Source organism: Melanotaenia boesemani, chromosome 12, assembly GCF_017639745.1.
Source record: "Melanotaenia boesemani isolate fMelBoe1 chromosome 12, fMelBoe1.pri, whole genome shotgun sequence".
Taxonomy (NCBI): domain Eukaryota; kingdom Metazoa; phylum Chordata; class Actinopteri; order Atheriniformes; family Melanotaeniidae; genus Melanotaenia; species Melanotaenia boesemani.
The window spans coordinates 2,974,532-3,096,427 of NC_055693.1; the positions used below are offsets into that span (position 1 = coordinate 2,974,532).

The following is a 121,896-nucleotide window of genomic DNA, read 5'->3' on the forward strand; positions in this document are numbered from 1 at the left end:
ACAGAGCCATGAGTTAGCACAGTCACATGTGTACGGAAGCCCATTTCTATCAACATTAACTAAATAAGGACAAAACTAAAGTCTTTGAAAATGCCCTGTTAAAATGTTATTTTTCTAATGTTAATTTTCTAAACATGCATTTATGGAAATATGTAAACAATCTATGTAAAACCCCAGTTCCAAAAAAGTTGGACGCTGTGTAAAATTAAACAGAATTCTATATCTCATCATCCATCTTTTATTCCCAGTAGAAGATAAAAACATGTCAGATGATGAAACTGAGACATTTCACCATGTGGTGGAACATATGAGCTGATGGTGAATCTGATGCAGCAACATGTCTGGAAAAAGTAGTTCCAGGGTGATGTTCAGCACGGTGTAAAAAGTAGTTCCAGGGTGATGTTCAGCACGGTGTAAAAAGTAGTTCCAGGGTGATGTTCAGCACGGTGTAAAAAGTAGTTCCAGGGTGATGTTCAGCACGGTGTAAAAAGTAGTTCCAGGGTGGTGTTCAGCACGGTGTAAAAAGTAGTTCCAGGGTGATGTTCAGCACGGTGTAAAAAGTAGTTCCAGGGTGATGTTCAGCATGGTGTAAAAAGTAGTTCCAGGGTCGTGTTCAGCATGGTGTAAAAAGTAGTTCCAGGGTGATGTTCAGCACGGTGTAAAAAGTAGTTCCAGGGTGGTGTTCAGCACGGTGTAAAAAGTAGTTCCAGGGTGGTGTTCAGCATGGTGTAAAAAGTAGTTCCAGGGTGATGTTCAGCACGGTGTAAAAAGTAGTTCCAGGGTGGTGTTCAGCATGGTGTAGCATCTCTTCTTCTAACATGTCTGGAAACGTCTGGGAAGTGAGGAGACCAGTTGCTGGAGTTTTAGGAGAGGAATGTTGTCCCATTCTGGTCTGATGCAGGATTCTAGCTGCTCTACAGTCCTGGACCTTGGTTGCTGGATTCCTGCTTCCATGATGCTCCAGATGTTGTGTATTGGTGAAAGGTCTGGACTGCAGGCAGGCCAGTTCAGCAGCCGGACTCTTCTCCTGTGAAGCCATGCTGCTGTGATGGATGCAGGATGTGGTTCAGCATCGTCTTGCTGAAACCTGCAAGGTCTTCCCTGAAAGAGACGTTGTCTGGATGGGAGCAGATGTTGCTCTAAAACCTCCATGTACTTTTCAGCATTGATGGAGCTTCACAGATGTGGAAGCTGCCCACGCCATAGGCACTAATGCAGCCCCATCCCATCAGAGATGCAGCTTTTCACCTGTCCACTGATAACAAGCTGGATGCTCCCTCTCCTCTTTAGTCTGCAGGACACGCCGTCCACGCTTTCCACAAACTAGTTCACATCTTCATCCAGGTTTCCACTTTGCCTCAGAACATTTTAAATGACCTTTGGTCCAGAGAAGACGCAAGAAGCCTCTTCTGGATCTTGTTCACCTCTGGCTTTCTTCTCTGCATGATGGAGCTTTAACCTGCATTTGTGGGTTTCAGGGTGAACTGTGTTCACAGACAGTGGTTTCTGGAAGTCTTCCTGAGTCCATGCAGTGGTTTCCAGTAGAGAATCATGTCTACTTTTAATGCAGAAGATCACCAGTATCCAGCCTTGTCCCATGCACACAGAGATTCCTCCTGAATCTTTTGATATTCTACACTGTAGATGGTGGATCTTCAGAGTCTGAGGAACATTTTTCTGAAATTGTTCCTCAGTTTTAGATCCAGTTTGTCTCAGATTGGTGAAGCTCTGTCCATCTTTCCATGTGAGAGACTCTACCTCTCTAAAATGCTCCTTTTATATCCAGTCATGTTACTGACCTGCTGCCATTTAACCTGGTTAGTTGTCAAATGCTCCTCCAGGTGTTTCTGGTTTGTACCAGGTACTTTTCCAGCCTTTTGTTGCTCCTGTTCCAGCTTTTTCCAGACGTCACTATCAGCTCATATTTTCATCACATGGTGAAACGTCTCAGTTTCATCCTCTGACATGTTTATATCTTCTACTGGGAATAAAATATGACTTGATGAGGTTCATAAATCATTGCTTTCTGTTTTTTTTTTTTTTTAATTTTAAATAGAAACCCGCCGTTTAAGAATTGGGGTTGTACCAAGATTTACATCCTACTTAATAATTTAAGTATCTATATTTCTGTAATTAAAAATAAGGATTCATCCGCCTCTTAATTTAAATATCAGACAGGAACTCACCTGTACTGATGATGTCATCTGGTAAATAATCACCGCAGAACCTGGAGACAGATAAAAAATAAAACCAGGTGAAACCAACATGTACAACTCCAGCAGCAGTGTTACATGAGGATGTTTGCTTGTTTCTTTTAGAAAAATGACAGATGGATTTAGTCCCATCTGCAAATAACAGCTCTGCACTCATCCAAGGAATTCCAGCTAGCTACACAAGAAGTCAAATAAAATCTAACTTTTCTACATCTCTGATAGACAGGACTCCATCTTGGTTAAAAATATTTCTTTTAGCAGCTGAGCCGATTTATTTCTCAAATTTAAACAAGACCTGTTGTGTTTTATGACACATCAAAGAGCCAATAAAAGACCCTCCCATTAGCAGCTACTGATCTGACCGATGATAAAACGGCACCACTACCTGAGTGACAAATGAAAAGCTCATTGGGTAATTATTTATTCGTCTAATGCAGCTACTCATTAGTTTCTATTGTCTGGGTTTGCAATCAAGTTCTGGTTTACAGTCAGTGGCTGCAGTAACAACCATGTCAACAGCAGGGGGCAGCAGCATACTGCAGGATCTGGCACGAAACAGTAAAGAAGACAAGGAAAATCCTTTGACACCTTTTGATACACGTTTGCATCAAACCACCTCCGTTCTTTATTTTTATTTACTTTATTTTTGTTTCATAGATTTGTTTAGACTTTATTTTCCCTAAAGGGATTGTTTTTCACAGTCTATTCTATTCTGTTCTACAGTCATTTAGCAGACGCTTTTATCCAAAGCGACTTACATTTGAGAGCAAGAACAACACAAGCATGAATTCAAACAAGATGGGACGTCATAATTAAGTGTCAGACAACTTTTGAGTCCAGTTGGACCCAGGTGCTGTCATGTAGTGCTAGTGCAGTGAATTAATTTTTTTTTTTTTTTTTTTTGTAGTCATTTTAAGTAAATACAGGATCACGATTCATTCATCAAACAATATCAACATGGTCATAAGTGCATGATTTCATCACACAATATCATCTTGGGCATAAGTGCACACAGCTTCTTCAGTGCTTGGTTGAGCCAAAAAGCTGGACAAATCTTTCTAGCTTATTTAGTTAAGCTAAATGTGGAAATGCTCCTTAAACAACTGAGTCTTTAGCTTAGTCTTAAAAGTGGATAAGGACTCTGCAGCTCGGACGGAGTTTGGTAGATGGTTCCACCACCGGGGAACAACAGAGGAGAAGAGTCTAGCTACTGATTTTGCTCCACGTTGTGGTGGGAGCACTAGGCGTCTTTCACTGGTAGAGCAGTCTGAGTCCATGGACTCCATGTCACCAAGTAGCAAATATTCAATACTGCACAGAACACACACACAAACACACAACACACAAACACCTGCCACACAAACACACAACACACAAACACACACACAAACACACAAACAAACAAACATGACAGGACTAGTCGAAGATAACGTTGAGCCCCAGGCGAAGCTCAATTGTAGCTCACCAAAAACCAAATATGTAAAAAACGCAGACTTTGTCTTTACATGAAGTTCCAGCAGCAGCACTGAGGAGTGTTTGGTGCTTCAGGATTTGGCATTGAACTGATGTATTTTACAAGTGCATTTGAAATATTTCACAAACTATCTATAAATATTCTCACAGTTCCATTTTATTATATGAACTAATTATTTAAAGTAAAACATGATATTTTACTGGATTACAATGCTACTGACATCAGCACACACAACAAATTAATTAAATCTTTGTATGATGTTAAATTATGTTAGCTAACACTCCGTACAGACCTCTCTGCTCTGCTTTGTTACCTCCATTTACAAAAATTAAACCGTGGAGTTGCCATCACTTTTGTTGTTGTTTTTTGGTTTTAAATGCTATTATATATATAGATATATATATATCTATATATATATGTATATAATATTTTTCACTACAGACTAGCGACTAGCTGAGACTCCTTCTAGTTATTGGGGTTTGTTGAACAAATAACTGACCAAGACATTACCGCCACCAAGTGGTGGGAAGCTGCATTGTAAGTGAGCTTCTAATGATAATGGTAAAATATTTCTTGTGTTTATAAGACAGTTACTACATGTAACTACGACAGTTTATGCCTCTTCATTTTAAGCCTATTAACTGCATCAGTTGGGGGAAGCATGAATGTAGCCTGCAGTGTAAATGCAGCCTTGTGGGCGGCTGTAGCAGGAGGAAGTCTTCTAACCAGAAGGTCGGTGGATTGATTTCAGGCTTTCACAGACTACATGTCGAAGTGTCCTTGGACAAGATACTAAACCCCAGCTTGCCCCTCTGATGTGCCAACAGGGTATGAGTGTGTGTGTGAATGGGTGGATGTAATATGTAGGGCTGCAACTAATGACTTTTCTGATGGTCGATTAGTCTCCAACTATTAAAACAACTAGTCGACCAATCGGATTATGTATCTCATGATTATTAAATGGCTCTTATTTCACTTTCAGCTTTTAAATCTTGCATGAGGTTGTTATGTAAATTCAACGTGCCTTGTCTTTAAATGTTCGAGCATTGCAGACGTACTTCCGAGGTACGCAAGGTCCACTTTACAAACCTCACATGTATTTAATTTATTTTGTAAGTTTAACATGAAGTTATTTCAGACATTTGACATGTTTGGTATCTATGGTTGGCCACCATATTTTTCCACCTGGCAGACTTTAATGCACATGTGCAACTCTCAGCAGAGATAAGAAGACGGCTGTGTCCGAATGTCCACCTTACTCCCTAACCCCTCGTTCACTACATAGGGCTCAACTATATATCACACTACATAGTGACTGATTCTCTTGGCGATTCGGACATGAAGCTACCTATTTTACCTTCGCCTAAGACCATGTGACTAATAGGCCATCACCACGGCGACCACAAAGCGCATCAAGATGTCATTCCAAATCCAATTCAAAGTTGTGTGTAAATAATTTTATTTTTATTCATTATGTTGTATTTTATTCTTTGTGGCATATCTATTCAATAAAGTATGTTTTTTCGCCTCCTTGCGCCATGTTGAGCTTCTGCCTGCAATGCATTGTGGTCTGTATTGACCCCTCTAGTGACCATCGATGCTCACTACTTTTCAAGATGCATTGTGGGTAATTTTGAGTGCCCTACTTTTTTCTCTCTGGACTGTCCGACACTCTGACAAAATGGCGTGACCCCTATATAGAGCACTATGTAGGGAGTAGGGTGCACATTCGGACACAGCCAATGTCTCACTATATAAATATATTTTTTCTTTCTTTGCCCATGTGCATTGAGCAACTCTAAGCAGCGATAGGGAAGAAGACGATGCTGGTAAACTTGGCTTGCAACTGCTCCCTTACCCACATCGCCTTTAGCACAGACCGGTGTTACACCAAAATCTGTGACCCATCAGAGTCTGTGATCACAGGAGGCGAAAGTGTAATTTTTCTGCATGTATGTCTTTGAAGACAAGCCAAGTCTAGAAAACACTTGTATTTAAGTTCATTACCTCTGTGATCCTGGCTATGTGAGGGTCACATACTATGTTAAAAACCATTTCTGCCATCAACAGTCAAAACCAACACCACACACACACACACACACACACACACACACACACACATACATATATATATATATATATATATATATATATATATATATATATATATATATATATATATATATATATATATATATATATATATATATATATATACATATAAAGTTATTACAGTGTATACATTACACAGTGGTAAACGTTGAACTTTTTAACCATGTAACTCTGGAGTCTGATGTCCCAAAGCAAACACACATTGACATACTGCTGTCAGAGGGCGGAGCTTACTCACTAATTGATGTCAGAACACCAATAATGTGTCTGTTGTTCTGGTTAATTTACAAGGTTAAAGACTGCATTTGCAGTCTGTATTTCTTTGGGTTCATTATAAATAATAATGTACACTATCGCCCCCTCTGTGGACACAGATTCTGATGGGTCAGAGATTTTGGTGTAACACCAGCACTGGTCCATGGCATCTTCAGTGGGGCCTGTTGTTTACGGCAGCTATGACTGCAGGCATCAAGCTTTTCCTGCAGCAGAATGTCCTACATGTACACACAAGGGGATGAGGTATTCATGTAGTGGATGTGTAGAGTCCTGTACTATTGAGATCATAATGCATGTGGTGGAACATTCATCTTTTTTCTAAACTGCTTACGCAAATGCAAGGTTGTGGGGAAGCTGGAGCCTATCCCAGGAATTAGCAGGTGAGAGGCAGGATACAGGCATTGGTACTCGGATCCTGTGGGACCCCAATAAAAATCTTGTGAGTGTGGGCAGTTTTAAGGTTGTATGGGGTGGGAGTGGGTGGCTATGAATAAACAGCACGTCCTGAGTTTGCTAGTTGATGGTTGGTAACAAAATTAATGCCAGAAAATCTAAAACTAAGGAAAAGAAAGGAAAATCAGATATTTTCTTTCTCAATATTGTTCAGATTTACTGTGATATTGGCACATTTGCTTAACAAATTTGTTATTTTTTGTTATTACAGCATATATTTAGACATCTGACAGGTTTTGGCCTCAGTTTACATGAACATTGTGATTCAAAACAGAGATTTTTGTTGAATATATTTTTTATTTATTCTTCTGTTATATGTAGGCCAGAGAATAAAATGGTTCTAATAAAAGCGAGGCAGCGGTAGTGGGCGGTAGTGGTCAGAATCTAGGTGGGAGTGGATGGGAGCAGGCAATTTGTTTGACCTCAAACGAAGGCTGCTGGTGATGCATTCTTCGCGGCCTCTTTTCTCCCAGAATTCATTGCACACAAGACGGTGGCGAATGGGCAACAAAGCTCCGAAGAGTACTTTTTACTTTAGTATAAACGTGACAAAACCAAGTACATTAAAAACATGTTTGTTAAACGGTAGTATTAAAACTCTGCAATATTTGATATTCGTGGATTTTCTTAAGGGGTTAACAAAGTGTGTACCAGCTGGAAAACAACAGAACGTCAGAGTTTTTTTTTAAACATTATTACTCGGTCGGTGTTAACGTCTCCTGTAAAATGCAAACTTTAAGGTTCAAGTGATTCAACGTCCTACGTTGTTGATATGGGAAATTGTCGTTAACTAGGTAGGCAGTCCCATTTCACGAACGTTAAGTGGACTTTGAAGTGTGCAGACTACATAGGACACTCCACAGCCTACGTAGTCTGCACACTCTGAAGGGTGCAGACCCTGTATTCTGACACACCTATTGGCCCATGCAGGGCTCTAACAGGGTTCACCTGGACAGGTCGCCAGTCCATCGCCGGGCCAACACCTAGAGACAAACAACCACTCACACTCACTCCTAGGGTGAGTTCACAGTGACCAGTTGACCTAACATGCATGTCTTAGGATGGTGGAGGGAAGCCGGAGTACCTGGAGAGACCATGGAAACTCCACACAGAAAGATTTCAGCTCATCCATCTTTGAAAACTACTACAGCTGTAGTTTCACACAGCAGTCTCCAATCACAGCCGAGCTCGTGTTCTTTATGCAGCTAAATTTAAACATTTAAACCCATGCATCTGGAACTGAAAAATACTATATTTCACATTATGATCAAGTTATTTTAAATGTACACACGTGTACATTTTCACATGTGAGTAGTAATCCTGACCACCTGAACTAACTCTCCTCATCGTACAAAGTAAAGTCACATCTATTTAGTCAAAAAGATAGAAATAGTTCTTTCTTTTTTCATGTACCTCTGGAGGGTCCTCAAATAACTGGAATAAGGAAATAACAGAATAAATTGCCCTAATGTTTCAAACTGGGACTTAAAGTAAAAAATAGAGCTAAAAAGGACTCAAATATAGATAATGATTGATGTGAAAACTTCACAAACCTTTGAATTTTTAAATTTTATGCTCTAGATAAAAAACAACCACAGTATTTGGTGTCTGGGGTGCGGATTGATGCGTGAAACCCCAAGCGAGCTGTAATGATCCTCACCTCCCAGCGAAGCCTGAGACGTCGTCGTAGCTGTCATACACCTCCAGATAATCTGCGAGACATGACATATCGTCCTCGACGTCAAACTCTAGGAAGTGGAGGTGGATCTTCTGACCCAGACGTGCCCGGATGTGCCAGTAGCAGATCTCGTCATCCTGATACTCGTCGGGGAACCCAGGAGACTGAATGATCTTCTGCTGGTCGGTCAGAACTCCTCCACACTTCTTAGCTGTCAGACAAATCACACACATGATAAAGCTTCTTGATTTCACCGATTTTTTGTTATTGTTTAAAGCCTGGTACCAGAGGTCCTCTGGTACCAGGCTTTTAGTTGTTTCTAAAGTCAAACCAAAACCTTTGGTGAGGCCTCGTTCCATCATAAAGGCCCTCATCTGTGTAAGAGCCTGCCAGGTCTGCAGAGACTGTTCATGTTTTTACAAAGAGGCTCTAGACCTGCATCTTTTAGCTTTTAATTGAACAATTTTATTTTGTTTAGTCTATTTTATTATTATTTTATTTTAATTACTTATTTTACTTGATTATTTAATTATGTAATTTATTTTAAAATTGTAGCTTTTCTATTCAGTTTTTATGGTTTTGTTTTACCAAAGTACATCGCTTTTATGAACTCCTTATCTATACTTTCAAACTTGTTGCTCTTCTTTGTTCTTATTGTTTTTCCAGTGTTTTCCTCATGGGGATCCTCAGTACCGGGATCTTTGGTGCTCGGTCTGCAGGGTTGTTGCCATAGGGATTGCCCTTTATTTGAGGGGTCCTGCACTGCAGCCCTATGGTTGCGGTGCAGACCTCGGCCTGCCCGGATCCGGGCCATTCTTGTGGTGGTGGCCTGTGTTCGTGGTGGCTCCTAGTGTGGACGGATGTCCAAGATATCGCTTCCTCACTGCAGCCTCAAGCCAGATTATATTTTATATTTATATTCAGTTAAGAGACATTGTTTTTATCGTGTAAAACACTTTATGAAACTTTTAACACGATTACAATAGAATGCAAGACATGTAGCAAGAACTGTGTTCAGATGTTCCAGACAGCTAAAAGTCATGCCCGTCATCCTCTTTACATCTGCGTATATTTCTGCTGAATAAGTTAGATGAATCAGGCAGATGTGCAAATCTTTCAGATGTGGTAGCTCTAAAACACTTAGCCTGTGTCTCAGTTATCTCTTACTCATTCACTCCATCTTATCCTCACTGGCACTTTTTCACTTCCTGCTGGTTTATTTTTGGTCTGGCTACGATAACTCACAGGGTGGGCCTGAGATTGCAGCTTTGAGTCAAGACAGATTAAGGACCTCTCCTCCACTGACACTGATTAGGTTCTCTTTGTCATCCCTCATGACTGACTCGAGACTGAAGGGACGACAACTTCCTGAGTGGATCCGTGGCGCCTCAGACTCTATGATGGTTTCTAACCTGTGGGCTCGGGTCTCCCCCGCTGGGACTCTGACTCTTTTTTAAGCTGTTAAAGTATCGATAACACCAACATCATTAAAATTCCTCCATTACAGCTTCAGTTAAATAAGCGTTGAAATGTGCTTGATAGTTTTTATTTTAATGAACTGAAGGGAAGAGGTGTGACAGAAGAAAGGTTCTCAGTTCTTTGGTGCCAAACATTTACACTCTGAACAAGCACTCATTAGGCAGAATCTGCTTCCAGAGTTGTAAACATTGATGCATGTTTGAGTTTATTACATATTGAGCTCATTAAGACTTAACTCCCTCCATCCTGGAAGTTCCTGAACTAGAACAAGACAGTAACTTTTATAAAATCAACCTGTAACAGTGAAGAGATCATCTGATTTATTGATACTGTGATTAAAAAAGGAGACAGAGTTTATTTGGTGTTAGTTAACTATTTAACTAGAGGTGTCCATCATCAACATCGGCCAATGGCTTCCTAAGATATTTATCTGCATGACACCTCTATTAAAACACCTGGAAAACTGCTCTGGTTCACTTTTTATTTTCTACTGTAGCACAGTCCTCATCAGATATTAATTTAACAATTCCTAGGATTTCTATACTCATTCCTAGATGAACTGGGCTGCCATCCTCTGGTTTTATACTGATAGAAATGTGTTTTTCTTTTAGTAAGAAATAACCATTTTCATCACAGTAATACAGAATTTAATCCTGACACTTCTCTAATAATCTCAGCTTTTTGTTGAGAAGTTGTGAATTTATTTCAGACAAGAAGCAGAAGAATAGCCCTCATAACGAAGAGGTTAAACAAAGATTTGCACTTTTCAATTCAAATATTGGCTGTTTTTCCATCCTCACTATGGCGGAATGATGCAGACAAACACTGATCCACAACCAAAATGAACTGGACAAATGTTTCCATATTGTATATTGCAGGCAATTTTTGCTTACTGTTGCTCCTTTTAATGAAAAAAGAAAAACCCCAAAAACTTCAACTTTTCAGGGTTTCAGACAAAAACGCTGAATCCACCACAGTCCAGTTCTGCTTTGCTGTTTTTCTAGGTTTTTCTTGAGACTCACCACATTGCCTAAGCCCCATGTAATTCAAGCAGAAACATCCACCACAGAAACCATCACAATGAGTATAAACGTGGTTATTTTGTCCTGTTAATCAAATCGTGAAACGATTTCAAACACCTCTCTCGACTGGATAGAAAATTATTTCCAAACTTCCAATCATGGTCAAATGTATAAGCTGATTTGATCGGATTAAAGGTGCTCTGTGTAAACGTGCCTAATGTCCACAGAAATGTTAACACAGCATCAGTTATTTGGAGATAGTGTGGTTATGGCCAAAGGGACGTGGGACAAATTGAGCAGGACACTATAGTCTACTAGGTGGAAGTTTTGCACCTCTAAACTGGTTTGAAAACAATATATAAAAAAGAAAAATTTAATGAAAATTTTTTTTCATTTTTTCGGTGGGGCGTGGTGCAAACTCACTCTTTGGTTCTGTTTCCTTTTATACATAGATGTCATTGGGCGCATTCACACTGGGGCAGTTTGGTCCACTTTAAACAAACACTGGTCCGCTTCCAGGAATAGTCCGGTCCTTTTGGAGCAGTGTGAATGCTCATTCAAACTTTGGTCCACTTGAAAACCAGGGGTCTTGGTTCACTTACAAGTGAATCCTGGTTCACTTACAGTATGAAAGCAAACAGACGTTCCAGTGAACTAAAGGGAGGAAATGATGTCGGATGTATGGTAACGCAGCATATCAGGTATCTGGCTGCCTCTCCTGCTCCTCAGACTGGATAGATTCTGGTGAAAACTAGATTAGGTTTGAACGGCAGCATAAAAACAGAAACCAGACTGTAAAAAATCATTGTTGCTACATTATTTTTTTGAGATTTAAGAGCCATTTTTGGTCCTGGCCAATCAATGAGCTGGATTTTCTCCTTCTTTCTTGATGGTCTTTTTGGGCAATATCAACCTTAGCAAGAAGATGTTGTAGCTGCGTGACATTATCCAGGTGGTTTAGTACGCTTGGGTAAAGCACAGTGTGAAAGAAAACCAAGTCAAATGACGGTGTGAAATTTTTTAGAATTTCCAACCTCATCAAACGTAATTCCCTGAACTATCCTGGTGTGAATGCTCCCTCAGAGCTTTCTTTGCACTGTAACCCCACCTGAAACCCTTGGCAAGTGGTTCATATGTGAACATAGACCAGCAAAGTAGTCTCTTCCAGTCTGCAACTGGTTTTCTATGGCTGCTCAAACACAAACAGGTTTGAGATCAAAAACTGGAACTCAATCTAAAAAGAAGGCAAAACAGGACTCAAATTCTACTTAAAATGGGAAATCAGAATTTAAACCAGAACACCTCACAAAATTGGATCTCGATTTATTTGAACGTGAAAGTTGGAATTTCACAGTTCTTCATAGAAAGGTTGGGCTGAAACGCCAATTGGAGGAACCTCACCAGCACTGGCCTCAAAATCCAATATGGCCACCATGAACATTAAAAGTGATGATAACTGCAGAAATAAACATTATTTTATTTTATTTATTTATGACATATTTATGACCCAAAAAAGGTTAGTAATGAACATGCTGCTATACTGTTTGTTTGTGTAAAATAATAGTAAAGTAATAGTGCCAATACCAGCCTGTCTGGTCAACAAGTCCATGTAAGTCCTACTGGTTATCTTAACCCGTAGCCACATATTCTTATGTTGTCAACCACAAAGTTGGACAAAGATATATTTTACATAAACACTCATTCAACCTCATCTGGTCCTCACAGTTGTTTGTACTAGTTCAAATGACATGAAGCAGGATCGGCTCAATATTAGTCTCAAACTAAAATCCTGCATTATGTTCAGTTACTTTCTAAGTTTGTTGTGTGGAGTCAATAAAAAACAAAGCATGAAAATATGAATTAGTACTGCTTTGGTTACATTAGTAAGCTAAAAGATTTACTCACAGTTTGGGTTGTAGCAGTAAACATCCCATTTTTCGCTCTTGTTCAGTCTGTATCCGTAGTTGATGATGCCAACTTTCCCAAACCCGCAGTTGGCCCCAGCCTTGACGATGGGGTAACCAACGCGTCCTTTGTCAAACCATCCCGCAGCACACACATGGAAACCTGAAATAGAGATGACAAATAAACTGTTGTAGACTCCCTTTCACTGCCTCCAGCAGACCAGCCTCTGTGGACGAAAGCCTGCTGGCAACCACTTTGTAGAGATGTGAGGAGTTTAGATCAGAATAAACTGTGCCGATGGATAAAAACAGGACCTCCCAGATTGTCTGTTGTGGGTAAACTCAGTTGCAACCACAGAAATTCAGGCAACCAGAGCTAGATTTGATCTGTGAGATGAGAACAGTGATATGATCTATCCAAGAAGGTGTTTGCAGCTCTTGTGGGACCATTTAAAATTTCCCACAGTCATGCAACAACAAAAGACTTGTGGAAAGATGAGTTTGATTCACTGCTTCCTATTAACCTTTACCCCTCCCTGCATGTTAAAAGCATTCCAGCATGTTAAAGATGTGTTACATCACAGTCCCATCCAGAAACCTGATGTTTTATGTGTTTTATGGGAAAGCGACAAGATAAAACACAACCCATTCTGTTTGCATCTAAAGGACTGGGTTGATAATGCACACTGTTTAGTAATGAGAGTAACAGATCAAACAACACTTCATAGCTCAATGAAAACCGTGCTCATAGCAGAAAGACACATGCTTTAATGGAAGTGTAATGATGTGTGTTTGAAAGTAAACGGCTGCGGACCTATTTGACGTGCTGCCTCCAGCTGTTCGTAAGTGGCCAGCTTCCCTCCCTCGTATTTGCAGACAGCCTTGGCCTCTTTATACGTCAGCTGGTATCTTCCTTTGCGAGACTCCCGGTGGTAAACGCCAGCTGCTTGTTCTGCCAGAGGGAAAAAGAAAAGAACAACTGCAGTCAGTCGTTTGTATCCCAGCTACCTGACACACACTTAAAAGAATGATCCCATAAGGTCCAAAACTAAACTCAGAAAGACTGATTTAGATTTTTAATTTAATTGGTCACTTGCTCTCTGGCCCTCTTAAAGCTGCTGATCCTGATTTGGCTGAACATATGCATGACTGCAAACTTGGCAGGACGCACCTCAGATTATCCACCACTTGATATTTTGATCTTTTCAACCTGTTTGATCAATGTTTTTACACTAATTAAACCTCATGCTCACTGCCTTTTTAACTCTGTCAGCTCTGAATGCCTCAAAAACCTCCTCATGAAAGACAAGGACCAAAGAACCTTTAGTTAAACAATGTGAGGAATTAAGTTTTAAACCTTGTTAACATGTCCATAAGATGATTTCTATGTTTTTCAAGGGATATCTTGAGTAAAATAAACACTATCAAAAAGCTTTTCTGCTTTGAATCTGCAGAACACCATCTAAAGCCTCAGAAAGACGGCCCATACCATATGGTCCACGTTTAAGAATTAAGGAAGCGACTACTTGTGAGGTGGGAATGTAAATATATTTTGCATGTGTGGTGATAAACCAACGAAATTACAGCACAATATACAGGGAGAAGTTAGCCAGGGGCTAGCAGACATTAGTGGTCACTCAGCCTGCCTAAGAGAGTAGGAGTTAGCTGCTATAGCGACTCAGCGCTTACAAGACTAAGGGCAAGGCCTGATTCAGCGTGTGGGCACCTGCCACTATCAGCTGAGACTTGGGCTAACATACCAAGCAGGCGGTAGGTGCTAGCTGTTAGTAACCAAGACTCAACCTAGCTGATCCAGTTGTTGTTAGCAAACAGCCTCAGCTAATGTTAGCTATCATTAGCTGTTAGCATTTGGGACTTGGCAAAGTTGTGTGAGTGGGCTCTGGCCACTAGCAGCTGGACTTTGGCCTAATGTAGCAAACGGGCGCTAGCTGTAAGTAAATAAGACACAAGTGTAAGCAAACACATATACCTTGCTTTGCAAGCTAGCTGCTTTGCATTTGGGATATGGCTAAGAGCAGGCACTCGCTGCTGTTGGTGGGATGCCAAGTTAGCATATTCATAGATCCCCATTAGTGACAGGAAAAATATAGTTATACCTAAACCACGTGAGTTTTTTGTTTGTTTGTTTGTTGGTTTGTTTTTTAAATATTTGTTATGAAAAACAAATAAGTGGTCCGTTACCATGCAGGTTAAGACTGAGCTAAATTAAATTTCAGTCTGTCATAAACATTTATTGAACATACATTCACTTTTTCACCAGGACTGACAGAACAAATAAAAATACATAAATAATACACATAGAAACCCCAATCTGAGTAAACATGTCACAGATTTAAGTCACTGGTAAAGTCATTTTAAGACCACGAGGAGTTGGAATCAGTAAATTCTGCCAGAGGGACAAAGAGTGGAGATTTATATAAAAATGTTTATTCAACCAAGCCAAACTGATAAACTAGTAAAAAAAAAAAACTCAAGCGTTCAAAGTAAAAAGGTTGGCATTAAGTTAGAGTTAAAGATGTCTGACCAGGAAGGTCAGCATTGTTTAAACCATATTTTAACAAAAAAAGAGGCATGTATTCCCACAATGATAAAGTCATTTACCAATGCATGGTCATTCCAGGGGATTTGGAGATTCTGAAAAGTCCTGAGATTAAGTCATTTCCACTTGTATGAGAGTCTCACGCAGCACAGCCAGGTCATAAACATGCTGTTTGGCACAAGCTGCTGGATTTCAGTACAGTCTATTAATCCCTGTTACTCCTCACTCTGCCTTTAACCGAGTAAACCTAATTTTAAATGAATGAGAATAATAGAAGGAAAAATAATGCAGAATAACACAATGAGGCTCATAAGACATACAATTTCCAGCATGAAAATGAAATATTTATATTTACCCAGCCATATTGAATTATGAAATATTCCATTTTTGAAGCCCCATGCCTGCGTCTCGTTCAGCAGGAAGCTGAGCAACCAGAAGAGAGCCAACACATGCATCCTGCAGTCGTCAGTGAGCAGCTGCTTTCTGCAGATGTTTCCAGCAGCTCTGTCCTCTGGCGCTCGGCTGCTGCTGCTTTATATGCCTCCCCAGGGAGGTGGGAAGTGTCCAGTACTGCGAGATAATTAACCACAGCAAGTCTGGCTGCACTATTTAGTTTTACAAGATGTCTTTCCCCCCTTTTTTTCTCCCACACTATATCATTATAATATCATTCCATCATTTAAAAATTTACAAGTATTTTTTTCTGTTTTGAAAAAGAAATTCTGACACAACAACAGTATAAAATAATTCCCATGCCAAGTTGTGATATTTAAATCTGGAATTTTCTTACATATTGTGGTTGTAAAATATTAAACAGTAGTTTAACATAAAATATAAACTTTTTATTTACCAAGTGGACACATTTCTACTAATAATAAAAACAAATAGTTTTTGAAGATTTGGTTGACTAGTCACAGATATAACCTTTAACTGAGCAGTTTTTCTTCACCTCGTTGGAAAACACATTGGGATTATATGAAATTAAAGAGAGATGGTAGGAGAAATTTATGTTGCTCCAAACTAAGAATCCCACCAAACGGAACTCTGATGAAGCTGCTCAAAAAGATATTCCACAAAGAAACTCACCATATGTTGCCTAATAGGTTCTTATTATGATCTTTATTTGGAGTCTGTGTCATTTACACTCAGCCTCAGCTTTATTAGTTATTCCTGTTCAGCTTCCGGTTTGCAGCATATAGTCATGTAGACATGATGAAGACAACTTGCTGAAGTTCAACCTGAGCATCAGGATGAGGAAGAAAGGGGATTTAAGTGATTTTGAACCTGGCATTGTTGTTGGTCTTAGTATTTACTGGGATTTTCACCCACAACCATCTCTAGGGTTTCCAGAGAATGGTCTGAAGAAGAGAAAACATCCAGCGAGCAGCAGTTGTCTGGACCAGAATTAACCAAAAGAATGGAAAAACGTTGCTGGTCTGATGAGTTCAGAATTTGGTGGAAATCTAGGGTCCAACTCGATACTACCAAGGTGTTCCTGATGAAGTAGACATGTTTCTCTGTAGGGGGTCACAACTGTAAGCTATCTTTCAGGTCTTTGTTCACATAATAATATGAATTAATGAAATAAGCTGAGTTCTGTGTCAGCAGAGGAGGAGCTGCTCCACTCCCCTGCAGAGTCTGTTACTCAACAACTCATGACTTCAATGTATGACGTCTCCTACATCTTCAGAGATGGGGTTTCTCATTCTGAGGTTCCCCTAGATGACCAAAGAATTCATCACTTTGGCTTTAAAGTTCATCAGATGAATGATGAAATCAAAGAGCAGCAGAGTGACTGTGGGGCCATGTTGGTGTCAAATACAAACAACATGATATCTCTGTATCATATATAAGAACATACACACACACACACACACACACACACACACACACACACACACACACACACACACACACACACACACACACACACACACACACACAGGCACATGCATACACACATACCAATGGCTGTCTGGAAAATTGTCCTGAATTGGTTCCAGATCTGGGAGGAAATGGTGTGCGCCGTCTTAATTCTCAGAGCACCTCGCCTAGTCAAACCCACACATGGAAACTCCGTCTCAGACTTTCTAATTGTGACAACCTGAATAGTACAACTGCTTTTTAACACAGGATTCATCATCATTTCCATTTGTTTGCCAAGTAAAGGAGGGCAAACTGGCCACTCTGGTTGGAGTGAGGAGTCTGTATCATGATTACACAACAATAAAAGTCAGTAAATCTTTGAAACAGCTGACATCATGTCTGTCCTGAGGTTAATAAATGTAAACACATGTTAAATATGCTCAGAAATAGAGGCAAGAAAATACTGACAGACTTCATATAATAATACTAGAACACAAGATGCATTATGTTTAAATAAACCTGCCAAACGTAATTATTTAAATCTGTCAGTTGCAAAAAAAGCTATTTTTTCTTTACTTTGGAAGTCTCCCGCTTATTTCACTTTACAGCCATTAAGTGATTAATAGTGAGGTTCAGTTTGAGACACACTGAGACCAAAGGTTGTGGAACAATTTCAGAAAAATGTTCCTCAGACTTTGAAGATTCAACCGTCTTCCACCAAGATTCCACCAACCAGATGTGAACAGGATTCGGAGGCAAAGTGGAAACTGTTCTGTGGTCAGTGGATGAAGATGTGAACTAGTTTGTGGAAAGCATGGACGGCGTGTCCTGCAGACTAAAGAGGAGAGGGAGCATCCAGCTTATTATCAGTGGACAGGTGAAAAGCTGCATCTCTGATGGGATGGGGCTGCATTAGTGTCTATGGCGTGGGCAGCTTCCACATCTGTGAAGCTCCATCAATGCTGAAAAGTACATGGAGGTTTTAGAGCAACATCTGCTCCCATCCAGACAACGTCTCTTTCAGGGAAGGCCTTGCAGATTTCAGCAAGACGATGCTGAACCACATCCTGCATCCATCACAGCAGCATGGCTTCACAGGAGAAGAGTCCGGCTGCTGAACTGGCCTGCCTGCAGTCCAGACCTTTCACCAGTACACAACATCTGGAGCATCATGGAAGCAGAAATCCAGCAACCAAGGTCCACCAGGCTGTCATCTGAATAAAAAAGTCTTGCATATGCATAACCAAGACCAACAGGTGGTGTAGATTACAGAAAGAATGGGCTCCAACATGGAACCTTGGGGAACCGCTGTGGAAAGGTGATGGGATACTTACAATTTTCCTTCAGGACATATTTAAAGAAGAGGTAGGACTCTGTACATCTCAGAGAGTGGAGACCTGAACCGCATCCACCACATGCACCAAGTGTGAGAGGGGCACAAAATATTAAGAAAATAATCATTAATACAATCACGACATATTTAAAGCTAAACATATTTTAGCATTGTTAGTGGTAAAGCAGGATCCAGTGTTGTTTAATTCTTTAACAGGAAGACCACACCCTTACAGAACAATCAGCACATGTGAAGCACATGTGAAGTGAGGTCTTGGGACATTTTCATGTGGATCACGTGATCACAGCCTTAACCTGGCAGACCCTCTGTGCACTTTCGGGAACCCCTTGGGGGAGTTGAAAACTGCTGATTTAGAAAATGAAACCTTAACATCACGAAAATGGATCATTATATTTATTAATAACCATTTGATAAAAAAAAATCTGCTTTTAATGTGAATTAATGGGATATAAAAAAATTTGCTCCTCCCTGAGCCACCACCTTATCGTGGTGGAGGAGTTTGCGTGTCCTGATGATCCTAGTGGCTCTGTTGTTGGGGGCTTTATGCCCCTGGTAGGGTCAACCATGGACCCAGGTTTCTCTTGCCCAGACGTGGGTGATCGGGGCCCCCCTCTGGAGCCAGGCGTAGAGGTGGGGCACAACGGCTGGGCCTTTGCCCATGGGGCTCGGTTGGGCTCAGCCTGAAAGGGTGACATGGGCCCCCCCCCCCCTCCCATGGGCTCATCACCTGCAGGAGGGGCCATAGGGGTCGGTTGCAGTGTGAACTGGGCGACTGCCAGAGGCGGGGACCCTGGTGGTCTGATTCTTGGCTGCAGAAGCTAGCTCTAGGGACATGGAATGTCACCTCTCTGACGGGGAAGGAGTCTGGACTGGTGCGCGAAGTTGAGCGGTTCAGGCTAGATATAATTGGATTTACACGGCTTGGGCTCTGGAACCACTATCCTTGAGAGGGGCTGGACCCTCTTTCATTGTGGAGTTGCTCCTGGTGAGAGGTGCTAAGCAGGTGTGGGCATGCTCATTGCCCCCTGACTTGGCGCCTGTGCATTGGGGTTTACCCTGGTGGATGAAAGGGTAGCCTCCCTCCGCCTTCATGTGGTGGGATGGGTCCTGAGTGTTGTTTGTGTTTATGCACCAAACGGCAGTTCAGAGTACCCTCCCTTTTTGGAGTACTTGGAGGGGGTGTTGAATAGCATTCCTTCCACGGTCTTCCTCATTCTGCTGGGGGACTTCAATGCCCACGTGGGCAATGACAGCGAGACCTGGAGGGGCTTGATTGGGAGAAATGACCCCCTGATCTGAATCCGAGTGATGTGTTTTTTTTTTCTTGGACTTCTGTGCTCGTCATAACGAACACCTTGTTCAGGCATAAGAGTGTCCACATGTGCACTTGGCACCAGGACACTCTAGACCGCAGTTCGATGATCGACTTTGTAGTTATATCGTTTGACTTGCGGCTGCATGTCCTAGACACTCGGGTGAAGAGAAGGGCGGAGCTGTCAACTGATTACCACCTGGTGGTGAGTTGGCTCAGATGGTGGGGGAGGATGTCGGTCAGGCCTGGCAGACGTGTTTTGAGGGTCTGTTGGGAACATCTAGCAGAGTCCCCTGTCCGAAATAGTTTCAACTCCCACCTCTGGCACAGCTTCAACCATGTCCTGGGTGAGGTGGGGGAAATTGAGTCCGAGTGGGCTGTGTTCCGTGCCTCTATTGTTGAGGCAGCCAGCCGCAGCTGTGGCCGCATGGTCATTGGTGCCTGTCGTGGCGGTAACCCCCGAACTTGTTGGTGGACACCAGGAATAAGGGATGCCGTCAAGCTGAAGAAGGAGTTCTATGGGGCTTTTTTGGCCTGTGGGACTCCAGAGGCAGCTGATGGGTATCGGCAGGCTAAGCGGAGCGCAGCTTCGGTGGTCACTTCGGCAAAAACTTGTGCATGGAAGGAGTTTGGAGAGGCCATGGAGATTGACTTCCGGACGGCTTCGAGGAGATTCTGGTCCACCATCCGGCGGCTCAGGAGGGGAAAGCAGTGCTCCATCAACACTGTGTACAATGGGGATGGGGAGGCTGCTGCCCTTGACTCAGGACGTTGTGAGGCGGTGGGGGGAATACTTCAAAGACCTTCTCAATCCCACCAACATGTCTTCCGACGAGGAAGCAAAGTCTGGGGACCCTGGTGTTGGCTCTCCCATTTCTGGGGCTGAGGTTGCTGAGGTAGTTAAAAAGCTCCTTAGTGGCAGGGCCCCGGGGGTGGATGAGGTCCGCCCAGAGTTCCTTAAGGCTCTGGATGCTGCTGTCTTGGCTGACACGCCTCTGCAGCATTGCATGGACATCGGGGACAGTTCCCCTGGACTGGCAGACTGGGGTGGTGGTCCCCCTCTTCAAAAAGGGGGACCGGAGGGTGTGCTCCAACTACAGGGGGATCACACTCCTCAGCCTCCCTGGTAAGGTCTCTTCAGGGGTGCTGGAGAGGAGGGTCCATCGGATAGTCGAACCTCGGATTGAGGGGGAACAGTGTGATTTTCGTCCCGGTCGTGGAACAGTGGACCAGCTCTACACTCTATTCAGGGTCTTGGAGGGGGCATGGGAGTTCGTTGAACCAGTCTACATGTGGACTTGGAGAAGGTGTTCAACTGTGTCCCTCGGGGACTCCTGTGGGGGGTACTCTGGGAGTATGGAGTGCCGGACCCCCTTATACGAGCTCTCCGGTCCCTGTACGACTGGTGTCAGAGCTTAGTCCACATTGCCGGCAGTAAATCAGTCGTTTCCGCTGAGGGTTAAGACTCCGCCAAGGCTGCCCTTTGTCAACAATTCTGTTCACAACTTCTATGGAGAGAATTTCTAGGCGCAGCCGAGGTGTTGAGGTGATCCAGTTTGGTGGCCTCAGGATTGAGTCTCTGCTCTTTGTAGATGATGTGGTTCTGTTGGCTTCACTGGGCCATGATCTTAGGCTCTCATTAAAGCGATTTGCAGCCAAGTGTGAAGCGGCTGGGATGAGAATCAGCACCTCGAAGTCTGAGATTATGGTCCTCAGCCGGAAAAGGGTGAAGTGCTCTCTCCGTGTTGGCAATGAGATCCTGCCCCAAGTGGAGGAGTTCACGTATCTTGGGGTCTTGTTCATGAGTGAGGGAAGGATGGAGCGGGAGATCGACAGGTGGATCGGTGTGGCATCTGCAGTGATGTGGACTCTGCATCAGTCTGTCGTGGTGAAGAAAGAGCTGAGCCAAAAGGTAAAGCTCTCGATTTACCGGTCGATCTACGTTCCTACCCACACCTATGGTCACGAGCTGTTGGTAGTGACCGAAAGAACAAGATCGCGAATACAAGCAGCCGAAGTGAGTTTTCTCCACAGGGTCGCCAGGCTGTCCCTTAGAGATAGGATGAGAAGCTCGGTGATCCGGGAGGGGCTCAGAGTAGAGCCACTGCTCCTCCACATCGAGAAGAGCCAGATGAGGTGGCTCAGGCATCTGGTTAGGATGCCTCCTGGATGCCTCCCTGGTGAGGTCTTCTGGGCATGTCCCACCGGAAGGTGGCCCCCGAGAAGACCCAGGACACACTGGACGGACTACATCTCGCGGCTGGCCTGGGAACGCCCAGGGATCCCCCCGGATGAGCTGGTGAATGTGGCTGGGGAGAGGGACGTCTGGGTTTCCCTGCTTAGGCAGCTGCCCCCGCGACCTGACTCTGGATAAGCGGCAGAAGATGGATGGATGGATGGATGGATGGATGGATGGATGGATGGATGGATGGATAAAAAATGAGGACATCAGTGACAAGTAATGAGACTGCCATTTAAAGAATTAAATCCTTAAAATTATTTGAATGTTTGGTAGTTTTGACCCTCAAAGCTATTGAGTTTAAGGCCCCTAAATGGCTAGAAGCCGCCCTGGTACAGACAGCTTATTGTGTACAGAAGTTTAAGAAGATATACCCTGAGCTTTGGCTGTGTCTAAAGGCATCTGGTGTTCCCCAATTCCTAATTCTAAAAAGAAACAATTAAACAGGCAACTTTTGGGGTAAAAACTGAAATGGAGAATAAGATGCTTTTAAATTGTTTTGCACAACCTCATAAATAAACTATAGAGTAAATTTCCTCCATATTAAAATGCTCATGAGTAGCAGGAAATCTTGGAGAAAGTCTCTGAACATGTGGAGAGTACCTCCTTCCCTGAAATGATGTGACAGTTTCCAGACAAGTCCAGCAGATTTCTGGAGCAGTGTTTGTTTTATGGCTCAGATTTTCACAGGGGATGACTGTAAACATGAACTACCTCCACATACACAGAAACCAGAGACCCACACAGAGCAAGGCTGGGTGGATGGAGGGAAGGGAGCAGAAGCAGAATAATACCATCTTTGTTTCTGAGCTCATGCTTCCCTTTTTTCCTTTAATTTTTACAGGCTGTTCTCCCTGACATGAACTGAATCTGCTGGGGGTGCTGGGAGGATGTTCCTCGCTGTAGTGGTCTATGACACATCCACATGTAATCACACTCATACGAAAACTGTGTAGTTAAAGGAAAATCTTTGATTTCTCAACTAAAACAGAGTTCCCAAACCGAACCAGATGAATGCTACTGGTGATTTCAACTTCTTGTTGCTCAACAGTTTCACTGGGTTTTTATTTCCTTTGAATATGTTGACTCTACAGCCAGAGTTCATGTAACGGGGTGTCAGTTGAGGACTTAGATGGTTTCCATCCAGTGATTATTTGAACTATTTTATCCTAAATTATAAATACCAGCCGGACAGAAAAGTTCAGTTGGTATTTATAATTTAAGGTAAAATTTAACCATTAAACAGATGGTGCTGTGAACTGTTTAACCACAGGTTTCTTTGCAGGGCGGCTGGACTCTCCCTTAAAGAGAAAGTGAGAAGCTCGGTAGAGTAGAGTTGCTGCTCATGATTAGGTAAGGAAAATTTTTATTTAGATTAGACCATTAATTGAATTCATTTTCTGTAACGCTGAGTCCAATCAGGGTCGCGGGGTGAGAGGCAGGTTCACCTGGACAGGTCGCCAGTCCATGGCAGTGCCAACACAGTCCCCAGTCCCTTGGAGAATTCAGAGTGGCAAATTAACCTAGTATGCATGTCTTTAGGCGATGGGAGGAAGCTGGATTACCCAGAGAGAACACAGCATACACGGGGAGAACATGCAAACTCCACACATAAAAAAGCCACTCTTTGAACCGCCCGCCAGCCAAGGCTCGAACCTGCCTGCGATCTTCTTGCTGTCAGGCTGTAGTGCTAACCACCACATCACTGTGCAGTCCAGATTACACCTTCCAAGATAAAAATCACAAAGTTCTTCACAAAGAGATACAAGAAAATATAAAACCTAACACATGGAGAGGAACCAGATGAGGTGGCTCGAGCATCTGGTTAGGAGGACGCCTCCTGGAGAGGTTTTCTGGGCACGTCTCGCTAGCGATGGAAAGTGGTAACAGGTTTTAGCTCTCTATCTGGAGACATGGCCTGATGCTTGTCACCAGGGGTGTTGCTAGGCACAAAGCTCTACCGGGGCACAGGCCCCCTACTACATATACCCCTTCTCCCACAGACACAGACACACACACACACACACACACACACACACACACACACACACACACACACACACACACACACACACACACAGCCACTTGCCACTGCCACATTCCTACTAAAAATACTAATTGAGATATTAATGAGCATAAAAATATATTTATTTTAAGAAACATAAACACTTTCAACATGGCAGCAAAAGCATAAATGCCATAACAAACGAAGAACTCTTCATACACATTCCACAGTAATGGTTACTACCTGGTTTCAGGGTGATAGTTCAACTCATTCTGAACAGAGTTTCATTTTGAGCATTAAAGCATTCTGCTTATTTTTCAATTCCACAAACTGGTCGATCACTTGACTGTGACTCAGCTTTAAGAAAATCAGGAAGAGTTGTGTCTTGTTTGGATGATCATCTGCTTCAATTCAGCTTTGGTTTGAAGTGACTGGGACACTTAGTTTAGAAGCTACAGAATCTTTTTCTTAAAAAATGATTAAAATCTCACATGTGCACATTCTGGCAGCCGGGTCTGTCAGAATATGCACCCCCTTCTAGATCTGACTCCAAATCACTTGCAGCCCCCAAATTTACAACAGTTATTGATGATCATGGTCTGAGCGTACTCTGAAAAGTTCAAAGTGCTGGAACCAACAGGGACTTTACTGGGGGGGGGGGCACTGGGGGGGTGCAGACTGCTTTGCCAGAAAATGCCCCCCCCCCAGTATAGCTGTCCCTGTTGGTCTTATTATTTCTGTGTGACCATATACAGACCATTTAAACATCAGTGTTTGGCTTTTTTCTCTGTGTAATATATATATATATATATATATATATATATATATTTCTTTTTATCAGCAGGTTAGTTCAGGCTTCTTGTGAGGCGAGATGCTGTTACTGCGCTCTGAGAGGGGATACTTTTTACGGCAGGGGTGCTTTTCTCGGCAGGACACCAGAGCCGATACGACTTTTCTAACAAGGAGTCTAGACCTTAAAGTTGTAGAACTCTGTTTAGTCAGTAGGCTAATGTTTCCCATGCTGTGCACTAAAATGTGCAGTTCTTTACTGGCCGGGTGGAAATGCTAGAGGCTACAAACTTTCTCTTCTTGTAAAATGTCACATAACAGAACCAGTACAACATTAATCATGGGCACACATATATTTTTCATACCTCAGCCAGAGTCGGATCAAAAACGGCGACGCTATTAACGGCCTCCGTGATCCTCCTCCATGAAGCGTGTTTGTTCATGCCTTTGTCTCCGGTTTTTAGGCTGCCAAACGGCTCCTCTTTATTCTGTTCCACCTCACAAGAGGATTTCCATCTCAACTTCTGAAAAGCTTCTTTTTTGGCAGAACGTCTCCTCTCCATGGTTTGACCTCACTGAGCGTGGCCTCTGGACCACGAATAATTAAAGGCGTAAAACGTAAACAAGGATGGATTTCAGCCACCATGTTTATCAAGGCCCTATCATTCCTGGGATCATTCCTGGGATCATTCCTGGGATCATTCCTGGGACGCTGCGATCGGTCTGATACGAACGTTTCATGAATCACACGTGGATCCAATCCTAAGATCATTCCTGCAATCAGATCATTTCCATGTTTGTTTGATGAATTTGGCCCATGTGTGGACATAATCAAACCGGCTCTGAATGTTCAAAGCATCAGCGACCCCTGTGCTCTCTGTGGGTCCCAGACCACAGGTTGAGAACCCGTGTGGTAACACATATGAGAATCCACACAGATGAGAAGCCTCGTTCATGTAGAATATGAGAAAAAAAAGTCATGTATTATTCACATGAAAATACACAGGCATGAAGTCTGTTATCCAGCTCAGTCAGGGGGAACCTCGTATCTTGGGAAACATTTGTAAAGTTTTTACTTTAATTGAAATTTTTGTAAAAATATATTAAAAGTTGTTCTCCAGCCTTCAGTTAGGAACATTTTTCCTTTTAATGCTGCGTACGTGTGTTTCTCATGGCTTTCCCTCATATTCTGCTGTTGTTTGAACATCATTTGTGCACGTTGTCAGAAGTTAATGCAAATGTGAGCATATGTGAAGTTTCCTTGATTTACTGGCCTTATAAAAGCAGCTTTCCTTTTCAGCCATAATCTGAACATAAAGCAAACACAAACCTCCTTCATTGTCCCCATGTTCACTGTTCAACTTCCTGCAAACCCGGAAACTGAGCCCTGAGTCCCACGGTGCGCCCCCAGTGGAACGATTATCATAAAACCTTAGTTGAAATGCAGATTAAATGAGTTGCAGAAAGAAAGTAAATAAATAAATAAAGTAAAGACATGTTTAGTTAGTCAAATTTATACGGACTTATTTAATTGTATTGAACATTTGACTAATCAGATATTCTACATTGGGGGTTTTAACCATTTCTTGTCCTGAGGTTTTGCCCAGTTAGGATGAGCCTGTTGGTCCTGAGACTTCTTCATGCTGTAAAATGTGGAGGCACTAATGTTTTAGTGAAATGAGAGGTGAGACATTTGCCACACAGCGTCGTACAGGATGTCGGCTGATGGGGGTTTAACACCACTCAGACACAGATCAACAATTTACTATTGAATGTGAACATCTATCTGTTACGGAAGCGTGGAGCTGTCACCCAAATAAAAAAAAATCGGACCTTATCACGTAATAACGTGATAAGTTTATTATAAGAACATAGCCTGTGTACTGTATGCAGATGTTGTTACGACAAAATACATTTTATGGAAAATATACTCGTCAAGCAGAAACATTTCAGTTTTTTTGGACAATGATTAATTGTTCTACTCTGGTTTATTGTTGTACAGAAATGTGGGACAGTTATGAGAAACACGTAGGTCACCTGCCTGCGCACAGTGAGACGGTGTGTGCGTGTGTGTGTGTGTGTCTGAATTGCCACAGAGCAGGCATCCCCAACCTGGGACCTCTTGAGCCAGTGTCCTGCAGGTTTTCAGTATGTCCATACTGCAGCACACCTGACTCAAATAATGGGTCGTTAAGAGGCTGGTGCAGACCTGGTTTATTCTTTCCAGAGAAATTCCTTATTTACTACACGGGATTAAGTTTTACTTCATTGGAGAGATTTGATGAAGCTTGGAGGACACTTGTTGACGTTGCACCCTTTAAGTAGACAGGACCACGTCTTTGTGTCGGCAACTTATTTCTCCCAGTCCCAGCCGTGCATTTAGCCTTTATAATTTTCATTTTTATTGTCAGGAGACAACATATTATTAACTGAAAGCAGCACACACACTCTGTTGCCACTCAGACACATGCACGCACCGTCTCACTGTGTGCAGGCAGGTGACGCACCGTGTTGCTTAGAACGGTCTTGTGTACAATAATAAACCAGGTCTGCACCAGCCTCTTAACGAACCATTATTTCAGCCATGTGTGCTGCAGTATGGACATACTGAAAACCTGCAGGACACTAGTTCAAGAGGTCCCAGGTTGGGGATGCCTGCTCTGTGGCAATTCAGACACACACACACACACCCTCTCACTGTGCTCAGGCAGGTGACCTACGTGTTTCTCATAACTGTCCCACATTTCTGTACAACAATAAACCAGAGTAGAACAATTAATCATTGTCCAAAAGAACTGAAATGTTTCTGCTTGATGAGTATATTTTCCATAAAATGTATGTTGCTCCAATATAGGTCGTAACAACATCTGCATACAGTACAGGCTATGTTCTTATAATAAACTTATCACGTTATTACGTGATAAGGTCCGATTTTTTTATTTGGGTGACAGCTCCACGCTTCCGTAATCTGTGGATGGTCTATGTAAAAAAAAATTAAACATGTGGTATCAGTTCTCTGTAGAATGCATGCGAGAGGAGCCCAGTGCATCATGGGACGTCCCCCAGCAGCCTCGGCCAATAGCAGCGGGACTAGAGGATGGATCAGGGTCACCAAGCCAGACCTGCTGTAAGATTTATCAGGAAGGAAAGTTTGAAGATGATCTGAAGGTAGAGAGGGTCTGACACCTGGAGGTTAAAATTCTCGCTGCTCTCTGGGTTTTATTGGATGCATAAGCCCTAAAATAACCACAGGATTGTTGGTCCGGTCTCAAATATCAGCTTGTAAAATTGTATCTTCCTCATTTCTGTCTTAATAACCAGATGCTGAACATATCTGGCCCCGACATGAACACTGAACAAGTTTCAAAGATTAAGTGTCTATATTTAATTTTTCCCCACCAGATTTAACAGGTTCTATAAAAAAGTGTTGTATTTTGTGGGATCATATTTTTGGAAAACATCGGCTTACATTTCTCCTGTTTGCAGACTGAACCCGGACTAATCCTGCAGCCTTGTGGGTAAAACGTGCTGTTTTATGGTTTACTGAGCAGATTTCTGCGTGCTTTGATTGTTGGTTGAACACTGGGTGAAAGTTTGAATAACTTTGACTTTAAATAATCTCTTTTATTAATATTTGCAGCATTATTATGTTTTCTATTTCTATGTGTTTTAATGCAAAGCAAGCTGAGCTGAATGCATGTAAATAAATATTAGCAGAGCCACCAGGAGGCAGCAGACGCCAGGAAACGGCCGGCTGTGGCGGCATGAGGACAGCACTCTCTCTGGTCTGATTTCATCTCAGTCTGCATTATTCATGCATCTGCTTTTGTAGTGTTGACAGATTCATTTAAACTGGAAATGTCTATGTTAGTTCAGAAGAACCGACGGACTGTGCCAGAACCACAAAAACAGATGCAAAAAAAGTAAAATTCATATATTTATCCTCATAATTCAACAAGAGGTGAAGCAGCAGTCTAAAGGGAGATGCAGCGTTTAGGGTGATTTCTATGTCTGCAGCTGATGATGCTGCTTCCAGACTTTAGATAAAGTGTTTTGGTGGCTAAAACAAAGTGTAAGATGCAGCTGTGTAGCAGCAGTGCTCAGATCAAGAGGACCATCGGCTGCAGGAGCTCCAAGGTGGAAGCTCAGAGATCCACTCGGTTCACTGAGCTTTGGGCTGCATGTGGTCTGAATGTGTGAGGTCAGAACACATCAGTGTCATGTTCATGGAAGCATGCACTCAGAAAAATGTGTGGGTGGGAACTAAAACATTTACATCACGCTGCAGAGAAGCTGCTGCTTCTGAGGAGTTAACTAGCCAGAGTAATGATTAACACCCTGTTAGTGTCACAAAGCGTCCTGATGAGCTCTGACTGAAGCATTCATCAGCTTCCAGAAGGAGGCTCCTTTCATCATCAGGGATTTGGGAACTTTTTTGCCACATGGGGGCACAGAAACAAGCGGTGCAAAAATGGGGGCTATTCTAATTTTATCGAGTTGTTCATATGACCTGTCCAGGTGTACCCGCCTCTCACCTGCTAAACGCTGGGTTAGACTCCAGCTTCAGTACGAAGCGTTTTTTTGTTTGGAAATTAGATTTAATCTTTTGAATTCCAACTTCCCTTCAGTGTTCACACAGATATATATTTTTTTACAGACCTTCCCCACAAAGTAATTTTTAAAAACTTCTGCAATTACTTGGATTTGATGGCACACGACAGCTGAAAAGGACTTTCCTGCAACCTGCAGCGAAGCATCAGAGCTCAGATAGTGATAGTGTTCAGCATCATTACTGCTTTTTGCTGGATGCTTTGTGATGTGGTTGTAAATTAGACCTAATTAAAGATTGACTGTCATACTGCTAAGCAGTGCATATTGTTAGCCTCATAGCACAATTGCCTGAGTCGTATGTTGGCCGGGGATTTAGCTCAGTGGTAGAGCGCATGCTTTGCAAGTGTGTGCATCTGCAGCCCCAAGGGAAGACACGAGCCAGTGCTTTCTGAGGGCCGGTCCCAAGCCCAGATAAATGCAGAAGCATTGTGTCAGCAAGGGCATCCGGTTTAAAACATGTGCCAAATGTACATGCAAATACATCCTGCAACTTCCGTAACGGCTCAGATAGAAGTGGATAGTTTCGCTGTGGCGACCCCTAAGGGCAAAAAGCCGAAAGGAAAGAAGAAGTTTTAGTTTTACTGCAGGATTTTATGATAATGAACATTAGGCCTGATATTCAGGGAAGACATTTAAAGGGCCAGTGTGTAAGAATTACTGACATCTTGTGGTGAAGAATAGAAACACCTCCAGTTACCAAGCACAGTGAATGTATGGTGGCCGTCAGTGGCCAAAAGTCTTTCATACATAAACGTGTTTTCATCTGTGAGTGGATCCAGGAATAATTCAACACTGTGTGTACTGTCTTCTTCTGTGGAGCTTTTAAGGCGTTACTGATCCCAAACGGAGCTCTAGCTCCCATCAAACAAAGCTGCTACTGCAGTTTTAAAGCTTCAGTTATTTGTCCATTCACAGACACCGTAGTAAAAACGGTGGCAGCTGCATGTATGTGGACCCACAGTGAGTAGTTATAAGTTCTAAGAATAAAAACATGATTAGATACCAATAGAAACACAGCTTTAAATGACAGATTCTATTTTTCTGTCGTTGTTCTTTGATGCGGTTGCACACTGCACCTTTAAGCGACGTTCACTCTGCAGGCAAATCTGACTTTTATGTGATATGTGATTTATTTTATTACATTCTGAACAGCACAAATCAGATTTAGTCCAATCAGACCCGGTCCGCCTAAATAAGCCGTACCAAATCACATCCATGATGTTTTTCAGTGACCTCGGTCTGCGTGATCATGTCACATTTCATCCCACTTTTATGTCACTGAAGTGAGACCAACGTCATCATCTGCACCAGAAGATGCAGGACGTGGTCAGACTGAATGAACAATGGACAATATGATATATCATAATTCTATTGGCCCTGATTCCAATAAAGCTTCAGAATGAATACAGAAATGATGGCGTGTAGCCACCATATTTACTTCTGTAAGTACAGGATGCTGAGTGAGACATCACGTCTTCTTCAGGGTCGTAAACCGTCCATGATGGAGGTCACATTTACATCATAATGTGAACAACCATGCAACAAAAACCAGATGTCAGCAAAAATAGAATAATTTGTTAAGACCTGTACTGTGAACATAAGCTTAGCCTACATTTAATGGTGGGGTCCTGGGTAACATACAGGGGGGCACTGGCTCAGAAAAGGTTGAGAATCACTGATCTACAGTTTATACCAGCATCTGCACAGTTCCTACGCCTGCTTCTCTAAGTCTTCTCCGGTCAGCAGACCTGTAACAAACAAGTTTACCATTAAACTGATGCTTGCCAGTTCCCACCGCATCACACCGAGTCTCACCGCATCACACCGAGTCCCACCGCATCACACCGAGTCTCACCGAATCACACCGAGTCTCACCGCATCACACCGAGTCCCACCGCATCACACCGAGTCCCACCGCATCACACCGAGTCCCACCGCATCACACCGAGTCTCACCGAATCACACCGAGTCCCACCGCATCACACCGAGTCCCACCGCATCACACCGAGTCCCACCGCGTCCCACCGCATCACACCGAGTCTCACCGACTCACACCGAGTCCCACCGCATCACACCGAGTCCCACTGCATCACACCGACTCACACCGAGTCCCACTGAATCACACCGAGCCCCACCACGTCCCACCTCATTGTCAAGGAGTGGAATCATCAGCTGTGCAGATGCAGGGTGAGTGGACAGATGAAGTGATCAGGAAGCTTTTCAGCCAAGAAAAGGCTAAAATATTAAAGAATGAGAGAGCTTTTATCAGAGAGCTGGAAGTGCTGCATCAACAAGAAGATGCTTTCCACCATCTCTAACCATTCCGATGGGGAAACCAATCTAAAATCTTCCAACAGATTTTTTTATCACAAGATGAACTAAACATGTTTCTTTTTTAACTGTCCCAGTCATAGTTGTTTTTCATTTGTCTTAATTGCTCCATTTTTATTGTATTTTTAATGTGATAAAGTTTGTGAAGCCCTTGGGGCAGCATGACTTGTTGGAAATGAGTTACATAAATAAACCTGACCTGAGAGATCTGCCCATGAAGAGAACTCTTTCCACTGGTAGATACTCTCCAAGAGGAGAGAAAACATCAGGACATCTGCAGTGGAAAAAAAGAAAAGCAGAAAGTGACAACAGAGGGATGAGGAGATGCATCATGGGAAGTCCGTCAGCAACAAACCTGATGGTTAGGAGTCACCTCCAGCAGTCAGATGATGGGGATATTTAGCACGTGTAGAACCCTGCTGGACCTTTTAACTCTGGTACGAATGCATCTACAATATTTACAAACTGCTCAACAAGGCTTTATTTTAATGACAGGAAACCACAACAAGCCGTAACTAGTGAATGCTCCTCTACGCCGAGCTGCATGTCTGGTAGATCATTGAACATGGATTCTGTTAATGAGGTCAGGATGTTCTACAGTAGTTAGCCTCGACCATTAACCTCCAACTGCTTCCCTCTGCTGACTCCTTCAACTGGCCAGTTTGACCCAGTCCTGGTGAAGACCTACTGAAACCTACACAGTCCTGAATGAATGAATGAATGAAACTTTATTGTCATTGCAACAGGTGCAACAAAAAGTTTTTTTCCAGTACAAACCTGTCCAAACAGGATCAGGGAGACTGAGGCAGCAGCCGTCGTGCACTGTGCCATTGTTGTCGTGGAGACCTGCAAAAGACCCAGAACCCGAACCTCAACGGGTCTGATGGAGGGATGGATCCTCCCCAAATGTGGACAGTGTGGGATCATCTGGACCGAGAACAGAACAGAAGGCAGAAACATCCAAAGAGTTTTGGAAAATCCTTCAAGAATCCTGGAGAACCTGATGATTTTCTTTTTCAAATCTTTTTATCTTTAGTAAAATGTTTGAACCCTTTAAATTCCAATTTAGTTATGTAATTTCACTTTTCTCATAAAAAAGTAAGAACACAAAACATAAAATAAGTTATTTTCTATAACATTCATGCTTGGGAGATGTGGGATTTCATTTCTTTTATTCTTGAATTTGTAGACAAATTTGTAAAAACACTGATTTTAATTAATCTTTGAATAAAAGCCCTGCATGTATTACATGGAAAATAAATATTTTTTTCTTAAAATCTGCGACATCATGTCGTCAAATTGGAATTTAACAGGTTAAAATTATTTTTAGTTATTTTTGATTAGGAATGAAGTTGAGTGATTCGAGGCCAGAAAAATCAGTAATGTTTAAATAGCAGCTGTTGGGAAAGACTTTTTTTCTTCTCATCACACGAAAGGATCTTAAATTTGTTCCTGGTGTCCTGCTGACCTTTAAGAAAAATTCAAATAAAACACACACACAAAAAATCATCCCATTTGGGAACAACCAACCAAAATATTGGTTAAAAACGGAAGAAAAATGACTTTACAGGACCAAAAGTCCCTAATGACCCATCAGGATTGAATAAATGACAGAAAGCTTCTCTGAGAGGGTTCAGACTGGAATAAAGTGTAAAGCTGCTCAGACCGGATAGTTTGACTACTTCCTGTTTCAGGTCCGGACGTTTTCATGTTCCGACCTTCGGCTGCAGATACGCTTCATGTTTATGAGGCAAACACATGAAGACAGACAAGCTTTGACTGAAGCAGGTTTATTGTTTGTGCCATTACATCGATAACTAAAAGTTTCTGTTGGAGCTGGAAAACAAGCAGGTCGGTGAGATGAGAACATTTCATTTAGCACTTTATATACACACTATGTCTTATGTACACATCCACCCACTTCCACTGAGACCATGCAGGCCTCAGAGTACCGGGTTCCCACAATGACCCTCAGAGTCTGGCTGTGATGCGAAGCTCAGGCTCCACCTCGTCCTGCAGGAGCAGTGATGGAGGATTTATCGCCCTGGTTACTCCCACGGACGTGTGAGTTAAATGAACCGTCGTCCAACACCCGAAGTCGTCTCCGACTGAAGTGCTGATGATTCGTGTCATGAAATCTAGTTTAATAATCAGAAGTCGTGGCGTGATGATGCTGGACGGTTACAGACCGACCAGGGTTTTAACTCTGAGCCTGAACGGAGTCAAAGAGCAGAAAAAGCTGCAGGATCAGGAGAACCAGGGTCCATCAGGAGGACATTCAGTAGAAGACCAGCTTCTCTGATGCAGCTTTAACATGTGCAGCTCATTTTACACATGAGGGTTAAATACCTGGAGACTTCCTGGAGTTTCAGATGTTTGATCTGTGAAGCTGCTTCTGCTCTTGGTCTACATCAGCATCAGGTTGCTAGGATACCGGTGCACACAGTGAAATGCTGCCATTTTTGCCCCACTCCTTTCTCCTCAAACCAAACAAATTCCCTCTGCCAAATATTTTGTCCTTTCCTGGACATTTTTAGGCTGTTTTTGGACAATCCAAGAATCAAAGTTCATTTTAATCCACATTTTTATTGTAGACTTGCCAACATCTGCCCCATGCTAACTAACTCGCACCACCAAATGTTACTTTAAGCCCAGAACTGATTAATTACTTCAACAACTTGCATGTTTCTACACTTAAATCAGTGCAGCTGATAACCTGCAAGTTGCACTGGACATTTTGCTGTTTTATGAACCATTTATTAAATTAAATTTCATATTTGGGACCTTCTACGTTAAAAAAACAGGGTTGAGCGCCAGGCAGGGTGAAGAAATCAGCAACATCGTCTTCATCGTCCGAGGCTCAGGTGCTGCCGCTTGGATAAAGAAAAGGGAGTGCAACTGGAGCATTTAACACACAAACACATTCAAACGTAACGTCAAAGAAATCTAATCTTTACAGAATATGACTCTTAATATTCTCTGTGCAAAATGAAAATAGGAAATCTATTGCTTAGTAAATATTAGTACCAAATCGTCCCTATAGCCTCTCTCAAAAATATCAGCTTTTAATGATGTGAATGATCTGCTGCAGCTCAGAGTCCTGCTGGGTGAAGACTTCGTACTACAGACGCAGCTTTAGTGTTTATAAAAACATACAAATATGAGCCTGCTGAACAGGCGAGGAGGTTCGGCTGCTCCCATCTCCTCTGAAACCACAGAGAGGCCGTAGATCCTCCTCTGGACTCCTCAGTTCTCCGTCAGAAGGCGTGGACGTGCAGAGAGCAGAGACTGGGAGGGGGGTGTTCGGGCCGCCGTCGCCTTCCTTCGGGGATCTGGTTGTGGGACCGGTCCTGCCGCGCCCTGTGCCCAGGGATCAGTGGAACCCGCCGTTGTAGGACTTCCCGAACATGTTGAAGTCCGTTTCTACAAAGTGTGTGGAGACGGGCTGCTTGTACAGAGGGTTGGAGGCCTGAGGAGGTCAGACAACAGCAGACGTTACAAACTGGTGAGGTGTGGTCAGGAGAGAAGGAAGATGGCAGAAAACTCTGCTTCATATCTACTAACCGCACAATTAATGGTCACAACCTGATTTAACCTCATTAAAACTTTAGCTGGAATCCTGAGAGCTTTAAATAAGGAAACAAGACTTCTTTCTCTTGTTTCTTCAGCTGAAATAAAGAAGTGAAGAAGAGTTAAAACTTCTACAACAGGAGGTCCTGCAGGGGCCCTTTTTATTGACAACACTGAAGTTGTGTAATACTGCAGCTGGCCACTAGTCTGGTCTCATTAACTAAACATTAACTGGGTAGAAACATGTGAGGGTTAATAGGTTAACCAGTAACCAGCCGAATGGGACTCAGGTCTTCCTTACCATTTCGTATCGGGCGCGTGAACGTGCGCTCTGGAAGCGAGCGAACTCTCGGCGGTCGTGGATGGTGATGACCAGCTTCCAGACGGCGAGCAGAACCAGTCCCACCAGCAGGATGCTGCCAACCACCGCGAGCAGCACCATGAGGGCGTCCGGACCTTCGCCACACTCTGAGGCAGGAGGAGGACATGAAGGCCGCTAGTTAAAGCTAACCGGGTGAAACCAGAGAGGCTCTCACGGTTTTAATCTACGACGCTTTCCAGACTAACAACACCTGAATCTTCGTGCTGGAGCAAAAATTCTGGATGTTTAGTTAAATGTTAAATCAACACCACAAAACGGTTAAATAATTGATTTTAATTTTGGTAAATTATACGGTTGATTCAGTTTTCCTGCTGTATGTTCCAGGGAGGTGTTATATAAGCATCGGCTTCAGCCTACAACTGTTTGGTTTATCATGTTCATCATGTTTTGAACTTCTTGCCTCCACAGTCAGATAAACCAGTAAAACAATCTTGATTTAATCCGAGCCTGTTCGGTCTGCAGGCTTGGGTCCTACAGATGGGAAATACTGACCGGGCTCCTTCAGAGCTGTGAGGATGGACTGTCCGCTGGCGTGCTCCGAGTACGTGAACTTCATCACGCAGTCGTTGTCCGTCTTGTAAAGACAAAGAACGGCGCCGGGTTCGTCCGTTTCTGGGAGGAAAAGTAAGAAAAACACTTTCAGGACAGACGGCTGAATTATGAGACAAAACCTCCAAATCAGATGTTTGACTTCACTGAAATTCACTTTAAAAGTCCTGAATTTCAGCACCGGGCAGCTTTGCCTCTTTTCTGTTGTTTTTAAAGATGGAGGAAGAGGAAAACAAACTTGTGAACATTTGTCACATAACTTGAATTTCTCAGCAGTGAAATCACAGCTAAACATTCCCTGATTGAGTCGCTGGTGTTCTGGGTTTTCTTGTTTTCAGTCAATCTTCATCCAAGCCTCATGAGGGAGGGAGAGGGCAGAGCGCCGGCCACCCCTCCCTCCTCTATTTCATGCACAAAGTATCTGGAATGTACATGTGGACGGCATTAAGGCCGGTCAGACGCTGAGCGAGCGAGGAATGCTGTGAAACAGTCAGATCTGGGCCGATGTGGGATGTTTATGAATAGTTTCTGCAGCTAAACGTGGAGCCAATAAACAGCCGTGAGATTATTAAGACATTCCTAAAAGATCCAAACGACGGTTCGGTCAGAGCCGGAGTTCTAACATCAGTCAGGAGAGTTTGCAGCAGGTACGTGGGTGGACATGGAGGGGGTGGGATGCTGGGGGGGTGGACTCTTTGAAGCAAATGAAGGTGGTGAAGGTGTCGGTAGAGCTGAGCGAAGCCCACACTGACACCTGCCTCATAATAACATGGCTGACCAGCACACAGCAGCCTTTCATTAGCGATCAGAGGCGTCCATCTGGAACACGACCAGCATTACCTGTAAACATCAGCAACATCAGCTGCTGCTCATTACATGCTGCACCAGAGAGCACGGATATCTGGAGGAAACACCACGGCAGAAAAACAGGTGCAGATTTTAATCTCCAGAAACACAAATTCCAGTCAGTAACTCGCCAGCAGAGAGAAAACGGTAGACCCTGGACGTGGTTCATCGCAGTAACCCCATATCATGTAAAATTCTATTGATATAAGTTTAAATCTTCAGATATCGTCCAGCTCTAGCAGAGGACACATGTGCCCGCCTGCTTATTGCTGGGATAGGCCACACTACCCAGAATTTAATAAGAAATTGATGTTTAGAAAATGGATGGATCAATTAAAACCCTTTAAAGGCCCATTTTTGCTCCATTCACATAGATACGTTTCAAATGTCACTTGTAGTTTCTTGCATTCCCCACGTTAGCATGGTTGTTAGCTAATTCATCCAGCAGAGGGCAGTGCAGAGTTCTCCTCTGAAGGTGCGTCCCACTTCAGGGTCTGCACACTTCATGCAGATTCGTGGGCCACATACGTCATCGCGTTGCATGAAGTACTGTCCCAATCGTATATGAAAGATGGACGGAGCTTCTGTGATGTCACCCGCAGGTTTCTGAAGAGCAACAGTTGGACATTTCCTACCATCGCCAAATTGCTCCCAGGAAATATAAAAATGGCTAAAGTGCAGAGCTGAGAGGGGGGCTGTGAGTGGGGGGTGGATGATTGACATCTATCAAACTCCGAGCTGCATGTAGCTAAGAGCTAACTGAGCCAACTCGGATCTAACGTGAGCTAACCAGCTAATGAAGGCAGGAGGGCTAAAGCTAAGGAGCGCTGTTAGCCGGCTAAAAACCGCGGTTGTGCTGCACTCTCCCTTCTTGGGTAGAAACAAACTTATTGGATAACTGTCAATCAAAAGGACACACCCCTAATTATGCCAAATTTCAAGATTAAATAACATCCAAATGGATGAGTTAAAAAACAATTCACCCCCCTCACAGTTATCATGAAGGTCAACTTGACCTATTAATCCTAAAATGGAATTTTGTACCAGTTTTTAAACATGTTTATTTCTGCTGTGAAGTTGGTCTTTTTAACATGGGAGTCTATGGGGATTTGCTCTGTTTTGGAGCCCCTAGTGGACGAGGGGGGAACTGCAATCTTTTGCACTTGATCCCAATTCACAGAATTAGAAGGAGCCTCCAAATCCCCCCTATAAATCTGCATTTGCATCCTGATGAATCCTTTGTGGCCTGTTTTCTCCCACAAGACTGTTGCGAATCAGCAATCGAGCTTTTGTAAAAAAAAAAAAAGAAAGAAAAAAAGGTATGTTTTTTAAACTACACTTTAGTAGAAACATTACAAAACCAAAAACAGTAAAAACATGTTGAATGATGACATTAAAATTCTGTAATATTTGATATTTGTGGATTTTAAGGGGTTAATAAAGTACGTACCGGCTGGAAAACAACAAAGTCTCAGACCGTGTTTTTTTTGTTTTGTCGGTGTTACCGGTCGGTTTAACGTCCTCTGAAGTGTCCTATGAGTAATTTCAGAGGTTTATGTGATTCAACGTTCTGTGTCGTTGCTATGGGAAATTCTTGGGCTGTGTCCGAATGTGCACCCTATTCCCTACATAGTGCTGTATATAGAGGTCACGGCATTTTTTAGGAGTGTCCAGAGAGAAAAAAGTAGGGCACTCAAAATTACCCACAATGCATCTTGAAAAGAAATGAGCGTGGTCAGTAGACGGGTCAATATAGACCACAATGCACTGCAGGCAGAAGCTCAGAAGCCTTAGTAAACAAGGGGTTAGGGAGTAGGGTGGACATTCGGACACAGCCTTGTTGACTAGGTGCCTATCCCATTTCAGGTTAAGCATACTTTGAAGTGGGCAGACTACGGAGGAAACTCTGCAGACCCTAAATTGGGACACACCTTGAGTTTCAGACAACAGCAAACATGGCGATGATGGAGGAGACAGCCCAACACTGCCCCTGTGGTTTCTGGTGGTGGTACTACTCCACTTGCTCCGTCAGGGAACGCATTAAAAAGTTAACCGGATTAATCATGTAAAGGACGCAGAAGACGGATGAAATGTTTCCGTCTTCATCATAGATCAGGGATACTCAGTTTGGTCTCACAAGGGCTGCAGTCCTGCAGGTTTTCATTGTGTCCCTGCTCCAACACACCTGACTCACATTAATGCTCATTTTGCAGAACTTCATAGGCTGTAGGATCCATTTCACTTCACTCAGGTGTGTTGGAGCAGGGAAACTTTGAAAACCTGCAGGCCAGCGGCCATCATGGGAGTAGGCCTGGTGCAGAGCATGAATGGGTCTTTACAGGTGTTGAGCTCTGCAGCGTGTTCGAGAACACATTAACTACTCCCATCACATCACCTGAGCCTCCATCACACCCGGTGGCAGGTGCAGCATGAGGATGTAAGTGAGAAACATTCATGACTCATTCAGTTCAACAGTCCATTGTGAGTTTTACTGCCTTTTAATATTATCCACATTTTCTGTAGCAGTTTGACAAAGGTGTGGTTTGTCTTTGTGCGAGGAGCCGCTCCTCTGCTTTATTTACACATGCTCGTTCCCTTACAGTAATTATCCAGGAGGAAAAGCAGCTCGTATAGAAACACAGCTCAAATGTAACACTGTTAACCCTTAAAAGTCCACTAGACCCGGCGTCTCCGAGTATGATCACTTACATCATCATCAGTCCCAGGAGCAGTAGTTTGTAGCTCTGTGGGGTAAACTGTTATGGATAGCTACCTTTTAGGTGATCTACAGAAATTTTCCAGGTATTTCTATCACATTTCATCATAAAAACATCACCATCACTACTATGTTGCTAAGAGACCTCTATTTAGACCTGGACATGATGATGAAGCCACTTCCTGTCAGACTTTCCACCAATCAGAGAGCTTAGATTGACGGTAATGTGAAAGAAAGAAAGAAAGAAAAGAAAATGTCAGCCAAAATAGCTAAATAACAGCTTGGAGTTTACAGGGTTAAAGGTGCCTTGCAGATTGAGGAGCTTCCTGTACTTTATCTGACGTACTACAACACAGGTGAGGTCACATGATGCACCAGGTGGTAACAGGCTGACATTTAGTCATTTTGTCATGTGTGTAAACATAACTCCTGACAGAAGAACTTTACTACAGCAGGTGTAGAATAAAGAAACAGATGTATAGATGTTCTTCTGCTACTCAGCTGGTCTGTGTGTTTACTCACTGAGGGTCTCCATGGTGATGATTTCATCTTGGCACAGCCGCTGGCACGTCTGGTTGTCGGCGAGCCTTCCGGAGTTGAAAAGTCGACACTCGATGCACTCCCTAAAGAAAACCACAGAAGGAAACGCTGAAAGGATGCACGGATTCATCCACAACCCAGAAAGACGGCTGAGTCAAAGCATGCTGGGAGATCTGCAGCCATGTTCCTCTTCAGGAGACGCCTCAGACGTGTTTAACCTCCACCTGAAAGAAGCCGAGCTGCCACGCTGACTGATGCAGCTTCAAGCAGAGGGTCGCGCCGGGCACGCGGATTATCTCCACAACCCTCTGATGACGGAGTCATCAAAGCTGGGAAACGTCCACTAGAGAGAGTTATGGTAGTCTGACCTTCCGCCTGCTTTACTGACTTCTCAACTCACTCGGATTCCTCAAACTTCTGCATCTTGTTTCAGTTTCCCTCCTCATCCATGTGCAGCAGCAGCAGCTAAGACGCCGCGAACATCAGACACACAGCTGGTAACGGGAGACATGTTGGCTTGTTTCTGCAAATATATTCATTTAATCTTCTGTTTTTCTTTGAATTTTAGCAAATTATGTTGTTTCACCCCAGAAAACGTTCAAACATGTGTTTACTTGTATGTTTTTATTTATTTCCACGACATCATTCTGTCGTGGAAATAAATAAAAATGCAGCAAAAAATAACATAATATAATATAATATAATATAATATAATATAATATAATATAATATAATAATGTAATATAATTACGCTTCATTGTTATTGAACATTGTGAGATGCGTAGCTTTTGTTTTATTATTGGTATTCTCTGATTTTAATGATCTTATTTTTATTTGGTTCTATGTTTTTCTGTCAAAGACAAATTTGAATTTTTGAGAATAAAATGGACAATAAAGTGATAAAATTGATTTAATATTCAAAAAGTGTTTTTAGTTGCATTAATATGAAGCATCTAACTGAGAGGTGCTCTGATTTTTCTGTGTTTTTAATGCAAAGACAAATATTTCTCATAAAATAAAATATAAAGTAAAATAAGTATAAATATAAGGTAAATAAGAAGTAAATAAATGGACCCGTCCCTTTCTTGTGAAGTGAGGCTGTAGAGGATAAACCGCCGTGTGGACTCTAGTTTTACCTTTTGGTGCCGCAGGCGTCGGGGCAGGTCGGACATTTTTCACATTTTTCTCCAAAAGCTCCGGGCTCGGTGCAGCGGCAGCGGCCACACTCGCACTTTCCTCGCCCGCTGCACATCTTCCCGTCGCCCGAGAAGCAGGACGCCACCTCGGTGGGGCAGTTACAGTCGTCGCCGACGTAGCCGGCGTGGCACTTACACTCCCCGCAGTGACACTCTCCGTGACCTGCAACGACAGGGGCAAACAGGAAGTCAGAGGCAGGATTACTGTGGATGTTACTATGGAAACGAGGAGATGGATGTTTTGTCAGTCACAGCACAAACTGGATGAAAGGCAGCATGCAGAAGTGAGTTTAACAGATCGGTTATAAGGAAACTATCTGTACAAAGTGCCCCTTCATTCATGACCCTCTTATCTGAACTGGACTCCATCCAGCAGGAGGTTTTCGTTCAGGGAGTAACTGGTTCTCTTTGGGTCTTGTGGAAACTTGGATTAGTCTCGGTCATCTAGGAACACTCTCCCCCTTCTGCAGGCTGCTTTCAGACAAGAGGAGTCCTTCATGGAGGAGGAACAGCAGCTGTAATCAAGGAGGCCTCACTGACAGGCTTATTTCACTCTGGACCCTCCACAAAGACCACGTTCATCACAGCCGGACAGGAAGAGGGGCGATGAAGACTTCGTCCTGGCAGGCTGAAGAGGACTCGTCCTTCCTGTAACGTGTCAGACGAGCAGCAGCAGCTGCAGAGATCCAGATGATGGCGATGATCCTGAAGCTGCAAACGCCTCCAACAGAACTCCCAACTGGACCGGAGGTGTTGTAAAACCCAGCATGTGGTCTCAGCTGGTCCTCCTCATGAAAGCGAAGCTGAACATTAAAAACTGCTGTCACACACGCTGCTGCTTTCAGCTTCACTGTGAAAATGTTGGTGCTTTTATTTAAATAGTCACAAAATGAATAAATAATCACTGAACCAGCGGTGGACCAGTCTACGTCGTGTTGGAGCGTCAGAAGCTGTGATGAGAGCAGATCAGTGTTTCCGAACATCCGCAGAGCTCATTTCATGTCAACGGGCCAATCAATAGCCTGGTACGGAAGCTTATTTAGGCCAAAATTATTAAAGAAAATGTCATATTCAAAAATGGGTAAATATAAAACTATGAAAAAAAAGCATCTCAAATGAATGAACTGGTGTCTGGATTTAATCATCTAATATTTCAGAAGCTCAAAACACTGAGTCGGCATCTCAAATTATAAACCTAAAATTTTTTTAATCTGTTGTATGTCAAAATATTCCAAAACAGCAGATTTTCTGGAAATATCATCAGCATGTGGCCCTAATTAAATCATGTCATGCACTTAATACACTAAAACAGAGCTTTAAGGGTTAAACGGGAACGCAGGGAAGACAGAACTATGACCTAAACGGGCAGAGACGACTTGGAGGAACTCAGAGTTTAGGAGTGGCTCCTGCTTCTGTTTTCCACGCTTTCTCAGCTGAGTGTTCAGGCCACACTTCCCTTCAGCAGGGAAGAAAAACAGACTGATTAGACCCAGATCCTCAAAGAGTTCAGACTCGCCACCGTGAACAGGAAACGTTCGGTCTGATCGTCCAGCGAGTGGTCAGCATTGTGCAACTCTGTCTGCAATCACAGACGTGCAGTAAATTCTATTTTTAATCATGCATGTCGTGGCTTTTCAGAGCGTGCAGCAGCAGCGAGCCGTCTTTAAGGTGGAAAAAGTCTGGATCACCACTCCCAAACTCTGCTGAGCAGAGGCTGGAGTGATGAGTGGCATGTGGCTGACTCACGGTTCCAGAGCTGGGAATGTGTCCTCAGATGACTGATGAGGAGGGTAAACGAAGCGCGAGTACAGCTGCTTTCACACGGACTCATTATTCAACAAGCTGTGGCGAGCTGCTACCAGTTCTGCAATCACTCGTCTGCTTGGCAGATTTATGTGCGAGGTTAGAAATGTCCGTCCTCTTTTACAGCCTTGAAATAAGCTTTTTTTTGGCCCGTTTTTTAGTTTTCTGCTTTTTTTGTGCCTTTTTCTGCCACTTTCAAACAGTCATATGTGTCCTCACAGCCTGTGTATGAGGCCCAAAAGTAAGAAAATTCTGTCTCCTCTCTCTCTTTCTTGTTCCACTTTTTAGCGAATGTGTGCTCAAACAGGCGAGTCTGAGATCTTTCCCTTTGTGACCTCTTGAAGGGAAATAACCCCTCCCCCCGGCAGTGGATGCTGTCACTGACCCTATAAAGCACACAACAGGTGACCCGAGATCTCAATCCTCTGCTGTCATTTAACCATTCTTTAACCAAAACAAAAAATCCCAGAGCACAGACCTCCCATTTAAAAGAGTCCGGGTCAAGAAAAGCAGCAGCACAACCCACATCACGGAACAGTCCCAATTAAAACCAGAATTACAATAAAAACAAACACATTAAGAAAACCAACCAGTGTAAGAAGCAACTGAAAGCAGCGACAGGTCAGTGAACGCATCTCCGGGTCTTTCAGCATCTATTTAAAATGATTAAATGAGATGTAAAGAGTTGGCTGTTCCAGTCTGAAGGAGGACGACACTGAAACACAATTTTTCCAGTTTCTGTAGCAACACGGGGCAGACGTGTAAAAATCCTGGGCACAAAGCTTAAAAACCACCCGACTCATGCTGGAGATAAACACAGAGAGGAAGCGAGCAGACCTCTGTAAACCTCTGGATCCCACATCAGGCCATCCAACCTGAAAATCCAGCTCACAGCGATGAGTCAGAGATTTTCAGTTTTATATAAAATGAAGGGAAACGTGGTAAAACTGAGTCCAGCATCTTCACAACCTGGACAGGGGCGTGTATAAAAAACATGTAGCTGCAACACGTCTCACCTGCAGACAGCAGGTTTTTATTTACCAATCCATGTCCACAGAGGTTTAAAAGTCAACACCTAAATATTTGAGAGTTCACTTCAAAGGCTGATCCATCAGGAGAGCCCGCTCAGGACAGAGCTTCAATCCTTTCGTTACTTTTAGAAAAACAGCACACGTTTGATGTTATTTGGATTAAGTGATAGTTTAAACTTGGTCATTTGCATCTGTTAAATCAAGACCTACATCATTTATAGATAGTGAAAAGAAGTGGATCCAGAAAAGATTTACTTTAAATCAAAATAAAAATGTAATAAAAAAAACAATCCATTGATAAAACTGACCAGAGAAACCCTCGAATGATCCCGCTGATGAGTCAGAAGGCCTGTTCCACAGAGCCACTAGGGAAGTAAAACTGGTTCGAAAAGGTCCAGCACATCTGTTCATCATCACCATTAAACTGCAGTGAATCGGACCAATGAAGCTGGAAGTCTGGGCCCAGTCTGAGAGGCTTTTTACAACCTGCCTGTACTTGCTGGATGGGATGCTTACTGGTTTTTGGACACAGTTATCTGGTGAGTTGGATTGAAATGCTAACTTTGACATATTAGGCCATAACAACGTTGGTCAGGTTCTTAAAATGAGGTAAATCAGATGAACACATGAGATTATTACTCCGTCATCATTTATTAAACTGCGTCCACTCCATGGTCCAGCAGCTTGTAGAAGCACTTTCAGCAGAAATAAGCTGCAGTAATGGTTTTCTCTCTCGTGGTTGTGGAGGAGTTTTGCTCTATTCTTCCGTTCAGTGTTGCTTTATGTTTGTGAGGTTTGAAACGTTGGTTTCTGCAGCTTTCTGAAGATCCAAAATCGTTTTCCCGCTGCATTTGCATTGCAGTTCCCCCCTCATCCACTAGGGGCTCCAAAACAGAGCAAATCCCCATAGACTCCCATGTTAAAAAGACCAACTTCACAGCAGAAATAAACATGTTTAAAGCCTGGTACAAAAATCCATTTTAGGATTAACAGGTCAAGTTGACCTTCATGACAACTGTGAGGGGGGTGAATTTTTTTCCAACTCATCCGTTTGGACGTTATTTAATCTTGAAATTCTGAATAATTAGGGACGTGTCCTTTTGATTGACATGTATCCAATATCCGCGGCAAGAAGGGAGGGTGTAGCATAACCGCGGTTTTTAGCCGGCTAACAGCCCACCGTAGCTTTAGCCCGCCCACCTCTGTTAGCTGGTTAGCTACCGTTAGCACCGGGTTAGTTCAGTTAGCTCTTAGCTAGGCAGCTCTGAGTTTGATGGGTGTCAATCATCCACCCCCACCTTCACATTCCCCTCTCAGCTCCACCTCTTTGCCCAGTTTTGGATTTTCCAGGAATGACGACACCATGACGCCTCCAAGACGGAGACGGTGGGAACCGCCCAATGAGCTTCAACTAAGCTCTTCAGAAACCTACCAATGACATCATGGAGGCTCCGTCCATCTTTTCTATACAGTCTAGGGTTCAGATGCAGCTTTGCCAACCTAAGCCGTGCTGCCATGTTGTTTTTAGAGTGAGGCTTTTCCTGTCCTGAACTTTTACATTTAACCTGCTAACTGAGGCCTGAAGAGCTCTTGGGTTTTTTAAAAGTTTCTCTGAGCACTGAACAGTCTGACCTTGGGCTGAACTTGCTGGGACAACATATTGTTCAACAAGTATTATTTAGATACTCTCAACATCCTCTAATCTGAGGGGTCTCTGTCCTGCAGGAACCAATCCCTCAGATTATAAATATTAGCCTGAATAGTGGATGCCAAGAATATCACACTGCTCTGCAGCAGCAGTTTCACACCTTAAATAAAACCTTCTCCGCCATGGTGTGTTGCTGTCACAGATCCTCTGCTGGATACTAAGAGGCTTTGGCTCATCTCAGAGCTCCTGCTATGTACTGGCGTCCTGACAGAAGAAAATACCAGCGCTCAAAACAGACGTACCCACACCAGCTAAGCATCAGCATGCCTTAAAGCAGACGTCTGAGCATGGAATAGTCATCTCTACTAAGCTGCAGCGTGGCTTCGTTTCTTCTGTTTAAACTCTGCTCGGCTCAGATTAAACTCTGGTCATGATAAACATCTGCAGCAGAAGAGGAGACGAGGGAAGTGTCCTTCATTTAGCTTCCAGTTCTTCCGTGACGTTTCACTAGACGGTCTGCCAGCTCGGATCAGCGGCCGAGACGAGCTGCAAGTCGTATTAACTGAGACTTTTATGCCATGCTTTATTTTGATCTATTTATTCATTTTTAAACAAATCCCACAGCTCAGACGTAATATGCAGCTGATGGTTCTATTAGCAAGCAGATGATTTAACTACTTTTCCTCCAGGTGTTTTTTGCTAGTTGCAGTTATTTCTGCGACTATTTACCTACTACTAAAAACAAACAAAACAAAAACACAAGATGTGGACCAAAAATAAAAATGGCTTAAAGTTTTAAGGGTTAAAAAAAGCAAAGCACGCCTGGGACCAAACTTTCCGCTGGAAGCTGAGCAGAGTGTGCATCAGTCCACCAAAAGACAAAATGTCCACAAATGGAAAAAATACAGGATGATCTTCTTAGAAATGCCCCAAATACCCCCAAAAAATCTAAACAGAACAGCAAAATCCCACCGAGGGCGGCAATGTGCAGCCCTGGAACAGCTGAAACGCTGCCGCCTTCGGTGCATCACACTGATCACAGATCATAGCCTCTCTGTTCTGTCTGCTTCATGGAAAAGATCCGGGATAAAGTCCTGAACGGCAGATACAGCCTGGGAACGCAGACAGATGCTTCTTTTGAGGGACATGCTGGATTTTAACATCACAATTAAACAGGCTTTGGTAAATATTTGGAGATCATGTAAAGAGGAAATGAGCGAATGGATTATTTTTAGTTGCACGAAATCATGAAGCTTTAAAACAAAACGGAGCTCAGCCGATGTTTTCTTTCAGTAAAACCATTAAAAGGGGACATATTCCACCTTTTTTTACAGGCTGACACAGTTTCCTGAGGTCCTAATAAAATACTACATAAAATACTAAAAAACAGCAGCTCCCTTCTCAACCATGTTTCTACAGCTCTGTTTACAGCAGCCCATAAAGCACGATGTCGTCATATGACAGTAAATATCCTGAAAGCTTAGACTAGCACACACCAAAATGATACAGAAATACCTGGATCTCTAAAATATGTAGATTTCCCTCGTCTGCAGTTTGCTTACAGACAGTAGATCAAATTTACAGACACAATCTCATTGTGATTTGTGCGTTAAACTAGTTCATTAAATGAGACATAAACCCTGAAGTAAACCTCCCGGCCAGCGGTGGGTGGCTTTAATATTCTAACAATCAGCTCCATAAACTCCACTCTTCTTTGTTTTAGTGTTTAGAGGCTAGCGTTTTTTAATTTAAGGATAAGTTCTTGATTGAGTCCCTAGTTGAAAACCAAGTATGAGGTAAATGAGGAAGAGGGGCCTCAACATCTACCTGTAATACACTTGTCATGTATTATATGATGTAAGTACAATTAAACATAGCAGGCAATTGTGTATTAGTATTATATGTCTCTGAAATGCTAAGTATTAGCAAAAATATATTCAGACGTATCTATATTCATATATGATATAATGTAAACATGCAAAGAGACATATTTATAGCAAAATAAATATTAATTCCAGCTGTTTTTACATTTTAAATGCATCTATATTGATATGATATGCAAGTATAAACAGTATTTACTAATAGTCTAACGTCTATATTTCATATTTATAGCTATTTATATGTAGTTTTATATTTTATTTGATCTATATTAAATGTAACAACCAACCCTAGAAAAATGTTTTTTTACTTCTTTTTGTACATGAAGTTTGCTTTTTTCTTTGTTTTGTGATCCTTTTATTTCCATTTGTTTTGTTGTTATATTGGATTCAATATTTTAACTTCTTGTTTGAAATAAAGATACAACTCAAATTACGCTGCATTCAATTTGAAATGAAGTTTTTAATTGAAGCTATACCAGTACGTTAATGTTTTATATCTCGACTTCAAAACTATCTTCTAATAGACTTAATTTTTTACCCAAAGTTGGAAATGGCCGTTTGTCCCTGAATGTACCGTCAGCAACTTATTATTCAAATAAACTTGTTAACTTTGAAGAAATGACACAAATTTAAGTAACTTTTTAAAAAATAAAACACCGAACGGAGCGATGGTAAAGCTCAGTGTTTATGGAGCCGATGTGATGGATAAATGGAGGATGAACCTCCCGTCTGGCCGTTTCCTGTCTGTGATGCTGTGTTGAACACCTTGGATCTATTTAGCACGTAGTGTCTGAAAAAAGAATCAGTACAAACTGTAAAGGACGATAAAGCTGCCAGCGTTTGGTGTGTGGTAGTCTGAGCTCTCAGGCTCTTTATTATCTGCTTTAAAAGTAAACTGAACAGAGCTGTAAATTCATGGTGGAAACACGAGCTGTTGTACCGACTCTGTGGTATTTCCACTGAGATCTCAGCAAAATGCCAACTTGATGAAAAGAAAGATGAGAATGTCTACCATACTGTATGTGGCATCATGCCCTGTCCTGTACACTCTGAAAGTAAGTAAAGATGGACTAGACACAGATGTGGGATCCATCAGGTGTTTGCACATAAAGCCTGCCCTCATGAGTTGCAGTTATTTAAGTCTGAGCTCTGCCTGTAAAGCTATCATTTCAACCAAAAAATGTTCAGTGTCCAGCTGTAATGTGAGCTATCGGTGACAGGTCGCATCACCAAACTGCTCATACTTCAGATGCGAGTCTCTATCTGCTCTGCGACGCTGGAGGTCATCGTACTGAACTCAGTGACCCTCATCAGGAATGCAGAGTGTGATGTGACGTGGCAGCTCACACAGCGCCCGGACCAGAGCTGAAAAAGTCCTGCTGCCAGAGCAAAAAGGGAAACGCACACACTTCCTGCCATGGTGGTCAAAGAGCTGCCTGAGTCCCATGGCTGCGGCGTGTTTGTGTGCGGCTGGAAAGAAAACATCGGCTACAACCACCAACATCTCCAGTTTCGCTCTGAACCGTCTCCCTATACGCTGCTCTTATGAGAGGCTGGAGGGGGAGAGCGGAGGGAGGACTGTGGGAAATCTGCACATCATGATAATGTTGGTACAAAAATAGAGAATAGAAAGTAAAGCTGCAGGATTTCAAGGTTAAGTTTCTGTGTTCAGCTCATTTGCAGAGAATCAAACCATCGTTCAGACTGAAACACAAACAGACCAGAAGATGCACAAAATCATCTAAAAGCGAACTGTTGATGCTCAGCAGATGTTCAGATGAACAACGTCATCAAACCCTCTCACTTAACCTTCTTCATGAGGCCTATTTTTTCTGTGCTACACCGGAGCTGTATTTATAATCCTGGTTTCTACACAAAGCCGAGTCGTGAGATTCCTACAGAATCAGGATGTGTTACGATGTCAGAGCAAACTGAGACGCAGTAGAAAAGGTCAGTGTCATGTCCTTGCACCATGTTGAGCTTTAGGCCGCAATGCATTGTGGTCTATATTGACCCCTCTAGTGATCATCGATGCTCACTACTTTTCAAGATGCATTGTGGGTAATCTTGAGTGCCCTACTTTGTTCTCTCTGGACATTCGGGCAAAATGGTGTGAGCCCTATAGGGCACTATGTAGGGAGTGGGGAGCACATTCGGACACTGTCCAGGTCTAAATAGAGGTCTCTTAGCAACATAGTAGTGATGGTGATGTTTTTATGGTGAAATGTGATAAATAATGCTGTTATCATGGATCATTGTGGATTTACCAGATAGAGTCTCTGAACAAAACTACATTTAGTGGCTGGATTGTAAACCTCCTGGACGGGATAGAAATGCTGGAAAACTTCTGTAGATCACCTGTAGTGTCCCCACAGAGCTGCACACTAGCACTGGTGCTGGGAATCTCATGATGATAGAAGCAATGATGGATCTATACCATTTGATCGTTGAACTACTGTATCGTTACAACACTAATATGAACCAGAAAAGGACAGATACGCCTGCATCAGTTGGTTTTTGTTCAGTTTTTAACATACGGTCTTTAAATCATCTTACAGTTGAAGAAACGGAGCAAACAAATATTTTGTTAACATAGAGGACATTAAGATGCAGCTCTGGAGCAGATAAAAGCTTTTTCCAAAACCCAGAACTTCAGAGTGAAATATAAACAACTTGTCCAGCTTCTCATTTAACAACCACCTCATGTGGATCATTGTGGCTTCTATTGTCTGAGTGCATTCAAACAAAACAAGTCCAATGACAGAGCTCTGTGCATTAACTTCACAGCAGTCTGACTGAACTAATCTCTGCGTCGACGCCTCCTGATCCTGAGAGGGACAACATGACTGCAGGCCTTTAAACAGGAGCTCTGACAGCAGAACAATATCACCATAAAACACTTAATTACACAGCGAGCTGCAGCATGAGATTACAGCTCAGACTGGCCTGACAGTGAACGCCTCGCTTTGTGTGTTCAAATAGAAAACATAGAAACTTCAGCAGAAGCTGCAGACACCACAAGCGCGAGGCTGCAGAGGAATGAAGACCATTTCCTCCTCATAAATATACCTGCGCATCTAACTGTCAGAGGCGGAAGCCTTCAGATGCCTGGAGGAGATTCTTGTCCATCAGTTCACCCTGAAAAAACTGCTTCAAATGCACATCAGCAAGCTTTCATCCAACAGACGACAGCTCGGTGGAAGCAGACTGATGTAAGAAAAAGCAGAAAGCAAGCAGCAGAGAAAGACTGCGGTCCTCTCTGTTACTGCTGAGGAAGCAGAAGAGGCCAAAGACAGCTCTCCTAACACTGCTGAAGGCATGCAGAGGATTCGGTCAAAGTTTAAACTGTCAGTCCCAGTTTGAGGTCAGGAAGGAGGAATAATTACTAATCTTCCTTCAGGGCTACAGGCTGGAAAACATTCAGCTCAGATAAGAGGAAGACACAACAGGGTGATTCTGCCGAGAGCAAACAGAGAAGATTCAGGCTGCAGGTTGGAATCTAGGCGTCTATGATGCTTCTTTAAAGTGCAGATTTAAGTCTCAGATTGAAAAAATCCAGCAGCTGGCATGACGGCTGCAGGCAGACACATGATTTTGGTTGGAGAAGTGAAACAGTTGTAGTGGGAACATGAAACTTTCTGTGGGAAAACATGCAGCTGTACGACCAACACTGACAGATCCTGCACTCACAGCAGAGAAAGGAGAGCTGCATCCACAACACAGACTGAAAAACACAAACTGTACTTAAACTCACCGTCCACCTCATCAGCTCCACCTGTTTAACTTCCTGTTAACACTAATATCTAACCAGCCAATCACATAGCAGCATTTACTCATGTAAACATGATGAAGACAACAGAAGTTCAACATGAGCATCAGGATGAGGAAAGAAAGGTGATTTAAGAGACTTTGAACGTGACATGGTTGTTGGTCTGAGTATTTACTGAGAGGAGAAAACATCCAGAGCAGCAGTTGTCTGGACCAGGATGCAGCAGAAGACACACCGGGTGCCTCCTGTCAGCTAAGAACAGGAAACTGAGGCTACAATTCACACACACTCACCAACACTGGACAATAGAAGATGGAGAAACGTTGCTGGTCTGATGAGTCTCCATTTCAGCTCCACATTCAGATGCTCGGCTCAGAATCTGCTGGAAACATCATGAAAACATGGATCCATCCTGCCTTGGATCAACGCTTCAGGCTGCTGCTGGTGTAATGGTGGGGGGAGATTTTCTTGGTCCACTTTGGGCCCCTTAGTACCAACGTGGCCTGGTTTAACCAGCACAGCCTACCTGAGTATTGTTGCTGACCATGTCCATCCCTTTATGACCACAGTGGAGCATCTTCTGATGCTACTTCCAGCAGGATAATGCACCATGTCACAAAGCTCAGATCATCTCCACCTGCTTTCTAGAACATGACGATGAGTTCACTGGACTCCAACGGCCTCCACAGCCACCAGATCTCAGTCCAGTAGAGCAGCTTTGGGATGTGGTGGAACGGGAGATTCTCATCATGGATGCAGCCGACAAACCTGCAGCAACTGTGTGATGCTGTCATGTTAATATGGAGAAAACCTCTGAGGAAGGTTTCCACCACCTGCTTCATCTATCACACCAGGATTACGGCAGTTCTGGAAAAAAAGGGGATCCGACCCAGTACTAGGAGGTGGACCTGATGAAGAATAAAGTAAAGTAGATCTAATGCAGTACACTGCAGCTGCAGAGGAAACATCTTCCCGCAATATTTGAAGCATTTTCTAATGTTAAAGAGTAGAAACTGTGTATTTGCAGCACTTGGCTACTACAACATCCGATGCTAGCTTGGCTGTTATGATATGCTCAAAAAAGTAAAGATTTCTAATCAAACAAAAGAAAAAATAAAAGATGGAGAAACAAAAGTGCTGCAACAATGAAAGAAAATGACAGCTGAAACTGCAACAACCAAAAACAGATAAGATGAAGGACAAGGACGAGGACAAAGAACAGATAGAGAGCGTTACAGGAGAAAATAAAGCTAAATATGCCAGATGAATGCAGGAAATGTGAGGATACATTTTTATTTGTCCTTCATAGATCTAAGCCTTTATGTTTTTTGCAAACAAAGTTTGCAGGGTGAGGAGTTGGAATAAATACTCTGGATTCTGCGGCGATAGAGGCGCCCTCGTTGCCCTCATTGCCTTCGTCAATGACACTCACTGATCTGAAAAGATGAAACGTTGCTGCTCAGAAGTGGAAATACAAGAAGAATGAAAGACATCCGCACACATCAGACTGGTACCAAAGTTTGCTGCAGCTTGTGACTCGTGTTTCCGTCTTTAAAGCGTTGTTAAAACAATGCTACGGTCCTGTCTGTGTGTTTCTGTGGAGCTAAAACAGCTAAAAAATGTAAGCTGTTAAAATGTGCAGGCTGAGACAAGCACAGTGTGTCACCAGGAATTAACCGCCGATGCGTCCTCTGTATGACACACAACACCTGAAAACACATTAAATAAGCAACTTCCTGCTGGGTTAGGACATTACTTGTGATGGTAAATGAGCAGCAGGACAACAGACGGGTGTTAAAAGCCCTGAAAACAGTGTTTATTCTGCTCTGGAGCACAGGATGCCTCAGTCTCCACTCACATTACTCACTGCCAACAAGAAAAAAACATGAGTTTAATACCTCTGAGGACATCAGCTGGTGGCTAAGCTGACATGTGCTGCATCAGCATTTCTTTCCCCACAGCTCAGAATAAATCCGAATCATTTCTTTATTTTTCTGTAAATGTTTGCAGCCTTCTGCACGGCTTAGCGCTGAGCGGCGTCATAGCAGGACGGCCACTCAGGAGGAAAATTCATCTCCTAACGTCAAAAAGCTCCACCTGCTCTGCTGCTGAGCTTCAGTTCCTTTAGCACCTTTAATATTTGGGATTTTGTCTGTCAAGAAAAAAAAGATTGGTTGAGAAACGTCATGGAAACGCTTTCGGAAAACTCCCCGGACACAAAGATGAACCTCCGAACAGAAACTTCTGGGTTTAACAACGAGCACACTCATTAATATTCAGCAGCATTAAATGTTTCAGTTCAACAGTGAACAAATTTATACAAGTTTGTTATCTGGTGGACGTCTGCTGAACCCTCCTCTGGAGCCTGGACAGCTGGGCTTTAACTGTACATATTGTGACTCCTGACTCAAGTTAAATGTTTCCCAGGAACATTTTTACCTGCTGAAACAGCTTCCTCTGACATGTAACCTGCAGCCCTGCTTGAAATGAAAACATCTGATGAAACCCGAAGCAGCTTAATCAACCACTGATGATTTTATGTGAAACAAAGCTACCTGAGCAGCGCCTGACACTCAGACCCTCGGGTCAAACCACACCGGATGAGTCCTCACGCCTCCCGTCTCTTTTCTTTCAGACTTGACTGAACTTGAGGGCTGCAGACAAAAAGCAGCTTCGAGGGTTCAGGCGGATCTGATCCCTGTCTGCAAATGAAAAACCTTCCTTTGAAACTTGAGTCCGTGTTGCAGAACGTAGATGAACAAAAGTAGTTCATAAGTGAAATGAATGGTGCCTGGGAGATAACTGGAAATGTCATTATGTGAGGAGCTTGGCGTGTTTAGATCATTAAGTGAGAGGATCTGTGCTGGATGATCTGGGGACTGAACACATAAAACCAGAAGAAGTGTTTCCTTGACGACCAGCAGCTGTTTTCTGTGTAAGCGCGATGACCGGTGGGCTTGTGTGAGGCCTGTGAGGCTACAGCTTCAGCATCTGGACTTACATCCTCGCAGCTTCAGAGCTGCAGCGGCTTTCTGCATGCTGGAGGCACGCCGTGCCGTCTGCAGCTCCTGAATCCAGTTTTATGTCAAACTGAATCCAAGTCTCATTAATTTCCTGATGTAGTGTGCTTTTCAGCCTGCACCGCTGATCCCTCCACAACCACCTGGGTTACTGACTACCCAACAGATACCTGAAAGGTTGTGGGTGTGTCCCAAACCGCGCACTTCTATACTTCGAACACTACATTTAAGTGCTTAGTGCGCTGACACAGAAATTTCAGTAAAAACTCAGTGCACTGAAAGTACCCGGATGCTGCCCTAAACTCGGCCAAAAATCTAGTGCGAAACGATGGACACTACACGCACTAAACGGACGCCATCTTGCTGACGTAGCGGAAGGGGAGGGACTTTCAACCAGTTTTTCAGAGCTGGCAGCCACCGACTCAGCGGTACCGATGCAGGTGGAGGCTGTTTTCTACTGCTGTAAGTATGAAGATATTTGATCAAAATTCTAATGTAAACTGCAGCATGTTTCTTATCTCTTCTGTCCCTGATGACAGTTACGGATCTGATCATTTGTTGGAGGCTGCAGTAGAGTTAGCAACGTAAATGTTAGCAGTTTTATAGCCGATTTCGCGGATCTAGATGGGCTATAAGTGTTAAAAATGATTAATGCTATAGGTTCCGTATGTTTATTCATGATTGCTGAACCTCCAGATTAAGCACTGCGGGGTCTCTGGCGTAAACGAAATGGTCCTTGATCTGAATACTGATTAGGAAACACCGCTGGTTAGAGAACCGGCCCGTTTCCATGGTAACGCTGACGAAGCCGTAGCTGATTGCAGACTCTTATCTAAAGTGATGTACAAAGTACCCATAAAGTACATAATAATGTTTGCTTTTATATAAACTTCCATTCTGTGTTCACCGTAGGTCACTGTGGCATCAAACTACCGAGCCAGCAGTGGCACTGAGGCGTTTACCACCTGCGGGCTTGGACGCTGCTGTGGAGAAGAGGAGGCGGCAAGAGAGAAATGTTTTAATAAAAAGTTTAAATAAAATGTTTTCTGCATCCCTGTTTTAGCGTCTTCATTACTGCATTTCATATTTTGAATGATGATTTCTAGTATAATCGGTTTCCTGTTGCAGACGTGAACGTATCAGTGTAAACACCAATAAAAACAAATGTATAATGTAACGTACTTTAATTCAGTTAAGATATCTTTGCTTATTTAAAAACTGTTTTAGCATAAAAGTATGACATGCAAACACGTATGTTGACGTGATTTTGGATTTTGGAAGAAAAAAAAAGTATATTAACCGAGCGGCGCTGCTAAGCTGGTACGTCACTACCGGTAAGTGCAAAACGTTAGTGCTCAATTTGGATCAGGACTTACCCACGATAGTGTGCACTACAGAAGGTAGTGTTTAGTGCGCACTACACACTACCTTCCAGTGCACTCATGTAAGTGCGCGGTTTGAGACACACTCTGTGTGTCTTAGATGGTGGTCAGCAGACCTGGAGCTCCACAAGGGACGGTACTCTCACCACTTCACTTCACACTGGACACCTCAGACCTCCAGTACAACTCTGGAGTCCGGTCATCTGCAGAAATACTCTGATTACTTTGCAATTGTGGGGAGTGTCAGTGAGCTTGGGACAGTGGGAGTAATCAGATTACTGGCATGTTTGCATGCACTTTTGAAATACAATATTTGAAAAATCCTTGTCTATATTTACCAGTCCATTATTTATTTTGGAGTATGTACGTACTGCTAAATAGTTTACAGGTGAATGTTTACAGGTGGTTCCAAAACTTCTTCGGACCCCCCCCCCACCAACTACATGAACACTTTAAATAAAACGTACGAAGAAATGCGACATTAAGTCATCTTCAGTTCGTTACTCATACCATATTAAAAATCTGAATTTGGCTTTATTTTGGTGAGAGAAGCTAATTTTGGGCATGTAAGTGCTGTGTCCCTTATATATAAAGTATGTCAGTTTTCCAGCTTTACATTTGGAATTTCTATCATTGGGTTTCCAGAAACAAAAATCTGAACTTGGCCTTTTCCCGGCAGGAGAAGCTGATTTTGGACGGAGGTGACGCAGCTTGTTGCACATACACAGATGTAGAAAGACTAAATAAATCAGATATACGGGTCTACATGCATGAAGACATCAGAGTATTGGAGAGAAGTCTATGTGTGTTAATCCGATTTCATTTAATCCAATAATGGCCATTATCTGATAAAGGACATCAGATTATGCTGTTTACATGACCACTTAATGGATCTGATAACCCAAAAAAACAGCTAATGATCAGCTTTTTGGTGTGCATGTAAACGGGCTCAGTGATGGACAAGAAGCAGAGAAGAAGGAACTGGTTTGTGAGATGGTGCAGAAAAAGAGATGACTGTTGACTTCAGGAGGAACAGGAGTAAACAAAACACTGTTTCCATCCTGGGAGAAGAGGTGGAGATTTTTATACATGGGGGGGCCAGAGGTGGGCACGACTTCTCAGGGGGCCACATACTGTCCTCACATTAGAGAGACATGAGAAATAAAACATCTTTACTTTAATAATCTGGATCACCAAGTGGAAATATTTGATCAAAAAGGTCCATCGAAGGTTGTTTTGGGTGCAGTATGCGGATCCTGATTTGGTAGTAGGGGGATCAGTTCTGGTTTACTGTCTGCTGGTAGACTGGATCCACTGGGTCTGGGGTCTGTCTCCACCGGATCTGTGTCCTTCCTCTTTACTAAAAAGTCAGAAATATCTCCCTTTCTCTTCATTCTTATATCTTCCTCTACTATACCAGACTGGCTACAGGATATATTTCTCCACGTTTTCTTGCTGTAGCTACTTTAAAACCAGATAGCAGGCTTGCTAGCCTCCTGTTTTAATGAAACTGGATCATGTAGCGCTAGTTTAGTGCTAAGTAACGTAGATACTGAGCTTCTCTTTGAGAATCTTTATAGTTTATTTTCAGCTATAAAAACAAATAAATGGTGTAGTGATACAGGTGATCCATGCAGGTCTGGAGAGACATATCTGTCCTCCTCCAGTGACCTGTCAATCATCTGAGATGGCACCTGGGGGGCCCAGTCAGATTTCAGAGGTGGCCAGTGCCACCCTGACCCCCCCTCTAGCTCCTCCCCTGACCTGGAGCTCCTGGATCTGATTGTCCAGATAGAAATTTGCCTTTCTCCTCAGTGATGTTTGATTCAGGCAGATTTCCTCCAAAAAAATCTCTCAGAAGAATGACAGACTGTAGGTGGAATCTGCAGCACATGAAATCAGTTACTGTGTAATAGTTGATGCAAATTTAGGTTTAAACTATTATATTCATATAACCAAAGTGACATGTCCCCTTTACTGCAGAAAGCTTAACGAATGTCCGATGCATCAGTCTTTGTCTTCAGTTTGCATCTCTCTTCCAGCGCTAGGTGGACATGAACTCATTTTAAACAGGTCTAATAAACACAAAAATCTGAAAATAAACAGCCGCTCTGCCACACCAAGCTGATGATGATCCCGTCCACCTGTTAACAAGCCTGATGATGTAACCGCTGCATGCCCGTCAGCCCATCGACAGCCAAGACCAGGCAGACTAATTGCTGCATGTTCACGTAATGACACACGACACAATAATGTCGACCACAACAGCACTCAGACTGTACGCTGCAGGAGGGAAGAAAACAGATGTCGTAGTGAAGAAACGCAGCTTGACTGGAGCGAAAAAGATGAGAAATTAGATTTTTGTATAATGATTAAACCAACAAAAAGATGAGAAACATCTCTAATGATGGCAGTTCTGAAAGTGGCCACGTTTTCGTATCATGATGTCTCAGCTGGAGCGCCGACACGTCCCCGTTCAAAGTTCCCGTCCCGTTTCATTTTCAGCCTACAGGCACTTTAGGCCTGAAGAGAACCTTTCCCATCAGTCTCAGCTGTGCCCTGCACGAACGTGAATAAACACACATGTTCCCATTTACCCTGTAAGGAAACACACACACACACACAGCAGTTTCATTTATGAGGTAAAAGAGGGTTTGTGTAAGTATTGTGCTATTTCTGGCAAGTGCAGCCCGTTGAGCGCTTAGATCACCGTTTAAAAGCAGCTGTGGGTCAGGAAGTTCAGATTTACTGATGCCTCGTTGCAAACAGACAGGAAAGAAGAGACACAGCAGCTCTGAGCTGCATCGTCAAGTCCATCACAGAGTAAACACATCTGGCAACGACACATCAGCTGGCGCCTCCACAGGGTGCTAATCACTACATGTTTACTGGGTCAACACAATTAAATGATATTAGTAGTAAATAACGTAATCTATTACAAGTTATTTCTGTGTATCAGACACAGAGGCGCTCAGTTTATCTTCCATGTCATCCTGTCCATGTCTTCTTATGAAAATTGCAATAAATAATGCTTTAAGTGCAAATATATTTATATTTGTTTTTTTTTTCTTCTTTTAAATGAACCAAATAAGTAAACTGTGACAAACATAAAAGATAATAATAAATCTAAGAACTTATTTGGCCGTTTTAAGCCTGAATACACAGTTACTGTCAAAGATAAATGTTTTTACTGAGCCGTCGACAGTTCGCATGAACACACTAAAGAAATTAAATAGATCAAGAAAGATTAAAGAAAACTTTGGGATTTGTCTCAGAAGGTTTTTACTCTCCTCATATTTCAACTTTCCCACCAGGTTTTACAGCTTAAGAAGTTCAGATGAGGATTAATACGTCTGAGCCAAACCACAAGCGGAACTAGTTCTTCCCAAGGCCACGAAGACTGTCGGCTTCAAACATCACTCACAAACCTCAACTATCTTATTAAAGACTAAACCTGGATCCCTGTACATAAAGCTTTTAACTCTGATGTTTTTAATGACAAACTAACTCCTCATTTCCACCGGGTGCGTGTGCGCCGCGGCCCCTCACAACCGTTGTAGTTATTGGTTTGGTTCCCGCCGGGCGCCGCGGTGCGTGTCAGAAGCATCTTGTCGCGGCTCTCCGCTAAACTTACCGAGTCCCCAGAATGCGTCAAACTGAGCAGTTCAGATAGGGGCAGACAGGAAGTCAGTTACGGGAGCAGTGTAAAAACCTCTGGCATTTTTCAAAATAAAAGCCCATGAAAACATTACGTGGTTAACCGGTTGGAGAGTCTCAGTGGTTTTTTTTCCATCATGGACGATGAGACGTTTATCCTGGAAGTGGAGAATCATAAGATTCTCTAATTCTTCTGTGATTTCATGATCTCGCGGATCCTGCTAGGTGGACTGCACTCCACACCTGACACGCTCTGGGTGGAAATGAGGGGTGAAATCTAAAACAGTGGCTCCAACATTAGGCCCTGTGGAACCAGTACCCTCTAAACCTAAACCAGTCTGATCACATTGTTTTACTTGCTGCAGGCCACACCCACCCATTTAATGAGAAGTTTAGAAGAACTTTAGATTAACTGAACCTGCATATGCAAAATTAAACTAAACCTGCATGTCATCAGAAGGAAACGTTTAAGTCTTTAAAATTAAATATCAGCAAGAAGCCAAAATCATGGCCGACTTGTTTCCAGCAAACATGTTTACATGTAAACAATAATTTCCTTTTGTTGCTCGGTTATCATGAATATTTAAAAATGTTTTTACTTCAGGTCGTCACGATGAGAACAGGCAAAGTTTTACAGGAAAAGATCTCATGTGACTAAAAAAGTAAAGTTTCTGCTAAGATCCAATGTGCATAAAACGGGAGCCATTTGAGTGGTCTCATATTTTCCCAAAATAGTTCTTCAGTCAGACTGCAGGTTTACTGGTAGTTCCTAGAGGTTCTAGAAGCAGAACAGGAAGCAGAACCTCCAGTTATCGGACCCCTCTGTGTGGAACCGGCTCCCCGTTTGGCTTCAGGAAGCAGACTCTACCTTAAAGATTAAACTGGATCACTTTGTGTTTCTCTCATTTCCCAGCAGGAAACCCTGGCTTAGAGCTATGCTGACTGCTGACCCCTCTTTCCTGTCAACTCCACCCCCAACTCGTCCAGTCCTTCCTGGTTCTGGTTGTGATGGAGGTTTTTTCTCCCCACTGTCTTCTGGTGCAGCTCAGGATGGAGGGTTGAATCAAATTGAAGACTTAATGCAATCTGTTTGTTTCCTTAGCTAGGTCATTATTTTTACTGGTTAATGTGAACACAGCTATTATACACTGAACTAATGTGGATCATTTCATGGGTTTGTTTTAACTGAATTATAATTAAACTACAGTGAACTGGGGACTGTGTCTTTAAAAGAGCCTGAGAGGACTTTGTTGTGAACTGGTCCTGCAGAAATAACTGAATTATCTCTGATTTCCTGTCAAATGGAGGCCATTTATTTTACTTTTGAATATTTCAGCATTTTCTGCTCATATCTGGCTTCTTGTGACTGGATTAAATCAAATAAAACTTCTTCAAATATGATTTATAAATTAGATTTTCTTGATCAAAGAAAATTATTTTAAGGACTCAAACATGTCAGCTGATCTTTCTTCAGACCCCAACTTTTCTAGTTGCTTCATGTTGAAGTTAAGGTTCAGAAGGGTTTGCTGGGTCAGAAATCCTGATTCTGTGACACAGCTGAACTAACATTTTTTACCCTGACAGTCGCTTCAATTCCCTTCACTTCCAGCTCATTAGAGGATTAAAAAACTCTTCTTTCAATAATTGCAATAAAAACCTCACATTAATGTTTTTTCACTTTATTTCTCTCAAATCTTTCAATCAACTTTAGTCTAAAACAAAACGTCGAGATATTTAAATTGTTAACAAATTGTTCCAGCCCTTTAACTAACTAATTATGTTTTTATTTTTTTTATGGAAAAAAAACAACAAAAAATACATAACTGGGAACTGGGGAATTTTATTATTTTTAAAATAAATTAATTGTACCAAAAATTTGTAGCATTACTGATTTAGATTTTAACCCCCCCCCCCCCTCATTTATAAAATAAAAATAATTCATTTTATTTGATGGAATTGGAATTTAAATGGTTAAAATAATTACATGTTTGGTTTTCTTCATTTAGAGTGAAGCTGATTGAACAGTTTAAGCAAAAAAAAATAAAATAATATGAATTTGTGTTGTTTTTATAGAAGATTTGGGGTGAGGACTTTTTTGTCCCCCAGTGACCTGAAAGGGTAGTAAATATGTTCCACGTGTCCTAGAAGACAAGCTCAGTGTTCTTGTCCTTCAGAGCAGCTCAGACATGAAGCAGATGATCAGCACTGAGGAGGATTTTATCCCTCTCCAGGTTTTCCCAGACGGCCGCCCTGGGTCCCGGTGGAACAAAATCCAGAGCTGAGGGGCTCGAACGGCATTTCCTCTGAAGGGCTTGTACAGCGAGGTTTACACGGGGAGCTCCGCAGTAATTAACTGGCAGAGGAGCTGGTGGGGGGTTGTGGACGGGGTGTACAGCTTTGCTTCATTAGGAACTCATTACAGCTCCTCGCTGAGAGGACAGACAGGAGGAAGTGGACTGTTAACATTTAATGGAGGATCAGCAGAAACTGGTCTGCATCTGCCGTGCTCACTGCCATATACGGAGGCGGCATTGTGTTTGTGGACAACACCAGAGCCGGCCCCTTCACCACAAAGCACTTTCTGTGGTTCCTCTGGAACAACCCCCCTCCAGCCTCGACTCCTGCCAGGAGGTCTCACACCACAGTCTTGGACCTGAAGTGTTGGAAATACAACAGGCCGGGCCAGTCTGAGCCAAACCAGCTGGTCCATCCAGCTCTAAGTCCTCTCTGGGCATCAGAGGGACAGCCAATCAGAGGACAAGAAGCACAAGCTGGCATCCACACACTCATTTCTGATTAACAGAGCACATGTATGACTCCTGCCTCATCCTGAACATTCACTCCAAACATTTACTGTTTCTATCACAGCAACATGGTCATAAATCCTCCCGAGACAAGTACGATACCAAAACACGCCCTCAGAGGCAGAAGAACAACAAAGCTTCAGCCGAACATCTGAACAAGTAGTTCAGCAGCTGCTCCATGGAGGGAAGGAAGCCAACGGCCCTGCAGGTGAAGTTTCATCTCCCGTTGAGAGAAGCCGAGTCATGGGTGGGTCAAACTAGAAGCACACACCCAGAACGGGTGGGACAGACCAAATTAACTTAGTCCCGTTCCATTAAAACCTTCCTACAACACCTCAAAGAAAACCATATGGAATAAATCTACTGAAGCCAACAGAATCACAGAGTCACTGTAAAAGGCGAAGGTTTGGGCGAACTGGAGAAAATGAATGATGCATTTCTGAATAGAAGCTTTTAGATGACGAGATCTGGGAGATATTAGCTTTAGATATTATCAGATATTAGCACAAGTATTGCTAGACCTCTTATACCAGGGCACCTCGTTCCCAGAAGACCAGAAATGATTCTAGAATAATATATAAAGTAAAATAAAGCAGTTTCATGACAACACAAGCTCCAGTTAGCTTAAACTTGCTCTAAATTTGGATGGAGTTCCTCTCACCCCTTTAAGAAGGTGCAAAATGGGGGTTTGCAGGGGGTTAGGACGTGTCTTCTGGGGGGCGCCCTGGCCGGGTGTTGGGGGCGTGGGCCTGGGGTTCCCTTCCTTTGCCTCGCCCCCCTCCCACTCAGAAAGAGGAAAGTGGCCCCTTGGGCTGGTGGCTGGCCCCTGGGGGGGTTCGTGGCGTGCCTGGGTTGGGGTGCCTGCTCCGGGCCTGTGACGCCCTTCGGGGCCGGCGGGGGACGGGGGCGCCCTAAGCCACTGGCGGGTCGTCTTCCAGGGGGGAGGCTTACTCCCCTCTGGACCTACATCTCCTGACCCCTCCCTTCCCCCACTCTTCACTACATACACAGGTAGGGCTGTGGGAGGTGTGCTTGTTGCGCTGGGCGGGGCAGGGGGGTCATCATAGTGGCCCTGTTGCTTCGCCGAGCGGCAGCATGCCTCCCAGCTTTTAATTCCACTTAGTCACTGAGCACAAATAACATTTGCAACATACAAACACGTTTTGGGGGGTGGAACATGCGAGGTCAGGTGGGTGGGACTGCTCAGGTGGCCCCACCCCCTCCTCAATGCAGTTACTGCCCCCCAATTTTAACCCTCTTTTTTTAATTGCAAACAGCACATAATATATTCCATCACTAGTGGGGGAGGGAGGGGGGATGGGGTCTTCAAGCGCCCCTGTCTCCATGGATGGCCCGGGGGCGGGGCGGGCCGGGTGGCCTGTCGCGTTGGCCCGGGGCGTAGGCGGGCTGTCCCGGGGGGTTTTGGCTGCTGGCCCTGGGGGGAAGGTGCTGTTTTGGGGGTGGGGAGTGGGGGGCGGGGGCGGGGTGGGGGGTTGGGGGCCTGGCTCGTGTCTCCTCGCCTCCTGGCTGGGGCTGTCCCCCCGTGGCGTGGGGTGGCGGGAGGATGGTGGTGGGGGGATGGTGTTTGTGTGTGTGTGTGTTGGGGGGGGGGAGTGGTGTGGGTGTGGGGGGATGGGTGGTGGAGGGATGGTGTGTGGGAGGGTGGGGTGTGTGGAGGTGGATGCGTGGTGTGTGGGAGGGGGGGTGGTGTGGGTGTGGGAGGATGAATGGTGGAGGGATGATGTATGTGTGGGAGGATGGGGTATGTGTGGGAGAATGTATGGTGCAGGGATGGGGGAGTGTGTGGGAGGATGGATGGTGGAAGGATGGTGTGTGTGCGGGAGGATGGATGGTGTATGGGAGGGAGGATGGTGTGTGTGTGGGGGAGTGGTGTATGTTTGGGAGAGTGGGTGATGGAGGGGTGGTGTGTGTGTGTGGGAGGATGGGGTACGTGAAGGTGGATGTTTGGTGTAGGAGAATGATGTATGTGTGGGAGGATGGGTAGTGGAAGGAAGGTGTGTGTGTGTGTGTGTATGGGAGGTGTGAAGGTGGATGAATGGTGTGTGAGAGGGAGGATGGTGTATGTGTGGGAGGATGAGTGGTGGAGGGATGATGTGTGTGTGGGAGGATGGGATAGGTGTGGGAGAGTGGTGGAAGGATGGTGAGTGTGTGGGAGGAAGGATGGTGTGTGTGTGGAAGGATGGATGGTGGAAGGATGGTGTGTGTGTGTGGGAGGACAGAGTATGTGAGGGTTGAATGGTGTATGCGTGGGAGGATAAATGGAGGAGTGGAAGGAGAGTGTGTGTGTTTGTGTGTGTGTGTGTTGGTCTGGGGGGGGGCAGGACTGGTTCTCGGGGTGTGCGGCTGGGCGCTGGGGTGTGGGGCTGGCCTCTGGTGGTGGCCGTCTGGGCGGGCCGGGTCCCCCCGGGTGGCGTGCTGGCCCTCGGCCTGTGGGGGGGGGGGGGGTGTCCCTGCGCTCCTGGGCCCGGGCCCTCTGCCCCGTCTGTCCCGGGCGGCCGGTGCCCGGGGGGGTCGGGGACTGCTGGCCTCGGCCCGCCGGGGCCGGTGCCCTGGGTCCGCGGGGCGGCTCCTGCGGGGATCTCCTGCTGCTGCCTTCCTGGGCGGGCGAGTGGTCGTCTCTGTGGACCGGTCGGGATCTGTTGCCTGCGGGGGGGGCTGGTGGCCTGGGTCTCGGGACCGCTGGCCTGACTCTGGCCTCTGTTCAAGTGAGGTGGCATCTGCATGATCACTCTGCATGGTCACTCCTTCCTGAACGTCTCCACACAGTCTTTGCGTCGCCGTGTGGCCGAGTTCTCCAACACATCCACACAGGTTTCTCTGCGCATGTTCTTGAATACAGCAGTTTCACTTATATCTATTATCATATTTTGTTTCTTTTTTTAATTATTTCTGTTCTTATTATTATTATTACTCTTACTCTTATTATTATTATTGTTACTATTATCAACTAGTTGTGTAATGACCTACTGGCTAGGATGATCGTAGCTATATATGTTGTAAGTAGTATGGATTACATGGTCTTCTGTATGATGTTTCAAGTCCCCACCCGCACTCCCCACACCCTTTCTGTCCCTCTCTCTCCCCTCCCTCTTCTCTCTACTTTCTTTTCTCTCTCTCTCTCTCTGTCCCCTCCGGTCGAGTCCAGCATTAAGAGTCTGATTTAATAAAGTTTTTCATCAAGAGGGACTTTATACATGTAGTATAAATCCCTGCTTGATAGAGTAAAATTGCCCAGCACCAGACAGCAGCCAGACAATCATTCTGTTTGCAACGATGCTGGACAAGACAGGTTAAAAAAAAAAAAAAAAAAAAAAAAGAAGGTGCAAAATGGTTTAGTCCACACCTGCACTGGTTGGTTTTAACTGGGTTATGTGGGCTACACATGGATTGATCGGACAGCCACAGGAGACAGGAAAATGTTGTGTCCCTGTCCCAGAAAAGGGAACTCGGGCCCAAAAAAAGGGAAGAAAGAAAGGAGAAGGAGAGAAAATGAAGTTTCTTCCTGATTTCTTTGAGAAGGTGACCATCACATCCAAACTAACTAAATCTTCCATGTGAACAAACTCAGAGCATCAGCTGCAGGAGTTTTACAGTTACACCTGCAAACGGCAGATTTTCATCCAGCCAACGTCACATGAAGCTCCGATTGGCTCAGTGAGCTGTCAATCAAATACTAAGACAGCTGCTTATATGTGAAATCACTACATCAATGAGGTTTCCATGCAAACTGGATTCATGGGAGGGTATTCGTGAGAGATGAGGCCCAACAGTAATCTGTGGGGATCATGGAGCTGAAGAAGACGGCTGCCAGCGCTCCTACCTGAGCAGAGGATGCCTTTATGTCGGGCGCAGGAGAAGTCGTCGCACTCGCAGAAGCTGCCGTAGATCTTCCCGAACTCCGACTCGTAGCACAGACACTGGTTGCAGCTGCACTCGCCTCGCCCGCTGCAGATCTGCTTGCCCTCAGCCTCCCGGCAGGCGCCCACATGCAGGCTGCTGGCCTCGCCCTCCTGGCACTCGCAGCGGGCGCCCAGGTAGCCCGGTTCGCAGCGACAGGTGCCGCATTTATACATACCTGCAGGACGAAGAGGTTGCTCAGGATTTAGGCTGCCTTAAATTCAGTTTCTGACTTCTGAGTCATTTTTCACCATCAGCAGGGAAACAGTCAGAACTCCCTCCCATCTGGTTTTAGTGTTTTAGGTTTTCTCGTTGACGTTAACTCAGATAACTGAACTAACTAAATCTTGAAATTCAGGATGGTTCAAGTTTTTCCTCCCCAGCATAAAATCCAGACGGAGGACGTGAACCCTCCTACAACCTGTCAATCTTTCATTTACAAAGTCAGAGGCTTGAAAATTCACCTTAAAAACTGGTTTACATGAGATTTATTTTTTAATTACCATCATTATGTCAAAAACAACCATAAATGAGAGTCTCTCCATAATCATCCCAAAGGAAGTAGTCATTTAAAATGTTCAGACGTGGGACTTTTCCTCAGTTATTAAAGGTCTGAAAACCATTAATTAGGGTGTTTAACGCCTTCATACGCCACAATAAGAAGTCCTGCAGCAGCAGTTTGTCTCTTAAACTGATTTTTACTTTGACAAGACAACAATCATCTTTAAGCTGCCTGGAAAAGCAGTTCTGATAACATCATACTGGAAAAAATAAGTTTATTTGTTGTTTTGAGGCTTTTTCAGTTTGGGGGATTCTTGGAAAATAAATTTAAAAATGTTGATGTCTCATCCTGCACACAGCAGCATCTACCAACTATCTGTCCAATGAAATGCTTCCTCAAACCTGAGTGGGGGGCTGGCTTCTCCAGCTGACTAATCAGAACGGAGTGAAGGAGGAACCTCCCTAGTTTGTGTCTCTACAGTAAATAAAGTTAAAACTTATATGTTCTGGGTTATTTCTGTGACTTGTGGACGTTTGTTGATCTTTGGCTGCTCCTGATTGGACGTTATTGTCAATCTAAGCTCTCCGATTGGTGGAAAGTCTGACAGGAAGTGGCTTCATCATTATGTCCAGGTCTAAATAGAGGTCTCTTAGCAACACAGTGATAGTGATGTTTTTATGGTGAAATGTGATAAATAACGCTGTTATCATGGATCACTGTGGATTTACCAGATAGAGTCTCTGAATAAAACTACATTTAGTGACTGGATTGTAAACCTCCTGGACGGGATAGAAATGTCTGGAAAACTTTTATAGATCAGCTAATGGATATCTACCCTTTAGCTACACATTACCGCTCCTGAGAAGCTCTGGTGGAGTTTTAGAGATTTAAATGAGCTCAGGAGGATTTTTGTGATCATGGAAGAATTTGTGACATCATCAAGCAAGAAATCATTGTTGTTATTGAACAGATGTATCGTGATCATATTTGTGATTTCCGGCCCTGGTTTAAACATCCTACATGGGTTAGAACATCAGAAACAAACCTGGGATCGTAACCAGTTTAACTAAGTTAAAACTAACTGCAAATAAAGCTGATGTGTGAAATCTCTGAGAAACAGCTGTTGTTTGCTTTGATTTTGTTTCTAAATTTTTGTCTCCCGTTTCAGAGGTTGGACCTCCTTTTAGCCCAGTCTGCTCTGATTGGTCAGTTTGAAATGCCCCATCAGGCTCCACCCACTATGCTATGGCTGCGCTGAAACTCAAAAAAATGGACACTGAATTGTTTTCCTGTAAACAAACATCAGAATGAACGCAGGTAGAGGCAGGATGGAGAAGCTGTGCTGATCTGATCATGATCAGTTGTTATCTAAATATCTGTGAAAGGAAAACAGTGATTTTTAGTACCGATGGAGCTACAGATGCTGCTGTTGACTTTAGCTTCCCGACTGCAGCCGCAGTCACACTGATAATCCACGGCCACCTCCAGCCGGTCTTTGAACCCCACCGGTTTGATGGTGAAGCTGTGGTTGGTGCCGCTTGGAGGACAGCTCCTCGCCTCCACGCCGACTTTAAACGACACCTAGGAAACAAACGGAGCCGTGAGAAGGGATGTCACAATTACTTACTTTCACAATTAATCCCAGTATTAAATGCCATGACTGATTACTGGATTAAGGCTAGTTCACCAGGCTCAGTCCGACTGGGGTCTTGGTTCAGTTTCTTCTGAACTGAGTTTGCGTTCACACTGCAAATGAATTGAACCTTTTAAATAATGAATTCCACTTCCTGCCAGAGGCCAAGCTGAAGAATTACAGAAGGAGAATATGAGACACACAGTGAAGAAGGAAACTGGTTCATCTGCTGGTTAATGCAGAGCAACTTTGATTTCTAGTAAATAACAGCTAAATGTGGCGTTGCATCCGATGCCGGCGGTCCTGGGTTGAACGTGTTTCTATCAGAACTTCTACTGCATTCATCCGACTGCGACTCATTCCTCCCGTCCAGAGCCGCCCATCGCCCCAGACGTGCTTATGTTTTGGTTGTGTTTACCCACAATGCCGTACGCTGAACCCACAATGCATTTTGCTGTGTAGTCCACTTCCTTCATTTGGTCCACTTGAAGCGGACCAAGATTTGCATTATGTGAACAGAGTCCATTTCTTTGATTTTGATCAGTTTGTGTGTTCACAATTCTCCTTTCTGAGCAGGAAAAGTAGGTTTGGAACCAGAAAGGCTGGTGTGGTTGCACCCCACGTCATTCCTGTCTGATTTATTTGGTTACAGACGTAAGGAGAAATTTAAAGACCAGGTGTTATTGTGGAGGAGGCTCACCAGCCTGTAAAGCACGACATAAAACAGGAAATACATTGAACATATTTCATCACCTGCAGTAAAACCAGCAGCTTTTTAAGCTAAAGGAAATATAAACGCTGTAAGTAACTGGATTAAATGAGGTGATAAGACTGAAATGTTATTGTTGTGTAATGTTGTACGTGGACTTACAGCAGAGTTTACTAAACTCCACATTACACATATAAAAAAAAATGAAATACGTAATTTTAACGGATAGTTTCTCTGATCACTGACTCGGCGTGAAGCTGATGCCTTTTAGTCATCAGAGTTAGACGTCCGTAGCAGAAAGCTTCATTTCAGAGATGTGGCTTTGTTATTATTTCCACTGTTCCAGTATTATTCAAGTCTTCGCAGTGGCTGCCCCTAAATGATGGAAAAACCAGCCCACATATTAAACCGGCCTCCTTTACGTTGATTTTATTTATTTATTCTGTCTAATTTGACTCTTACGTGTTTTAATCTCTTGTCCTATTTTATGCTTCAGGCATGTATTATGCTGCTTGTTTTATGTCTAACTGTGATTTTGTGCAGCTCTGTGGTCCTCTGTGGTTTCTAAAGTGCCAACAAATAAAGTTGGACTGAACTGAATGTGTCAAACAGCAGCTTTCTATTTTTCCTGCTTTTTAAAGAAATATTCATATATATAATGTAGTTTCCAGAAAGAAGCTTCCCAAGTCCAGGTAGAGGTCCATGTAGAGGTCCAGGCAGAGGTTCAGGTAGAGGTCCATGTAGAGGTCCAGGTAGATGTTCAGGTGGAGGTCCAGGCAGAGGTCCAGGTAGAGGTCCATGTAGAGGTTCAGGTAGATGTTAAGGTAGAGGTCCATGTAGAGGTCCAGGTAGATGTTCAGGTAGAGGTCCAGGCAGAGGTCCAGGCAGAGGTCCATGTAGAGGTCCAGGCAGAGGTTCAGGTAGAGGTCCAGGTAGATGTTCAGGTGGAGGTCCAGGTAGATGTTCAGGTAGAGGTCCAGGCAGAGGTCCAGGTGGAGGTCCATGTAGAGGTTCAGGTAGATGTTCAGGTAGAGGTCCATGTAGAGGTCCAGGTAGATGTTCAGGTGGAGGTCCAGGCAGAGGTCCAGGTAGAGGTCCATGTAGAGGTTCAGGTAGATGTTAAGGTAGAGGTCCATGTAGAGGTCCAGGTAGATGTTCAGGTGGAGGTCCAGGCAGAGGTCCAGGTAGAGGTCCATGTAGAGGTTCAGGTAGATGTTCAGGTAGAGGTCCATGTAGAGGTCCAGGTAGATGTTCAGGTGGAGGTCCAGGCAGAGGTCCAGGTAGAGGTCCATGTAGAGGTTCAGGTAGATGTTAAGGTAGAGGTCCATGTAGAGGTCCAGGTAGATGTTCAGGTAGAGGTCCAGGCAGAGGTCCAGGTAGAGGTCCATGTAGAGGTTCAGGTAGATGTTAAGGTAGAGGTCCATGTAGAGGTCCAGGTAGATGTTCAGGTAGAGGTCCAGGCAGAGGTCCAGGTAGAGGTCCATGTAGAGGTTCAGGTAGATGTTAAGGTAGAGGTCCATGTAGAGGTCCAGGTAGATGTTCAGGTAGAGGTCCAGGCAGAGGTCCAGGTAGAGGTCCATGTAGAGGTTCAGGTAGATGTTAAGGTAGAGGTCCATGTAGAGGTCCAGGTAGATGTTAAGGTAGAGGTCCATGTAGAGGTCCAGGTAGATGTTCAGGTAGATGTTCAGGTAGACGTCCTGGAGCCTTTCACCTGTTTCTCTGAGTTAATATGTAGGATTTATTTTACTTTACACAGCAGAGCAGATTTATGTTACTTTAGTAGATAAATTAAAAAATAAAAGTTAAAGATCTGTAAGGAGAGTTTATGTAGTTTTGAACATTGTTAGTGTTGGGAAATTAGTTACAGCAGAATAATTCAGATTATTTCTTCCATAATAATCGTGCCAGGAACATCTGTAACGGTGACGTCCCTGCTGAGAGAGGACAGTGTCTGAAGACAGGCAGTGAAGAGGAAGGAAAGCAACTTTCTTTTTCATGTCAGATTCATCCAAGCAACACGAAGTGGCACAATCCCAGCAGGCCTGTCGGACCTGAACTGCACGCGACCCCGGTCTGCACCGCTATGTTTACGTCAGCGGTTATTCTACCCAAAGAGGAATTCACAGAGCGCTGCTGGCGTGGCGGCTCAGAAAGTGGGACACAGGACCAACACCCATCTGATTGCTCTGAGGAAGGAAGCTCTGACAAGAGAAGCCCGACCCCGGCATGAGCCACATTCTCTCCATCAAACCAGTCATCTTTAATGATGTCAGCTCCATGCAGGGTTCAGGGTTTGTCTCTTTCATGTTGCCTTCACTGAACTTACACTTCAATGATTCCTCATAATCCCAATGAAAACTGCTTTCCAGCTGAACCCGGAGTTAAGACGTTGACACGTGCTGCTGGGTTTGGCTCAGAGATCCAGCTGACTGGATCAAAAGCAGAAACCAGAGTTATGAAGCTACAGCACCAGAATCCAGCTATAATTTGACATTGTTGACTCATTTCAGACTGACACAGTGGCTAAAGCAGAGACAACTGCAGGCGGGAGGAAGTTAAAGCTCAGTTCTGGAGAATCTGACCAGAGGGAATTATTTCTGCTTTAGTAGCTCTCATTCGAAGCACCTTAACCACCATTTTAGCACCTGATGCTCCAAGAAACAGCTTCTGAGTTTGGATCTGACCTCATGAATACAAAAAACAAAACGTTTCAATGAAAAAAATAAACTGTAAAGAATAAAAAAAACCAAGAGTTACATGTCAGTCTCTCCAGGCCTCAGCTAGCATGCTAAATGTTAACGTTTACGACAGTCTAGTTAAAGACTGAACCAGGCTTGTTTGGAACGGTTGCAGGAGAAAAATACGACATGGCAGCACAGCTTTGGCTTAGTTTTTATTCAATAAATAACCGTACAGATAAACCGTAGAATAAAAAGAAGGCGTATTTTCATTGTACCATGACTTTATATATTAACTGAGATGCTCCCGTGGCTGTTAGCTGACATAACGATGGTACATCTTAATAGCTTTGCACAGGCCTTTCTGTGGCTTGCTTAATATTCTGTTTGGGGATTTAAAACCGACTTGGATCTATTGATACATGCAGTCACACAGCGAGTCTTCACCGAGGTGGGATTCTGCTCTGAAGCCCCTCCCTTGCCCAGACGCTTTATCTTCCCGGGACGTTAGAGGATGGGAACGGCCAGCGGAGGAGCCGAGGGCAATTCAGGAGGGATGAATGGAAGGGAGCTCTCAGGTGACGTCTTTTATCCTCAGCTCGGTCTGCTGGCTGCCAAGGCTCCGTGTCTTTTCTGAGGATGCTGGCCAGTCTGCTGGCCGGGTGTCAGCCACAGCTCGGCGTGAGCCTGCCAACGAGCCTGAAGCTGCATCCCAATGACCTCGCACAAAAGCCTGCAGGGAAGGCCTGTGAAACTGCTCGCTGTGAAAGGGATAAACTGGCAGCAGGAGAAATGCTGGCTGCAGTGTCTCCAGTTAAGCTGCCTGCTTTTCATGGATTCCTGCGTATAAATGAAAAGAAGCCTGAACTAACGCAGCACAGGCCACTTTTTTTATTAATAGATTTTTTACCAAATCAGGATCATTTGAATTCAGTTACATGTTTTATTTGACCTCATTCACGGGTTTTATCTCAGCTAATTGAATTTTTTGGGCGGTCATAAGAATTCCATCATCTGAAAAGATTTCTCCATGGTAACGCCGCTTTGTGCTCTCAGGGAAGTCCTTTTGAATGTTTCTGTCACTCACTTCCTGTTACCCAGAGTCCATTCTCATCCCCTCCACCGAAAGCAACACTGAAAAGCTTTTTCTCAATGAGTCCTGCCAGCTGTCCTCTCCCAGTGTCCACTACCGCTCACCAACCCCTTCTGTCTCTCTACAACCTCATAATTGTCCTAAAGAGCCACATGATTGGGTGGACCAGCGTCCTCGCGACTCAGATTTACAGTAAATTTAATTGTGTGCCTCGTTAACTCGTTAAGCTTCCCGCGCTGGAGTAACGGGGGTTTCTGGGCGACATGTGATGGAGGCTCTTCCTCCGCCCTGAATCAGCTTGCATTGTCTGTTGGACAGAGCTGAGAAAAAACCGTCCTCCGGGCCCTTCCCCCTGATAATAAACTAAACAGATGGTGGCCAAAGTTTTATTCTTTTGAGGAAAATAAAAAAAGATGCATCACCTTTAACATTTCAGAGGGAAGGAAAACTTTAAATCTTGTTACTAAGCAGGCGTCCAAAAGCATTTTAACCTTGACGTGAAGAGGCCTAATTTTCTGACCTCCTGTCTGAAATGACATGCCCAATATAAATTAAGTATATCTTAACAATTATTATATGTTTATGTGGCTGTGTGTATAATCTTAGTCTCTACAGAAAGCTGAGACTTGTGAGATTACTACAGACGTGTCAGAATGAAGACATGTTACTGTTATTTCCTAAAAGAAAACCATATTACGTGCAATGAAAACCAGAATATAACAGTCCACTTAGTCTAGAAATGAGTAAAGTAATGTCTGATGAGGAACTGTGCTACAGCAAAAGTGAAGCTGAGCTGGTTTCCAGGTGTTTAATAAAGGTGTTATGCAGGTAAATATCTCAGGAAGCCATCGGTCGTCCACGACGACGACGATGATGATGATGATGGACACCTCTATCAATGGTCAGAGTCAGGAGGATCCAGGGATAGCCCCACACTCACCTTACAACCACCATGAGGATCCAGAAAGAAGTAAAGCCCAAGATAGTCTATGATAGGAAGAGTGAATCCTTCGCTATAAAACCTCCTTCATCTCCATGGAAACCAGCAGGACCTTCATGGTTCATTTCAATCAAAGGCAGAGTCGTAGGAGAACACAGAAGTTTTAGAGCTGGAATCAAACTTTTCACCACAAACAGTAAAAGTAGGACATGGTTTTTATGGTTTTAGCTGCATCAGTTTGTCGTGGTGAAGGAGAAACTCTCCTTTTACCGGTTGATCTACATTCCCACCCTTACCTATTGCCACGAGCTGTGGGTAGTGACCGAAAGAACAAGATCGCGAGTACAAGCAGCCGAAATGAGTTTTCTCCGCAGGGCAGCCGGGCTCTCCCGCAGAGATAGGGTGAGAAGCTTGGTGATCCGGGAGGGGCTCAGAGGAAAGTCGCTGCTCCTCCACATCAAGACGAACCAGATGAGGTGGCTCCTCTTGCCCTGGTGAGGTGTTTTAGACACATCCCACCAGGAGGAGACCCCGAGGAAGACCCAGGAGAAACTACATCTCTCGAATGGCCTGGGAACACCGGGAAATCCCCCCCGGATAAGCTGGAATAAGTGGTCGGGGAGAGGGAAGTCTGGGCTTCCTTGTGTTGGCAGCTGACCCTTGTGACCCAACACCGGATAAGTGGAAGAGAACAGCTGGATGGATAATGGATGCTAGCTTCCAGAGTTCGTGCGTTCATATGACTCCTTGTTTGTGTGGTTTGTGGAGAACTTAGCAGAAGCTCTAACGTGGACAGTTCTGTTCTCATGGTTTTCTTACATTCCTATATAATTGTTTGGGGTCTGAACTGTGTTTGGTTTGGATGCCGATGCTTGGTAGAGACTTTTAGCTGAGTTTATCCCCGCCATGATGCTACGCTACATGTTAGCATTGCTGCTCTCCGGTGTCTGCAAAGATCTTCTGTACTGCATGCATCTCATGCTGCCTCAAGATGAGGTTTAACAGTTTCAGATGATAAATGATGAAGTACTAAAATCGCACAAGTCACAATGTTGCAGTAAGTAATTACTAATAAAGATTAGAGAAAGGTTATTCCCTAGTAGAAAAGATTCAAAGCGGCTGTCAATCCCCAGGATTGGACATCCCAGCGAGTTCAGCCCGAGGTCAGACTATGGAATGCTCAGAGAAACTAAAAAAAAACTAAGAGCTCTATCTCAGACTCTCCAGGTCTCAGTTAGCATGTTAAGTTCATGACAGTCCCGTTAGAAAAAGACTGAACCAGTATGGCTTGTTAGGAAGGGCTGCAGGAGAAAGCCTCTTCTCTCTAAAAACAAGAAAGCTGCATCTGAACAAACCACCAGGCTTCTGGACCAATGTTGGTCAGACCGGACCAGAGTGGTTTGGTCTGTTGGGTCCTTCCAGACCACATAGCAGCTGTCAGCACGGCGGTGGAGGGTTGGTGATCTGGGCTTGTTCTGCAGCAACAGAACTCTGTCACTGAGTGGAACATGAATTCTTCAGGATACCAAGGTATTCTACTATCAGATGTGAGTCCGTCTGTCCGACAGCTAAAAAACTGTCTCATGCAGCAGGACGACAATCCCAAACACATCAGTGGATCTACACCAGGACCAGGTGTTGACCTGGTCCAGTCAGGGTCAAGACCTCAATATCAGTTGTAAGCAATGAGAATAACACACTGAGGTTGGTAATCCATCGGATGGTCTGGAAAGTCAGCTGATGTTCTCACCAAATCTGCACAAAGATGAGAGTTTAATCTTTCCAGAAGGCAGGCTGTAAATTTCTTTAGTGAAGCAAAGAAAAGAAAATATAACTGCATTTTATAGTTACAGTGATTTTTTATATCACCATCTCCAACCTTCAAAACTAGTAAAGATAAAAGACAAATTATGTTCAGGACTTAAAGAGTGCAGACCGCAACCATGAAGGTAAACCTGATGGATCACTTATTTTCTGTTTACACATTCTTAGAGCTGCATCAGATAAGCTCATTTGTCTCCGGTAATAATCAGCAAACTGGGTTTTCTTTGGCCTCACCTCCTCCTGGCAGGCCACAGAAGTCCGCAGAACAGAGAAACTCCTCTGACACTTTTAATGACATGTTCAGACCGAAAATAAAGGTGTGGAGGGCATTTAATGTGGGCATGTTGCAACAGGTACCAGTCAGAAAATCCAGCAAGTCCAGGTTGAGTACAGGGTCTGTGGGATGTGTCTGAAGCAGAAAGTCATTTGGATTACAAGTTATTCCTGGATGATAATGAATGTTGTTTTTATTGTTGATTACAGATTAAAAATGGGAATAAAACTGTTCTGTTTCCACTGTTTAAAACCTTGAAACTGCTCCTACAACTAAAACAGACAAGGATGAAACTGTTCCCACAGCTTAAAACCAGGAATGAACTTCATCTGCAGCGACTGAACAGCCTCTGCAGTGCAACCGTGATCCTTTTAATCACTGAAGAGAAGAATCAAACCAAACACGATTGACTAATCAATCAGATCAAAGACAAGCAGGTGAATTCCCCACATTCACATCCTCAGTTTTTTACAGTCTTCATAACTGTGGTGACTTTTCCTTACAGTTGCTAGAACCCTGTTTGGACATGGTAACATAAACCCTCCCTTCCCTCCGCTGAGGTCTGATTTCAACAGATAGGAAGGCACTAGAGGATTTAAAGGTCACACAGAGTTGTTTCAGACTCATTTCTCCTGGTCATTAGCTGACAAGATCACCACGATGAACAGAGCTGGAGAATCAGCCCCAAATATCCTAAAATATGCAACATATCGAAATATCTGTCGATCCATCCTGGAGTCAATAATCTGATCAGATCAACAAAAACTGTAAACTTTCAGACTGACAGCATCAATAAGCCGATTTAAGGAGCTGTTTTCTGCTAAATACATTCAGCTTTGTGAGCATCCGTCCGTCTCAGAAACTACGTGAGGTGTATGGGCTCAGCTTGAACATAAACACAGTACAGACACAGGAAATGCATCACGTGACAGCCATGGTCAAGAAAAACAAAGGTTATCCATCAGTGCAGAGAACTGCAGGGGAGATAATAACATGTTAGCTAAGATTTGAAACACTCTGAAAGGTATAATAAATCTTTACTGCACTCCAACTTGGTTCCTGGTCCTCTGCTGGACAACAACAACAAAGAAGTCAGAAAATACAAAGTCATTTAGCATTTCTACAACTCAAACATGAGCAGCACTTTGCACCAGCCAGTGAGAAGGAGCCCCATCGCCAGATTTGAGCTGAAACACCACCATCTGAAGTCAAGGGAGGAGGAAGGAGGGACAGCTACAGCGTGTTTCCAGGTTGGACATTCACTTAATGTTGGACATTACCTGGTTGGCTGTCATGAGACATCAAACACACGGATATCCTCAGGTCAGGACCTGATAGTCTCTAACAGTAAGACATTAGTAAACACTGTTTAGGGCACAGCCAGCAAAATCACCACAACCATCTCATGAGATGATCCTCTTTTGTTGAGGATGAGCTAAAATCCTGCAGCATAAAGCATGCATGGGGCTTTACTAACGTACATGTCCATGTCACTTTGCTGCCTCAGCTGAGCTGTGACGTGTCGGTGCTTTAGGTTTGCTCTGCGGTGGAGAACAAAGCTGACAAAGATCTGCTCTGTGATGGAGTGAGACTAAATGTTTATCAGATTATGCAGAGTAGCTGTTGTCTGAACTTCAACTTGTGCTTCTTCGTAATTTATCATTTCAGGAGCGTCTTCCTGTTGGTTTTTAAACTAGTTGTTGCCCCTTCCTAGAACAGGACAGAAGCTGAAAGCAGCCATCCCTATAATAATTTATTTATATATATATATATATATATATATATATATATATATATATATATATATATTTATTATATATAAATGATTATATATCACACAGTAATTTCAATTTTCCTCATTATCTTCAGAAACCAGCCTTTTCTTGAGATAACTACCTACAGGTTTTTAGGTAATGATGATGTAAAAATCATATTCAAGCACAGGAATGACACATTTGCCGGTCTGTGTTGCCAAGAACATGTTAAAATCCTTCCCAGGGGCTGAGTGATGCAGAGTCCACATCCCTGCAGACCGCTCACCGATCCACCCGCTGATCTCCTGCTCCATCCTTCCCTCACTCGTCAACAAGAACTCGCAGCCAAAATCATGAGAATCACGTCTTACTTTTGCCCTTTTGTGATGAAAAGTTTATTCCAGCTCTATAAAACTCAGCTAATGTGTCCTATGACTCTGGCTTTGTTTAAAGTTAATCATTAAGGTCCTAGTAGTTGCCATGGAGATGAAGGAGGTTGTATAGTGAAGGATTCACGTCTCTCCAGATCCTCATCCACAAAGCACACGTGGACTGGTTGGGTTGGCTTTGATGCAGCTTCCAGGACCTTTTTCTTTTTTTTATTTCAAACATGCAGCATGGCTCTTAACCCCTAAAGGCCCATTTATGGTGCCTTTATTTACGTAAATACGTATGTCCATTTCAAATGTCATTGCTCTAACTTTTCATGTGTACCGTACGTTAGCATGGCTGTTAGACAGAACATCCACCAGAGGGCAGTACAGAGTTCACTTCATCAGTTTCAGTCATCAGCAAACATGGTGATGATGGAGGAGGTCATGATATTCTCAGAAAGAGATATAAAAAGATGTAACGCAGTAGACGGTGGGTTTGTGTTGCCATTAAATACACAACGCAAATATCGTGCTGCGTATTTCGCGAAAGCTATAGCGACGGCTTCTCTGCTTCTTTTTGGGTGGCACATCAACTCCACTGACCCCGTGGTTTCCGGTCCCACTGCATTCGCTCTGTCAGGGTATGGATGTGCAAGACCCCCGAAAACGGACCAAATTCTGTATGAAAATGGCGCAGAAGATGGAAGAAATGCTCTGTGTCTCTCTTTTGCATATAGCATTAATGGTCCTTTCAAATCCAGCAGTTTCTGCCTAAAAAGGATTTTATGGAAAAATGATGTCACTTTCAAACGTTCCTGTGGAAAAATAAATCTGTAAACCCCTGCAGAGGCAGATCCAACAACATTTAGCTGCATAAATCTACAGACTAAAATGTTTGTGCTCCACTTCAAACAGTGATTTCTATGTGAGGTCGCCTTGGCGTGCATGCTGCATTTTCACTTCCACAGAGCACACACATTTACACACAACTGCTGCATTCCTCAAACAACTGACAAAAGTGCATGTTTCTCCGAGGTGATGCTGCAGCCTGAGCAGAGGCAACCCGGTGAAACCAAATCAAACTACTGCAGCTAAGCACGTCCAGGCTTTCAGAGCAGTCCCACCTTTCAGCTGGATGATAAAATATTCACAACCTGACAAAGAGGCTGGAACTTACAGTGTCTCCTATTTTCAAGTCGGCACATTTGGGGAGACCCGGCAGCGGCTTTCCGTCCTGGCAGGTGGCGGTGAAGGACAGGTTGATGTCCTCTGGGTGGTCCCACACAGTCAGCTCCACTTTAGAGCGGATGTTCTGAGAAGAAAAAGACAGCATTACATTCGATTATTAATGGCTTGCTTCTCATGCACAGGAGCGTAAATCTGCAGGATTTCTAGCAGGTTCCAAAGTAAAATTCCCGTGTTGCCTCCCACCCAGACGTTTTAATCCAAAGCCACCTCAGCGTGTTGTTCCAGGCCTGCGAGCCTGCGGCTGACTTACAAAGTGGAAAAGAGTGAAACATGGGGAATGCATTTCTCTGGTTAGGCACATATTTGTAGTTAATCTCACCACAACCACGAGCGCTGCGCATGGCTGCAGGTTGCATATGTGTGGATGTTTGCAGCTGGAGATCAACACTCATTTATTGCAAAGGGACTCCGTCGCGCTGAGGCTGCTGCACATTTGTCAAGGCTGCAGCGGCGGAGGATACAACGTGGCAGCTGGAATGTAATTACCGCCACGAGTCAAAGATCACTCCCACACACCGAGCACGTCGACCCTGCCCCGACACAACGCTGGGGAATAAAAACAAGAGCCGAGGAGAAATCTGCACACCCACACAGGAAAACATTCAGGGAAAGCTGGACGACACACTGATGAAGCCGTTTAATACACCAGCAATCTGGGGAGTCTGGCTTTAAGGAGCCATGGTGCTGCACATGTTTAGTCCATCTTTAAAGTTTGTACAATCCTAAACCAGAACAAGCTACACCGAAGTCATAACCTTATGTTAACTGTTAATATACCCTTTTATGGATTTTAGACTTGCAGCACATTCCAAAAGAAGTCATGGGCAACAGTGTCGGAACGCTGATCCGACCCCGTACCATCTCAGAACCCTTATCCGACCCGTACCATCTCAGAACCCTTATCCGACCCGTACCATCTCAGAACCCTTATCCGACCCCGTACAATCTCAGGACCCCGATCTGACCCCATACCATCTCAGAACCCTTATTCGACCCCGTACCATCTCAGGACCCTGATCCGACCCGTACCATCTCAGGACCCAGATCCGACCCCGTACCATCTCAGGACCCTGAATCGACCCCGTACCATCTCAGGACCCTGATCCGACCCCGTACCATCTCAGGACCCTGATCCGACCCCGTACCATCTCAGGACCCTGATCCGACCCCGTACCATCTCAGGACCCTGAATCGACCCTGAAACATCCATTTTAACTGGATTATAATTGGACTCAATGAACTGGACATGTTTTATCTTTGGTTTCATCTAAACTGCTCCCTCCACTTTCTTTGGAACATGTAGGTTCAAAAACAAAGGAAATGAAATTTTAAATGGATGCCTCCGTTTTTCTTTTTATTTGTATCTTTCATAATGTTTCAACTTCTTGTGATTTGTGGTTGTAGAACATATTTTGGGGAGAAACCACAGAAATGAGATGTGCAGCCTGAGTCAGCTGGACTCATTAACTGAGTCACACAGACTTCAGCAATCCGGCCGTCCTCCACCTCCTCTTATCAGATCGCTCCCTCTCACACAAACAGGAAGCCCGGCTTCCTTCACTCACATTGTAAGCCGTAATAATCAGCTGGATGACATTCTTGGAGTCCTGGTCCAGGATCTCGACTGTAGTTCCAGGTATGAGCGCGGTGAAATTCTTCATGAAGACATAAATATAGAAACAGATCAGTGAGTCTTTAGGTTCATTACAGGGTGGGGATCTATAGCTCATAAGAGATAAATTCAGAGTGAGCGTACCCTGTAAATAACGTAGAGCCGCTTGGTCACAGCGAAGATGAGGAAGATGTTGTTTTCTGCCAGTTTCTCCCCGAGCAAAGCCAGAGATGGATAGTCCTGCAGGGCAAGAGATGAGAGGGTTACCAGATATCAGCTCAGAGGTCAGATAAGACAGGTTGATACCGCTCTGACCTTTGAGATGTGTTTGCATTGAACTCCTGACCGCAGCGTAAACCCTGAGCTTATCTCTCTCAGCCTTTCAGATTTCACTTGGAGATGAGATTATTTACTCTGGAAGCTTTTCAGTCGCCCCTCACAATTATATTTCAGACAGAGCAAGTAGAAAATAAAAGTGATTAAACAGCAGAAAAGGAGAACAGAGTGTTCCACAAACATGTGGACCAGAACCAGAGTCTGCTCGTTTCACACTGAAGCTTTAAGATAAGCCAATGTGAATCTGATGCAGCAACACGTCTGTAAAAAGTAGTTCCAGGGTGATGTTCAGCATGGTGTAAAAAGTAGTTCCAGGGTGATGTTCAGCATGGTGTAAAAAGTAGTTCCAGGGTGATGTTCAGCATGGTGTAAAAAGTAGTTCCAGGGTGATGTTCAGCATGGTGTAAAAAGTAGTTCCAGGGTGATGTTCAGCATGGTGTAGCATCTCTTCTTCTAACATGTCTGGAAACGTCTGGGATGTGAGGAGACCAGTTGCTGGAGTTTTAGGAGAGGAATGTTGTCCCATTCTGGTCTGATGCAGGATTCTAGCTGCTCTACAGTCCTGGACCTTGGTTGCTGGATTTCTGCTTCCATGATGCTCCAGATGTTGTGTACTGGTGAAAGGTCTGGACTGCAGGCAGGCCAGTTCAGCAGCCGGACTCTTCTCCTGTGAAGCCATGCTGCTGTGATGGATGCAGGATGTGGTTCAGCATCATCTTGCTGAAACCTGCAAGGGCTTCCCTGAAAGAGACGTTGTCTGGATGGGAGCAGATGTTGCTCTAAAACCTCCATGTACTTTTCAGCATTGATGGAGCTTCACAGATGTGGAAGCTGCCCACGCCATAGGCACTAATGCAGCCCCATCCCATCAGAGATGCAGCTTTTCACCTGTCCACTGATAACAAGCTGGATGCTCCCTCTCCTCTTTAGTCTGCAGGACACGCCGTCCATGCTTTCCACAAACTAGTTCACATCTTCATCCAGGTTTCCACTTTGCCTCAGACCATTTTAAATGAGCTTTGGTCCAGAGAAGACGGAAGAAGCTGGTTCTGGATCCTGTTCACATCTGGCTTCTTCTCTGCATGATGGAGCTTTAACCTGCATTTGTGGGTTTCAGGGTGAACTGTGTTCACAGACAGTGGTTTCTGGAAGTCTTCCTGAGTCCATGCAGTGGTTTCCAGTAGAGAATCATGTCTGCTTTTAATGCAGAAGATCACCAGCATCCAGCCTTGTCCCATGCATACAGAGATTCCTCCTGATTGTCTGAATCTTTGATAATATTCTACACTGTAGATCAGGGGTAGCCAACGTCGGTCCTCGAGGGCACCAATCCAGCAAGTTTTCCAGATTTTCCTGCTCCAGCACACCTGACTCAAATTAAATGGATCCAACAGCCTATAAGGATCTCCACAATGACTTGTTAGTTTAAGTCAGGTATGTTGAAGCACGGAAATCTGGAAAACCTGCTGGATTGGTGCCCTTCGAGGACCGATGTTGGCTACCCCTGCTGTAGATGGTGGATCTTCAGTCTGAGGAACATTTTTCTGAAATTTTTCCACAGTTTTAGATCCAGTTAGTCTCAAATTGGTAAACCTCTGTCCATCTTTCCATCTGAGGGACTCTGCCTCTCTGAAATGCTCCTTTTATACCCAGTCATGTTGCTGTCCTGCTGCCAGGTAACCTGATTAGTTGTTTATGCTTTGTACCAGTTACTTTTCCAGTGTTTTGTTCCAACTTTTTCCAGACGTGTTGCTGCTCATATTTTCATCACATGGTGAAACGTCTGTTTCATCATCTGATCTGTTATTTATGTTGTATTGAAAACAAAATGATAAATTGATGAATTTTTCTAAATTATTGCTTTGTTTCTATTTACATTATAAACAACATTCCATCTTTTTGTAATTGGAGTTATATTTAATCATGTAGAGCAACGTTCAGCTGCAACCACAACAGAGCCTTCGTGAAGACATTTTTTATCCGGGGTTGTGTTTTCACAAGTCGGCAGCAGAACTCTGAGGTTTACTGGCAGCCTCCAGGTGGGAAAAAGTCCTGGCCCCCCCCCCATGAAACTTTATTAAAGCATGTGCTCTTCCTCAAACCACCCACTTCATCAGAATTCTGGTCTTTCTCTGATTTGAAGACAGATTCAACAGAAGCAGCCAAGAACAAAAACACTCTGATACAATAATCTGAGATGGATAAAAGCCAAGTGGAAACAGAAAACCTTAAAGGAGTTGACATCATCAACAGTCCAACACACCAGCAGCCACTGCGAACAAAGGAGATCCAGCTTTTACTTTACAACTGAGAATTTCAGGTTCAAAACGGTTACATTACCTGCTGCAAGATCTTTAATTTCTGCTCCTTTTCAATTCAAGAAGCTTCTCTATTTTCTATAAAACTCCATTAAAAACTGCTTCCTAAAAATAGAGGATGCTGTTTAAATGGAAACAAACCCATCCATCCTCTTTAGATTCAGGTCAATTCATGGAGAAATTCCTTGTTTGTCTGCACTGAAACTGTAATACTCAGTTACATTCTGCCATGAATGTTTAAAACTTGTGTTTTAATAGAGCTCATCTGGCTCGGTGTGTCCTTCAGCTAAAACATCCAGTACATAGTGACAGATAAGCAAGAACCAGAAGTGATTAAGAAGCATCAGTTATCAGTTAGGTCTGTTGCATTAGATTCACACACATTGAACAGCACATCCTAATCTACTGCGTGCTATGATAACTGTCAATTACATTCGGTTGCATGTCAAGCCATCCCATTCTTCGAGGTGGTCTCCCGGTCTAAAGATAAAATGTGATCACATCCAGAGTTCGGGGCTCAGCAGGATGATCTGTCCTCTGAGATCTGCGCTGCTTTGCTTTACCTGTGACCCGAACTAGAATAAATCTTTGCTGAATTTGAAGAGATCCTCTCGTCTTTTTGTTCTCGAGCTTCCGATGAAAGAATCGGTTTAACAAAACAAACCTTAGAAGAGACTCTAATGACCTTTTAACTGTAGATCCAGGGATCTTGATCCTCTTTTCACAGCTGAAACTAGGCCTGTCACGATAACAAATTTAGCTGTACGATAAATTTTCTCAGAAATTATCGCGATAAACGATAATATTGCGCAGAGCGCTAATGTGTCATTTTGAGACCATTCTCAACTAATATAGTGACATATGCCGTAATAATGCAAGTACACATTTTCAAAGGTCAATAAACTAAATAAATAAAAGCGCCTTTTTCACTGTTGCATCTTCAAATAAACTCCAGACAAGTAGACAAGCATGCCGGTTTTAATGACGAACCAAACTTCAGCACTTTACATCGAACAAAAACCCGTGTTCTTCTTCTGCTCTTCAAAATCTACTGCTTGTGAAACAAAGTCATTCTGCCCTCTGTTGGCCTTATAAGTAACTACAACCCAGCAGTTAGCTGGGATACCACATTCACATACGCCGGGACACCGGCCCAAAAGTTATGCGGCCCACTGGGAATCCTCCCAAACCTCTCGATTAGCCGGCATTGCTCTTAATGTGTATTTTGTCATATACGGTAGTATATAGGCTGATTCTATTTGCGTAATGTGCCTGCGGATTACAGGGGTTATTACGGTAGACCAGGAAGTGGGGGCTTTGTACTGACGTCGTAAGCTAGAATGTGTGTGTTCTGCTTACATGTGGGAAGCAGCGAAACGATAAAAGAGGAGATGCTTGCATCTATTATTTACATATTTCAGCATGAGAATCGGAGGTTTAGAGCGAGAGCGTGAGAAGCCACTTAAATACGCAAGTCTCACGGCCATTGCGTGTTGGCAGCCGTGCAAAACAAATGCGGCTTACCGGCTCGTGCTGCAACATGCTGCAGTCAAGTGTGACACTAGAGAGATCACTCCGCAAGAAACCAGAGCGTTTAGTCGAAATACTCCATAGTGAAACCTATTGTCATACACAGTCTATGGTAAAGGGGGGACGAAAAAAAATTATCGCGGCCGGCAAACTTATCGTGCTCTTATTTTCTTATCGTTCAATTAATTGACTTATTGCTTATCGCGACAGGCCTAGCTGAAACAACACATTGGTTTTAAAGTTACTGTTCAACAGTTTCCTTCATGATGAGACCAGAGGTGTTCCCCAGGGATCAGACCTGACATTACTTTCATTCAGTCTTTATAGCAACAGTAGTGATGAAAATGCTTCTAATGCAAATCTACTCTTTTATGCAGACAATACCCTGATTTATTGCTCTGATCCTGATGGGGCTCTCTGAGATTTCTTGTTCTTTTTCTTCACATTTACAGAACAAAAAGTTGTGTTACAACAAACAACATGTCTGATTTAGAGATGTGCATCTTCACTGTCCTTATGGTTCAAATATGGTTCACCTACAAGTTGGTTTAATTTGATTATACGATGCATCACATCCTCAATTTTATGTTATCACACAAGGCTTTTTCATCAACTTCTAATTAAAAACGAAAAAATAGGAAGTAGAAAAATGCTTTAGATACATTTCCACAATACTTTAAGTACCCTGCAGCTGTTATCTGTAACTGGGACTAACTACCTTCCATCACATGCAACAGAAGCTCAGCCACACAAAAACCAGTCTGGTTCTCCAAAGCGTCTGGTTTGCAGCACATGTGACACCATTTCCCAGTTACCATTAAAGAAATGTGCCATGCCGTCAGATAGGAATCAATCAAACTGATACAATATTTTAAAAAACAAACAAACATCTTAAAATTAAAAAAAAAAGCAGATGCTCCCAGCTTCTTTCTCTCTCTGTATGAAACCCGTTTGGTGTATGTTAATCCAGCAGAATTTCTCAATAAATCTGCTCTGATTCAGGGATTCTTTGTTCTTTTGTCAGAAACTCGGACTGAAGTTCATGAAGACAATTCACCTTCACTTAAAGCTTCTCCAGACTGCTGCTCTGATAAAATCCTGATTTTAAAGATGCAGCATCATCAGACAAAATCACCGCTCAGGTAACTTAGAGTCAACATCTGTGCAGGAATTCATCTGGATTTACATGGACCGTGATTTCCCACAGAGGAAGCCGCACAACGTCTGAGATCATCATAGAATAATCGGACCCCCCCTCCTGTATAACCGACCGACTGAATCTGTTCATGTCTGTGCAGGATCATGGTGTTGCTATGTACATGCTTGCATCAGATACGGCTTTGCAGTTTATCACCAACTCATCACAGGTTGCTGCATCTTATCTATAGACGTACAGCTTCAGGAAAAAAGCTCCAAGAGGAAAAGTCTTAACTTCTGGTTTAACTACAAACTACACAAACTTTGTTTGTCTTGCAGTTTTCAGGGATTTTTGTTTTAAATTTTCCTCTGGTGTAAAACTGTGTTCACCTGCTCTTCTTACCATCTTTGTGGAGGCACTGTACTCGTTCTGGTCGTTGAGGTGACACTGTCCATCGTGGGGCTGGACGAGACCTCCGAGCCGGCCGTCCAGAGCGAGGTGTGGCACGTCGTCTGTGGCGAACACCAGCAGGTGGTAGGCTTCTTTCCTCCAACCGATTTCCTCCTATAAACATCGCAGCAGAGTCAGAGTCAGAGATCATGTCTGTGTAGGAGGTTACGTCGGATCGTTCTGCAGTTACGTTGGAAACCAACCGTATGAAGCTGCAACAGTGACATAAGTTTACCATCTTGTAACTCCATATTTGTAAGTGTACCAACAAGTACAATTACAAATCTACAGATTCATTCTGCAAGTCTTACAGTTCAAGTCAGTTTTACTACACATTTCTCCCAGGTTTTACACCTACTCAAGAACCAATCAGATTTCTCTAATCCCTAGCCAATCACAGAGATAGCTGACCAACACCAGCATAATCGTCATTAATATAACGTTTAAGAAGCTTTAGCAGAATTAGCTGATGGTAGAGACGTAGAGACTTGTAGAAGAAACAGACAGAAACATCTGCATTTCCATAAACCGACTTCCCCTTAAGTAGCCGTGAAGATACGCTGGCCTTAGACGGTGGTAGCGGGACTTTCCACACATAAAGTTTGGGTGTGGACACCAAGAAACTCTGTGACTGGTTAGGGATTAGAGAAATCTGATTGGTTCTTCAGTAGGTAAGTAAAATGTCCTGTAGGTACACTTTTTTTCACACTTGTAAAGTTTACTTTCACCTTACAGTCACTTAGCAGACCCTTTTCTCCAAAACGACTTACATCTGATTAGGTCAGGTGGTAGCGTTAAAGGGTCTTGCCCAAGAACCCAACAGGAAGGTGTTAATATTCGCCCCATTGTAATATGTCCGCTCCCGGCATGGGAGACAGACGTCCTGCCAACTGAGCTGTTCAGTCAGAAAACTTTCATGTTCTGACTTGTACAATTTACTAGTATTTGCAGAATGATTGTGTAGACTTAGTTTTGATATACCTGTCCTTATTCTGACAGTTTCAAACATGGAAATAAGTTAGAAAACGTGCACAAATTTACAAAACCCGAGATACAAGTTACAAACAGTACAGTACGTCCCTTTCCTAGCTCCATACAAACCAGCCTGTTTTGTAACGACTAAAAATTTATCATGTAAATGTTTCTTTTCCCACAAGCCTGACAGCAACTAGTCAAAACACACACACACACACACACACACACACACACACACACACACACACACACACACACAAAGCGTAGAACAAGCCAGAGTTCTCTACACAAGCTGCCCAGGCCTTTATCAACAGGAAACAACAGACGGGGCACAGAGAGCGCTGACTAATGTGAAATGCTAAAGACACACAGCGTTTCAGCCAATCAGCTGAGAGATCCTTTGTGGCTCTTTTGTCCATTATGTGTCCCGTTCAGGGCAGTGGGCGCCCCGATCAGAGGCCTCAACAACGGAGACGTTGTAAGACGAGGCTGAACTCAAACAGTGCTCATGCTCATCAAACCCCGGCCGTCAGAAAGCTGGAGTCCTTTCACAGAAAATATTTCTGTTTGTGGTTGTTTTAAATAAAGAAATGTCTGTTTATGATGCAACTCTGATCCAAAAATCACAGCTTTCTGTAAATCAGCTCCCTGCAGGAGCTCTCAGGCCGATTTTCAGACTGTTGAAGCAGCTTTTCAGAAAAAGTTGAAGAAGGCTGTTTGGGTTATTTCTTCTGTAATTAATTTAAAATGTAAGTTAACTGAGCTTAAGATGCAAAAGAAGTGTCTCGATTAAAAAGCAGAGATGCACAGATCAAGATTAAAGGTGCACACATCGAAGTGTGCATGATTTAGGTGGAACTCTACATATTCAGCTACGGTAGTTTAAAAACTAGAGTTCTGAGTCCTGATCCAGACCCACTTCTTAACCCTGCAGGGAACTGAAAAGGTGCAGATTTATTGAAATTTGTGCAAACTTGCACACATATATAGTATATGAAGTAGAACCAAGTCCGATTCTCAGAAGCTTGAAAGTAAATATTTGGTTTGAACAGCTTCATCCAGGCCGAATCCTCTCAGACCCGCATGCAGTTTCACCAAGTAGTCTTCAGGAACAGTTCTCCAGGCTTCAAAAGCCCTTCTTTGGATTTTTCTCTGTCCAGATGATCCCACACTGCTTCAATAATGTTGAACTTCTGGGTTTCGGGTTGAGGTTCTGGGGAGAATCTGGCCCACCATCAGACCCACTGAGGTCCAGGTTCTGTGGAGGATCCGTCAGACCTGTTTCCACAGATCTTCAGTCCAGTTCTTGTGTCATGTGACACACCTCAGCCTTTTCTCCTCGTTTCCCTTCCTTAAGAACGGCTTCTTGACAGCCATGTTTCCATGGAGACCATTGATGAGGCTTCGGCCAATAGTAGATGAATCAGCTGAAGGTCCAGGTGCATCTCTCAGGTCCTGGTTCAGGTCTTTGCAGTAAGGAGCCTTTTTTCTACTTGAATGATTCATAGGTCAGAGTTAAGTGGCTTAACATAAAACCTGAGCTTGACCAATATTATTTTAGCTGCAACATTAGCATAAACAAGATAACATTAGTTGTTTTATTAGCTTTAGCTGCTACGTTACAGCAGAAAAAAAGATGGTAACTATATTAGTCTTCACAAAGTGATGTCACTATGTTTGTCCATGAAAGGTCACGTCAACCTCAACAAGATAACATCAGCTACTACGTCTAATTATGACTGAATGATTCATTGATCAGTTAACTGGGTATAAAGAAAAAAAGATTTCTCTGACAATGGTCAGGTACAAGGACTGGACTGAAAATAAAAGTAAAAGCTGAAAACATTGAAGAAAAACTCGGACATTCAGAAATTCAGACATGGAAAAAGGAGGACTGGATCAGGACTGTTTTCTGTTGGAAAATAAAGACAATATTTTCACTTAATTTGAGTGAAACGGCAGCAACTGATCAGAAAGTCATGTAGAATTAACTGTAACTGGTTTAATTAACTTTACCTGTCCTGGTGCGGCTGATGTAAATAACCCTGTGAAGGATAAAGCGAAGCCTTCAGAGCGACTCGGCTCCACCTCCAATCAGAGAAGGTTTAAACTCTGCAGCTCAACTAAATTACAGGGCAGGAGTCCTCTTCCTTTAGAAAACAATTAAACTGGGGGAGGAAAGTGGGATGACTCGTCCTCGTGTTTAAGCAGCTGCATCAGACTGCACTTCCTGTCCGCCCGAACCCCCAGCCCCTCCAGCCCCTCCCACTTCGCTGCTTTCCATTAACAAGCAAACATGCCAGCTGCTTGTCACAGGAAGGAATGAGACTGATGTAAGAGACGGCGTCACCTTGCAAACTGCAGCCTGCAGGATGGCGTCAAACCCGCCCTCCGGTGCGTCTCGGTTGCGAGATACCATCTGCTTCCGCACCTCCTCGTTAAAGCGGTCCACTTGGTCCGTCAGCGAGAGGATGTGGCGGAAGCCGAAGGTGGGAACACATTTAGGGAAGAGCTTGTATCTGTGCAGAAAGACAAGAAGCTCAGTCAAACTGGGGGTGTGGGCACGTTAAAGAGTTAGAGATGTTTGATTGTGATGAAAAGAAGCAGCTGAAAGCAGCTCAGACTTCTCTCCTCCTGTAAAAGCATCGCGCCCACAGACTGGGTCAGCCGGGGTCAAAAAGGCATCATCCATCACGCACACACACCCGAGCTGGCCTGTAACCCAAATGAGAAGTGATGCGCGATGGAGAGCTCACCTCCGGGGCAATGATCACGTGCCACAGCCCCTCCTCCTCCTCCATCTATTCAGTTAATCTGCCTCAGCAGCTCCGGAAGCGAAGCTGCATTTTCATCTCTCATTTTTACACTTTAAACCACCGGAACCACAACCCCAATTCCAAAAAAGCTGCTGCGCTGTGTTAAATGTAAATAAACAGAATGTAATCATTTCCAAACCTCATCAAGTCATATTTTATTCCCAGTAGAAGATCAACAACACATGATGATGAAACTGAGATGTTTCACCATGTGATGAAAATATGAGCAGCAACACGTCTGGAAAAAGTTGGAACAAAACGCTGGAAAAGTAACTGGTACAAAGCAGAAACAACTAATCAGGTTAACTGGCAGCAGGACAGCAACATGACTGGGTATAAAAGGAGCATTTCAGAGAGGCAGAGTCTCTCTGGTGGAAAGATGAACAGAGGTTCACCAATCTGAGATGAACTGGATCTAAAACTGTGGAACAATTTCAGAAAAATGTTCCTCAGACTTTAAAGATCCTCCATCTACAGTGTAGAATATCAAAAGATTCAGGAAGAATCTCTGTATGCATGGGACAAGGCTGGATGCTGGTGATCTTCTGCATTAAAAGCAGACATGATTCTCTACTGGAAACCATTGCATGGACTCAGGAAGACTTCCAGAAACACTGTCTGTGAACACAGTTCACCCTGAAACCCACAAATGCAGGTTAAAGCTCCATCATGCAGAGAAGAAGCCAGATGTGAACAGGATCCAGAACCAGCTTCTTCCGTCTTCTCTGGACCAAAGCTCATTTAAAATGGTCTGAGGCAAAGTGGAAACCTGGATGAAGATGTGAACTAGTTTGTGGAAAGCATGGACGGCATGTCCTGCAGACTAAAGAGGAGAGGGAGCATCCAGCTTGTTATCAGTGGACAGGTGAAAAGCTGCATCTCTGATGGGATGGGGCTGCATTAGTGCCTATGGCGTGGGCAGCTTCCACATCTGTGAAGCTCCATCAATGCTGAAAAGTACATGGAGGTTTTAGAACAACATCTGCTCCCATCCAGACAACGTCTCCTTCAGGGAAGACCTTGCAGATTTCAGCAAGACGATGCTGAACCACATCCTGCATCCATCACAGCAGCATGGCTTCACAGGAGAAGAGTCCGGCTGCTGAACTGGTCTGCCTGCAGTCCAGACCTTTCACCAGTACACAACATCTGGAGCATCATGGAAGCAGGAATCCAGCAACCAAGGTCCAGGTCTGTAGAGCAGCTAGAATCCTGCATCAGACCAGAATGGGACAACATTCCTCTCCTAAAACTCCAGCAACTGGTCTCCTCACGTCCCAGACATTTCCAGACATGTTAGAAGAAGAGATGCTACACCATGCTGAACACCACCCTGGAACTACTTTTTACACCATGCTGAACATCACCCTGGAACTACTTTTTACACCATGCTGAACACCACCCTGGAACTACTTTTTACACCATGCTGAACATCACCCTGGAACTAATTTTTACACCATGCTGAACATCACCCTGGAACTACTTTTTACACCATGCTGAACATCACCCTGGAACTACTTTTTACACCATGCTGAACATCACCCTGGAACTATTTTTTACACCATGCTGAACATCACCCTGGAACTACTTTTTACACCATGCTGAACATCACCCTGGAACTACTTTTTACACCATGCTGAACATCACCCTGGAACTACTTTTTACACCATGCTGAACATCACCCTGGAACTACTTTTTACACCGTGCTGAACACCACCCTGGAACTACTTTTTACACCATGCTGAACATCACCCTGGAACTACTTTTTACACCGTGCTGAACATCACCCTGGAACTATTTTTTACACCATGCCGAACATCACCCTGGAACTACTTTTTACACCATGCCGAACATCACCCTGGAACTACTTTTTACACCATGCTGAACATCACCCTGGAACTACTTTTTACACCATGCTGAACATCACCCTGGAACTACTTTTTACACCATGCTGAACATCACCCTGGAACTACTTTTTACACCATGCTGAACACGACCCTGGAACTACTTTTTACACCATGCTGAACATCACCCTGGAACTACTTTTTACACCATGCCGAACATCACCCTGGAACTACTTTTTACACCATGCCGAACATCACCCTGGAACTACTTTTTACACCATGCTGAACATCACCCTGGAACTACTTTTTACACCATGCTGAACATCACCCTGGAACTATTTTTTACACCATGCCGAACATCACCCTGGAACTACTTTTTACACCATGCCGAACATCACCCTGGAACTATTTTTTACACCGTGCTGAACATCACCTTGGAACTACTTTTTACACCATGCTGAACATCACCCTGGAACTACTTTTTACACCATGCCGAACATCACCCTGGAACTACTTTTAACACCATGCCGAACATCACCTTGGAACTACTTTTTACACCGTGCTGAACATCACCCTGGAACTACTTTTTACACCATGCTGAACATCACCTTGGAACTACTTTTTACACCTTGCCGAACATCACCTTGGAACTACTTTTTACACCGTGCCGAACATCACCCTGGAACTACTTTTTACACCATGCTGAACATCACCCTGGAACTACTTTTTACACCATGCTGAACATCACCCTGGAACTACTTTTTACACTATGCTGAACGTCACCCTGGAACTACTTTTTACACCATGCCGAACATCACCCTGGAACTACTTTTTACACCGTGCCGAACATCACCCTGGAACTACTTTTTACACCGTGCTGAACGTCACCCTGGAACTACTTTTTCCAGACGTGTTGCTGCATCAGATTCACTATCAGCTCATATTTTCCATCACATGGTGAAATGTCTCAGTTTCATCATCTGAGATGTTGTTTATCTTCTACTGGGGATAAAATATGGATGATACGATTTGGAAATCATTGCTTTCTGTTATTTACATTTTACACACGTCTCAAATGTTTTAGAATTGGCATTACGTGACTGATGAACCTATGAACATCTCTGTTGCTTCCTACCCGTTGCAGGGGTTCTCTTGGTACTTGGGCGCCGTGTAGGAAAACGGGGACATGTTTTTATCCACGAAGGAACCGAAGCCCAGCCTGAAGTTGCTGGTGAGCTTCCCCATCTCCTCCGCCAGCTTGGTGCCCAGGTTTCGGATGGTGTCCAGGTCGTCTTTCATGGAAAGCGAGAGGTCCATCAGGTAGTAGAGATCCACCGGGTAGTCCTCCACCTGCCGCACCTGCAGGTTGAACCACGTCTGCTCTCCTGGAGGTGAGGGGAGCAAAAATCAGCCGGTTAAGTCACAGAGAGGATGCTCCGTCTGAGCCTGAACATTGGCGATTCTTACCTGGCCGCAGGCTGAGAGAGATCTTCTGAGGCATAATCTGGACCATGTTGTACTGGGACGATCCAGATCCTTTAGAACTCAGGGGCATGTTCTGCAGGACAGACATAGAGCTAGTGGGGTACTCGATGAAGCGAGCCTCGCAGCCCCTTTTCTGCAGGTTAGGACTGAAATCACACCGTGACTTCAGAGTTCGGCCCCTCCCGAAGTCCTGCAGGATGGGAAACAGGACCAAGACCACCAAAAGTTTAGATGCCGTCACACAAAGATCAGCAGATGACAGCAGAGAGGTCAACACAAACATGGAGAAGATTTCATCTATCCAGCACTGATAGAAAAAAAGGGGGATTTTAACATACAAACAAAGTCAGAAGTCACCTTTTTTAATTTAACAACCAGACTGGATTTTTCCTCCACATGCAATGGGATCAAACACAACCAGAACACTGACCCTTAATGGATCCTGGGGACCGTTGTGCCATTTTTATTTTTATTTTCGTGTCGACTGCGTTGACTGAATATAGCGGAAGTTTACCAAAGATATTCTGCTTTAGATGATTTAATGATTTTAATATCAGTTCCTTAAATTAGCCTAAAATGGCTAAGCAAAACAAAAACTTACACAATTGATCCTAAGGACAAAAAATGTTCCATTGAATAACATGAATAATGCATTCATTTATGTTCATTTCATTTAGGAATACTGGCCTTCTGGTTTAAATTTTTTTAATTTGTCCAAGAGATTTAGCAACTTTTTTAATATTTAAAGCATGTGACACATTTTATGGAAATTATTTTAGTTTTGTTATTTTTTTGTTTTGTTTTTTTTAAAGAAACTTTAGAGTTTTGTAAACAAACCGGCCTTTAAAAAGGTTTCAAAAGGAAAAGTTGTTACTATTATCTGATATATTTCAGGCTGAAGTCATTTTAAAGACTCATTTAAAGTAATATTAATTAAAAATATTAATATATAACACTTTTATAAAACTTTAAGCGTAAAACTTTTGTCTTAATGGATAAAATGTGTGAGGATTTTTTCTAAACTATGAAAAAATAATGTATGAAAATCAATCTTGCTGCAAATCATTAACTTATTACGGTGCCAAATAATAATAATTAATAATAATCTAAACATCCAAAATGTCATTCCTCTATCATCCAATAATGCATTTGTGCTTTAAGTAGTAAAGAAACTACCTTTATATTCACAATCGGAAAGAAAACCATGAATCATAAATGTGTGTTCATATTATGAGCAGTTAAATACAGAAATCTACAAGCAGAAAAATGCAAAGAAACATCAGAATTTCACATATTCAGATGTCATTTGACAGACACTCATTTGAATAAAAAAAAGTTTACTGACTATAAATCTGTTATTTAGAAATACATTACACACAATTACTTAATCAAAACTGTATTTTCATCAGCAAGAAGAGCAATGCAGATATCTATGAAAATGTCAGTATAAACGTCTTTAATTAGATGTTTCTTTTAATGAAACAGCAGCTACATGTGCTAAAAGACATTTTTACAAGTCAAACTAAACTTCTGGTCATGCTGAATTATATACTGCATACAAGAATTTTTCATTGTAGATATGAAAATAATTATTTTTTCATCTTATGCAACATCTGCACTTTTAATATTTGTAATGTTTTTGTGTGAAAACATTTGAATTAAAATATGTGTGTGAAGATATCTGTACAGCTGCAGCACTGGGCCGGTGTAGGTGTCTGCGTAATGAAAGTAAAATACCTCTTGCGAGCACCAAGCACAGCTGGGGTGGATCAGGAGGCATTCCTCACAAGAAGTAGCGCTGCCACTCATGCACATGTTGAGACCTGACAGGAGAAGATCATGGACACAGACTGTGTGAAGGATTTAACATCCAACAAGAACAGTGATGCAGTCCGACCCACAACACTCGCTCTGGGAAGATGATTCCTGTTTACCGATGCTGAAAATGCCGTTTGGCTGGACCAGCGAGAAACTATTTACAGGATGAAAGCAACCACAACAGAAATGTTTAAACACTTCTTCTAAAAGAAGACTGTAAACAGTATTGATCCACCCCTCAATTCTTCATTTTCTTTGCCTTGTGTTTGTTTCCGACTATTAAGCTAGTTCACAATGACTAACGAATCATTCAGCCAGAAAAAAAGGCTCCTAACTCAATGCATGAACCAGCAAAGACCAGACAGTCTGAAGGACAGAAACCAGGATTTTAGCAGCAACACGGTGATTCCCAAACAGCTGGTAGCTGGAAACGTGGCTTATCTCAGCATGGAGGCAGAAACTGGACACATGGAGGACAAAAGAAGAAGTGTCAGGACTAAAAACTGTCTACAGCAGATGGACAGGATCTGAAATCCAGCAAAGACCTGGACCAGGACCTGAGAGATGCATCTGGACCTTCAGCCGATCCATCTACTGTTGGCCGAAGCCTCAACAGAAATGGTCTCCATGGAAACGTGGCTGTCAAGAAGCCGTTCTTAAGGAAGGGAAACAGGGAGAAAAGGCTGAGATGTGTTACATGATACAAGAACTGGACTGAAGATCAGTGGAAACAGGTCTGATGGATCCTCCCCAGAACCCAGACCTCAACGGGTCAGATGGAGGGACGGATTCTCCCCAGAACCCAGAACTTCATTATTGAAGCAGTGTAGATCATCTGGACAGAGAAAAATCCAAAGAAGGGCTTTTGAAGCCTGGAGAACTGTTCCTGTAGACTACATAGTGAAGCGACAGAAAGAGGGTCTGAGAGGATTCAGACGGAGTCCGGACTAACAACTATCTACAGGAGATGGACAGGATCTGAAATCCAGCAAAGACCTGAACCAGGACCTGAGAGATGCATCTGGACCTTCAGCTGATGCATCTACTGTTGGCCGAAGCCTCAACAGAAATGGTCTCCATGGAAACGTGGCTGTTAGGTATTACCATTGCTTTTTTACCAATGAATTTGTCAGTCATGACACACGTTAAAACCCTCTATCCAAGCTTTTTTTTAACCTATTGTGACTCATATTTAATTCCTGGGAAAACACACACATCACTGCAGTTTATAAGCTACTGCTTTATGTACAGAGGCTTTCACGCTGGCTGGTTTTCATACATTAAACCATTCTTGGTCAAGTTAAATCTGTACCTACCTACATGCCCTAAAACCATATTCACTCATTCTGGTCTACAGATTCTATATTCTAATAGATTCTATTCAACGGGCCACAACCGGCTGGAGACGAAAAGCCTCCTGGTCGGTGTGAGTGTTTTTAAACCTCTCTGTATTATTCCTCCCATGCTGTATTTCAATAACCTCATGTTACACCTCAGTTTTACTTCTTAGTTGATGTCTTTGTGCTGTTGTACATTATAAACTGGAAAAGCAAAAAAACTTGGAAAAGAGATTTTCTAATCAACCAGGTTTTATCTGGATAAACAAAAGAGAAATTAAAATGATCTGCGCTGAAAAAATTGGTAATTAAAAATGTTTTCCATGGAAGGAGGCCTGTCAAGAACTGGACTAAAGATCAGTGGCAACGGGTCTGATGGAGGGCTGGATCCTCCCCAGATCAGACTTCAGTGGGATCATCTGGACAGTGAACGCAACAAAAGGCAGAAAAATCCAAAGAAGAACTTTGGAAAGTCCTTCAAGGATCCTGAGAACTGGTCCCGAAGACTCCACAAATAAATGACAGAAGGAGGCTTTAGATTGTGTTGAAAAATAAAATAAAATTAACTTAGATTTGGGCAAAATGTTTTAATGTGTTTTAACGAATAAATGGAGCCATCCACTGTTTCCTGGCAGAAAAGAAGACCCCCCCCCCCCCAGCTCTGTCCATCATCACTGCACAATAAACCGCCTCCATGTGGCAGCGGTTTCCAGCCCTCTCCAGCTGAGTGTACAATCCAAACACACTCCTGCTGTAACTACATGCTGCCTGGTGACAACAGTGGTGTTACTGCCGTCACATATGAACCCGGTCGGGTCGCTCCTACCTCCAGCAGAGCGCAGGAACGTCTCCAGCAGCAGCCAGCAGAGAGCCGCTTTCCTCGGGCTCCACATGGTGTGTAACACCGCTCAGTCCAGTTCCAGATCAGTCGCTTTCTTCTCTGCTAACACACTCCGCGCACCGACGTGTTACTCTCCCATCAGACCTCTCATTATCTGCGCAAAACACAGCCGCGTTCCAGCACTCCACGCGCGTCTCCTCGGCTCATCGTGACGCTCCGCGTGGACGGACGGACGGACAGCGGGACAAGCAGAGTCCTGGTGATCCGCTTCTACAACTCCTGTTTGTGTTTGGACTCCTCAGTAGACCTCCGCTCCCCGAAGTCTTCACTCATAGCTGACAGCAGCTTCCCAACTTCCCAGAGGAGGTCACGGCACCATTCCACGCGCCAAAATGGGATTAAATAATCTGGAAGCAGAACGAAAACCAGCAGCAGTCCAACAAAAGCGCCACAACAACTGAGATTCTCCCTTTCTGGATGAAGTGTCGCTGTCGGTTTCTCTGCTTTACGTCCCCTCTGGAAGCCCCGCCCATAAAAAAAAGAAAAAAAAAAAAGAAAAACAAAGCGGGATTATGCTGCATTTGATGTAACTCGGAGAAAAGGGTAATGGAATTTAAAAGTATTTATAAAGTACGTCGTTTTAAAAATGGAAACACGTATCATATTTTTATTAAGAACACTGGACAACTATATTGTAAAACGTGTAAAAATGAAAATAAACATCTTTAAATGATTTTGTTTGCTGCCTTTCTGTGAATGACTAAATAAATGAGGTTGAGAAGCTCCGCTTTCCCAGCTTCCTGCGCGTTAGTTTGCCATGACTGAACCACAGCTATCATTAAACCGACCCAGGAACAGTCAGGGCTGAGTTCAACGTTACAGCTTGTTTTCAACGTCACATCCGCCTGTCGAATTACAGGAATGTTTGGAATAAATAAAAGAATAGTTTTTGGGAACATACATGGAAAAAATGGGAATTTGGAGCAAAAAGGAGCCAAATTAAAACATTTCAGATGGAAGATTGTTGTTAGGTAAAGAAATACACCTTTACCTAATATTTAATTTGTAATCTTACTTTTATGTATTTTTTATTTATTAATCATTTAACATTTCATTGTTTTTTTATTTTATTCTAGTCTTTTTTGTATTTATTTGATTATCATATAATTGTAAATAAATTCAGATATGAATGGGTTCATCATAAAAACAGAAATTCTAGCATTTAAAATTTCTTCTAGAATGAAGTATTTTTATTTATTTTTGTACTTAAAACTTGTATCATACCTATAGAAGGCTTTGCAATGAGTCTTTTTATAGCTGTGGTTTCATTAGACTATCAAAGCTGAACATGAAGGAGTCAGGGTGGTGTTGGCTCTAAAGGAAAAATACTAAATAAAAACATGAAAAAAACTATTTTACTTTACTAATTAAATGAAAATGAAATGAAAAGTTTTGTCATTGCAACAGGTGCAACGACATTTTTTCCAGCACAAACCCGTCCAACAGGATCAGGCAGACTGAGGCAGCAGCTGCGTGCAGCGCGACTCCATTTTTATTTAGAATGACGTGAAAATAAATGTTGAGGTTGAGATTTCTAAACTGGACATATTACACACACACACACACACACATATATAAAATCTCATTACATTAATTAGCAACTAAAATAATAAAATGTGATGGAATGGAGAGAAATTTTGTGTGCAAAGACAAAAAGAGTAGAAAATATGCAGTTTTATTCTAAAATCATGAAAAAAACAAACAGATCAATAATAATAATAAAAACAGGTATACAACTTCTATTCAGTGACGTCAGCCTAATTTATTTGAAATGTGAGCTCGGAGGTGTTTGTGAACGTCTCCATGGGATCATATTCTATTCCTACTGTTGATTTTTCACTTTCACACCAATACCTGCCAAACACGGACTCAAATGATCTTTGCGTCGCTGTCATGGTGCAGAAACGTTGTTTTTAGATTTTTATTCATTACTGTGTTTTGTTAGAAATGTATTTTGGTTTCAGAAGCAGTGAAATCTGGAAGGAAACCAGACGTTTGCTCATCTCCGTCGCAGCTTAATAAAAACCAAACACAACTGAGGATTTCTTTCAGTTTTATTAACAAATGGCACGAAACAAAATAAAACTCTTTGCTTGTGTAACTGTCAGTGACCTTAAACTTAATTTCTTTTAAACTACATGAGCTGCTGACGTAAATCCAGAGGCTGCACCGTGTGAGGCCTTCTGAGCTTTCAGGTCACAACTTCCAGGAATCAGATTTCTGCTCTCAGCAACAAAAAAAGAACAGATTTATTTCTCCTCTTCTTTAAGAACTTATAATTGAACAAATAACTGCAAACCACAAAACCCTGGAGGCAACAGGAGTTTCCTGATGGCCCTGAAGGCCTCTGAGGACGTCCTGGTGCTCCTCCGTCAACAGTCACGGCGTCCAGGTTTCAGGACCAACGGGCTCCCTCAGCACCGGGACCACCTTCCTGCTCTCGGTGCTGGAGCTGAGCCATCAGCTGGATGGACAGAACAGAGGGGAACAAGAAGGAAAGTGAAAATCTGAATCTTATTTAAAACTTGTGGTTTCAGTCATCCTGCACTCTTCCAAATAATGCTGCTTTATGGGATCTTGTCCAGTCCGAAGCAGCTTAAAGTGAACATCTTTTACCCCTAACCCGTCTTCAGGAAAGCTCTCCAGACTTTCCAAATATTTCTGCCTTTTGTTCCGTTCTCTGTCCAGATGATTCCAAAATGCTTCAATGTTGAGGTCTGGGTTCTGGGGAGGATCCTTCCCTCCATCAGACCTGTTTCCACTGATCTTCAGTCCAGTTCTTGTGTCATGTGACCACCCTCAGCCTTTTCTCCCTGTTGCCCTTTAAGAATGGCTTCTTGACAGCCACGTTTTCATGGAGACCATTTCTGATGAGGTTTTTAACAAAATGGGAACAAATGATGCGTCTTTGTGACAACGAGCCTAAAGATCCAGTTTAAACGGTTTTTTGCTGAGTTGTCTTTTATGTGTCGACACAACTCTGGTTCATCTGCTCACGTGAGAGGAGATATGGCCGACCTCGGACCTGACAGGCTGGCCGTCCACCCTCACACCAGCACTTCAGGATTAACTGCATTAATGAAGGCCGACATTAAAGAATCTGCACAATCACATCACAAACAAGCTAAGAGTGGCTTAAGTACCAAACATGTTAACATAAACAGTCTTAGAAACAAAAATGATGTCAGGGTATTGTTGTTTGAACATAAACTGCACATATGTGCTATTTCAGAGACTCTCGGGACTCTTCCTTTAACGAGTTAGATATTAAAGGTCAACATTTACAGAAATGATAGAAATAGAAATGGTGGGGGAGCATGTGCCTGTGAAAATACGTACTGATAGGATGCAATATTAAAATGTTATGGTTACAGGCTCATCTCCCTCACCAGAAGCTCGTACTCCCAGGCCACCGGCCACCGAGCGCTAACACTGAATGTCTTGATACAATCTGTGAAATGCTGGATAATAAAACTGTTGTGGGTCAGATATTTACTCTATGGGAGACTTTAACATTGTCCTCTGAAGAAAAAGGTGCAAACTGCAACAAAAGCAAGTCAGAAATGAACCCAGAGAACGTGTAAAGGATGGTGGCAGCAACACATCTACATCATGAAGCTGTTGATCATGTTTTTACTAATTCTCCAGAGCGAGATAACGTCGGTGCCCAGTAGCGAACAAAACCTGATCATAGTCGTTAGAAACACTACAGGAAGTAGACCAGGACCCACAATAATATTTAAAAGATCAAACTGTCCAGTCATCATTTATGTGTGAAAGAAATCTGTTGGTCAGACGTGTCGGCAGCAAATAATCCTGCCGAAGTTTAACCGTCTATGTTTGCCTCTGGTGGAGAAACATACCCCACTAAGGAAGTTTACTGTCAGGAAAGCCATATCACCCTGGTTAGCCATTTCATCCTGGATACACAAAGAAATAAAAGAAGCTATGAAGATGAGAGCAAATGAAAAAAACTGCAGTTATAAAAGGAAATAAATGGGACTGAGATCTCTAAAGGAAAATGAGAAACTGTTACTAAACTTTAAGGGAATAAAAAGAATATATATATAAAAATCAAGTTAAGGAGGAAGGAAATTATCTGACAGGTAGGAAAAACAAATCCAGGTCATACTTCCTGGAGGTGGGCGGAAAGTTCTGCCCAGAGAAACTGCAGATTATTTAAATGATGATTTTACCATCAAACTAGAAAACTAAGAGAAAGGCCCAATTTAAGTAATGATATTTTTCACCTGTTAATAGGAATGAAATTACAAATAGAAACAGCTGAGTTCACACTGGTGAATGTAAACATAAATGAGGTACAGACAACCAGCCAGTACATGGCCTGGACTACAGACTGGTGAGGTTGCTCTAGGGCTGGGCGATTAATCGAATTTTAATCATAATTACGATCTGACTCCTCCCTCCCACTGCTGCAGACCCCTCTGGGATCTGGTTTTCAACGATCATAAAAATAAAATGATTATTTTTGTCTTCTTAGTTTCCTCTTGTGCTGTTTTCAGTTGCAAATCGAGCGCAGCTGGCATTGCAGCGCTCTGCTGCAGGCTCCTCCCTCCCGACGCTGCAGCCTCCTCCCTCCCACTGCAAACCCCTCCCGACGCTGCAGACTCCTCCCTCCCGCCGCTGCAGGCTCCTCCCTCCCGCCGCTGCAGGCTCCTCCCTCCTGCCGATGAAGGCTCCTCCCTCCCTCCCACTGCAGACTCCTCCCGCCGAATAAATCTTATCTACGAGGGCCGCCTCCACGATAACGGAGCAGATGACTGGCTTAGAGGAACTGAAAAATACGGTTGGTGTTGTATTTCTAGACTTCTCAGCTGCTTTCCATATAATTGATCATCATTTATTACTAGAGAAACGTTGCTGTTAAGGCTTCAAGCAATCTGCTCTGATTTGGTTTTAATTCTTTTTATCGAACAGGAAACAAACCGAGTTTTTTTTAATGACAGCTTTTCAGAAACCAGAACCACGCCGTGGGGAGTTGTCCTGGTCCTTTATTATTCACTATTTTCACTAATGATTTATCTTATGTATATTAGATAAAGCTAACATCGTAATGTATGCAGACGACTCAACCATATGCACATCAGCAGAAACTAATTCTAAATTAGAAACTATCATAAATAAGGAGGTAAAAGGTTTTGCTGAATGGGTTAAAGCAAACAAGCTGGTCCTGAATATATCAAGCTCCACCGATTTTTTGTTTTAAAACCTTTAGTGCAGAAAATCATAATTACATCACCAGACATGCAACTGTGGGAAATTTTACAACAACTAGAGCAAGATCAATGCTGCTAAACACACTGTTCTGTGTAGAAGTATGACAGAATGGAAGTCATTGCCAAAACACATTAAACTCACCACTGATATAAATCAATTCAAAATATTAAACAGCATCTATCAAAGTAGGGAATCATTATATATATGTGTGTGTAGGTATATATGAAACATATGCTGCAATAAACTATATAGTGTGGGTGTATGTTGTATATGTCTATGTGTATGTATCAATCCATCAATGAATCTTTCTTTATATAGCACGTTCACATACCACAAGGTACCCAAAGTGCTGCACAGATAAAATAACAATACATAAAAATATCAAAACAACAACAAAGCAAACAATAAAAATGATATTAAAAAGCCTGGCCTAATGATCATGCTCACTGGAATTAAAAGCCAATTAAATTAAAAATTAAATTAAAAAGATGAGTTTTTAAGAGAGATTTAAGATCATTCAAGGTTCTGAGCTTTGAGGTCATAAACATGTATCTCTGCTCAGGTGCCCACATTTAAAGCACAGCCGTGTATTCGGAGGCCTTTCAGCTGTCTCACCACCATTCCAGCAGACTGGAAACCACTTACTATCACCATGGCAACTCTAGAAAAGCAGCCAAAAGAAGGCAACTGTGACTCTCTGCATTAAAACCTGACGGTGTTAGGTGGGATGTGTTGCATCAGATCTGACAGCAGCTCACCTGGAATCATTCCTGACCTCCGACGGCTGGAATTTCTCCAACAACTGCTTCACACCACGCTGCAAAACAAAGTCTGAGTTAAAGCCTGCGCTGCCCTCTGCTGGCCGGACCAGCACAGTGCATGGACTCACCTCCGTCGTGTGACTCTGCAGGGTGGACACGTCCAGCTCTGAGCTGCCGGCCTCCTCACACACTGATTCTGCATCCAACACACACTCATGATGACCTGAAGCGGTTGTGAAATCTTCACATTTCCAGCTGTGATGTGATTTATCCAGAGTCTGGTCTGCAGCTGGAAGCTCCAGGACCTCCTCAGCATCGTACCACATCTCACAGCTGCTGACCTCGTCCTTCTGTGCTGCTGCTGCCCATCAAACATCATAAATATGATGTGGTGAGATTCACGTTAGAGGCTTAGATACATGGTATATTATACTTTTACTGTTTTTGTTGTTAGTATTGTTGTATTTTTTACTGTATTTGTTTAAATGTTATGTTTGAATATTTTGTAGTATGTTTTATTATTATGCTTTGAAAAGATCTAGACCCCAAGAAGAGTAGTCCTCACTTCGGTGAAGACTGATGGGATCCATAATAAATGAAACGAAATGAAACATGAAAGGTGATTTCATCAGCAGGTGTTTAAATAAGACGTACGGCAGGTTTTACTCTCACTCTCAGGCTTCCTGTTTGGGCTGATGTATCTGCTGCTGGGCACCAGAGTGGCAGATCTCCTCGTCTGCTCTCCGTCCTTCTTGGCTTGTTTTAACTTTCTCTGTCTGACCTGAGGGAGAAGAAAAAGCACCTTAAACCTTCAGCTCAGTCCCACCGCGCTCTTCTGCCAATCAGACGACCCTCACAGTCCTGGCTGGGTGTTACAACAACAGATTGCTCCTGGTAGAGTCATTTCCAGCAGCTTCACATAAAGTTTCAACTATTATCTAAAGTTTTTTTTTTTTGTTTTGCATATCTCTAAATCATAAATTTTGTTTTAATTTCTGTAGGTTTCCTGATGAGAAATGTGCCAGAAGTCCTCTTCCAGACGTTTCATTAACTATGAATATTGAAATAATGTCCGTGTGTTATCATGAACGTCCGTCCCTGGAATCGTATGGCATTAACAGAAACCACCAGCACATGTGAAGACGACCTCGCGATCCGTCCAGGTGGGAACCGGGGTCCGAAGTATTCTCAATGTTGAGTAAAATTTTGACATGTAATTAAGGAAAACCAGTTGCTAATACTTCACCTCAGTTTCTTCACAAAGCCAGCTCGAACATTTCTCCGGTGTAAAAAATGTCAGGAGGAAACGTATTTCTCTTTAATCTGGCCGATGATTGCACGTTTTTGGAATGAATGTTAAGAGCGATGTGAAGTTTTACATAGAAAAACTAAACTTGAGCCACATTTTCCTTGTTGGGATTTACACCAGAGGGTTTCAATATGAACCCTGCATACCACCCTTCGCTGATGAAACTGCTGTTAGCCAGACCGGTGGTTCCCAACCTGTTTTCCCTGAGGAACTACCAAAAAGCTGTGGACACCCCGCCTGTCCCATGCTGAGACCATGTTTGGTTTTATGTTTTCACCATGAATGATGCATTCTGGGTAACTCCTTTCCTTTGATAAAACCAAACTTAAGGTAATTACTAACATATAGCCTGACTTTTTTTCTTTTTTTTTTTCAAAATAAGGACGAATCACCGGCACTGTGGCGTTTCTCAGACATGTCTGTGACCCCAGGTTGGGAACCATTGACGTACACGATGTATTTTGTTCCAGTGAATTAAAGAAATTTCCAACAGTGATGCAGTGGGGACACAAGGTAAGATCCAATGTAAACAACAGACAGAACAATGTTTTATCCATCTTTCCGGCTTTGATAGCATAGATGCTAACAAGTGCAGTATCCATGTTTACCGCCGTACACGGCATGTGACATGAGCACGCGTGTCGCTTCAGGGCCGCGTACAGGTCACACGGTGATGGAGGTCGCGTTTGTACGATAATGTAGATGAAGTCATGGAGAGCTAATCAAGCTCGTACTGATGGAAAAGCTCTGCTACTCTGAGCGAGACAAACAGTTTTTAACAAATCTGCAACCTGCTTTAGCTTTTAAGAAACAGCAGATTTACTAAAGAGGGGAGGTTTACCTACTGGTGTAAATCACATCCCATAATAACCACCAGAATGCTTTCAGTGTGTGTCCAAGTCAAACTGGTTGCTGGAAGATAAACTACGTGTTGGCTTGTGGCTAATCTTACTGCTGCCTCTTTGTAGTTTCATTGTTTCGTTGTGTAAATAAAGTCTTGGCTGAAGAACTTCATCTTCCTTCACGTGTCACCTTACAGCTTTGATCTTTTTGTCTGCAGCTTGAACTCTGAGAAAAACTTTAATCATTTTTGTTCCACAGATTTAATCTTCAGGCATCCTGGACTCTGTCTACGGAGGGAATGTTGAGGCGTCTAATACACCGACCCAGCTGTGTTCGTCCGCACACCTGGGAGAATTTTCCCGTCTCTTCAGCTGTTTCCTTCTTCTGTTGCTCCTCAGACGACCTTCAGGATTAAAGAGGAAACAGAAGTCATAAGAAGTAAAAGACAGAGCTGCTCTGTAGCTGACCAGATCTTAATCCAGACATCTGGAGCCATCTGCTGCTTCAGACCAGCTTCTACACACAAAGCACATGAAAACATGGAAAATCTTGGAAGTCTAGAACTTCTTGGTGTGTGGATGGTGGAAGCAGTGGAGATAAAGACAAACCCGGCTTTGTTTCCGCTCCTGGAAGAACGAGTTTTGGTGTTTTTGTAAAGTGTTGCTCTGTGTGCTTGGTGGAAACAAACCATGACCGTCTGTTTGACTCCATCATGGTCGAGATTCTTCATCGGTAAAACATTGGCTCCAGTTAAAATAACTCATGTTGTTATTGGCTTGGTGCCTAGGAACTACAATCTTGACAAGTAAAACCAGAAAACAGCTTTTATCGCCTCCTTAGCTTAAAGTTAGCCCCAACATCTGGTCAGCTAACAGAGGAGGAATCTAACCGTCAGAAGTAAAGTGATTTCCAAACGTTTAACCAAGAGATCAGTGAAACTCAGGTGATTTGACACTTTTCTCTAAATCGCTGGATCACTCCCTTTTTCATGATTTCATGAGGAACCCTGAAGTAACCTCCATCTGTTTAAACACAAACGAGAGGCATCTGACAAAGATGACAAAGATCACGATGAATATGAACTTGAATACAAGCAATTTATAAAATACAGTCCAACAATAGATTTCTAATTGAATGAAAAATAAAATAATCCAATGGAGACACAAAGTGATGCAACAAGTGAAGAAAACGATGACTCTGAACACACCACGTCCAGGGGGGATAATAAGCAGGAACATGTTTCTGGTCTTTTTTGTGTGTTTTCTGGTAAAAGTGTCTCCCTTTGTCTTACCAATGAGGTTCTCTTCTAAAACATAGTGAAGCTCACTGAAAATCCTCCCAGAGGAAAAGTTAGAGCCGTTGTTCTGCTTTGACTCGACTCCTTGTGAGAAAATAGCAGAAAGAAATGAAGCAGAAACACTAGGATGGGAGTTGTACTGAAATCCTGCTCTGACTCAAGGACCACTGTCCTGCAAACATCTGAATCAAACTAAAGACTGAAGCAGCACAGAAAAGTTTTGGTTACCAGAAAGATGAAGTTTTTAGAGCATAAAAACAGAATCAGATCAGCGTAGAAGAGCTAAAAATCAACGTTTCAACAGTTTAACTGCATCTAACAGATGAGGTGAGTGTGGACATACCGAGTGGAAACGCTTCCCAACACGTCACCGACGACCTGACCGGAGACGACAGGAAGTCAGAACCTCTACAGCTGAAAGGGGAATTTCCACCAGGTGGAGACTCACCTGAGCGGGGACGTAGCGTCCACCTGTGGTGATCTTCACACAGTCAACAGACAGAGGCTGCAGCTGCTCCAGAGGAACCCCCGTCAGGATCTGATGCTTCATCTGCTCAAAGTCAGAGTCCAGTTTCTGCAGAATGCCGACGACGTTTGCAGGAGCGTCGTCCGTCCTACAGAGAGCAGAAACCAGCAGCTGAAAACAAGCCCGTCAGCCCAGTCTGGGACTCCGATAAAGACCGTGTCCTTACGAGGTGTGGAGCTGGGTTCGCTCAGCAGAGGTGAAGAAGAGTCTGCAGCAGTGCTGTCGGCACATGATGTACTGCAGGGCGAGCAGACTCAGCTCTGCCTGCTGAGCTCGCTGCAAACAGTCGCAAACTGTTCTCCTCCGACAACCAGAACTGGAAAAAATCAAAGAGATTTGTCCCAGAAGAACCAGTTTCTGATGCTTAACAGGGACGATGTTAAATTAACGTTCAATCTGAGCTGCTGGTGATAGAAAAGACAACAGGACTTCACCAGATTATAACACAAGCTCTGCAGCTCCTTTTCACTTTACATAAAAAGCATGTTTAAAGTTCACCTGGGTGACAAAAACCAAGACTCCCGTTACTGAATCAGTGATTTGATATTTATCGTAGCTTTTCCAAAATCACCGTTTTGGGATTTTTATGCTGAACGTTCAAGTCAGAGTGATGTCACTAAATCTGGGGTGTCAGACTCCGGTCCTTGAGGGCCGCTTTCGGCAGGTTTTTGTTGTTTCCCTGCTCCAACACACCTGATTCAAATCAAATGGATCCAACACCTTCTTGTTAGTTTCTTAACAATGACCCATTCATTTCAGCCAGGTGACTTGGAGCATGGAAACAGTGAAAACCAGCAGGATAGCCGGACCAGAGTTTGACACCCCTAGACTAAATCTTAGACCAGGAGTCAAACTCAGGGCCTGCAGGTTTTAGATGTCTCCCTGCTTCAACATACCCGATTCATATTAAGGTGTCATTGTACAAACTTAATCTGTTGGATCAGTTTCATTTTAATCAGGTGTGTTGGAGCAGGGAAGCATCTAAAACCTGATCCTCATGGATCAGAGATCCTCATTGTACATCCAAAATGTTTTGTTTTTAACAGATACATGCTCTTAGTTTCTCCACTGGACAAGTTACACACCAAAATGTTGGAATTTTTGTCCTCTTTCATTAAATGTGACTACCATCGTGATACATCGTGCAATTTTCTTTCAAGTTACCCAAAAATACGTATACCTACCGAAACTCCACTTCATGCCCATCGTGCAGTTTTTGCCTGCCATCATTTCTAGTGACATTTGGAGGCCAGTGGTGTCTTAAAGTGGTCATAGGCCTATAATCAATAACAATGTGGTACTATTTTTTGGCTTTACCATGACACACAACAAAATTTTCAATTTTTTTGACATCTCCTTTAAGACTCTGTAAAAGCTGAATTCAACATAATCATGCACAAAAGACCAAAGTTGTAACCAGGTAAATTACATTCTGGAGCAAGTGTCTAAATGGGAATCGGGGCTTTTCCACACCACTAACTAGGCCATCATGTCTTTACTGATTTATTTAGTTACTACAGCCGTGATCTCTTTCCATTGCAGACTTATAATGCAGATAATTTTGTTGAACGTTTTCATCGTGAAACCAGAACCTCTGCTGGATGATCGATCCAGAGCTGGTGTTCTTCTGAACCAAATCCTCTGTCTCATTTACAGCTTCCACCTCTCAGGTCAGGTTTATTTATACAGAACATTTCTAACAGGTCCCGCCTGCCTAAAGTTCTTTACAAACTTCAACACATCTAAAATAAAATAAAATAAAGCCACACAATAGAGCAATAAAACAAAAACAAATTTAAAACAACTAAAGGCGGATTTATACTCGTGCTGCGTGCTTGTCTCCGCCGTAGGCTCGGCGTAGCGCCGCAGAGGCTCGACGTGCACCTCTGTTACGCAGACGGTTACGCGGAGCTACTCCCTTGTGATTGGTCAGTTTGGGATCACGTGTTGCCGGATATCTGGATCTTCTCGCTGAATTTGTGTGTTAACCACAGTTTTTAAAAACAATAACTAGTGGATCAAGTTGATGAGAAGCTGATCGAATTATTTCTTCATTACCTTCCACGAGCTAATAAAGACACTGAACCATACTGGACGCCATTATCGTTTTAAAAGAGAAAATACCACAGAACTGAAGAGAACCATCAAAAGAACTCCGACCTGGTGAGTTTACCGGCCGATACCGCCCCTGCTGCCACCTTCAGGTTAGGAGGAGAAACTGCAACATGACACCAAAACGACGCGTTCCCCCTACGCTCGAGCTCCAAAGCAAACTCACCAGCGTCAGCTACGACCGCACGAGTATAAATCTGCCTTAAGACAACAACGTATGCTGGGCTCACACCAAACGATTTTCATGATCGCAGACTAAAAATGGAAGTCTTTTGGAAATCTTAAGAGTTTTACTGGAGTCACAGCGCTCCGGTCATCTCGGTTGTTAGGTTTAAGGCGGTAATCTGCGCTGTTTAACGTCAATCTTTACCTAGTCTGAGATCAAGTCGCAGTGACGAAACACGATCAACAACCAATAGATGAGCTCTGACAAAGCAGAAACAGGAACCCCGACAGTCAGAACACCGGCAAAAACGGATGAAAACATGAAGATAAAAAAAATAAAGACGAACAAGAAGCTGTGATGAAACGTCGTAGATGAACCATCCAGAAAGAAAAGCGGATGTTATTAAGAAGTAAACGTCTGCTGTGGATCATTTACAGAATAATGACCTAACAAATGAGAGAAGAAGAGAAAACTCATTCATCCCTCCAGATTCTGATGAGTCGGTGTAAAACCTGGTGGAGATGCAAAGCCACACTTAATAATGATGATGTATATTTCCCTGGAGGGAAACTCTCCCCTTGTTTGCTTTGATGTGGGCAGATCAGCCCTGTTCCATATCAACTGTCCAACATATCACAAAAAATGTTGAAAGAATCTAGTTGTAGTCTTGTAAATAGTGTTTTACGGTCTTTGTCAAATCTCAGTCTGAGACTAGGCTGAGACTTACACCACCGTTCAAAAGTTTGGGGTCACTTCCCTATTGAATCCCATGGCAAAGTGACCCCAAACTTTTGAACGGTAGTATAAAACTCTAAACATTTGTCTTTAGGTATGAGCTGGTAGTTTTCTTTTGCAAATCTTTTAAAAGTCTTCTGGTGTAAGCCCAGCATAAGGCAGTTAAAAAAAGAAAAATGTTTAGTTCAACTTGGGGTAAAAGCCTGTGGTTAAAAACGTGTCCTCAAGAGGGATTTAAAAACTTCCGGTGACTGTGCAGATCCAACACTTAGAGGGAGGTTCCTGAGTCTGGGACATGCCACAGAAAAATCTGTCAGCTCCAGAGTTTAATCGGAATGGATAACATCAGCTGGGAGCTGGATCCCATGGATCTTGCTGGAGCATGGATAAATAGGAGCTCGGCTGTTTTGTGCTTTAAACGCAAAAAGCAGGACTTTGAATTGGATCCTGTAAGAAACAGGAAGCCAGTGGAGACGATTGACCGAAGGTTGATCCAAGCAGAAATACGGGCAGATGCAGTAGTCCAGCCTGCAAGTGATGAAGAAGGATCACATGTTCAAAGACATTAGCTGGAAGGTGTGGCTTTACCCTACCTAGCTAGATGGAAAAAGCCTTATTGGACTACTGCACACCTACCTACACAGTTTAAAGGAACCATCAAGATTCATGCCAAGTTTTTTATTTGCCTTAAAGTAAGAAAATAAAAGGGCCGGAGTTGCCAAAAATGTCCATTTCTGGGTTTTTTTCTTATTTAATTTTAGAAATTTAATGACATCCACTGTTTAACATCTTTAAAACAAGGCAATAACAGATTAAATGAAACCGTCCCTGCTTTTAGGGGCAAATAAATCTGCAAAGTAGTGAAAGGAAATGTTGTACTTTGAAAAAATAGATCCCAGAGGCAACATATAAATGCAAACAAGGCTGGACCCAAGATGGAGCCTTGAGGAACGCCACAACTAAGAGGGGCTATTCTGGAGCTATTGGGGCCCAAGTTGACATAAAAAGTCCTACCAGATAAGTATGACTGGAACCACTGGAAAACAGCTCCTTTAAGGCCAACACATGATTCCAGCCATGATAGGAATATCAAGGTCGACCGTACCAACGGCCGCTGTCAGGTCCAGCAACAAGAGGACGGCAGAGTTGCCAGAGTTAAAAGCATATCAATAAAAGCCTTAAAAGTGCCGTCTTGGTGCTGTGGAGTGATTTAAAACCAAATTAAAACTTTTCAGAGCTCTCGTTAAGATCAAGGTGCGCCTGCACCGTTAAACAGATTGTTAAACTAGCTTGATACATGGACTTCCCATCTCTTCCTGTGCTTCCTTCCTGTCTGTCCCGATACAACAACATGCATGCGGAGTTTTCTGGATGGGCGGGGAAGGCTGCTGCCCAATTATGAAGAAAATCCCACGAAGACAACTTAAAACACTTTAGTGATAGTTTGTACTTTGTGTTCGGGGAAAAGCCCTTATATACAACCCATGTTAAAGAACTCGGGACACATCAAGTATATTTGTTAAATCGCCCACCCCCAACTAAAAACACCATCGGCAACCAATGACTTGGTAAGGTCTTTTTGTCCTCAAAGAAACATACCAACATGACCGCCACCCCACAGGTCTCGTATGATTTGATCAGGACTGATAATCTGACACGTTACCTTCTGGTTTTCTCCTTCGCTTCCTGAGACATCTTCAGTTTGATGAATTTCTGAAAAGTTTAAAAGGTCGTTAACATTTAGCCGGAGCAGTAAACACTAGCATCTCATTGGTTCCCGGCCTCACCTCGGTCAGGTAGTCCATGTCTGACATGTAGACCTCAGTGATGACGTACTGATCGGAGGTTTCTGGAGCTTTGGTTTGGGTGTGAGTCGACGTACATGGAGGCGGCAGCTCAGTGCTCACCATCACGTCGCAGGTTTGAGTATAGGTGGAGGTGGATTTCTCTGCGGTGTCCCTCCTCCCGATGAATGACTGATCAGACGTTAGGGTCTCACAGTTGATGGGGGCCGGGAGTGAGGGAACCCCACCGAGACACTCTTGCCTGTCTGTGCTGGGCAGACAGGTGAGGATGCTCCCATCTTCCGTAATGATGCTGTGGATTGGACCCTTTTCCTCAGTTGGCACCGGCTGGATGATGCACACATCACTGGACTGAGAGTTCTGGATCCTGTCCACACCTTGGTGATCTCCGGTTCTCGTTGGCCACTCTGGCCTGAAACAACAAGGCTCGCATCAGTGAGTTAATCTTGAAACAAAGCAGGGAACAGAGAAGAGGAGGTTCAAAATGCAAAACAAAAAACAAAAGGAAAAGAACGAAGCCAAGATTTTTAATGTGTTTTCTCTTCAGCTTCAGCTCTTCAACCTGCAACACATTCTAAACAAAGGTTGGGAAATTTGGAGCTAATAATGAAGTTACAACAAAAGATAAGTCATTTACAACTGGTGACTTTTATAAACTACTTCATTTCACTAGGTTAGCTAGGCTAGCAGCAGCAGGACAATGAATAAGACAGATGCCCGACTGCTAGCCCTGCAAAATCAATCAAAGATCGACTTTACCTACATGGCACTCAATACGGAAAGTAAATACAATTCTAACTGAAAATATAGTGCAATAAAGTTACCATGCAGTGAAGCAGCCAATCAGCATGGCTCTGTCTGAGCCTGTGATTGGTTGGAATTGTGGCGCTGCAGCGAGCATGTTGACAGAACTGATCTGACGCTTCAGTGAGAGCGTGCACAAGCAAGTGGCAGCGCATGTTAACTTCATTTACTGCTCGCACTGGTGTGCCTAACGTCTCTGTGTGCGTAGTATGTTCACTGCCTTCTTACCCAAGCTCAGAGAAGAATAACACAGAGATAAAAAGCTGAGGGAAGAGGTTGGTCTTCACCTCTGGTTGGCTCCACAGCTGTGCTGTGTGTTGGTTTAACATTGACACCGGCGGACATTAGACATCCGGTACGATGAAGAACGACACAGACGAGAATCATGGAAACTGGAATTAATCGTAAAATGTGGAATATGCTGGAATTTGTGGTTTTCAAATAATTAAACATTTTTAGAAACTTCACTGTTGCTCACAATAACTTAAATAACTAACAATGTCGATGTCTAACGATAAAAAAAAAACAAACAATCCTTTAACTGTATTAAATGAGCTTCTGAGAGCAAAGCTGCAAAAATAAAAATGCACCTAAATTAAAAACTTGGGCAGGCGACTGCAACCAGTTCTGAAAGTTGGTCACCAGTTCCACATAACTGATAACATGGAGCCTTTATAGGAATAAGGGTACACGATCAGGGTGGTGGTACGGGGTCGGATCAGGTTTCAGGCGGTACGGGGTCAGATCAGGTTTCAGGTGGTACGGGGTCTGATCAGGTTTCAGGCGGTACGGGGTCAGATCAGGTTTCAGGTGGTACGGGGTCTGATCAGGTTTCAGGTGGTACGGGGTCTGATCAGGTTTCAGGCGGTACGGGGTCAGATCAGGTTTCAGGTGGTACGGGGTCTGATCAGGTTTCAGGCGGTACGGAGTCTGATCAAGCTGCAGGTGGTACGGGGTCGGATGAGGTTTCAGGCGGTATGGGGTCAGATCCGGTTTCAGGTGGTACGGGGTCTGATCAGGTTTCAGGCGGTACGGAGTCTGATCAAGCTGCAGGTGGTACGGGGTCGGATGAGGTTTCAGGCGGTATGGGGTCAGATCCGGTTTCAGGTGGTACGGCGTCGGATGAGGTTTCAGGCGGTATGGGGTCAGATCCGGTTTCAGGTGGTACGGGGTCGGATCAGGTTTCGGGAGGTACGGGGTCGGATCAGGTTTCAGGAGGTACGGGGTCGGATCAGGTTTCAGGCGGTACAGGGTCGGATACGGGGTCGGATCAGGTTTCAGGAGGTACGGGGTCTGATCAGGTTTCAGGCGGTACAGGGCCGGATCAGGTTTTAGGTGGTATGGGGTCGGATACAGGGTCAGATCAGGTTTCAGGCGGTACGGGGTCGGATCAGGTTTTAGGTGGTACGGGGTCAGATACAGGATCGGATCAGGTTTCAGGTGGTACGGGGTCTGATCAGGTTTTAGGCGGTACAGGGTCGGATCAGGTTTCAGGTGGTATGGGGTCGGATCAGGTTTTAGGTGGTATGGGGTCGGATACGGGGTCGGATCAGGTTTCAGGTGGTATGGGGTCGGATCAGGTTTTAGGTGGTATGGGGTCGGATACAGGGTCGGATCAGGTTTTAGGCGGTACGGGGTCGGATCAGGGTTCTGCTGCCTTCATCTTTTCCAGGGTCGTTCATGCAGTTTTCACCATGATGAAGAACCTCTTTCTGCTACATTACAGCAGCAAGGCTGAGGAAGAGGAGGGTACTGGTCCGGCCTGCAGTCCTGACCTGAAACAACCACGAACACCCGAAGACGTGTTTGCAGACAGAATGAGACAAAAAAACACCTGAAACTTCATCACGTGGTTCCTCAGTGGTCATCTTTAGTGGGAAAAGGTTCATGTTTCCAGCCGTTACTGGAGCGTGTCGCAGCCTTACACGTAAAAACGAAGCTGATGAGGTGAAACTCTGATTGGAGAAAAGACGCTTGCTTTGGTTGAAGAAGAACAACCTGCTGGGCATGTCAGGTGTAGGACCTGTACTCACTTCGATGGACCGGCTCCAGGTTTGGAGACGTCTCCACTCTGAACGCATGTTGCTGAACTTTGGCCCCTGAGCTTTTTCTGCCAGCATCTCTCCAGAGACGAGCAGCACGCAGCCGGACTGATGCTGCTGCTGTCCATCTGCAACAGAGAAACATCCTGCACACGTTTTACCAACTAACCCGTTTAACAGTAACCTGGTGAACACCCACCCTGTCCAAGTGTGTATTCTGTGTGAAGGGACAGCTGTAGACCTGGTGGACCGGCTCTTCACAGAGGTAATCTTGTGCTTCACTGCTGCTGCAAAACCCAATCAGAGATACATTCTCCCTGACGTTCCTGGGAAGTTGCTGCCAAGTTTGGCAACATTCTTCTAGGACAAAGAAATAAAATCAGCTGTTTAAGTTTATCTGAGCTCAACACTTTTTATTTATTATTAGACTGATATTAGAGTCACTCTGTGGTAGGAACACTGGCTCCAGATGAAAAGACAGTGCTGCGTTCACTGTCACAGTTTTGCTTTTATTGTCACGCAATGTTTTCTCTGTTTTTGTAGGCTCAGAATTTGGTGGAAACATCATGGAAACATGGATCCATCCTGCCTTGGATCAACGCTTCAGGCTGCTGCAGGTGTCATGGTGGGGGGTTCACTGGACTCCAACATGGAGAAAACCTCTGAGGAAGGTTTCTGACACTAGGTATGTCACGATTACAGATTTTCTTGCTACGACTATTGTCAAAGAAATAATCAGTTTTATGATCACCGTGTATTTTTATTACATGTTAATTAATTTCCCAACACTATAAACATGTAAAATCACATAAACACTCCTTACAGTTCTTTTTAATTTTAATTAGGGATGTCAAAGGTAACCCGTTGATGCAAAGAGATTAATCTGTCAAATTACCTTTTTTTTTCTTCGCATAAACAATAAAATTATACCCATCATTAAAAATTTAAATTTGTCATAATCTCTACAAGATTTGACCAAAAACACTTTATTCTCCTTATTTATGAAGGTTTTTAAGCCAGTTTTTAAGCATTACATTTAGAGGATGCTGCAGGATGATCTCTGATCTCGTTCTGTGCACCCTGATGAAGGTGCAGACGAGGACTGGGCAATGTGACCTCAAATCAATATCACAATTAATTACAAATTAATTATAAATTACAAACAATTAGCAATTATTTTAGTATCATTTTACTTTTAGTCCTCAGCTAACTGAAAGTCTTTGTTGCAAATATTTTTATATAGAAGAGCAGATAGTGATTTTATAACAACCATTTATGGTCACTTCATGAATATTTCTAAGTATATTTAAGAGAAATATTTTACATAACTGACACGAGCAAGATTACATTGATTTCTGGTTTTGAATGTCAGTTTCGACTAATTGTTTATTCAGACCTAGGTCAGTCATGATCTTTGATGTAGTGATGATCCTAAGGAATCTTTAATACCCGATCGATTGATTGTAAAATCAAGTAATCGTGACATCCCTATCCAACACCTTGTTTAAGATATGCCACCGACAACTAAGGCAGGTCTGAAGGACAAAGGGGTCCAACCCAGTCCTAGCAAGGTGGAGCTGGTATAGTTAGCTGTGAGTGTATTTCATGTCCCGGGGGGGGGGGTGTGCTTGCTCCATAATTAATCATTTTTAGAAAATCTGTTGCAGAATGAATCATTTTTAGCAGCAAAAATTTAAAATAAAAGAAAGAAGGGAAGTGAAAACCTTGAGGGACTAATGAAGATCTTCAGTTTGTCAAACCTGCATTCTCTCTATTCACCAGCAGGGGGCGACTAATCTGGCAGCCAGTCCAGTTCTAGTTTCATCCTTCAACAGTAATCTAAATAAATAATCTGCATCCCGCTTTTAAAGTCTCAGAGGATCATTTCATCATTAAAGTCACAAGATGGTACATTACCACACATGCACATCCTCGGTCCATACGTTCCACACCTGAGAACAAAACACAGTTTCACCAGCAAGTCGCTGAAAAATGAGCAAGTTTCACTGAGACGTACTCATTCTGGCTGGATGTCACGGTCGGCTGAGGAATACCGGAGCTTCCAAACGGATCTGTGTGTGGACAAATAAAGGCTCGTTGTTTACAGCGTAAACGGCTGTTAGAAGACGGCAGCAGCTCCACGACTTACACTTCACAGAAACCTGATTCTGGTACAAGTCCAGGCTGGGATGGCTCTGCAGGAACTGACGGAAACCTCCTTCATCTGAAAGAAAAAACAATGAAACAATCAGATCAGCTGCATTAAGTTTGAACCAGGGCTGGGCACGTTAACGCGTTAACACAATGATTAATTAAGGTTTTTCTCCCTTCCCTGCTGCATCGGTGTGTCTCATGTAATCAGGACAGAGCGTTTATTAAAATGAAGAGACGTTTTCTGTCTGGACCTTAAGAAAGAAGAAGAACCTACGTTTCTCCTTGTCTGTCTAAACCCATGGAGATGGCAGAACATCGTGATTGTTGGACAGGTTCGATCCCCAGCCAAGTTGAGTTCATGTGGAGGTGTCCTTGGGCAAGGCACCGAACCTCTAATTGCTCCTGATGGGTCGTGGTTAGCAGCCTTGCACGGCAGCTTCCGCCATCAGTGTGTGTTAATGGGTGAATGTGATGTATGATGTAAAGCACTTTGGGTATCAATCCAGGTACAGAAACAGTGCGATATAAATACAGACCATTTACCATTTTACAAACGTGCAGCATAAATCGGGTCTTCTTCTGCCTCTGGTTCGGTGAATCTTGGTCGTAGCGAGATTAAACTTCCAGCTGTGGAATCTGTGAGACGTGAGCTTTCAGTAGAGGAGCCGTTTGTTCGTGTTCATGGGGAGACATCTCTTCGCCTAGCAACAAATCTGGCGACTTTTTCTGGTATTATTGGAGACTCAAAAGACGCTTGGTCCCCACACAGCAGCAGCAGCTCCCAGCGGAGACAACCACCTCTGTTTCATGACCAGGCTGAAAATGAAATGTACAAAGCTGCAGCTGGATGAGCCTGTGCTGGCTTACCGTCACAGTAATGTCTACTAATAAAGAGGGTGACATGTTCCAGACTCCTAATTAAAAAACAAACTACACTTAATAAAATTAAACTTAAATAAAATAATAATTGAATGAAAGAATGATGTTCTAAACATTTTTAGGTTGTTTGTTCTTTAATTTTTGCCTTTCCCACGACATCCCTCTCCACGGCAGCATCCAGTACAACTTTATGTACCAGGCTGATTATGCAAATTAGATGATGTCATTTAGCGACTTCTAGACAGCCAATAGCTACTTTTCTTACGGGGAGTTGGCAACAGTGTGTGCCTCTCCATGTTCTCCCATCATAACAGAGAAATTACGGATGAATGGGGCTTGTCATACCATGCATGCATTTATTGTGTTAAAAAATTAACGCAATTAATTACATAAATTACCATCGTTAACGCGTTACTTTTGAAAGCCCTAACATTTGTGTGGGTATATATATATATTAGTTAAACAGCATCAATAGAAAAGTCACAATATACTGAAGGAATGTTGAGAAATTTACTACCAAGTCAAACTGTGTTTGTTACCTTTTACTACATTAAAATACTTTTAGCTAATTTCATTTACCACCTTTTATTACCCTGTATACATGTCCTTGCTACATCATGTCTATGGTGAGAACAGCATCTCAACTCCTCTGTGTATTTTGGACAAATGGTAAATTAACAAGTCAGTGATTGAATAGTTTAGATGAGATTCTGAGGGTATAGTTACTTCTTACTGTATTTCAGCTAGTAATTAACCTAATATTTACCTCACATTACTAAAATATCAATATTTTAACATGAAAATAATTTTTAGAACATACATAGCTTGTATTGGAGGTATCATATCGGTCCACACATCACTTCACCTTCCTTCCAAGCCTTCCTTCCAAGATGGCGCCCTCTTCGTGTGATTTAGCTTAGCTTTCTAAAGTTTTGACATTTTCTGTGTAATGTCCACCTTCTCTCTTGATTTTTTCTCCATCCATTCCCATCTACTTTAAATTTGACTGATTTAAAATCACATTACACTAAATAAAACTAATCTAAATCGATTAAAATAATGGAGGTAGGTAACGGAAAATGGCGCCGTCATCACGTTGTGACGTAGCTTTATTTTTCTAAGGAGTAAAACGCCGCAAACCGATAATCTGACAGTTCAAAATAAACATTTAATCAAGCATCAGTGACTTCTGCCATGAGGACATACCCTGTATGATCTTCCTGTCCTCCAGCGACAAACACAGGTACCAGCGCAGCAGCTCAGAGCCACTCAGATCCAAATACTGATGAGAATTCACCAAACCAAGCACAGACCTGGAGACACGAAAATCAGGTTCATGTTTCAACCACAGACGTTAAACAGCCGGATTATGGGCGTGTAGAAGCAGCGGTTTACCTCTGCAGGGAGGCCTTTCTGCTTTGTTTCTTGGAGCCAATGCTGCTGTGAAAAGAACCGTATCCTGAAACAAAATGAACGTTCAGTACAGCGAGAATACTGTCAGGGTATAGGTGCCATGCTTGGACTAACTTATACCCAACTTCCTGCTCAGTGTTTCCAGGGACTTACTTGCAGTCTGGTTTTCAAAAGGCGGGACGTAAAATGGCGGTAGACCCAACGAAGAGACCACTGTGGCGGCGCGGTCCGCGGCCACAAACGTGGGCCGAGAAGCAGGCACCGTAGCGGGGAAACGAGGCCACGCTGTATGAAAATCAGTCGTGGTTTGAGTTTCCAGAGATGCCGGCCAAAAACTCACAGGAGTAGGTATGGAATTCCACATATTGTCAACCACGAAGCATGGCACCATTACTGCGGAGACACAGCAAAACACGCTTAAAAACCAACACAGTGGCGGTTCTGGCCAGTTTCACGCCCTCCTTTCCTCCTGAACACAGGGGCAAGGGACATTTCACCCTTTATTAACTAAAGGCAACAAGTAAGCAAATTATTAGTACAATAATTAGAGAAAAGGCCACAACATTATTTTATTTTTAAATTATATGTAATTAGTGGAGAAATCATTTTCACCTAAAAGCAAACTGAAAACTCTTAAACCATTTTTTTGTGTGTGTGCATTACAGTATTTGTTACTGTTAGCGACATAAGTTTGTTGAGAGTACAAAAGAAAAAAGTCCTTTTTCCAGAACACACTTTTTTACCATGTAGACGGGATGGGACGAGGCTTCAGTTGGATGGGAAACGGATCTCGACACAACACCGGATCAGTAAAGTAACAGCGTAATAACCACAGTCTATGGTAATAACCTATAATTAATGAAAACCCCACATTTCCCCTTTGCTTTAGTATAAGGAATTACAAGTAGATTATCATGATGTTAAAATTTAATTAACCTATTATCCTTTTTAACAACATGAAATTTCTGGAGAAAAATAAGTGCAGTTTAAACAATATTTGCCTCAGTTTTTTACTCATTTTTTATTTATTTATTTACATATTTAATTTGGAATTTTTATTATGCACATTTTGTGTGTGTAAATTATTTTTAAAAATTATAAATTGATCAATTTTATATCATTTTAAAATTAATTTGAAATCAATTAATACTGCAATAAAATAGATCCAGATGTGTTTATACCCAGATGTGTCTACTGAGGTATGATTGTATGGGTGGAGGTGTGAGTGGGTGAATGTAACATGTAGTGCAAAGCTCGCTTAGTGGTCAGCATATGAGTAGAAAAGTTCTATATAAGTGCAGTCCATGTACCATATAAGACAACTAGAACGGAAATCAATTTCTTGGTTTTCCTTCCATTAAGATCACACCAGTCAATGAATGCTGTGATCAGACTGGTTTCCCTGAAGAAGAAACAGTGCATTGTTTTCAGAAAAGATAACGTGTTGATGTTAATAAAACCTACAAAGACTACTGGATCCATTTAAAGCTGGAATACGACTCAGAAATTCCTTGAATGATGTAGATTCAGTTTGATCAGCTGTGCACACTGCCGTGATGACCGTGAGGCTAACAGTGTAACACGGAGCAGGAGAAATCCTCCATCTGCTCCTTACTGGAGCAACATGCTTCTATCTCCACCTGCTGAGAGAATCTAGAAAACTCTCAACTTTCTGTCTGATTTCCAGCTGGTTGACATTTTTTCCAACACGTGCACTCTGTCCTCTGATGAAACCTCTGTGTGTGCGCATGTGTCTGTGCGCTAAAGGAAATGTGACTTTAAATGACCATATTGGATTTATTTAAAGTATGTGTGTGGTGACATCACTTCCTGT

At 43.3% G+C, this 121,896-nt stretch overlaps 3 protein-coding genes across 3 annotated transcripts in view; all 3 read right to left on the minus strand.

Moving 5' to 3' along the window:
- The window catches only part of tnfaip6 (tumor necrosis factor, alpha-induced protein 6), a 15,975-nt gene extending 313 nt beyond the window's left edge, over positions 1-15,662 (minus strand). The window contains exons 1-5 of the mRNA XM_042002007.1: positions 15,527-15,662; positions 13,426-13,563; positions 12,613-12,774; positions 8,189-8,417; positions 2,187-2,227 (exon numbers count right to left, since the gene is read on the minus strand). Of these exons, the coding sequence (XP_041857941.1) occupies positions 2,187-2,227; positions 8,189-8,417; positions 12,613-12,774; positions 13,426-13,563; positions 15,527-15,626 (670 nt within the window). The 5' untranslated portion in view covers positions 15,627-15,662. The remainder of the gene's footprint in view (positions 1-2,186; positions 2,228-8,188; positions 8,418-12,612; positions 12,775-13,425; positions 13,564-15,526) is intronic.
- A 17,790-nt stretch (positions 15,663-33,452) lies between these two features.
- Positions 33,453-98,449, minus strand: itgb5 (integrin, beta 5). The gene is made up of 16 exons (XM_042001020.1): positions 97,904-98,449; positions 95,660-95,745; positions 93,905-94,112; positions 93,573-93,822; positions 90,128-90,296; positions 86,755-86,916; positions 81,175-81,270; positions 80,984-81,073; positions 79,348-79,482; positions 68,298-68,472; positions 66,313-66,567; positions 41,418-41,640; positions 40,264-40,364; positions 36,123-36,242; positions 35,550-35,716; positions 33,453-35,147 (listed from the first exon to the last, which is right to left on the minus strand). Exons 1-16 carry the CDS (start codon positions 97,968-97,970, stop codon positions 35,052-35,054), a joined length of 2,400 nt encoding a protein of 799 aa, XP_041856954.1. The 5' UTR covers positions 97,971-98,449; the 3' UTR covers positions 33,453-35,051.
- A 1,580-nt stretch (positions 98,450-100,029) lies between these two features.
- Positions 100,030-120,690, minus strand: rbm44 (RNA binding motif protein 44). Its single transcript, XM_042001021.1, has 20 exons — positions 120,675-120,690; positions 120,216-120,455; positions 120,045-120,108; positions 119,856-119,962; positions 117,766-117,840; positions 117,634-117,688; positions 117,534-117,568; positions 115,816-115,976; positions 115,608-115,744; positions 112,753-113,182; positions 112,629-112,678; positions 112,273-112,359; positions 108,119-108,268; positions 107,875-108,040; positions 107,770-107,804; positions 106,475-106,532; positions 104,632-104,758; positions 104,106-104,338; positions 103,975-104,033; positions 100,030-100,442 (listed from the first exon to the last, which is right to left on the minus strand). The coding sequence occupies exons 2-20, from the start codon at positions 120,451-120,453 to the stop codon at positions 100,439-100,441; spliced, it is 2,271 nt and encodes a 756-aa protein (XP_041856955.1). The 5' UTR covers positions 120,454-120,455; positions 120,675-120,690; the 3' UTR covers positions 100,030-100,438.
- Positions 120,691-121,896: the final 1,206 nt, after the last annotated feature.

Coding starts and splice junctions, on each gene's coding strand:
- itgb5 (XM_042001020.1), bottom strand. CDS start 97,970: ATGTGGAGCCCGAGGAAAGCGGCTCTCTGCTGGCTGCTGCTGGAGACG. Junction 95,746..97,903: donor GTTCCTGCGCTCTGCTGGAG/GTAGGAGCGACC, acceptor TTCTCCTGTCAG/GTCTCAACATGTGCATGAGT. Junction 94,113..95,659: donor GTGCTTGGTGCTCGCAAGAG/GTATTTTACTTT, acceptor CCCATCCTGCAG/GACTTCGGGAGGGGCCGAAC.
- rbm44 (XM_042001021.1), bottom strand. CDS start 120,453: ATGGTGCCATGCTTCGTGGTTGACAATATGTGGAATTCCATACCTACT. Junction 117,569..117,633: donor GTGACATCCAGCCAGAATGA/GTACGTCTCAGT, acceptor TTTTGTTCTCAG/GTGTGGAACGTATGGACCGA. Junction 115,745..115,815: donor AGAATACACACTTGGACAGG/GTGGGTGTTCAC, acceptor TCTCTGTTGCAG/ATGGACAGCAGCAGCATCAG.